Source organism: Sylvia atricapilla, chromosome 6 (genome assembly GCF_009819655.1).
Source record: "Sylvia atricapilla isolate bSylAtr1 chromosome 6, bSylAtr1.pri, whole genome shotgun sequence".
NCBI lineage: Eukaryota > Metazoa > Chordata > Aves > Passeriformes > Sylviidae > Sylvia > Sylvia atricapilla.
The window spans coordinates 38,285,389-38,427,289 of record NC_089145.1 but is presented as its reverse complement, the minus strand read 5'-3'; the positions used below and the strand labels follow the sequence as shown (position 1 = coordinate 38,427,289).

General features: G+C 44.7%; 1 protein-coding gene across 1 annotated transcript; it reads left to right on the top strand.

Annotated features, from left to right (window-relative positions):
* The first annotated feature begins 25,363 nt into the window (after window positions 1-25,363).
* SLC35F4 (solute carrier family 35 member F4) lies at window positions 25,364-136,490 on the top strand. Its single transcript, XM_066321582.1, has 8 exons — window positions 25,364-25,509; window positions 115,027-115,215; window positions 119,182-119,479; window positions 126,296-126,515; window positions 132,190-132,315; window positions 133,389-133,581; window positions 134,909-134,998; window positions 136,037-136,490. Exons 1-8 carry the CDS (start codon window positions 25,407-25,409, stop codon window positions 136,276-136,278), a joined length of 1,461 nt encoding a protein of 486 aa, XP_066177679.1. The 5' UTR covers window positions 25,364-25,406; the 3' UTR covers window positions 136,279-136,490.
* The last annotated feature ends 5,411 nt before the right edge of the window (window positions 136,491-141,901 follow it).

The window sequence follows — 141,901 nt, the reverse complement described above, 5'->3', positions numbered from 1 at the left end:
ACTGTCATCAGAGCCCAGGTGCCCTCCTGTGAGCCCGTGACACCCTCTGGGTCACCTGAACAAGGACAGGTGGGACGACCTGGTTCCAAAATGCTGCTCTAATGCTCAGTCTTCCAGTCCAACAGCTGTGTGTGAAACCTCAGTCATTCATCCTGCTGGCTGCATGGGGAGCAGGTTGGGGATACAACATTTGGGGGGGGGTGTGTCTTTATATCCCAATCCCTCCAGGAGAGGCTTCCCCAGACAGGGTCCACAGTGCATCTCCCCCTTTTTGTTCCTGAAACTTCATCCAGGAGGATTTTGCCTTGCAAAAACCAGCAGCTCCACATCTTTACAGGCACTGACTGGCAATACACCATGAAATCCAAAATTAAGGCCTCTTCCTCACATAGTATAGTGGGCACTCCAAGATAAGATGAAGTTTTCCCTCCAGACTGATCTCTCCTAATTTCCTTCTCATTCCTAAGTCTGTTGGAGCTTGGGAGGTGTTAAGAGTCCAGGTGATCATTCCTGGCTGTCTTGCACTATTGGCAATTGGGAAAGAGTCCCTTGGGCTCTTTGGGGATTTATTCCTGTTAAGGCATGGTGGGGACTGCAAAGTGGATTTCTGATAAAATACCTGATAAATCTGACCCTGGTTGGGTCAGTCAGGAGGAGAAGGAGGGATGGCTGAGGAAAGTTGCTGCCTGCTGGTTTAAGTACCCCAGCTCTGGCAGCTCCAGGAGGATCCCTATGGATGGTTTGTCAGTTTGATGGATTGGGAAGGTGGATGGGGAGGCACTGCAGCCTTTTGTTGTGCTAATAAATCCCCAGTTTGGGAAACACGGCCTTTCTGCAGGGGCAATCAGTTTCCCTGTCTCTCTCTCCTCCCTCTCCAGCATAATGAACTTGAGGAATTAAAGGCAACACTGCCAGTCAGAATGATGAAGGTGGGGTTTTATACTACATCTGTAGGGGTCCTCAGAAGCAGAGTTCCCTCAGAGAGGATGTGGCAGGGATGGCTTGGATGCTGGAAGTGGACAAGGAAGGGAGGCCCAGTTTCACATCCAGTTCAGTGTGGGCTCTGCTGGAGACAGGCTTAGGAGTTAGGTGGATTTCCCAAAGGTTTTTCTTGTGATCTGTCTGCACTGCCAGGCCTGACTCTGGCTCTGAAATCCTTCACACGAGAATGGGACCTAGGCAGCTTCACAAGCTGCCCAGCAGTGCAGAGATGCCAACTGATGGCCATTGGGAGTGAAGGTTTCTGTTTCTATTGTGGAAGAGCTGGGTTTGGTCAGCCCTGGAGGGTCCCTCTGTGTTCAGCTTAACCTGGAAGCAAGGTGGACAGTCAGAACCAGCCTTGGCTCAAGGGAAGCTTGGAGCTCAGTGTTTCCTGCAGTGCCCTTGGCATCAGTGCAGTGTCTGCAGGTCCTTACAGCACAGGCACCACTCAGCCCCTTCCCTCCTCATTCAAGACCAACACACTTCGGATTTGGCTCATAAAAGCACTCTCTGCACAGCTCCTGGAGTTTGATTCATTCCCTGTAAGTGCTCAGATGGCAGCAGGGAGGGGGCAGGGCATTCATGTGGGAGCTAAAGCTCCAGTGGCCTAACACTGCTGGTTTAACCTTTACCTCTGCCTTGCCAAACCAGCAGATTGTTTCGGAAGAGGCAAGGCAAGGAGAGCAGCCAAGAAGGGCCCTCCTCATCCTCCTTGCAGTGATCTGCAAGCCCCTGAGTGCTGAGGGTGGTGACATTGGTACGGCAATGTCACTGCAGCAATAACAACTCCTGGACCTGACACAGGATGAGCCACTCACCTCCCTTTTGCATTTTCCTGATAGCACAAACCAGAATTTCACTGTAGGCACTACACAGCAGCTTTGGCATCTCCAGCCCCGTTTCTGGCAGGAAGAACCAGCCTGCCTGGCAGCTCTTGCCCCAATGGAATGCACCTCCACCACACAGCTGCTGATCCCTGGAGGTTTCTCTGAGGCCAGATGTTCACCCTGATGAGGCTTCTCTGGACTGCACTGCTTCCACAGAGCTGTGTGAGCAGTCCTCGTGCTTCCTTGTGGTTTTCTATTTTGGACAGGAACAACTCCTCATCCTGTAACTATGGAATGTAGCACTTTGTTAAATGAAAGCATTTGGGAAATAAAAAGCTGTCCATCATAGCTGACTTTAAGTGCCTCCTTGTCTCCCTGATCTGTGCTTCATTCAGCATCTCAGGCAAAGCTGTGAAGTGATGCTTGGAAGACTTGAGTGTTGTGTTTCTTTCTCCAGGCTGCATGGTCAGTGCAAGGACCTGGTCAAGGCTGGGCTTGCAGGGACTATAGGGGCTATGGGAGCTGTGGGGAACCTCAGCCTGGCATTTTTGGGGGTAGGATTTACCTGGAATTAGGTGTTTGCCATAGGCTGTGATGAGTAACACCCCAAAGTCCCTTGGTTTGCAGTGGCAGCAATGAGCCCCAACAGTGGCATCTCTGTGCACACCAGGACATTTTTTTTCTCTGTTTTGTCCTGTTTCTGATTTGTCTGTGCCCAGATCTTTCAATACCCCAGTAACAGGCTGTCTGCCTGCACTTCTCCCATCTCCCTCCACTAACAAGAACTATTTGTCACTGTGTGTATTTTCTGTAATGGAAAATGGCTTGTTCAAAACAAGAAATTCCTAGGGAAATAGCTGCTTGGGGATTGCATGAACACATTCTTTGCTAATTGGTAGTTGCCAAAAACAATCTGTATATTCATGAAGCTGTTTGCTGCACTGCTGGCTTTTTCCAGTGAAAAAACAAGACCTGCTGAAAGAAGATAAACAATGACAATGGTTTTTTTTCCCCCTAGGTCTGTTTCCTTAGGAAATTACTCTCTGTGATCTCACTGCCTCACTCTGAGCCTCTGTCCATCAGCTGCTCTCCTTCTAATGCCCCTGACTCTGCCAACCAAGCCAGGGGGTTGTGAAAATAGGGGAGAGGCCATAATAATAATAATAATAGTAATAATAGTAATAATAATAATAATAATAATCCCAAACAAGAAAAGTGTGTATGGAGCTGTTCTGAGGCTGCAGAAGTCCTGCATTTTCAGCATTTATATATGGCTTGATGGAGAGGATGAGCTGGATGTCCTGGAAATCGTTGGGGTTCCTGTCCTGTGTAGGTTCCTTGGGCTGTGAACAAAGCACAAGGATGAGTCTGGCACAGGGATCAGCCTATTTCTGCCATGAGCAGGACACTGTGCAGAGCAGCACAAACAGCCCAGCTTGGGGTTGTTTTCGTCAGTGTATTTGGGAAGGACAAAGCAAAGGCATTCCCTGCATGTTCTGGTGGTAAAGGCACACGCCAGGATCTGTGCTCAGGGCCAGGAACAAAAAACCTCCTTTACTTTGAGGCAAATCTCGTCCTCCCCCTGTGAAACCCCCTGCAGATGTGGGGGTCACAAAGGCTGGACCTCATGGGCAGAATTTCAGTGCACAGGGATGTTCACTCTCAGCTTCCCTAAGGCTTACAGAGGTTTCTCCTTTTTTTCCCCAGTGGTGGTGCCATCCCAAGGGAAGGGTTTGGGTCTCAGCCAGCAGCAGGGAGTCAAGAGATGTTCCCTGCAGAAGTGTTTCCTTTCTTAATGACAAGTGCTGGGCACCCAGTGCTCCACATGGTATTTACAACCCAAGTTTTTTCCACCTCCCAGGCACTACAGTTTTTCCTGATTTAATTTAAGGCTTTTTGGCTTAGGTTTTAGTCTGATTTCCTGGTAAAAATCTCTTCCCAGAGCAGTTGCAATGTGTCACAGTCTCCTTCTGTCAAGAAAAAGCTTCTGAGCATTGGCTGAAAGACCACACTCAGCGGAGCCTTGATGTCCAGGCAGGAATATTCATGGGTGAGGGCGAGTTGTTCTCTCAAGTCACAAGGCATAGGACAAGGGGAAATTACTTTATGTTGTACCAGGGGAGGTTCAGGTTGGATATTAGGAAAAATTCCTTCACAAAAAGAGTTGTTAAGCACTGGCACAGCTGCCTCAGGGCAGTGGTGGAGTCCCCATCCCTGGAGGGATTTTAAAGCCATGTGGATATGGCACTTGGGGATATGGGTTAGGGGTGGCAGTGCTGGGGAAATGGTTGGGCTTGATCTCAGAGGTCTTTTCCAACCTTAATCACTCTGTGGTTCTCTGACACTAAAAAGTTGCTGAAGACCTGAGCAGCTCCTGGCAGTGATGGGCTGCAGCTGGGCTGTGGAGGGACATAAATGGAGATTAATGGCAACTTTTGACTGTCCCTTTCCAAAAATATCCCCAGAAAACTCCTGGGTCTTGCACATGGTGCATGAAGAGGAATGTTAACCTCTGTGTTGGGCCAGCTTTTGGGAACAGAGCCGTGCTTTTAATAATTTTCCAAATCTTTAATCCAAAGTGACTGCAAGGGTAAACTACAGTCAATGAGGCTCTTCACTAACGATTTCATTTCATCTGAGGCAGAGAAAATGGAACTGGGCAATAAAAGAGGATGATATCAACAGATTTTTTTTTTTCTTTAATGGAGGGAAAATTTGTAGTCTGTTAAAAAAAATTAAATCCCTGCAAAAAAGTGACTGTACTCATCTAAAAGGAAATTCGGAATTAAATCAAGAGTGTCTCATGTAAATTTAAAGCATCTTCTCTTACACAAGCAAAGTCTCAATAATGAAAACATTTGCCAGGATCACGCTGTAACCTGACCTAGGATTTGCAGTCAAAATGTTTAGATCACTGGATTTAACTGTGCTTTAGATCAAGAAGCCGAAAAATCCTTATTTTAAATAATTTGTCAAGTAGATACTTTTTTCAATTTTAGCTCTTTTCCCAAGGTTCATTCTTGTTGGTCAATATGCCCTTTAAAAGTTATTGATTTGTCTCTGGAAATCATCTGCCCATGGAGTTGTGCTTTATTCTTTCCATAACTTAATCTGCAATTATGGAAGCAATTTCAGGGTTTCTGATTTAATTTTTTTCCCCCGATTATTTATACCTTGCATTTTTAATATTAAAAATAAAATTGCAAGTAACAGTCTTCCATTTCACTGAGTTATTGTATGACATTCCTGTCTGGTTAAATCTCACTTGGATACGGGCTGAAATTTGACTGAAATAGCCAGAAATTGGATTTTTGTTACAAGAGCAGCAGCAGGGCTGCAGAATGGGAGCTGCACTGTTGCGTGAACATCCAGGATGGGTTTGTGGTGACGAAAAAGGTAATTTGGGCACAAGGAGCTGAGGGGGTTGCTGGGGGGAGGTTGTAGTTTGTGAGATTAAATAACACAGCAGCGATGTCAATCCTGCATGCCAGAGGAGTTTGGAGCTGCTCCTCACTTCAGCAGGAGCAGGAGTGAACTGGAAAAAAAAAATTGATATTATATTCAAGACACAACCATGGCCAAGGAGACCTGCATAAAAAATACTGGTCTTGGGTTTAAAATTGAAAGGAGGGAGGTAGTAAAATGCATCATTGAATCCAGGCTGGGATGAGGGAAAGCTGAGCTGTGCTTCAGTGCTGGGCATGTGGAATTTATTTATGGGCAGGAGCGTGCCAGGTCTGCAGCTCCTCTGGACCATTGATTGCATGAGAAATGGTGGCAGAGGTTTGTTGGGTGTTTTGTCCTTGCTAGAAGTGGCAGAAAAAGCTTCCAAGCCACCATGCTTCCCAGGATCTGCCTGTTGGGCAGGAGGTCACTGCCATGGGGCCGTAGGAGAGGGATGCACAGTCCAGGGAAGACTTTCCTCTAGAACTGAAAGTGAAGAATGTGGCTTAATAGCATGAAAAACAAAAGGCTAATCAAGGGATTTGGCTGCATGCAAGCTGTACAGCATTTATTTAAAATAAGTATTTAATTGGATATTTGTTTTGTTGTCAGTATGCTGGGCTTAAAAATATACAACTATTACCCTGAAACATCTAAGTGTGGAAAGGAGAGGAGGATGTGAAAATACTGAGACAGAAGATATATGGGGAGATTTTTTTTTTTAATAGCAGAGTACAGACTTTGAGGAGACAGGAAACAGGATAAACATAATTTCACATTTACCTTATAACAAAGCAAAGTGCTGTGAGCCACCCCAGGGCTTGTGGTGCTGAATAGCACCCACATTATTAGAATCTGCTCAAGACTCTTGTAGATCACCCAGCCTGACAGAAACCTGGAGCTAAAATCTCAGTGTGGATTGCTTGTGAGCTTCCCTGCCATGGCAAATCCCAAGCCCTGACACTGGTGCTCATGAGAAAACCAGTTTGGGAATTTTCTGTGGAAGAGCGATGTCAGCTGACACTACGGAAATAAAATGTTAGTGTGGTTTTATGCATTGAGCATTGAATCTGAACAATGGTGAAGTGAAGGAAAGGCTCTTGCTTACCTGGTTGTTCTTGAGGTTACAAACCCATGGCCACTGCTTGTAAGACAAAATTGAAGCAATATATGTAATTTTGGGTCCAGTCAGCACAAATGAGTGTATAAGACATCAAAAACTGATGCAGTGGAGAAGGGAAGTGGTGCAGTGATCAGCCTGGATTTAGCAGGTAAACCTGAGCACTGGGAATGCTGCAGATTAATTAAAATCTGCATCCAGCAAACCCAGGGACATTGCCATGGAGCTGGCTGGAGCTGCCACATTTCAGGCAGTGATGGAAACATTTACATGGCCAGGTAAGTACAAGAGGCACTGTAAGTGTGAAGTATCTGGGCAGGGACACCTTCCAAAAATTCATTTTAAGTTGATTTGAGAGATGGGGATGGCATGCCCTGGACAGATAAAAGTACCTGACAGAGATTTGGCCATGGCTGAGCATCCTGAAAGGTCTTGTGCTATTTGGGAGGAGGGAAACTTGTTTCAGGAGACAAAAGGGATGTCTCTGCTCCCAGGAGAGCAGCAGGGCATGAGATGCCAAGCCCTGACTGGGATGTAGAGACTGAAGGTCCCATGCCACAAGATTTCTAGGTGATCCACTACCAAATTAATTCAATCAGCCTTGGTTTTTCCTTTTTTAAGGGGGCAAATGGCTCCCCTGACATGCTCACATCCCATGTCACATGCCCACGTGCCCACGACAGAGACACCTCTGCAGGGTGTTTTTCCTAAATGGAAGTGCAGTGCTGGAAGACAAAAACGTTTTTCTCTGCAGTTTGTTTATTGAAGTGACTAAAGACCAAACTGAGCACAGATTAATTTTATTTTTTCCTGAAGCAAACAGCCAGCTCATCACAGAGTGGGCGAGGTGCAAAAGGCAGCACCTTCAGCCCCACACCTTCCTACTGCGCTTCCTCCTCTGGAGGGAGCTGAAGAAACAGCTGAGACCTAGGCACAGCAGAGCCCACGATCATTTCTCCAAGTCCTTTTGCCCATTTGCCCCCACCCTGCAGATCATTTAGCTTGAAGAAAGCAATTTTTTTGCCTTTGATACTGAGAGCGGGGAGAGGGGTAATTGGAGCCTGGGAGGCTCAGGAGCTATTGAGCCATCTCAGCCCTCACAGGTCTCTGATGTGCTGTAAATGCAGAGAGGAGTTACAATTACTACCCATTACTTGCCCTGGATGATGATTTATCTTGTAGCCACATGAAACCAAAATCTCTCTGATCTGGTTCTTTTTTTCCCCTCTCTGCACCTGATCAGGATGTGTCATATTTCAGATTAAAGGGGTTTTCTCTGCCAGTGCTGAAGGAAAGCCTGTGTGTGACGTTCAATTATTCTGTCCTTTAAAATAACATCCCCAGTATGAAGGGAGTTGTTGCCGTGCTGGTGTCCTGAGAAACTGGATGCTGCAGTGGATACCCGGAGCATCTTGTGAAGGACCACAGAACAAATGGTTTGGTGGATCTTCTTTAAGCTCCTTTGGATGGGGAATGATGATTCATTTGTTGAGGAGTGACCTGGAATGCAGGAAATGAGGCTCAAGTTTCTTCTGTTGCTGCAGATGCAACAGGAAAATGAGTTACAGGCAGGACAACAAATCTGGTGGCTGCCATGGGACACATGGCCTTTGGGATGCCAGAGTGTGGGAAATATCACAAGAGGTCAGAACCCTTCACTATGCCTTCGCTGTGTGCTCTGGTCAATAACTGGCACTTCAGGATGAGATCTGGGGAGTCCTGATGGATAAAGGGAACTAAATGGGGAGCTTCTGCCTTATTCTAGGATTGGTTTTATTTTTACTCAGGTGACTCCTTAAGAGCTGGGTCCTGAATTGCTTCTTGGGAACAGGCAGCAGTCTCTACTGCATGTCATCTCAGCCCTGTAATAGCATTATACCTCTGGAAATAGCCACGATGTTCTAAACATGACATTTTCCCTTCTTTTCATGGAGTATAATAGCACATCACAGGCGTGGGCTGCATGAGAAACCCTCCTGGCAAGCGGCAGTGCCACTGATGGGGAGGATCGTGCCTGTGATGTCTCTTTGTCTGCTGCTCCCCTCCAACTCCTCTCTATTAACAGATGCTTTTCAAGGCAAAGAGAGAGGCTGTGCACAACCCGAACTCCCACCGCTTCAAGGCAAATCAGGCCCTTTTCTTTCAGCAGCTTGTTGGAAGTGCAAGTCACAGACTTGCCAAGTCTCACACACAGAGCAGGGAGAGCTGATCTGCCTCTTGCTTCTCCTCCTGGCTCATCCAGCATCCCTCACTCCAGCGCAGATTCAGCTGATTTGGGATCCACGGCGGTGTCGAGGCAGAGGGGAGGTGGTGGCCTGGGGGGTTCCCTTCATGGAACAGTTTTAGGTGGTGACATGGTGTCATAAAATCACAAATCATAGAATGGTTTGGGTTGAAAGGCACCTTAAAGCTCATCCAGTTCCACCTCCCTGCCATGGGCAGGAACACCTTGTACTATCCCAGGTTGCTTCAAGGCCCATCCAAGCTGGCCTGGAACACTTCCAGGCGTGGGTCAGCCACAACTTTTCTGGGCAAGAAAATAATGGTTTCTGCTCTAAAGATGCTTGAGATGATCCGTAGGACCAGATGTAAGAGAGGGGAAAGAAAGGTCCCAGGAAAAAATAGGGATGTTGGTCCAGCATGGGTTTTACATGTTACCACAGGAGAGCTTCAGCCATGGGCCTGGAGAGCTTTGGTGTCACTGAAGCTGTGAGTGCTGTTTGTGTTTCAGGGCACAGAAAATGCCCTGGACCCGAACATGGATCAGAAGATGCTGCTGAGGAGCAACTTGTCTCAATCAGAAATGCTCTGCTGCTCTCCTGAAGAACAGAAAGCAAAATCTCTCTGATCTCTCATTTGGGATGGGGATGTTGCAGCAGGATGTCACCAAATGCTGTCATGGCCACAGGGCCTGTTCACAGTGTCTTTGCAGCCCATCTGTCAATTTGTGGTGGCTCCTGGTGAGGCTGGGGACTGAACCATTGTCTCAATGCTCTATTTAAAAGCACAGAGTCCTTTCAAAAATAGTAATGGCTGCAAATGCAATAATTTGCTGGTTACAGACAAGAAGAGGTACCTAACTGCCCATTAAGGACATGATGTCCACCAGTAGCTCTGGAGTCCATAGATCAAATGCTGCTGTGACCTGCTCTGCTGTGACAGCTGAGCATTTCCCTGAGAGCATGCACATTATGTTTTTTAAAATAGATATGGCTGTGCCTGCTCAGAAGGCAACAGGATTTTTTTTTTTTTCTGCTCTTAAAAACTTGCCAAGTGCCAAGGGAGTCATCACTAGCTCTGAGCAGCAGCACAGCCTTTCTCTGAAGAGATTAAGCAGCAATGTTTCATGACTTTATTTAGCTGTATTTATGAAAGACCTTTGCAGAGAACAGGATCCACCCTGGGAGCATCTTTATCACTCTCATATCACCTGCACATCTTCCAGGATTTGGTTTCTCCCCAGAATGGAGGAGCCTCTCCAGCGCTGGCAGCTAATGAGTGTCTGCTGGAGCACCCTCATAGACCCTCCACTCCTGGGCATTTGGATTAGGGAATTACTTGGGTAAGATATAAACCTTCAGCCAACCTGAGAGCTTGTAGATTCTTCCCTTGATCTACTGCCAGCTCTTGGATTGAGTGGTGGAGGCAGGGGGAAAAGTGGTAAAAAAAAAAGAAAGACAGGGTTTGATTCTACTTAAAGGAAGCAAGCTCATGCCACCCTGAGCAGTGTAAATGAGGAGACAAAAGGGTCTACTCAAGTCCTTGGAGTGATTCAACAGGACAATTCAGACTAATAAGGGCTACTCTGGGCTGTCCTGGAGGATGCTCTGCATTATCTTCACTGGTGCCATTTGTCCTGTGGATTGTAAAATATATTTCTTACTCAAGGTCTGTGCTTCTCTCTACTGCTCTCACCACTGGTCTGTGCCACACTTCTGGTACTGGGAGGGCTTTTTGGGGGGCCCCTGTGGACTCTGGTTTGGAGCACCAACAACCCCTGCTCTCTGAGAGCTCAGTCAATATGTGTGTTTTCCAAATGCCACGGGAATAGAAATTCTTTCCCCCCCACCCTAGAGAGCAACTGGTGCAGGTTTTCCCCCTAAATAACGCCTTGGAAAACCAATGGTTAGAGAGCTGTGGCAAATTTCTTTCTTTTTTTTTTTTTTTTTCTTTCTGGGTGAATGCTGAGCAGACCTAGAGAGGAAACTGCGGGATGTGAGCCTTTGATCGGTATTTCCAAAGGAAACACAGTGCTGGGATCAAAACATCCCCAGCAAAAACTTTCACTCCTGCTCCTCAGATCCTCATCCCACAGCTCTCCCAGGTTACCCAGCCTGCTGGGTGACCAATTCCAGCTCCCCTCTGGAATTGCCTTGGCTGGAGAATGGAGTTTAAAATGCTCCCAGCTGTGGGAATTTCACTGTAGCACTTTCCCTGATTTATGAATGGAGATGGATGTGAAAATAAGCCCAAACCTCCTCTCCAAGACCATTTTCATCACATCCTGGGCAGCATCAGACCCTTTTCCAGTCCCTGGCCAGAGTGAGGATCAGCTGGGAAGATGAGGAACTGGGAAGCTGCCAGGGAGAAAGAAGGCAGAGTTGGCCTTGGCCAATACTTGATCTCTCAAGTGCTTCTGGAGTTTTCCAGACCCTGGGTTGTAACAAATCTCCTCACTCTTGTGTGAATTCCTAGTAACAGCAGTTTCTCCATGTTTCTTTGGGGCAAAGGAACCAGTGCAGGCTGGGGCTGCACATTCCTGGAGAGCTCTGGAAGAGCAAGGTCAACTTAGGAATGGTCACAGAGCCTCAGGATCTTTTGGAAGTTGAGATTTCCACTTACAGACACTTCTGACTCCCTGGGATAAAGTAGTCTTGAACAGAAGGAACAGAGCATTATCTTTTCTATGGGAACATATGAAAAAAAAATCAGTTCAGCTGGGATTGTGAGGGGTTGAGCTGGCAGGAGCAGCAGAGGACTCAGGTCAGAGCTCTGTCAGTGCTGAGCACCATCCATGGTGAGAGAAACAAATTGATCTGTGGTTGTGAGGGCAGATAAAGCAGGGAGCTGCACTTTGAGGTCACCTCCCACGGCTGAAGGTGTTAGGCCTTCTTATAGGGCCGAGACAAGGTGAGTTTCTCTGTCCTGTGAAGGGAATCTGTGGAGAACAAAAAGCTGCTGAGTGAACGTGTTGCAATTTCAAATCACCACTGTGGAGCCCAAACTGGATTATCAGGGTGAAACAGAGCAGGTAGCAATTTTTTTTCACAGGATTGATTTCTGTAAGCTGCAATCTTATTTTTGCAATCTCATATTTTTTTTCTTTAGAATGACTGGAGATGTATCTTCTCTCCTGCTGGGATTTCACCATAAAAACTTCACCAAGTTTGTGGCATTACTCATGATTACTTCAGGTGAGGCAAAAGGAGAGGTGGCTGCAGCATTACCAACACATTTCCATTAAGCAACCTTAGGCCTCCAGTTGTTCATAATCAGAAGCAAAGCATTATCCACATTTTTGAGGTGGAGAAAGTGTGTTACATTTTGGTGAAAACCTTCTCAAAGTCTATTTGCAGAGGTGGAAACAGTCCAATGGGTTTGCAAAAACACTGCAACCGTTCAAGGACCAAGAATATCCAAATGTGAAATTAAATCACTAGTGTGAAGAACTGAAATTTAAGGAGTCATAGCAGTAAAAATCAATCAAGGATCAGCTTTATTCATATAGTAACCGGAACAGGCATAAAATTGCAAACAGGTTCTTAGAAATGTTGTCCAGGGGTGGTTACATGCTGTGATGATTGATGGGTTGAATTCTTAATACTCCCTTTGGGTTTACTATAAGCTGCTCACACTTATTATAGATCTACTATATTTAATTTTGTTACCAAGTTAATTGTATTTTCCCTAAGAGCTCCAGCAGCCTGCTGTGTATTTCTGTGTCTTTGCCAATGAACTGCTCCACTTATTGGCTAATAACTGACTGTAAGAATTTTTCTTTATAAATGCAGTCTCCTTAAATGTTTCTGGTAACGTGGTCTGCATAAGTATTCTTCTGGCTTCTCTTTCAGTTTGCTTTGCTCTGAGCACAGCAATACTTTGAGCTACTTAAAGGTTTAGTGCCCCTTTGTCATATTTACTATCAGGATCTGAACTGCAAATAGAAAAATGACTGGTTTGTAAAAGCCACTCTAATTGCTCCCAAATCTCCCTTAGTGCAAGTGAATCTTGAAACAAAGGCTTAGAAAGACTGCTTTTGTCAAACTGTGCAGTGTAGCTTGGAAATATTAGGGAAATAGCCAGGGAAGCAAGGAAAAACAGCCTTTCAGTACCTAAAGGGGCTATGAGAGAGCTGAAGAGGGACTTTTGACAAGGATCCTTCTGGATCTGGCCTAGAGATCCAGGGGTTCATCCTTTCTTCACATCCCCTGTCCATGTAACCTCACCCTTTTCTGCCCAGGCTGCTGGAGTGGGTAATTAGATCTGAAATGAAAACCTATACTGGATATAAATCATCCTCTGCAAACCCACAAGGTACTTACAAAGGAGAATAAATTTTTAAGGGAGTCTATAAACTTAGGTTTATGTCCTGTTTTGGGCTGGGATAATTTCTTCTTAGTCCCTGGCTCTGCTTTGGATTCAGTAGGAGAATGCAAGGTTGAATTCTTTACTTTATCATGGTGATAGTAACTGTCCCTCTGGGAGAATCACTTTGATATCCTCCATCAGGAGCAATCTCAGGGAGACAGGAGATCACACTGAGGACATGCACGAGCTCTGGCAGCCTGGGAGGCTGAACTTGCAAACAGTTGGACAAAGTTCTCTGGCCCCTGCCATGCACTATTAATGCATCTTTTGTTTCACAGCTGAGGAAGCCTCAGGCAAGAAGAATTGAAATTTGGCCTAAAGTCACACTGGCAGACAGACACTTCCCATGAGTCAAAAATCATGGAAATTATTGTGATGTTTTCCAAGACTTTGGAATTTTTTTTTGTTTGTTTGTTTAATCTTCCTTAAAGTACCAGTTAGGACATGATGCTGAATGACATCTATTCAGGGTGTCACCAAGGATCCTTCCCTCAGGGTGGTTAAAAATGCAAAGGAAATGGTAAGTAAAGGCTCTTTAGATACTAATGAAATGGTAAAATGCAAGATGACATTCAAAGGTAGTATATACAGAGGAATATATTCTTACAAAGCATTCATAAAGAGAAGCTATAGGTTGGCTGCTACAATTCAGAAAAGAAATCTTAAAAGCTGTGGCAATACTTCTAGAGGTGCTCAGAAAATGAAAACAACATGGGAGGGATATTAGTAAGGGCAGATAACAAATCAAAAACCATCGCTTGGCTTTTTCTGCACATCCACAGTGTGTCTGCATTAGGTTGTGTGCAGTGCTGCTCCCTCAGCTCCGAAAGGACATCTCAGATAAAACAAACTGGAGAAAGGCACAGTAAAGGACATCAGAGATGGCCAAAGATATGGAATGACTTCTGTATGAGGAAAAGGGAAGTAAATATGACCCTTCAGCCTGGAACAGAGATTAAAAAGGAGAGAATTTGATGGAGTCATGTAAAAGCAGCAGGAGCATGGAAAAGGTTTAAGGGAGCAGTTCAACACTGTTTCTCAGAATGAAGAGACAAAGGGGCACCATCAAGTGATTAAGTGGGAGGTTTTAAAGAAGCAAAATGAATTTCCTTACACAATATGCATTTTAATGTGATGAACTTCTTGTTGTAAGACTGTGTTTGTAGAAATACCTACAGACATTCAGAAAAATTAAGGAAGAAAAGTCTTTTTATATGCAGCTTTGTAATCACAGAAAAACATCTTCTTGCCACCCGTCTGAAGCATTTGAATTAGGATGGGATGAAGCACCCTATGGAACTGGTTATCTTCCTCCATTAATTGCAGCAGGAATGCAAAGGTTCAGTTTAGACTTAACAAGGATGCTTGGAACAGCTAAAGGAAGGTGTCATAATTCTTCCCACCCCTTCTGACAAGTTCTCCTTGGAACTGATTTGCACAAGGCTTGTAGGAAGATAAATCCTTTCAGGTACAAGGTGAGGAGCCCAGCTTGTGATCAAGTCAGCAAAAAGCTGGATTCTCTGGCTCAGTGTTGGAAAAGCACAGAAACAGCAGCTGGTGGCCTGGAAAGATAAGAAGCAGATCCAGAAGGGAGCAGAGGAAGGTGGAGGGGTTCAGAGTGGAGATGGCACAGGAGGAGGGACAGCCCAGCCCTCTGGTACACAACTGGCATCGATTGTTGCTGAGAATGAAAAGGAATTGCAAGTGCTGGAAAGCCATGAGTGTTCCCTCAGCTTCCATAGCAATTCTGCAAATTACAGATTCCTCTGGGTTTGGTTTGATGTTCTTGTAATCTCTTAAGTAGCATTTTGAGGCTGCTTTTCAAAGTGGTTGCTTGTATTTCTATTTGGTTTTGTTGCTGTTGTTTTTTAACACAGACACGATGTGTCTTTGCACCACATAATTTTGGTGTGGTGTCCCTCCTGTATCTCATTGAGTGATGCTGTCCCAGAGGTTTTGGTCTCTCAGGCTCTGTTAAGGAGATTAAATTTGCTCCAAGAAAGCAAAACATTTGTTAGTGTTTCACTGCCAGTCAAGGCAACCAAAGCAGGAGGACGGATGATAAGCAAGTTTCTTACTCCTGTGGTCAGTGATTATCAGTGATTTATTTTTGTGAGGTTCGCCCAGACACCAGTAGGCTTGATTTGGGGATGTCTTGAGCTCTCCAAGGTACCCCTGAAGGCACTGAGAACTATGCCTTGAACATAGAAAGTGCTAAACCACAGTTAAGTATCTGGAAAATTGGTACTTTTGTCTCTGCACTGACTTCCCTGTGTGTCAAATGAGGGCTTTCCATGCTAGTGGTACGCTGTGAAGTCTAAAAAGTGATTTTGTTTGCAAAACTCCCAGTTTCTCCTGTGATGAGCATCCCAGAAAAGTCCCAGAGGGAATAATTCATGTTCACTTCAGTGCAGAGGTTTGGTGCTGTGTGGGAAACAGGAGCATGGGAAAATAATGACTTGGTGTCCTGTCTCCACTGTGTCAGCAGCTCCAGGAGGTAAGAGACTTGCAGGAAAAATAGTGTGCAGTAATTTCATGGAATGTGAGCTTGGATTTGGGAGGATAAGTAAAAGCCAGCTTTGAGGTTGTGCTACCTTTTAAACCTTGGAGAGGTGAGAGGGGACGTGTGTGGAAGGAAGGATGGGGATGGCTCTGTGTCCAAAGCCTGGGGGGAGAAGGGGATAAGGAGGAAGAGCCATCCTTCAAACCGAGCATAAATAACTTTATCACAACATGACTTCAACATGAATAACACAGCTTTTGCAAGTGGGCCAGCTGGGGGGGGCTTGTTAGGGCTGCTTCATAACAGGAGTGATTTCACAGGTGGTAAAACCCCACCCATCACAATCCTGGTGGCACAGACAACCTAAAGTCTGGTGTTTCTGAACCTTTTAGTGCTTGGCCATACAACCTTAACCTAAGTAGTCCCTGTTCTTGAAGTAATAAGTTGAGAGTATCAACAGAAGTTTCAGATATTCATGATGTCTCCTTGAAAAAGAAACATTTGATTTATACTACAATTGAATAGCTTACAGGGAGGTCATTTATTAAAAACAAAGGAAAATGACTGAAACTAGTTATTCTTCACACCAAATGATAGGAAGTGGTTACTACTTTTTTGAATTTCAAGAGTGTAATAGTCACAGTCTTGAGTTTAGTGTATTCATTTCTGTTGGAGATTATACAAGCAAATGTGTCACCTCCATGTTACACTTGAAATAGAAAGCCAGCACTGCCCTGGCTGTCACAGGAAGTTTCCTGCCCTAGAGCATAACTTCTGCCAAGTATCATATTAAAAAAAAAAATAAAATAAAATTTAAAAAACCTTCTACAAGAACCAGTGCTTTGTGGTACCCTTTCACATAGATCTCAGTGCCACCCCAAATACCATTTTTGTCATTGAAAAATGATGCTGCCAGCAGTGTTGGGTATGAATTGAACATTTTTTCTTCCCAAGTAAAGAAAGTCTGGAGATTTTTGTAAAGATAAAGATTCACATATGGCAAGAGGGAGCAGAAAATGAATCACTTCCAGACACTGAAAACACTGTTCATGGTAAGTTGCATTACTCTGGAAAACAGCAAGAAGTGTTACAATTTAAAAGTAATATATTTAGCTAAAAACAGTAACAGCTGGCTCTGTTCTTGATGAAAGGTTTCATAATTTATGTGATGAATAGCAATCAGTTTGGATGTTTTCTGGATATTTCAACATGACAGCTCACTCTGGCTGCAGAATAGGTTGGTCTGTGCTGGTATTTGACAAGCCCTGTTAGAAACACAAGCCAAACTCTGATCACTGTGAAGACCAAAGATCCCATTTAAATGCTTCAGTGTAATGTGTGTGATCACTAAAGGAAGAACCATATTGCCATTTTCCTCCTGGCAATTTCAATTTAAAAAAACACATGTGGCATTTGGCAAACATGGGATAAGGGGCTTTGTTATAAATAAGAATATCAGATGGAAAGGTTGCCCAGGACTTGTTGGCAGCCGGGAAAGCTCCCTAAATAAAATATCAGTAAGAAGGAGAAAATGAGAAATGACTTATACTGGGATCCTACCTCTGAGGGCTGAAGCACAGAAAAGCACCAAGCAGCAGACTAGGAGATCTTGAAGGAAGAAGTTTTTAAACGCTTATGAAAGCAGGAACAAATCCCACCAGAAAAGTTTGGGTAGCAGTAGGTACTCTGTGGACACAGAAATAAATCTCCAAATAGAAGAGCTCATGCAGAAATTTCAGAGAGAGCCATAAAATATTCCGGGAAAAAAAACTGGATTTCATCAGAAAACTATTCACAAAGGAGATCTGTTGCCCCTCTCAAGCTTTCTCCTTGGACACAGAGATAGATCTCCAAAGAGCAGAGCCAGGTCAGGTGTTGGAAAACAGCGCTGGAACAGCTTTGTCTTTGGTACAAGGTAACGGCTGAAAAGTTGTACCAGCAGAGGGAGCGGGACACCAGATTTCTTTTTCTACACAAGAGTCTAATCCAAAGAGTTTCCAGAGAGAAAACAGATTCAAAAATGCACGTTTTACCCACTGATTCTTTAAAGAAAAGGTCAGTTGATGTAGGTTTTCTCCCATGGCTGTGAAGTAGCTGCAGAGGCAGAAGAATAAAGTCTCCAAATCTGCTTTGCATAATTGTAAAGGAAATTAAGAAAAAGCTCATGATTTATTTTTTTAGGGTTTCTGTCAGACTCTTCCAGCTTTGTTTCTAATGTCCATCATGGAACATCTCAGATTGGAAGCAGATGAAATTCAGGAATGAATTCTCTGGGCAATGGGGACGCAGCATGTGATGAGACTTGGATAAGGACACTGGGTCAAGTTCCTGGGGTTCTTTGGGGGAAGGGAACTGGGCTCCTTTGGCAGGGACTTTGGGAGTGATGCACTGCTGCTGCTGGGGCTACATATGGAGCACCAGCAGCAGGTCACAAGTCCTACATGTCCACTTGTGAGGCAAGAAGAGAGTTGTCAACGCTGGGCTGCAAACCTGGCATGAGGGGTGCAGCCGGATCTGTCACATGGCAATTTTGCAAAAACGTGACAAACCCGACTGGAACACATCCAGGCAATCTAAACTCATGAGGTTCTTCTGCAGAGGGGTCAGGGATGTCAGAGCTGCTTGGCAATATGACAGAGCCAGCAGGCTGAGGCTGGGCAGTGAGGGCTGATTGTGATCTGCTTGACTTAGCCCAGCACGGCAAACAGATGGAAAGCAAAGGATAAAAATCAACCTCACCTCCACAGACAGTTCACGGCATAAAAACCTCATTCCCAAGAGCAAAAAGGCTCAGCTTGCAGCTATGCTGCTCCAAAGGGTGATGTACCATCCTCCTGAGGCTGACAGGGAAAGCAGAGCACAGCTAAAGGCACCATCGACAGCCTGGGAGCCTCTCTTTCTCCACATTCACCTTCCTGACTGACCTGCATGTTTTGAAAGGAGAGCTGCACACACACACAGACTAATCCGAATGCTTGCCCCCAGCCTCTGTTGAGTTTTTCTGCCCCTCCCATTCCAGGTACAATTTGGGTAATTCAGAACATGCAATCACCAAACCCAGCCTTGGGATACAGCAACAGCCTGCTCTTGTGCCTCCTGGAAGTGATTCAGGATGAGACATCCCAGCCTTCAGAAGCACAAGGATGATGTTTTTTCCCCAAGCCAAGTCACTCAGGTATTTAGTGGTGACACTGAGGGCTTCATTCACACAAAACTTCAGAGCAGTTTTGGATGTGCTCTGATTCAGTCTCAGACATCAGAAGGAGCTGAACCTCCATCCTTCTACAGGATGATCTAAATAAAAAGGACTGTGAAGGGCAGGGGACAGAACTCACTTTATTGCTGCGGCCAAGTCACATCACTTGTTTTAATCTCCATGTTTTGAGAGTGGGTGTGGAGAGACCACTTTCTCCAACCGCTCTTTCTCCAATACTACAAAAGGAAGGAGGCAGAAGAGGAGATCTTTCATCTTGGCTTCACTGTTCAGAGTGTGGAGAAGCCTGAAGGAATTGATCTGATGTAGACAAGGAGAAGGGTGGGAAGGAAAAGCTGAGGATAATACCTTACATGTCACTGGGAATTTTGAGGACCTTTAGAACAGATGTGAAGACACCAACACCTTTGCAGTGATGTGAGATGATCAGGCCATAGCCCATCAGCATTCTCCTGTGTAAACAGATAGAAAATCTCTGCCACCAGGAGGTGGTAGAGATTTTTGAGCTTTTCATGCTACTTTTCATGAACTCCTTATCTCCTCAAAACACCATCTGGGAAACTTCATAGGTGCAGACTTATCAAAAGAGTCCGTTTATCATATGCAAAAAAGCTGCCTTGCAAAAGTGCCCAATAGTGCAGATTTCTTGTGTGTGATACATTGTGGGTCCTGCTGATGTCAAAAGCCGTCGAAAAACACCACAGACAATCTCAGAAGAGATTTCTGACACCAGATCATGAGCTCAGTATTGTCCTGACCACCAGCCACCCAGACACTTCCATGTCAGTGCCTCTGCCTCATCACTTCCAGCCTCTAGATCCAGGGGCAGGGATAAATACACAAAATCTTACCAGGTGCTCAAGAAACTGGTGTGGGTCTCATCCTAGCTGAGTGCTGAGCCACAGCATAGAACTCCACTTCCAAAGACTTCAGAAATCAAGTCCTGGTTTGAATGGGAAAGGCAGGAAAGCACTTCATTGGAAATACCAGCACAGATTTATCACAAAAAATACTCCATGTCCTGTACAAATAATGATTTCATTTTCCTATCCCTACCACTGCAGTCACACTGGGATCTGGAAGTCCAGCAGACTTTGTCAGCCTGAATTCTCACTACTTCCAAGAAAGATCTGCTGGTACATGTGGTCACAGCTGTACTGAAAAGAGCAGAAGAATTTTGTTGTGCTGGTTTATCATTCTCAGACCCTGCTGAAGAACTGGGAGTTGAAAAAGTAGAGCAAGGGATATTGCTGTGCATCTCTAGCTGCTAAAGGGAAAGGCAAAAACATGATCAGTACTTTGTAAAAACAGGTCTCAGCCCATTTGAAGTGCAGAGCAGATGCAGAACACAGTGGCCATGTGCTATTTGCATTTATATGGAGTTCTGTAACTGTTAGTCTTATTTTGTCATTGAGACTGAGCAGTCTTGGATGATCCTGAGGGAGCAAATACCTGCAGCAACCAGCTGCTATTTCAACTGAGTCTCTTCTCTGATTCTCTCCCTTTGAAACAGGCATCAATATATTGACAGTGCTACTGCTAAATAAATGTTTCCAGGAAATGTTTGAGTGTGGGCTCAGAGGAATAACTATGTCCCCTTGCTATTTGCAAACAAAAATGATGAATGCCCTGAAAGCTCATTTCTTGCTGCCTTTAGTTAGAATGAATGCACTGGGCTGGGGGCTTTCATTTTTATACAGCATGGGGGCAATTATTTGCCCCCCTGATTCCTGGTGTCCCAGAGCATGGATACATCCATACAAACTGCTTTGGAACGTGCAGACTGCTCTGGCAGCTTTCTCCTCCATCCTTAATGCCTTCTTTGTGTCATGGTTTCAGAAAGAATTGATTGTTTCTTGTTCTGCCTCCCATCAATGAAATCAACTGGCATTAAAAAAGCTGCCTTGCTCATTGCCAAATCGAATCCTTTTAATATCTGGTGATGCTCTGAAATATGCTGGAACTGGGTCTCAAATTTTGGTCCAAGCTGGAATCTCCCCAGTGTTCAAACAGAGGGAGGAAAAGCTCTTAAAACTGAGCTGCCAACTTGAGGCATCTTTACACTAAATAATTCCATATTGTCAATGAGTCCTTTCGACCCTGAGCCCATCCTTCATTCCTGGTGTGCATGAGGCAGATTAAGCAAGAACTGGCTTTGCTCCAGTGACTTTCATGGTGCCACTTCAAAGGACAATTAACGGAACTTCAAACACTACAGATTTTCTTTTCCCTATCTATGGGTCCAGCTTCTTCATGTTTATGCTGGTTTTACACCAGTGTGACTTGTCTGAAAGGGGAACTGGATATATAACACACAGAATAATTTTCTCCAAATGACAGGAGAGAAGTCCTCTTGGCTGTGACTTTTTAAAGGTTCTTGCTAAGGTATAATCCAAGCCAAAATGACACATTCTTGTTTAAAAAAAACAGTGTGTTGGAAGAATGAAAACGGCTAATTTGGAATGATCAACTTGTAATTAATTTTTCCCTTAAAACTCTCACTAGGCATTAAACAGTCCTCTCTGTGTGGGTCCTTTTTTCCCCTTTTCACACATTCACAGGCTCACAGGTAAGCTGTATGACAGACCAAAGCTGCCTGTTGTTTTTTCTTTTCTCTCTCAATCCTTGTAACAACACAGGGCAGAACCTCCTCAAAGAGATGAGATGACAGGATTGGCAGCAACCTCAGCTCATGGTGAAAAAATCTCCCCTTTCTCTCACCTCAGGTGGACTGGGGAGGCACGTGGAGGATGGTGGAGTAGAGAATGAGAAGGACATGGAATTGGCATGGGAAAGAGGAGAACTGGGCTGTGTTCCTCAAACCTGTGGTTGATCTGTTAAGGGATCTCAGGCAATCACTTCAACTCTAAACATTTTTTTGCCACCATTCTTGCCCTGCATCTTTCTCTAAATCCTGAAGTCCTCAGGCTCCGGGGTGACCTTACTGAGGCTTTCAGTACCAGTTTGGATGAGGCTTGGAGCAACCTGGGCTAGTGGAAGATGTCCCTGCCCATGGCAGGGGGTGGAACAAGATGATTTTTAAGTCTTTTCCAACCTAAAGCATTCTCTGATTCTCTGCTGTCCATGACCCTTTGAGCTGTTTGTCCAACATGGAGAGCTCTGAGCTATAAGCACTGGGTCTTTAGGCAATCTTGCAACACAAATAAGGAACTGCAAAGGAGGAAATGATGCCTCTCGACTCACAGAGAACAAACCAGAGGTGATGTGGTCAGAAAATGGGCAGAGGAGGAAAGGTCTGCCTCTTCAGGCTCTGCTCACATGAGGATACTCACGGTTTCATGACAGCCCCATCCAGTGGGATTTGGAAAGCAGCTGTGAAGTACACCCAGACTCTTGTTCCTTTCTATTTGAGGCTGTCTGGGAAAGCTGTGAGCAGCAAAAAAAGACACTGGGACTGTCTGCAGAATCAGCAAGATGATCAGGAGGAGACATTTACATTGTTCTCTCACTTGAGAAGTTATTTTTGCAAACATATGGCCTGGAGTTAAGTGTGGGTTCTTTTTTTTTTTTTTTTTTTTAAACACTGTGGCCAAATTCTGTGGCCAGTAATGGTGTAAGACTCTTTATTTTTCTTTTAGAGAAAGATGCTTATTTGTGAAAACTGGGGAAAATTCACCCTGTACAATAAGCTACAGGTTAAATTGATGCTTTTAAAGCTCCTTTCTGAATCAACCCTCAAATTTTAGTCACGGAATGGTAAATACACAAATCTCTCTGCAAAATCACTTTAGCATATTTATGCAAATAGCAACTTTGATGGCCCTGTTAACTTGAAGAGAGGAAACAAATCCCCATGTGCCCCTCACCATGTGTCTTTTTCTTGGTAATAAATGTAGTTAATACATCTTGCTCAGTGACATTTCCTCTGCACATCTCTAACTCTAACTTGCAAAATGCCCAATTGCAGAGAAAGCAATTTGCTTGATCTTTCTGAAAAGAAAAATAGTCAGCATAGTAAGAATTCAGAAACAATACAGAGCTGCAATTCATTATAAGCTTTCAACAAGACAGAAGGTATCACTGTGCCTCCATTGCACAGAGTGATGTTGGAAGGGAACCGCAGGCAGGAGCAATTTCAAGAATGGCTTTGCTAGTATTATCATCTAGTGATGTTTAAACATGCACAGCATGTCCTTGAAAGCCTAGGGATAAGAGGAGAAGAGGAGATGAAAAATTAAGCCAGAACTAAGGTGTTTGGAAAGCTTGAAGCTCAGCGTTGTTTCTGCGTACATCAGTTTAACCTTCAAATGAACCAGCCATTTCTTTCCTTCTTTTCAAAGTAACACTTTTAAGTCCCAAAATTTGACTTTGAAGCTGAGATCAATGCTGGTAATGTTCTCATAACACCAACTCCCACTGGAGGTGAAATTGGGAAGGGGGGAACTTGTGGTTTGTTCAGAGATTCCACACAACACACCAGGCAAGTGATTTTTGCACCAACTGTGCTTCCCTAAGTAGGACAGAGAATTTCAATCCTGCACAAGAGCTTAGAGCCTCACCTACTGCTACTGACCCAGCACCTCTCAAAGCCAACTAATATCTGGCCTGGGTCTCAGCTGCTCTGTCCCATGGTCTGGGAAATCCTGGAGGGGGTGAGGGCTGCCTCTGGCACTCCACAGATTAGAAGTAAAAGCAAATGTCTTATGTCAATTGGTGTAAATCTGATATGCAGGGGTCTGTGCTTCTGGACAAATACAAAAAGAAATCTCTATATTGAAAAGCATGAAAAGTCACTGATCTTATTTTACACCTAGCTTAAAAGGGGATGGGGAAACTGTGGAATGAGCTGAGTTATTTTGGTTGGTGGTGGTTGATTTATTGCTGATTTGTAACTGCCTTTAGTATTACCCAGCACCAGGGGAAGAAACAAGAAATCAAGATCAAAAGGGTATTTCATATTGCAAGGGCATTTTCATATCTGCATCCACACGCCAGAAAACCTTGATCTTCAAAGCGCTGTACAAACACTAACCAGCTAATGACTCCCTGAGCAAAGCCACAGCAATGGCTATTTTTAATACATCTATTATTTGTTTGTGCTCATAAAAGGCAGTTTTGTGCCATCAGCTTATTTAGCCAAGCACAGAAAGGAGAAAAACGAATGTGAGCAGAGGAAGAAGCAAAGGATATGGAATGTCTTGACTGGGTTCCCCATGTGCCAATTAATTAAAATGACTGGATGGAAAAGGAGTAAGTGAAGGGAAATACGACACAGGCACAAAAACCAAAAACCAAAAACCAAACCAAACCAAAACCCACCAAAACCAAAGCAAATAAACAAACAAAAAAAAGGTGAATTGATTACTGGATACAAATACATCAAATACATTTTAAAGGAAAAAAGGCTGGTTGCTAAATGATCCTTTCAGTCTAGCACAGAGAAGTGTGGCAAGGACCAGTGGCACGAAAAGTCAAGTAATCCAAAGCCTATTTGTTGCCAGAGACAGAATTAGCTTCTGGAATGAGTAACAAAGCCAAATGGTAAATTTGTCACCTCTTTTTTTTTTTTTTTTTCAAATGCAGGCAAGGGTTTTGTGGACATTGTACGGAGAGATGTTAAAGCAGGTGTACAACCTGTCTGGGTAGCTGAGGGTAAATATTCCTTTTCTTCCCTAACTCTTGCATAGTGTGGGATGGCAGAGCTGCCACCACTGAAGCAGCGTTTCCAAGTGACACAGAGAGACACAGGGGCTCCTCTGGATGTGACGAAGGTGTCAGATCAGAGGGCTGGAGCTCCTCTGACATGGGGACAGGCTGGGAGAGCCGGGGCCGTCCAGCCTGGGGACGAGAAGCCTCTGGAAAGACCTCAGAGCCCCTTCCAGGCCTAAAGGGACTCCAGGAGAGCTTGGGAGGGACATTGGAGAAGGGCATGGAGTGGCAGGACAATGGGGAATGGCTTAAAACTGCCAGAGGGCTGGGCTAGATGAGATTATTGGGAAGAAACTCCTGCCTGTGAGGGTGGTGAGGCCCTGGCACAGGGAAGCTGTGGCCGCTCCATCCCTGGAATTGTTCCAGGCCAGGTGGGACGGCGTTTGGAGCAATCTGGGATAGTGGAAGGTGTCCCTGCCCACGGCAGGGGGTGGAACTGGCTGAGCTCTGAGGTATTTCCCAACCCAAACCATTCTATGACATGCACAGCACGGAGTGGTGAAACCTCGTCCCCTCAGAGTCCGAGTTAAGGGACTCTCTCCTTCCTCTGGCACCTGCGTGCAGCCCCTGGGGGTGTCAGATGTGAGGGCCGGAACCTGCAGCACCAGTTCAGGACACCCTCCCGTCCCCTCCCAGCGCCGGGCTGACCCCGCCGAGCCGCGCAGCCCACGGAGGGCTTGAGGCTGACAGCGGCGCTCCTTCACACAGACAGCGACCGAAGCGAGGCGCAAGAGACCCCTGAGCGTGCCGGGGGCCAGGATCCGACCCTGCGCCCCCCATCCCGGCGCACCTGAGGCCCGGCGGAGCCGCTCGCTGCCTTCCCGGCCGTCCCCGGAGGGCGGGGGCCGCGCTGCGGAGCCCGTCCTGCGCCAGGCGGCGGAGGCAGAGCGAGCGCCCCGCCGGCACCGCGAGCTGCGGCGGCCGCGCTCCTCCTCCCCCTGCTCCTCCTGCTGCTCTCCTCCTCTCCTTCCTTCCCCCTCCTCCTGCTCCTGCCGCTGCTCCTGCCCTCCCGGCTGCGCTCGCCGTCCCGCCGGCCGCCCCGCGCGGCTCCTTCCCTCTATGGATGGGAAGGCAGCACCCAACGGCGTGGCCACCATCGAGGACAGGATCCTGCGCATCACCGGCTACTATGGATATTACCCGGGATACTCCAGCCAGAAAAGTAAGGCTCCCTCCCGCCTCTCCCGGCCCTTGAGGGGTGTGTGTGTGTGGGCAGAGCCCTGAGGGTGCCCCTGCCGCCCCCCGAGTGCTGCCCCATCCCTCGGGGTGAGTGTGGGGAGCGCGGGGCGCGGGGTGCCCGCTGTCCCCCGAGGGGACGCGGCGGCTCTGCGGCTGGAGACGGGGGTGGCGGCGCTTGGCCGCGGAACTTCGCGGCTCCGAGCCTCTCAGGGCTGGCGTTTCGGGGTTTATTTTTCATGTTCCACCCTTCCCACCCCCATCCCCGCCGGGGCGCGGGGGGTTTCGCTCTCCGCCTGCCCCGCGCCCGCCGCACCGGGAAAGTTTCGGTCCCGGTGGGTCCCCCCGGGCGGGCGCTCCAGCTCCTGAATTATTCATCTTCATCTCGAAACTAATGAGATTTTTCCAGAAAAGTGAGGGGTTACCGACGATGGGGGGGCTTCCTTCTTGCCGCTTTAATACCAGACACTTGTGGTTTAGGGGATTGGCGTTGGTTTGGGGTCTGTCCTTTTTTTGGTGTGCGTTCTCTTTATTTATTTCCCTTCAACGAAGACGCAGAAAATACAGCAGGTGATCCTTGGAGAAAGTCCCTTTTTTCTTCTTTCTTTTTTTTTTCCCCTTTTGAAGTTTTTAATTAGAAGCAGCGGGTTTCTAGCAGCTGGGAGAGCCTTAGTGGGTTTCTCTGGAATTCTGGCGGTCCCAGCACTCTGTTTGATGGGGAAAGTTTGGCTAATGAAAGAAATGATTCATTTTTACCACTAAGAAAATCGAGTTTATATTGTATTAGTAGTTGCTTTGCAGTTGGCAAAACTATAACATGCCATAGCTTAATGAACAGAAGAGGAATTGAGGTGAAGTGAGGGGCAAAATAAAGGAAAGATAAGGAGCCCACTTGGGTGAAGTGAGCACTAAGGAGCAGACTTTCTTCTGCATATTCCCCTTGGAATATTCTGCTTTCCAGAACAGCCTGTGCGGTACTCTCCAGCTCCAGTGCAATAATAAACCAAAACACAATTAATAAACTGCTAATATATATCAGAAAAATATACCTGTGGGCTTTTTATGATGGAGGAAAACCATGCATTGAAGCCGCCTAATAAATAGGAATTCCTCTGTGTAACACTCAGCTGAAAAATCAAAGTCAAGCCCAAGTCAAGCTGGTTTTATCTAGCTGTTATTTGTGGCACACTAACAGCATGACAGGTGTTATGGGCATTTGTTTGGTGAGGTCAGTTGGTTTTTCTGCAGTCTGAGGAGTTGGGAAGGAGCTCTGAACAATCTGGAGGTGTGGCTGTATGTCAGTCCAGGGACTAGTTAAGTCTGAGCCAGGTGGGACCTGTGTCCCAAATTCTGTAGTGGCTCCAGAGCATCTCTGCAGCGTGATTTACCAGAGAAGGGTGAGGATTCCCGCTTAATAGTTTGTTGCAAGTTTGCTTTGGTGGCAGCATGCAATTTTTCAGTCTGCAGCAATGCTCCCACTCTGTATCAAGTTATAGATCTGAATCCAGTGTCGTAAATCCAAGGGCTCTGTGTGGTGCAGTGGGAATGCCAGGAGAGCACTGCCTGGACAGAGGAAAGCTCTCTAAACCAGGTTCTGCAGATGCTACAAACTGCATCTGCTTAAAAATTAGAAAAAGCATGCCAGGAGTGACCAAGGCTTTCAGAAGTGCTGACTCTTGGGATTTTACTGCAAGTCTCCTGGCCTTTTGTGCCTTTCTGGCTGGGTTCTAAGGCAAAACAAAATGATCAGTAGCTCAGGTTTTGCTGTTTGAAGAAAATAAGCAAAATTTGTGGTTGTCACATTTAAAGAGGAAAATTGCAAGTGTGTAAATCAGAAGTATTCCAGTACTTAAATGCCTTTGGGTAAATGAAAGACATGAACCCCTTCTAAGCTGTGAGTGCTTTTTAAAGCAGTCTCCTAAGTTTTGGAACCATCATCATAATTTCTGGAGTGCTTGCAGTTGGCAGATGACTGCTTTATCCTCATGGCTGTGTGGTTTGCATTTATAAAGTACTTGAATGCTTCTGCAAAGGTGTTTTGGCCTTGCCCAGGATAAAACCAGGCATCCTTCAGGCATCATGAACATACATCCCCTTGGCACTCAGCAAGAGTCACTCCTGGAGATGCTGACTTGGAGTTCTTACCCTGTTCCTGTGTCTTGGCCAAAGTATTGCCTTTGAGTGGTGCTGCTTTGAAGTTCTGTTGACTGACAGTTCTTGTAGTGGCTAATTATTCACACAGATGCAGCACTGTAAACGTGCAAGGTGGGGAGTAGCCCTAAATATTAATGGATTTGATATCTCAGTTTATTTCAGTGAGAGCACGATTTTTGTCACCACTATCCAAACTCAGTTTTAGTTCACGTGGACAGTGCTGGTGGCATGTAGCGTGCTCAGAATTCCAGGTAGGTTGTGTCCATACCCTCCCCAGTGGCAGAGGAGCGCTTTTCCTGTCACATGCCCAAGCCTGTGGCACGTGCAGTCATCTGCTTGTGCTGTCACCTTGCTTCTGCCTGGCTCTGGAGCATGCCTGAGGATGAGCTGTTGTCCCCACGATGGCTTTGTGCTCTCTGCTTCAGAGGGCTGGCCAGGCACCAGCTGGGGGGACATGATTTGGGTGGTGACAGCCTGCTGATGGTCACCACCTTCCCTCAGGCTCCTCTTTGTCCCCAGCCTGCAGTGCCCAGCTGGGAACAGAAAGGTTCATTGAGGGAAGTTGAAGGCAGCAGTGGGTGGCTGCTGTTCTGCTCAATCTTGGGGGGTACCTGGAAGATGATAGGGAAAGCCCAAGGCTTTTGTGAAATGTGCTGGTGATTTCTATTCCTCTTCAGTGGATTGGCTTGTATTGCATGGTCTAACAGGAGATCATGCCATGGTTTCTGTGTGGGAAGGATGAAGACTGCTCACAAATAACCATGAAATCTGATGTTAAAACACTGTGGTGTTCAAGAGCTGTTATCACAAAGAACTGCAGTATTTTCTATTGACTTGCGCCTCATCGTCCATATTTTTGTGCATTAATCTACTTCAGACTTGGGATGTGCATGTGATGATTTTTAAATTAATTTTAAGTCAGGCACTTTTATGATTTTATTTATTCTTTAAAAAGTTGCTAGAGAAGGAAAATGCCTGTTTTATTTCTCTGTAAATCATCTGAATGAGCAGAAAAATGTATTTTGGTCTGGTATTTACATCCATGCCTATTGCAAAAATCCTATATCCTGCCTAATAAGAAAAAGGTACAATTTTTTCTCCCCCTCCACTTTGTGCTGAGATGGGAAGGGCTCTTCCTGATCCCAGTTAACTTGTCCTTGGGATGCATGGCTTGATTCTTCACTTCTTGCATTTCAAATGTGCAGACTGTGTATGAAGTATCTGGCTTTTGTGGGAAGGGAGGGGGGCTGTGTCTCTCTTCTAGCCAATTTCCTTGGAATTCATGGTTTCCAGGGCATGGTGCTGTTGTAGATCAGATGATCCATCCTCTGACCTGGGGCTGCACATGGTGCTCCTGTGTAAGCTCCCCTTGTCTCCACTTTTCCATGTGTGCAGTTTCATTTGGTCTGATGCAGATTTTTCATCTACACAAACAGTGGGAGACTGTTCCCTCTCCTGACCTTTGGTGTAACTTCTCATTCTTCTCTGACTTTTCTGCTGGCAAAACAATCATGTTTAGTGTCTCCAGGGTCAAGAGTACATATGAGGTTTGATTTTTTGTGGGTTTTGATTTTTGGTGGGGTTTTTTGTTTTTCTTTCCTTTTTCCCCCACTCTTTCCAACTGCCAACCCATCTGCCTTTCATCTCAGTGCTGAAACCTTTCTTACTTTCACACTACAAAGATCCTCTCCTTCAAGTCTGTCCTAACACCTTTTCTGTGCCTTCTGCTGAATTAAAACTGCTCCAGTCAAAGTTTCACATCTCTGATCTTCATCACCTTCACCAGGTCAAGTTTCTGCCTCTTTTGTCTTTCTGATGGAGCCCTTCCCACTATCCACAGAGCCTTACGTCTTGCAGGATGCCCTCAGCATCTCACATCTGCATTTCTGTAATGCTGTTTTCTCAGGCCTGGACAAGCACAGCACAACTTTACTGAAAATGCAGCGGTTCCTCACATGGGCCATCACCTTCTCCTTTTCATTGTGCTTGCTGAGCTTCTCTTAACTTGCGCTTGTGGCTGGAGGGTTGGGTTTCCACACCTGCAGGTTATGAACACCCATCTTGGTGAGGCCCTTGCTAGACTTTAAAACGAGTTCTTTTGGACATTATCCCATGCAGATTCAATTTCCCCTTTTTCTCTCCTTCAGGCCTGACCTGAAACCATGGAGTTGTGTAAGCTCCTGGAAGCAGAAGGTGCTGTCACGTGTCTGTGCAGCAGCAGGGCTGTGACATTGGGCTCACAGTGGGACACTGGGTGACCATGCCTCTGGTGGTGTGTGCCAGGGAGCTGAGGAGCCCTTACAGCAGTGCGTGACCTTAGCAGTGCTTGGGGAAATGCTGAACCTGTCCTTGCCATGAGCAGAGTGGCTGTCAGAAGCAAGCTGTGTGTTTTCCTACTCCCCTGCAGAGCAGCTCTAGCAAAGGTCTGTGGTTTAATTTGGCAAGTTCAGCCTCAAGTCAGCAAACTGAACCTAAGCACGTAGTTAAATCTGAACTTGCTTTAAGCCACCAGGCTTTCAGACTGCATTCGAAGTTAAGTCTGTGCTTAATTGCTTTGCCTTAATAAGACTGGGATTAAGGCATGCTGAGCCAGCATCAGTGGCTTGGCAATTCAGCTCTTGCTCCCTGTGTGGAGGAAAAGGCTGTGGAGGGAAAAGCTACCCCTGAAACACTGGAGAGAATTTTCTCCTGGTTATCACAGCAGCTGTGCCAGCAGCTCTGCTGCAGTACAAATCACATGGCAAACCCAGATCATCTCTGTGCTTACTGAGCACCCTGCCCTCCTGGTGGCTTGTCACTTCCAGCGAGAGGAGCAAAGTCTCCAGCTGCTCCCCCAGCAGTTCCCAGAGCCCTCGGTTTCTCCGTGCAGAGCAGGAACAATGGGAGGCTGGGAGGGGGGCACTCGAGGAAAGGTGCTTTGAAATTTGTGGTGGATGAGGCTGGTTTTGTCGAGCTGTGTTTGAGGAGTCTGGGAGGAAGGAAGCAGTCTGAATCTCTGTGTGATTTGAAGTCTCGGGGTTGTGTTGGCTTGTACCACTTGTGGCAGCTGTCCCTGTGCCACCTGGTAGCAACTGGGGTTGCAGGGACTCCAGATACAAGGCTAGCCTGGAATGAGATTTATTTCAAAGCCTTCTCTTTCCCCGTTGCACAGGGGTTTTCCATAGGAGGGCTGTGCCCTGGGAAGGGTGTGCTGCAGTGAGGACTGGATTGCAGATTGCCAATTTAACAATTTCCCCCACCCCAGCTCTGAGGCACAAGTGGATGTCATGGCACAGCATGCAGTCCTGTTGTAGTTGATTTTTCTCAGAGACTTGCTTCTCTGGGTGAAAAAAAAAGTATGGCTATACGTCAGCACTGGTAGCAGTAACTTACGAAGTAATTTCTTTCAGCAAAACAGATTTTATAAATGCTCCTTTGCTGACTAATATTGGCAAGACCAGGTTTGTTTTCTTTAGTGGAATAGGGCCAGGCTTTGTGTGGATTTCTGTTTGTGCTGGAAGTGGATGAGCTGGCAGACTTGCAGTGGTAGCTGGAGTATGGGACCTTCCTCTCACCTGGGGACATCAATTCTTGTCGAAGTTGAGGGGTCTCATTAGCTGGGAGGAGAGGAAACTGCTTCAGTCCTTGTCTTTTCCTCAGGGGCTGATTCATCCCCTTGGGGTGAAATCCCTGAGGAGCTCAGCTGTGGAACTGTGATAGTGGGCATGGATACAGTTCTGGACATCTGTGGGTAAGAAGGCTGAATCCAAATTGGGAAGGACATCATGGTGAGCAGGGCAGCGAAGAGCATATCCTTGCAAGAGGGGACTGATAGAGCTGGGCCTGCCTAGGCCAGGATGGGAACAGGGCTGCTGCTCCAAAAACATCGTGGGAGGATGAACAAGGAAATGTAGGGAAGAAGAGTTATTTAAACTGAAATTGCATGTTGGCACACAGGCGAATGGGTAGGAACAGGCCATGAATAAATTAAGGCTGGAAATTAGCAGAAGGCTGAGAGTAATGGCCAAAAATCTTGCACAGTCTTATGTATTTAAATAAGAATTATTTCCCAAGCTTTAAAGATGCCTCATAAAGACGTCTGCCAAGACTTTGAGAAAAATTACCCCTATTTGGCAGGGAAAATTGAGACAGTAAGATGGGGGGAGCGATGCTAATTTGCTAGAGGTTGTTCAGAACAAGCAATAAGTTTGATGGAGTGATCTCTGCCTCCACTGGTGATTGCACATCAAGTCTGGTGCTGCAGCTGGCCCAGTGCTAAGGGTGGAGGAAGAGCTCTCTGTAACTTGGTAGCTTTCTGCGTGTGTTCTCTGCCTGCTTTTGAGTTCCCTTGCCCTTCTGTGCGTATTCTCAGGTCACCCACGGTGATCCCAGGGCTCAGTGTTGAGCCCATTAACTTTATTGATGATCTGGTTGAGGAGTCGAGTGTCCCTTCAGTAAGTTCGTGGATGACACCGAGTTGTGTGGGAGTGTGGATCTACTGGAGGGCTCTGCAGAGGGCTGGATTGATGGGCTGAGGACAATTGTATGAGTTTCAGGAAGACCACTTGCCAGGTCATGCACTTTCGCCACAATAACCCCATGTAGAACTACGGGCTGGGGCAGAATGTTTGGAAAGCTGGAAAAGGAGCTGGGGGTGCCGTTCAACAGTGGCTGGACATGAACCCAGGTGTGCCCAGGTGGACAAGAGGCCAATGGCACCTGGACTGGGTCAGCAGCAGTGTGTCCAGCAGGACCAGGGCAGCGATTGTCCCTCTGTGCTGGGCACTGGCGAGCCCACACCTCAAGTGCTGTGTCCAGTTCTGGGCCTCTCATGACAAGAAGGACTTTGAAGGGCTGGAGCGTATCCAGAGAAGGAAACAGAGCTGGGAAGGGATGTAAAGAGTAAGTTATATAAAGAGTGACTGAGAAAGCTTGGGGGACTTGGCCTAGAGAAAAGGAAGCTCAGGGGGAAACTTCTCATTCTCATAGCTCCCTGACAGGAGGATGCAGCTAAGGAGGGATCAGACTCTGCTTCCAGAGAACCAGGGACAGGGTGGGAGGAAATGGCCGGAAGATGTGCCAGGGGAAGTTCAGGTTGGATATCAGGAAGGATTTCTTCATGCAGAGGGTTTTTAAGCAGTGGGGTAGGCTGCCCATGGAGGTGGTGAAGTCGTGTGCTCAAGAAACAACTGGACGTGGCACTCAGTGCTCTGGTGTGGTTGACAGGGTGGTGATTGGTCACAGGTTGGACTTGATCTCAGATGCCTTTTCTAACCTCAGTGATTCTGTGGTTCTGTGATTGCCACAGAAAGTCTTCCTGGCTGCCTGGCCCTCTGGGTGTTGGCTGGGATGGTGGCGCAGCTCCTGGTCCCCTCCTGCCTCACCTCACTTGCCCCTGGTTCACCTGAGGTGGCTTTAACCTTCCTCAACATGACATCATCATGGCTGCATGGAACTGCTCTTCCTTCTTTTCTTGTTTTGCCTAAAACTGCTGCACACAGCCCATGGGGACATGACCTGGACTTGCCGTGAGCTCCTCTGTGCTCTTCTGCAGTGCATGGAAGGGATACCCCTCATTTTCCAGCACTGTCTCCTTGAATTGCCTTCTCCATCTACTCAGGCAGGCCAGCAGCATACTTGGTCCTGGTTGAATGTGGTAAAATGATATTGCAAAGTGACAGATGGTTCTGGCAGACTTTTTTTCCCTCCAGTGCTTGCATTCCTGTTTTTAATAGTGGTTTTAAAGGTTTGCAATTATTTCTTCTGCACATTTGGAAATTGATGGGCTTTTGCTCAACTGCTTGCATGGGAATTCACCCATGAAAGTGAACTTACTGTTTGTGGAAGGATTGGTGGCAGGAATTTTTCACATAAACCTGCTGCTGAATGATCACAGCAATGAATAATGAAAATGCCTGCAAAAAAAAAAAAAAAAAGTCAGTGTCTCTATGGCAAATGTGAGAATAGGGTGGGGGGAACAAGATGCAAAGTGCTTAACTGAGTGGTTAAATTATTTACCAAGTGGACCAGCTCTACTTAGTGAGACTGAAAATTGTTTTTTCTTGTGGTGAGGTGAAGTGAGACTCCCTGGTGGCCAAAGGTTTGGGCTGGCCCTGTGCAGAGTGGCAGATTTCACTGCAAGGAGGTAGAAGCTGCAAAGTTATGCTGAGCTAATGCCCAGGGTATGGCTTTCACAGAGCTGTAAGTGAGAGCAGCCCCTCCAGTGCCAGCAGTGAATTTATTCCAAGGCATGCAGGATGTGCTCAAGTGACAGGCTTTTGGTGTGTCTGCCACACAAAGACCTTCCTGTTAGTTATTTAAAGACATACTAGTTCTTCCTAGACCTCCCTTGCAAATACTTTTGGTAAAATGGACTTACCCTCTCCTGCATTCAGCTGGGCTGGATCAGGGGTAGCAGAGTTAGAAAGTGAGAAAGGTGCTTCTGCTCTTCCTTTTTGTGGAGGCAAGGAAGAAGATGATGATTTGCTGCTGTTCTCAGGCAAAGGAGGAGGTTTTGGGTCCAGAGTGAAAAATGATGTTTCCTACTGATTCTGGAAATCTGAATTCTTTTCCTTGTCTCAAAGCTGTCCATTCTGTCTGATACAAGAAGAGCTCCCACACCTGTTTTGATTCTTATTTAAGTTCCAAGTATATTTTGGCGGGAGAAGAAGGGAGAAGCAAACACCAGCATGGCAGCTCATGGGTTAGTAAAACTCCACTAAAACAGGTCTCCCAGATCCACTTTTAGACCAGTTTTAGTCTTGGCAGTGAACTCTCCATCCAGAGCGAGAAAGACATTGTAGCTTGAGGCTAACCTGGTGACTCCACCAGTTTTATTCCTTCTTGCTGCTTGTAGCACAGAACTGAGCAATTTCCTGCTGAAACAATATGTAGTACAGCTCCCCCTCATTCCATGTAGTCTGAGTCTTCTGGAGGGACTTCTGGAACTCACACACCTCTGTTATTGATGGGGTAGTTGGTGACTTCATGAACAAAAAACTTTCCTGCTGGGGACTGATTTTTCCTGGGATTCCTGGGACCACAACTCTTCAGGCCCTTTCCAGCTGATGGGCATCATACACCTGAATGTTCTAAGGACAGCACTGGAGTCATCTGTGCCTGTGTAATGTAAGCATGAAACAAGGCTGGAACACATGTTCTCTGTTGAGGAAAGAAAATTAGTCCTCATGGTGTGATTTATATTCTGCATCTTGAAGTCAGATGACACAGTTGTTATAAAGCAGTCGACAAGTGCAGTTATTGCAACCCTTTTCATTTACATATCTGAGTCCTGGAACTTTAAAATCCTTTCTTAGACAAAGCATGGCACGTGGAGTGTGCAGCCCTGGAGTTGTGTGGGTGCAGATTGGGGTCTTTCTCTGCAGTGCCAGAAATAACCTGTTGTGTGATACGTTACAGGGGCTAAGATTTGTAGCAGCTTGTGTGCAAGTGAGATGCTTCAAAGTGCTTCACCAGAGGAAATTCTTCAGTGCTGACAGCATGGATAGCAGGAAGGTGAACTTTCTGTGGTGTTTCTGTGCCATGGTTTGGACTTCTCCCTGAGGACGGTTGGTTATATGTGTGAGAAAGCTTTTGTTCAATGCTAGGTACTGAGTGAGGCTGCTGACACAAAGACCAGGTGGAAAATGATTTAACTTAGCATTTACCAGGGACATATTTGATGAAATTTTGCATTTTCCTATCAATTTTTCCTTCTTTCCAGAGTGGGATGGAATGAGGAAAAAAAAAAAAAAAGAAAAAAAAAAAGAAAGAAGGGAGGAATCAGATAAAAAGAAAACAAAATATTTCAAGAACATTTCTGCTGTGGGAAAAGAATCGAGGTCTGAAATGTAACTAAAGAAGTACCACGTTTCACGTGCATTGGAAAACAAGCCTTGGAGGAAGGAACAAAAGGCATTTTTCAGCTGAAAGACTGAGCTGAGCTGCTGTTGCTGTGCCAAGCCATATGTGTCCTGTTGAGGTGATTCATCCATACAAGCCCTGCCTTCTGTCCCTCTTCTTGGGGGGCCCTGTGGCAGCAGGCACGGGTTTGTGTGTTGTTGTGCCCCACAAAGCAGGGAGCACTGGGCTGATCTCAGTGTACAGGAGAGTCCACAGCTGTCCTCTGACCTCCTCATGGAGCTCTGTGTCCAGGAATATTCATTCCTATGTTCATCTGCTCTGGGATGAAGCCCTGACTTTTGTTCAAAGAGTCAGGAGTTGTCCTTCTACCCGTAAGTGCTCTGTAGCAGGGGAAAGTGGTGAGGAGGCTGCTTAACTGGGTTTTCCAAGGCATTCTGTTTGTTTCAGTACTTGAAGGGAAGTTAATTAGATCAAATTAGGGCAACTCTATTTCTAGCTGGGGTCTGTGCAGTGTTTTTGTGCACTTCTGCTTTGAAGTTAATTCAGAGCAGCTGTTTTGAGCATCCTGGTGGAGACAGGCGACCCCAGCTGTGCATTTAGAGAAGGCAACCAGAAGAAAAGGTGTCTGCATTTGAGCAGAATCAAGAGAACTTCCTTAAACTTAGGTATTCACACCGTGCATGTGTGCAGCAGTGATTCCTCTGAGAGCCAAAGACTCTTGGGCAGACCTGGAAATACCACTGGACAGTGAGTGTGAAGTTGCATTGCTCTCAGATTTTGTGTGCCTGACTTTTAGAGGCACTGCCTCCGGAATGCGCACCTTAATTATTACTGGTATAAAATATTGATGCAGTTTAGTGAAATTTTGTAGCACTTTGTGGAGATAAGAGATTCATTATAGTTTTGCTTTGGGAAGCCAAAGAAAAGTGGGTGGAGCAGCTTCTAGATTTTCCCTGTGTAGGGGAATGGAGGGTAGAAGAAACCTGTCACTGTTGTTTTACACATTATTAACAGGTGTTGGCTTTGGCCTCTATTTTAGCTGGAATCTCAAATTTGCTGTATGAACAGTAACTCAGTTGGCTGGGTTCAGATTTGCTTTTAGATACAAGGCTGCTCCCAGACATGGGATGTTCACAGCTGAGAGTGTTTTTGGTTTAGTTGCAGACAAAACGAATGCCCTTTTAAACATGATTTTCTGACAAACACGGCATTGGAGAACAACATCAAGGTTCTGAAAATTTTCAATGCCTTTTTTTTTCCTCTCCACGGTGAAGCAGAGTGATACCTGGAAAATGATCACCTTAAGGCAGGAGAATCCTCTGGTGCTTTAATAACTGTTGCCCTTCACGTCCTCTCTGTGGATGATGGATGGTGTGGGGCTGCCTAAAGCAAGTAATCTCACTCTGTTCATGATCCCCAAGTTTTTCTGTTTCCCTACTTGGTACTCTTGAGCAGAAGCTGCAGTTTAGAGCAGCCTGAGTTGCCAAATATCCTCCTTGCACATAAAGACAAGATTCACAGGACTTCATTTGAAGGTTACAGCCACCTTCTGTCACGTTCAGGTGTCTCTGAAAGCCAGCTGGAATTGTACAGTGTAGTTTGAACTGACTGTGTAGACGCTGGATCTTCTGCTGTATTTATGATTTCCCTGTGTATTTTGGTGACTTAAGCCACTCTCCATGGTCCTGACTTTCCTTTTCATCCTATCAGCCTCCCTTCTCTCCCTGCCTGTGGTGTTAGACTGCGCTGGTTGAAGGGATGATCTGAAAGGAAATTTATTTGGTGCCTTTGATGTGCAGAGCATTTTTTTTTTTCTTTATAGGTTATGAACAAAAATTGTATTCCCCAACTGAAGAATACATGATTGCTGTTCCCAGCATTCCTCTGAGAACAGGCTTTGACATCATTCATACTCTATAATTCATGATATTTTTGTAGCAGTCTGTTCAGGTCTGCAAGAGAGTGAAAGGGATGATTTGGAAAGGCAGGAATCATCCTGTGCCTTCTGGTAGGTCTGTGACCGAGCAGGTTCTTGCTCTTCGGAGTTGTTACTGGGTCTCTTTTATCATAGTATCATTTCTCTTTCTCTTTGGAGTTGCTACTGGGTCTCTCTTTTATCACAGAGTCGTTTTTTAAAGGATGATGTTGTTTTCCTTAATGTAAGCACTTGCTCCTTGTCAAACACATCCTCGTATGCCCCGTTAGGACTTTGCGCCTCGTTCCGGGGTGTTTTAAAAGCAGATTACAGAATGTCTTGTAACTCATCAGCTGCTGGTTTTTTTTAACCTGGTTTCTTAAGGAAACAAGGCTTATGTGAACACCATCTCTCTCCCCCTACTCCCTACCCGTGTAGCTTTTGAATCTGTTGGCCAAATCCAAGTAAAATTACCAGGAATGAGAGAGCACTATAGGTGCAAAGCCCTGATGGACCTTATAAAAACACAGCTAGAAATAAGGGGCTCTTGGTTCTCCAACAGTGGAAAAGCTGTAGGATTACCTTGTTCCTAGAGATGAGATGTGCTGCATGCAATTTTTGGGGATCTAAAGAGGCATCTAGTTAACATCCAACTTCAGACAGTGACCAACAGGAGATGTGCAAGGAAGAGAATAATGGAGGTTCCTGGTACATTTCTGTCCACCACTGATCTGTGCTTTGAGAAGTTCTTGGTGTTTGTCTATTGTAGTAGCTTTTAATGGCTATTTATTCCATGAATTTGTAGGAATGTGACTTTGTCCATTTCGCTGTTGTAGGATTTCTGTGTTGCTGCTTGCTCTCTGGGTGTGGCTCTTCTGCTGAGGAATGAGGGCAACTCTCATAAAATCTTGGAGGCAGGTCCTTCCCAGCCCCTGATTTTGTGGAGAGAGAGGAGGAGAGGGAGAACAAAACGTTGGCCTGTTAACTGTAAATAAACATCCTGTGGAGCTAACACATGTTTTATTTCATAATTCCCTCCAGCACAAAGATACTATCCTGGGAGGAAAGAAATTGGCTTTGGACTGTTTGGCTGCTTCCTCAGGCTGTAGTGGGATGCCAGGAGCCTCACGGGGTACACCTGCCTTTGTTTGGGACTTTGAGATGATGCAATGAAAAAACATGAAATGATGCCAAAGGACAGTTTCAGGTTTTGGTTTGAAATTCAATGAATAAAAGATGAATTTTCAGAACCACAGCTATTGGTAAAGATCTGTAGAACAGTGCAGGCAATGATTGTGAACACTTTGCAATTTTAAAAAATGGAGAGAATGGAGTTGTTTTATTATGGCTACAGAAAATGTTATCAAATATTCATGATGATCATCTCCTTTTATTTGAAATAATAAATCCAAGGTTAATTTTGTACTTGTAGAACACTGATGCCTGACTGTTGGCCCCTTATTTCTTCACTGGTGTAAGGTAATGATAATATTTAATATTTTATCTACTTTGGAAGGATGTTATTAGGCTCACAAGTATGTCATGGTGCCCAGAGAAGGAAAAGTAAGCTTCTCCCTCTTTCTCCTGCTGGTTAGGGAGAGGCTTCTGCAGACATTTCAGAGTCCAGGGAAAGAAAACATTGTGCTCAAGAGGGCTCATATAAAGCATAAAATTTTGTCTGTAGATGAATTTAATGTTCAGTGTAACTATGAGGTTTAAAACAGGCAATAAAGAAATGCTAACAGTTCTGATTATTTTAAAGGCTAAGTCCTTAAAAATTGTTTTTATCACCCATGCCATCCGTCGTGTTGCCAGTTGGGACATTTGTGACCTGTGTTGCACATTAGAATTTGACATTGTGGTGACTGCACTGAGCAAGAAAATATGCACCAGGGGTTTATAAATAGGATTTAAAGCAGCCATCCCATGATTGCATTTTATTATTCTACTGTATGTGTTTTTGTTATTTATTTCCCCCCCAAATGAATGCAAGTTTTCAATATCACCATGTGGCGACAACACGAAGACTTTTTAGTCACTGCTGCTGCACAAAGTATTGTAAAGTCTGACATCCCTTTGAAGAACTGTTCTTAGCCACGGCTGCTATTTTTATTTTGGAGTTGTTCTCTGTGGAATATTTTTTATTTTGTCCTCTCATGACCTGAATTTTCAAAACATTTTCAAATAAATCGAGGTCTTTCCCTTTCCTGTGTTTTCCCCACTCTTATTAACTTTTACTGGACTGTGTCTTCAAAAATCTAGTTGCAAGTCTTTTTCCCTTGAACTCCAAGGAGTCTTTAGAGAAACATCTGCCAGAAGCACTGACCTACAAAATCTATTAGGCTCTTCCCACTGGTGTGAAGCTCGTTTATATAATGCTGCTGGATGGAGTGGCTCTGCTCTGGAGATGAAATACAAAATTCAGTTTTGCTTTCATAAGCATAGGTGCAAAGAAGTGGCTGATATTGAGATGATGTTAAAGTGTTAAAGGTTGGATGTTAATTGTGATCATATATAACTTACCAGTTGTAATGTGACAAAGAAGGGTGTCAAAACCAGGGGAATTAGTTCTCCAAAGATAAATGCTTCTTCCTTCTGTTGCCGAGCAAAGCAATAATTTAACGTATAATTAATCAGGTTGATTAATCTTATTATAAACACAGAAATGTAAACAGGTGATGGGGAGCATATAATTAGATGACTATAGATTTTCATAAATTATTTGATGATCTTTTGAGTTTAATGGTTACAGATAAAACTGGCAACTTATTCACACTGTATATTTTTTTATAAATATTCTGATAATGGGAAGTACCAGAAGTTTATCCCTTTGCCCTCTGAAAGATGTTCCAGGGGTGGAGATGCAAAGGCATCTGCTCCATCAGAACATAAAAGTGGAAGCAACAGGGGAAATAAAATGTCATGTGCATGAAGTGGATCGCAGGAAAAGGGGAACCAGCCCATGAATTTGAACTTGCACTTGCCTGGCATGGACCTGTGAGATGAGCGGAGAAAGTTCTGAAATTTTCCTCTTCGATTTTGGGGATTTTGGCCATGGTGACATTTCACTCAAACTTTATCCCCACTGGATGAGTGAAGTTAAAGCACAGCAGAGCCCATAATCTTCACTACACAAGGAGTAGTATATAGAGTGGCTAGTATTATATCCAGCAGCTGGGGGCTGTGTGAGCAAGGAGATGCTCAGAGCTGGAATAATTTGAAATGCAGTCTTTGGTACAAATCCAGACCCAATTTGGCCTTTGCCTCAAGGTTGGTGAAAGGATGCCTTTATCCTACTGCCCCAGCGCCTATTTTTAAAGCTATGTGTGTCTCCATTTTATTTTGGAGGAAAGTTTTCTTATTCTCTTTGACTTCTTGGACAGTCATCATCTTTATCTTTTTGAAGAGACATTGTAAAGCTGTGAATCCCTTCAGTGCCATCCCCCCGGGAGCCTTGGCATTTCTGAAGTGGGCTGGGGGATGTGTCCCAGACACATTAATAAAGCTCCCCATCATGAAGTATCAGGAGGAGCTAACAGAATATTTATGTCTGCTTGTTCCCTGACCTTCCATAATTGCCTCTGATTATTCTATTACAGCAGAACATTTTAAAGTAATTGTAGAGATCAGATACAAGTGTGAAGCCACAAAGGCTGTCCTGAAACTTGGCAAAATCGTGGACAGGCATCCAAATTGTGAGTCAGTCTGCACGGATCATTCTTCTCAAGCAGGATGTTACCCAGGCTGAATAATGATTTGTCCCTCCAATGAAGTTACATGGTGAAAAGTGGCAGACCCTGACTTGATTCTTTGATATTTTTGCCACCAATGCAGATTCCAGAGTCAGGAGTTTTGACTGTCCACAGTGTTTGGGATTTTTTACAAAAAAAAAAAAAAACCTTTACAGAAATTGTCCTTGGTAAGTTCTGCGGTTTGAGCAGTGATCATCTGGTAAGCACATTGCAGAGCTGGCAGAGGTATGGAGAAATAACTTGTTTCTTAGTGGGCAGGGTCAGCTGAATCATTCTCAGTGGATACATGTCTAATCCATTTTGAAAACATCTCTGGTGGGGATTGCCCACCTTCCAGGCATTCTGTTCCAGTGCTTCATTTACTGTGGTTTTCTCATGACAAAATCTTTCTTGCTCTAGTTCAGACCCAATTCTTGTCCTAGTATCTTGTGACTGGTCTCCTCCTCTGCAGCAATATCTTACAGACCTCAGAAACGTTTTTCTTGTTTTCCTTCATTTTTACTTAACAAACCAAATTATTCCTCTCATTCCAAGTAGTCATTCTTTCTGGAAAGTTGCTTCTTGTCTTTATCTTCTGAAGTCTATGCAATAGCCATCGCCTTACTTAAAATTTCATTCCTCAAATTGGACTTAGGTCTTCAGTTGATGTTTCACCCATGTAGCCTTGCAGAAAATAATTACTTCATACCCTTGATGTACAATGGATTGTTCACCTCACTTCTGTGTCTGAATTTTTGGCAACTGTATAAAAAGTGATGCAACTTCAGCCCAGGGTTTCCTCTAAACTTCCAGTCCTCTTCCAGAAAACTGCAGTTGTTCCCTGAACTGTCTGTACAGCTGATCCTCCACTTATTTGGGAATAAACTTTCAGTTTTGCAAATAATTCTTTATTCAGGTGATTTCTCCATGTTGTTAAAATCATTCCAGTTCTTTCTTCAGTGTACTTGGAGCCTTCTTGTTTAATATAACTTCAAGCAAAATGATTAAGCTCCTTATTATGGAAATAACAAATGCTAAAATGGCCCTCACTTAAAATCCTTTCTCCTGACAGGACCCACTGGTGACAAGCCCAGGGCTGGCTCTTGAGCACTTTTCCTCCTGGTTAAATTGTTTCCCTGTCATGTCCTGCTGGGCAGTGTCAGGAGCTGTCCTGGCATCAAGATCTATAATGTCTCATGTCCTTCACTATTCACCAAATTGTAATTCTGTCATGGAAAGAAATGACATTACTCTGATGGGATTTAGTCTCAAGGAAGCTCTGACTGGCATTTTCCTGGTTTCCTTTACGTGTATCCTGCTGGATTATTTGGTCTGGTATTTTGGTGGGAACAGAGGACATGGACTGCTGGCTACATCCGACTGCTCCTATTTGTTTTCTATTCAAGTTGGTATCTTTCCACCCTTTTCCAATTTCTTTCTCCAACTTAGCATTATCAAAGATGTTTTGGCAACCTGCTCTAGTGGAAGGTGTCCCTGCCCATGACAGGGGGCTGGAACATTACGGTCTTTAAGGTCCCTTCCAAACCCCTTTGTTTCTGTGCAGCTCCCTGTAACGTTTTTAAGCTAAATTTAAAAACTCCATTGATTTCCCAAAACTGAGACGAGTGCTTTTTATACCAGACGAAGTTGTTGATATGAAATGCATCCTGGAGCTCCAGACAGGCCTTGGTTTGGTGCCACCTTGTTACTCCTCAGGATTTACTGCTTCACAGAACAGTGACTGCAGAGCCACATTAAAGATACAATTTTTCATTGCTCCATTAAGAATTTAAAATATATATGTTAAGATAAGGTGGCACTTTTCCTTTATGTTTATGAGGAGATCAAGGCAAAAGCTGGGCAGATAACGAGGCAAAATTTTTGGCCAAGTTGTCAGTGACTTTGAAACGATCTTTGCAATTTTTGTTATATTTTTCTCCAGAATTTTGCCAGTGCTTGGGAAGTGAAGTCATGTCAGCATATTGCTCACAGATGGTGACATTGTTAGATGTGGTATATGGCAAGCAAAGGCTCAGGTACCACTCAGAGTTAGATTTAAATGCGTTGTAAACACTACCCTGACCTTGGCACAGGTTGAGAAATTCACCTACACAACAAATTACAGTAGACAAAAGGAATCAGGAAGGAGAAACTGTTTAAATACCAGAGGAAATATGTTTAATGGTCCTAAGGAAGAAGTACTGTGTAGTAGTGTGAGTGTTCAGGAGATTGTTTGAGTTTGTCTAATCCAGGCCATCTTGCCTGCTCCCTTTTGGCCTGTAGCCTTGGGAATTCAAGAATATCCATTAAACAGCAGATTGGTCCACCAGCCGAACATCTCCCACTTCATCACTGCCTGAAAATGCTGCTGAGTTGCACCAAGATCTGCAGCTGTATCCATGGGAGGTCTGAGTAGTGAAGGGGCTGGAATTTGAAGCCAACACCAGGCCCAGGGCTGAAAATTCTGAATGATCTGTGATTAGGCTGTAAAGGACAAGAACAGGGAGCAGTGATTCCTGGGGTTAGGTTAGATCAGGCTGATGGCAGATCTACCTAGAAATGATATCTAGGAGGAAGTCTCCCTGTGGCCACACAGGGAAAGGACCCAACAAGCTGAACTCTTCATCCTTTGCCACATTCCGAGCCCCAGCTGGATAGGTCATCATCACATTCCTTTCTGAAATTCATGAGGATTAGTTTTTAAGCTCATAATCATCAGAGTGTGTCTTCTTAGTGTGACTCACTAATATTTTAAGGTTCCCTTCCACCCCCTAGTTCTTTGTAAGTGAAGTGCTGCATTCTTGGTGGCCTAACTTTGGTTTAAGCTTCAAAATCCTTGCACAACTCAAAGGGGGGATCAAAATTTCTATGTGCCCTAGTCTTACTCTACATGGTGTGGAAAAGCTGCCTCAAATAAGCTGCCTGCTGACTTTTGTCTTCTCTAGAACCATCTTTTTTTTTTTTTTTTTCATTGAGTCTCAAAGCTTGAGTTTTGCATGTTAGTGACAAATCCTTTGTGACTTTGGCGTCTTGGGAGATGGAGAACCAGCTGATGAAAAGTAGAGTCTTGCTGTCTGCCACATGGTTTAGAGAGAGGCTCTGATTCTGGCAGAGTTGTCTGTGGGTTGGATATTCAGCTATTAGTCAGGTTCTAGAGCTGGGTTCCTGACTCAGGCAAAACCACTGAAAGAAATGGGAATGTTGTCTGGTGACAGGGCTGCAGAAGTAGCCCTTGGTCTATATTTTCCCCTCCCTGCATTTTGTCTTGTTTGAATCTGCTTGCAAATCGACTGCACTTACCAGTGCATAAAGTGAGTTAATTTTGATCTTGGCCTGTACTTGTTTGCCGGTACTCATCCATCAGTCTGTGTTTGTTTCTTTTGCCCTGCTCAATGGCCATTTCTGTAGATCTAACTTGGAGACTAGGAAGACTAAAGCTGTGAGAGCAGATCACTTGGGTGTGCTCAGGTTTTGTCTGCTGCTTTGTGGAGTGTGTTGTTTGAGTTCTTTGTAGAAAAGCAAACAGCTGACTAATAACTTTAAATGTTATATACTGTTTCAAAGTGATTGCAGCACTGTTAATTTAGTGATCACAGGAAGACAGGACTGTTGTGTGAAATTAGAGAGGGTTGTATCTTTCTTATTTTCTTTTATCTGAGAAAGCAGGAAAGCCTATTCTATTAGTTTTTTCTAGAGCAGCAATATGTTCTTATCTTAAACATGCCATGTAACATAAATAATTAACCACAAGGATTAAAAATAGAAATAAATATAGGTTAGTAATCTTGTGTCTAGATGAATCCTCTCTCCATTAAAAAAAAAATACAGTGTTACACCAGTGTATACCTTCTGTGAGTGAGATCAAAATTAGATCACTGACTATTTAGGTGCACTGTCTGTATTTGACAATTCTCATGTCTCGGTGCTTTTCAAAAGACTGCTGGAGCCTATTTATAGCACAGATTTTGAGCATCTGACACATAAGCTCCTGTGGACAGTCAGGTTAGTTTTTAGATGCAGAAAACACAGAGTTTGCTCAAGTTGAAAGCTCTTTTTTTAATATTGCCTTGTTAAGCTGTCACCTTCTCTTCCAGGCTGGGAAATGTGGCCATTTGTGAGCTTGGGATCAGTCTGAAGTAGCTGCTTATGAATAACTCCTTTACAGCATGGGAATTTATTTCAGGTTCACACTGATGAAACTGGGGATCAGAGCCTTGGGATACACAAACACTTCAGAAACAGAGATCACTTTTAGACTGCTTTGTGGTAACTTGGAATTTAAATCGGCTTTGAACAAAAATATCATCTGCTATCTGTGCAGGACAAGGGAGAATGGTTTTAAACTAAGACAGGAAAGATTGAGATTAGATTTTAGGAAGAAGATCTTTACTTAGAGAGTGCTGAGGCCCTGGTACAGGTTACCCAGAGAAGCTGTGGCTCCCCCTGGATCCCCTGCAGTGTCCAAGGCTAGGTTGGATGGCGCTTGGAGTAACCTGGGACAGCAGAAGGTGTCCCTGCCCATGGCACGGGGACTGGAGCAAGATAATCTTTAAAGTCTCTTCCAACCCAAACCATTTAGTGATTCTGTGAATTCTTGAATTCTTGAGGACTTGCAGGTGAATTTCCTGGTGGCTAATAAGGGAAATGAAATGTATTCTGCATTGTTCCAGCTGTGTGGAATCATCTGTTAATGATTTTACTCCTCATTAATCTGACACACATTAAAGAAAACATGATAAATAAATAAAAGAAAGGTCTGCATTTTCTCCTCTATGGGATTTCTCTACTTGTCTATTCAGATCTAATTCATGCAGGTCTAATACATCCAAATTTCCTAGTGTGTCTGCTTGGAAAGCATGTGGGAAAAGAAGTTTTGATAACTCCTAGAATGAGCCTCCTAGCTATCACTGAACCTCTGATGTCTCTCTGAATTTTCATGAGGATAGGTCTACCTTGGGACCACTTCTCAAGTAATTACCTTCTCTGGTAGTTTCACTCCAGAGGTCTCCTTCACATCTGAGCTTTGTGATCTGCCAAGATGAAACAGGAAAGTAAAAGTTTAAAATGCCTTTGGTGTAAGCTCTGCTCAACCTTTACTACTTTTGGTGCTCACCTGCACCAGTGAAAAAGAATCCTACCTGGACTGGAATTTTCCTAGGAAGCTGTGAAGAACCTCCAGAGCTGCTGGATTCTGCTGTCATCAGTGCCATTCTTAGATTCCAATGGTGTTTGATCCAGGGAGCTCTTATCTGGTCAGGATTCCCTCACTGGGTTCATCTAGCAGCTGGATCAGCTGGGTCTGTGTAAGTGTTCCTAAAGCCTTGGGACTGATAGATTTTTAAGGCCAGAAGGGATAATTAAGGTTAATCTGACCTCCTTTATTTTTGTATTACCTTACATAAAAATAGCCATTATTATGTGGTCTAACATTTGCTATATAAACCAAGACATACATAGTAATATAATTTTAATGTAAATGTATTAAAACCACAGTACAGCTGTCAATTTTTCTGTGAGAAGAATCTAAGCTATGAGAAATCCCTGGAGAATCTCTGGGTGTAGTTGGACTCAGTTTCTGGATCTTGGCAAGGGAACATGAAATTTTATGCCTGAAGCTTGCTGTGAACATGGACACCATGCTTAGCTCCCAGCCTCCCATGCTTGGACAGAAATTGGTCGATTTCTGCTCTGGGGAAAGTCATTGCAAGCTCAAAGTGAATATTTACAGATAGCAATCAGTGGGAAAGAGAGGACAATTATTTTTAGTCATGTGATTAAATGCAAACTGTTCCATAGTTTCCAGGCTTGTTCTAGCACCTCATCCTTGGTGTGTTTCTGAAGTGAAGCAGAGCTTGCCCATAACTCACCTTCTTTTAGCACTTATTTTTGACCATAGTTATGTGATTTAGTTGACAGACTATCTCTGAATGAAATTTTGATTTCATATTCTAAATATAAAAAGGTACCAGCCTTGGTGAGAAATTCTGGTTATCTTTGCACTTTAATTCATGAATAACAGTGGCAATCGTTGGAGATCTTTTCCCTTGGTTTTACCCGGTGAAAACCCACAGATTTTAATGGAATTATTGGGGATTTGTCCTGCTGCAATTGAGATAACCCAGCCCATCTGTTGCTTGCTCTTTCCTAAACATATCTTTTGTTTCAGTCAATGCATCTCGTCTCAGAGCACAAAATCATTAAACCAGAAACTTAAAATCCTAGAAGATAATGCAGGTTGGCTAATTTTCATTTTTAATTCCACTGACCTTGACGAATACCAGTTTTTATGTTATCCTTGTTTACTAAAGCTTTTCTTGCCCTTAATCCTCTTCAGTGTTTGTAGGAGAGATGCTTGTGGATAGGCAGGAGGTGTGGGCCTTCAGCTAAAGCTGGAATGGTGATAGATGTTGTCCATGGGAATGGAAAATCTCTATTGATTGGGGTTTATACTAAAATCTGATCATAATGAATAAAAACCCAATAAAACCACACCAAAGATGAGAAGTTTTGAAGTGTTTCTTTGCTATTTTGCCTTTGATCAGTCTAAATCCATCTGTGTCGAAGTATTTCATCATCCGTTCCTGTCTGTTTTACATACTGCATTGCACATCCATCCAGGATAAGAATAATGCAAGGAGAACTGCAAGGATCCAGCTGTTTGTTTATAGTAGAAATTATTCTTTGATACTGAATTAATTAGTTCTTAATGCGGATCAGACTGATTTTTATAAACACTTGGAAAGAAAGGACAGAGCGATGACAAAAAAATTAACTGGTTATGAAAGAGTTGAAAAAACAAGACAAAAATGCCTTATAATTTTGCAACACAGCAAGCTTTTTTTTCTCCAGCAAATATGAATTGTTTAGAAGTGTTATAAAGAGAACTGCATTTACTTCATGCTGTCTGATTAGAAGTTTTGGCCTTTTATATATTTCAGCTTGGTATGTTTGCCAAGCACTCTTATTACTTCAATCAATTTAAATTTGCAAGACTGATGATCCTGACAGAATCCATTGGCACATCATGTGATCCTGGAAGCTAAAAATACCATTCTCTATGGGGCTTGCTTATTTCATGCTTCAAAGCCTAAGAAATATTCGGTTTAGGAGAGGGGAAAAAAGAGAGAAAAAAAGAAGTTTGCACTTTGTGCAATACCAGTAACTTCTTGAAGGAAAAAATATCTGGTGCTTTTCATGGAATCTTTGGGATGTTTTGTTGTTGCAGTAGTGAGCTGTGAGTTGTTTTTTAGAAGTGCCTGGATACAGAAAACATCCCCTCTACTGGGGCATGAGAGGGTGAGAAGAGCAAGGAGGGTGAGACACACTCCCAAACCTGCCTTTCAGCAGGGGTAGGAATAGGAGCAGCTCTCATGTCTGTTTTCCTTAGTCCATGCTGCCAAGCCTCATGTCTTCATTAACTAAACCATGTTACCCTGTCCCAGATGTGATGGTTAAGAGAGAGCTACAAGGATTGCACTGACTCTACCCTGAACTGTGGCTTTTTATTTTAGAGAGGGTGTTTAGAGTCTCTATGGGTCCAACCAGGTGTCTGCTTTGGCCTGTTTTTGGGTTATCTGACTCACCATTCACTGTGCATGTGTGCAAGCCAGTACTAGTGGCATGCTTGAATTCTGTCTCTTGAAATCCCTGTAAATTGCCTGTAAATCTCTGAATTGTCTTCCTGTGCAGGATACAAAATGCTGCTGAGAGCTTGCTAACCTCTCCACTGTCCCTCGGCACACACTCAGAACTGAGGAACCTGAGGGAACTCAGTGCTCTGTGGGCTTGCTCTGTGTGTTACATTGGCCTTAACCTTTGCCGTAGCTACAAGCTGCAATTACATCTCCTAAGAACCTTTGAAGTTGTCCCTCAGCTGGAGGTGAAAATACCAGTGCACCCCTACAGCTGATGTAAAAAGGTGAAAAAGGTCAACGCCCTTGTCCTTCAAGTTGCTTCAAAGTTGAGGTTTGTTTGGGGAATTTTTGGTATTTTCTGTTGAAGCAGGCTGTCCGTGGGAATGGCAGAAACTCCATCCTTGTCTTTCAGGATTTAGCTGGATAAAGCCGTGGCTGACCTGATCTGATCTGATGCTGGCCTTGGTACCACTTTGGGTAAGAGGCTGGTGGGAAGGGAGGAAATGTCTCCAACATTTCTATGCCTGCATTGCAGAACAGCTGCTTTTTATCCATGCCTGATTAACGAGCTGTGTTTAATTAATGCCCTGTGCTCTGTGGGGTTCCAACAATATCTCTGCTGTTGAGAGACAGTGTTACTGCGTTGTGATGATTTTTCTTTTCTAATTTTCACCTGCTTCTCTCCACACAGGAGGCTGGGGAGCAGGGCAGGAGAGATGTTACTTTATCCAGAATATATTCTGCAGGTTTAGCTTTGGACTTGACTTTGTGTGAGCACATGCTTGCCTGCAGAATAGCAGGATCTGAAGCTCCTTTTCCTCTGTTCGTCCTTCAGATTTGGAGAGCTGAGCTTGAGTTGATTCTCCATGCTTGGAGTATTTTCTTTACTTGTGTTATTCCTTATTCCACAAGTATTTGTGCCCTGTCCTGAGATGAGAAGTTTGAGCTATGATGAACTGTCATCTTTCAGCTTCACAGATCAGACCTCTCAGAGCTGTGTAATGTGGGAAAATTTGAGCTCTCAAAACAAACCGCAACAAACTTCCTGTAGCTTTTGATGATCATTTCCATTTTTTCATTCCAAGCTGTTTTGTGACACTCGAATGTTAAGTTACTTCTGATAGAGCTGGCAGAACTTAAAGCTGGTGTGATAAAGCTGAGAAAGCTGGAGGTAAAGTCTTGATGCAAGTATCTGGAAGGGTACTTAGATAATTGCCTTGTATAGTGAAGCATTTGACTCAGCATTGTCCTGGCAGGGACTTAAATTATTTGCAAGTGGTAAGAGTTCTCTAATGGGATGAACAAACACTCGAAGGAAGAGCTAAACAAAAATTTGGAGTTAGGGCATCAGCAGGTTCTCAGTCCTGGTCTCTTTGCTTTCAGATTTTCTGTTCAAACAGCATCTCAGGGTTGCTGCAAAATCTGTGGATCGTTTGCTTTTTGTATGTAAATGTGTTCTCATCCTCCAAACAGCATGAGAATGAAAAAATAATTTTTTGTAGATGGCCCGGGGAAAATCCTCCTTGAAAAGTCTGATAAGGATCAAATTAGTGCAAATAAGATTTGATTAGCTCCAGAAAGGGCAGTTTCATAGGACTAATCCTTGATTTGGTTTTGGTTTTTTTTTCCTCTCCCTTGAACTACTTAGTCATCAGGCAAGGGTAGGATTCCTTTCATCTGCTGGAAGTAGGAGACAAACAAACTGATACACTGAGCATTACCCTGTCATCCTTCCTTCTATACCCATCTCTTTGGTGCGGAATAAAAGTGAAAACCTCGTAACATTTGTTTAGGTCTGGCCCTTACTGATGAAGAATCTCACTAACAATAGGTACAAACGATGCCAATTAAATCAAATGTCCAGCCTCCAGGGGAGCTTATTGACTCTATCTAAATATAAACACTCAAATCTGTACTTTAGAGCTAAATATAAACCTTGCTCAAGAGACCGTGTCCGCTGCTCCCATTGGAAATGTGCACGCTGGGGTGAGGAGAAGGATCCTGTTTGATCTCCAGAGGTGGAACAGGAATGTGCTGTGCGTGGGTGGATAATTCAAGGCTGACATTCCTAAGCTGTCCAGTTGCAAGGAGTCTAGGATAACCCAGAAAGGGTTTTAGGTCAGCTGAATAAGGAACAAGGAGTGCTGGAGTTAGAGGCGTGTGTGACGGTGTGTTATTTTTTGTTTGTTGTTCTGAAGTGCGTTTGGTGTTTTTGATAATGATCTGTCCCTTGAAATTCTGTATAGGATGAAATGAGACAAGTGGATGGATTTTTAACTCTTTTTGCTCAGCTTTTTATGCAGCGCTTTGGCTTAGTTTATCAGTAAAGGGAGCTTTTCCTGTCTCTCTGGAGTCTGTTATTACGTTTGCAAGGAGTCTTTGATGGTGAAAGGAAGTATTGAGTGAAAGTAAACCATTCCTAATCCCAGCAGCAGAGCCTGCTCCTTCCTCGATAACCCAGACACAGCAACTGGCTGAGAGAACCTGATAGAAATTCATGGGCTCAAATAACATTCTGGCAATTTGAAGCAGACCAAGTTCATCTTAAATTTACTTTGTCCCCTAGAAGATTGGCTTGGTGAGACATGCCCTTCAGGGATAAGTTCCTCTAATCGTAAATAAAACATGCACTTTCCAAGGAAGACAAGGGAAGGAAACAAAACTGAAAGATTCAGCAGTAAATTAAGACTATTATTTTGCTTTACTGTGGTGCTTTTCTTAATAGTGTGGCTGTCAAAATTTTGGTTGATGCAGGCAAAGGTTCTGTTTTGATCTCTTCTCAGTCCCTTGAATTTTGCTCTATACCAGCATGAAATGATTCAGGGTGTATTAAGTAGATTTATTTCATCTCCTAGTATTTAATTATGCTTTTGAAAGAAAGAACAATTCAAATTTGGGATCAGATTGTCTGCTAGTTATAGTTCTCTTCCATCTATTACTGCAGCTGCTGAATTTCTGGCTCTTGAACATCTTTATTATAGAGCAAAAAAAAGTGTGAGGAATCAATGCCTTACATAATCAATCCAGCTTCTGCAGTGAACTTCTTATGCTTTGGCTGGAATGCTAACAGAGTGTTTGTTTATCAAAGACGAGGTTTTTCTGTCTTTAGGAAGATTCTTTAACTGCTGGAGCAGATAATCTTCTGTCGGCTGTAGAAGAGATACTGAGGTCAGCACAAAGCGCTGTGATTTACCCAGCTAGGCTGGTAAAAAAGCAGGCACATTTTCAAGAAAAAACACTTTTGGAGAAGCTATTCTTGTCTTGTGAGTAAATGAAATAAAATGTGGTATAAAAGCATTGCTTTGCTTGACCTTTTAGTGGTAACTTTGGGGTTCTCTTCAGAAGGAGATGACTTGGACGTGCAGTAACATATGTTGATCAAGATGATTTCTTCCATTGAGTGTGGTTTGGTGTTGAATATTTGAGAAATGGGAAGAAGATCCAGGCAGCAGTGAACAGTGGTGACAAACATACCCTCATGTCCTGGCATTTATTTCAGAGACCACTTTCTGACTGCTTTCTTTGTACCTGCTGTGCTATACTGTTGGATGGTAATAGAACAGGTTGGAAACAATTACCCTTTACTCCATTCCATGGACTTTAGCAGATTTTTCCTATCAATGGCAGCAGAGAATTGCTCCCAGGATCTCAGTCCTCAGGCTGTGTAAGCATTCCAGTTGATAGGAGCTTCCCAGTCTCTGCAGCCCATTCTTTGGGCCTCACATTTCCTAAGAAACATGGAGCAGTACCAAGCCTTTTGTGGGACTGCATGTCTAAATCAGCAGTGCCTGGTGAATTGGATTGCTTAATGGAATGAGCACTGCTATAATCCTAAGTAATCACCAGTATGCTGGCATCTCAGGGGAGGAAGAAAAAAAGAACCCATGAAATCATTTTTATTGAAACAGTAACGAAGTAGATTGCCTGGTGTGTACATCACTGGATTTGTCACATTGGGTTGGAGCAGAAGCCATTATTCAGTGCTGAACTGTTTCATTTTAAGGAACAGCAGAATTATACCCATGTTTGATTACTTGTAGCTGTAGTAATGGGGCAGGTGAGAGCACAGTCCTGCTTTTACTCTAAGATGGGTGTTTTTTCTCATACTTTATTTCTCTGTCTTGTTGACACAACACCACAACACAATAATCCAGGATCTTCATGGAACATATAGTAATTTCAATCCTCAGATAATTCCACTGAATGTATTGCAGAAGCATGGCTAATATTGCAGAGAGTACCAGTGTTTTCCAGGGATGCATGCAGCAGGCTTTGCTCTGCTCCTGCTCCTCTAAGTGTGATTTGTAGCTTCCCGCCTTTAATTGATAATAAACCAGATGCAGGTCCCATTTTGCTTGGGATCCTTTTTGTTGTATGATGAAGGGCCCAGTGCTGCTGCCTGTGGAGAGTGAGATGTGCTGGTTTTAATGGACTTGAAGGGCTCTGGTGGACTCCAGAATGTCCGAGGTGACTTGGGGACCTTCCCATCCTCAGGAGTCACTCTTGTGTCCTGCAGGCCTGATGCTCTTCTTGATATGCTCAAGCTGTGATAAAATTTTCTGCAGTGGCTACTCAAGTCCAGGTCTGCACTTCAGGTTTTTCTAGAGCAAATCAGAGCATCCTAACTTGGGGCAAACTTTTTAGCCCTTCCCAACCTCTGCGTTGAGGAGGACGAGCACAGGGGCCAGCACCTTTCATAATCCAAGGAGAAAGAAGTGTCAGACAGAGATTCCAGATGTGTCTGCCCTCCAGGCAGGAGGAGTAGCTAAAGGTGCAGGCTGATGAATGCTCTTGCACCCCAGCTTGGCACCTGTTGAGTCACATTTACCCTCTTTGAGCAGGGCAGTGCAGTGTCCAACTCTGCAAGTGTCCAACTCGAAGAGTGAAATCAGAGAATCATCACTTAATGGTTTGGTCTGGAAGGGACCTTAAATCCCATCTCGTTCCACCCTTCTGTCATCGGCAGGAACACCTTCCACTATCCCAGATTGCTCCAAGCCCCATCCATCCTGGCCTTGCACACTTCCAGGGATGGGGCATCCACTTCCAAGGATGAAGGAAACAGAGCTTAATGATTCTCTTTGAAAGTTCCCTGCCAGCAAACCAGTGCATCCTTCACCTCTGACTGTTCTGGATGTTGTGGGATGGTTTTGCCCAAATAGCAGAGTTCTGGCTGTGGGAGGGGTTTGGCATCTGTCCATGCTTCTTGTCTAAATACTTGGAGTCAGCCCAAGGGGATTTAGGAATGGTTGTGCTTTTGGTAGGCTTCTTCTTCCTACACCACCTAAATGCTTCAGAGTTCTTCAGCTGATCTTGAGAATGAAGTACTTCAGTTTCAAGTTTCGAGTATATGGTTGTGTTTGGAAAACTCAGCTCATCAGACACAAGATTACAGCTCCTGTTGTTGTTTGGATTGGCAGTGTTAACTCAAAGTCCCTCTGTTTGCTTTGTGCCTGATCCCATAGCGAATGTGAGGATACAGTGAATTTTGCTGTGAAACTCAGGATCGTGTTTTAGATGAGCTACTTATAGTGGTCACACCCTGCTTTTAGGTGACAAAAATGTTATAACTTGATCTCTTCATTTAGCCTTAATTTACAGGTGTGCAATCTCAGTTTACCTCGATGTGTTTTCCTTTTTTTTTTTTTTTTTGTTGCCTGAATGTCTGTATAAGACACATGGCCTAGGCCAAGTTCAAATTATTACCTTTATTTTTCTTTGTATTTTTATTGGTACTGTTTCCTTAGTCAGTGCAAAAACAATCAGAAGCTGGCTCTACTTGTTTGTGATCCATTACTTTTTGAAGGCATTGTTTTGCTGCTGGAAGGTGTCCATGTCGTTGGCTGAGGGCTACAACTTTCCCTTCTTTTCTAGCCTGTATCAGACATGCATTTTTATCAAAATGTCCTGGGCAGCGAGCAGTGCAGTGTGAAGGGCAGCCAGCTGAGGCAGGGCAGATCTCTGATGGGAGCAGTGGATTTATCACATAAAATACAGCTGGGAATTTTCCAACTGACAGATGCCAGGAGATGGCAGTTTATAGGAGGGCTGGCATTCCTGTGGGAGTGATCCATCTGAACTGACAAATGAAGAACATCTTTCAGGTCAAAGAAGACATTCTGACCAAAGGGAATAACCTGTACCGTGATGCTGGGGCTGTGCTGCTGGAGCTCAAGACCTGTCATTTGTAGGAATTTAGGATATCAGGGTGGATGGAATCCACTAAGAGAGCACGTAATGCTGAAATGGGGATCACTGGAGTTGAGGAGACTCCACCTTTGAAGACATTAAAAACTCAGCTGAGTAAGGTCCTGGGCAACCTGACCTACCTGTGATGTGGGGCTCTGGCCTGAGCAGGTTGGACAAGAACGTGGAGGTCCTCTCCAGCATCAGTTACTCTGCCATTGCCACACAGTCATCACCTGGACAGCTTGGAGGGCCCAGAGGGGAAGGCAGAAACCTCATCATAAAGTTATAATGCTCTGACACATTCTGCAAGTTAAAAGGAGTAAACCTGATGCTCACAGTGGGCCTGAAATTGCGAGAAATCTTTCCAAGACCTGTTTTGTTGTGGGAAAGCAACAGTGACCTGGAGGGAGATGAAGTGTCCCTGCAAGCTTTGGCAAGGCTTGTCTTCGGCAAATGCTGCAGTCTGTTTCTGGTTCAGCAGGGTTCATCCCAGCTGCTGCAGAGTAAGATTTAAACAGTTTGGGCCAGTCACTAAGTACCAATTTCCGTGTTCTGTCAAGGTCACTCCAATGCCTTTTGCTGAGAGGTTGGAGATGCCCTTTGTGGCTGAGCTAAGTATAGGATTACGCCAAGAGAGGGTATGTGGGACCAGAATACACTGAGAGCAGTCATTACCATACTGCTACCACACATCAGTAGTGTTGCCTAAAATCCATGGAGCCGATTCACTTGCTTAGAGGAGTCTTTATTTTAGAGTCATAAAGGCTCAGAAGGGATACCTGAGTGCTCCTGTCTGAGTGCTCCTGCCTTTGTGGCACAAGGTGGAATTGGGCAGTAGGCACAGCCACTCCTTCTTGCATCACTCCCTCTCCAGGTTTGCAGCTGTTCTGGTGAAAGCAGCGTGGCACCTGCTGTCCTCCAGAAGGGCTGTGTTGGACACCAGGCCATCCATCACAGCACAGCCTGGCAGCTCCTGAGGCTGCACGGTTGTGAAAATCCATGGACAGGAGAACAAACTGTTCCACTTCAGGTCTCTGAAGTGGATTTGTAATGTCGGCACAAAAGCCAGCTCTGTCCTGGAAACAATCTGCTGCTTCTCAGCAAGGGGAGGTGCCAGAGCTGCCTTCTGCCACAGGGATGTTCAGGACAGCTGTTCTTTGTCTGCCCTGAGCAGTGGTTGATCCAGGTGGCCTTTCTGACCAGGAGGCCCTGTCCCTTTTCCTGCCAGTGAGCCCTGCTCATAGCATGGCTTTAATAGTTTTGGTTTTCTGTCTCAGGACTTGCCTCTATAGTATTTTTTGCCTACAGTGTTGTTTGCCTTTACATCATTTCCCCTCTCTGCCACGTTTGGGGTAAAATCAGGAGAAGCTTTTTCCCTGCTTCCCTTACAGCTGATGCTGGTACTGTGAGGAGCCCAGGGAATGCTGAGAAAAACGAGACAGGATATAAAAAACCTGTGCTTTTATGTAACATAGCACTCTTTCCCATTCTGAGAGGAGATCACTGGTGTGCCTGATCTGAAAGGGAGAGGTTGTACAAGTTCTGCCCAGTGATGCTCTCTCCCTTCTTCCTTTAATCTGCATTTTCAGCACATTCCCCATGGGGGTGATGCCAACTTGTCTTGTGTCGTTCAGCACCATTTTACTGCCTCACATAACATGCAAACCCCACAGATGAATTAATGTCAGCAGGAAGAAAAACCAGCTGATACTTTTGTTTGGAAGCTGGTATTTCTTTCCTTTAACTACCGAGACTTTGAATTCTGAAATACTGTTCCTCTCCTAAGAGCTGTAATTAAGGCAGGTCTGGGTTTTCTAAGCTCTGCCTCTTTGAGGTAAAGCACTCAGATAGTGATGTGTTCATGTAAAAGGGTACCTCACCTCTGGTTTGCTGTGACTGATTTATGGTTGACTTTGCAAGCCAGGTTCTACATGGGTTATAAAGGCATGCAGTGGAAATTCATGGGGAAAACAGCCTTTTGGAGCAGGTTAGAAATAAATGTCTTACAAATGGTAATGTCAGTTCCTACCTTAGCCGTAAAATCAGTGCCATAATTTAAAGGTATTAAAATTAAATGGGCTTATAAAGATGCATCTCTGTAGCAAAGACCTTGATTGCAGCTGCAGCAAGCAGTGAAGGGTCTTTGTGTAGCCTTTGGCTCTGCTCTGGAGCAGAATCCACTGGGCACACACGTTGAATGTGAAGGAATATACACATCTCTTAGGTTGATCTCAGTTGAAATCTGTGCTGTGTCAGAGAGGTTCCTTTAGAATAAAAATGTGCTCTTTGATTTTGTGAGTAGTTTGGTGAAAAGGGCACAGACTAACAGGCCAAAGAAGAAATTGTAATAGTAGCATACCTGACAAATCAGTTTGTGGAGATGTGGAGTGGCTCTATGGCTCGGAGCTGGGCAAGGCAGCTCTCTGAATTGTTGTCAAGTTGCTGGAATAAAGTATCTACTTACGTGGGCAAAATAGCTCATTGTAATGCTTGAATAGGCTGTTATTTAAAGCCCGTGAGTCTCATTCTATATAGAGCAACATTTCAAGGGGTAAAAAGACTAAATTTATATTGGTATTTTATTAAAATTTATGCTGGCACAGCAGCACTGGAGCTCCAGTGGAAGCTGAGTTGGCTCTTTCATTCAAAGTCACAGTTCTGCCTGCTTTATAACTTAGTGAAAAATTACCTGTGGAGATGAGGTTTCTCATCCTGATCTCAGCTCACCAGGGTGTTTGGTCTTCTAAGTGCTTCATAACCACTCTCTGCTGCTGTGGGTGTTAAAATGATGGAGCTGGAGAAGGTGCTTTCCTGGTGAGGCTTTCTCTATATTTAGGGCTTGATGCTTTATTGTCTTACTTAATTATTTCTTTGCTATTACAAAGGTTGGGAACATGGCTTCAGGAAAAGCAAAGGAGCTCCTCAGCCTCCATCCCATGTGGGAAGGGGCAGGGAGGCACAAACACAAGAAAAGCATTTGCCTCCCCTGCACAGGCCAGCCACAAGAAAGACCAAGGGCAGCTTGGCCAGTTTTGTGCCCTAGCCCACATGCCATCCTAAGTTAATTAGCTCCAGCTTGTAGACCTGGGAAAGGCTGAGGTCATCCCTGTCATCTCTTGGCTCCAAAGCTGTCACTTGGCCTCTTGCCTTTGTGCTGGTGTCCCCTGCAACGTGCATGGATCACACCAGAACAGGGGCCCTTTTTACACTCATCCCACATCACTAAGGAAAAGGAAAAATAATTCTGTAACCCTTTAAAGCCTCTGTTTACTTCCATACAGCGTGGTCTAGATGGCATTGCATCTGTTGTGCATCCTCCTTCCATGGCCTCTCTGCTCAGGGAATTGTGTCTGCTGGATTTATGGCTGTAAGGGCCTCGCTGAGGAACTGTTGTTGAAGTATTTTGGACAGACTGGGAGGAAATTTCAGAGGGTTTGAGGAGTTTTTTTAAGGGTATGGTGTGTTCTCCTTTGAAATTTATTTCCATTTTTCCTTATTCTCATGTGTTTGGACAAACTGAGCCCTGTGCCCATTCCCTGAGGTGTTTTTGTTATAAATGCTGGGATAATTTGTTTATGGCAGCCTTGGCCCAGGTGATGTCAGAGTTGACTCAGTGAGGTGTCCTTGGAGACAGGAGCCACCTGTCTTCACTGTTCTTTGATGTTGGAGCCTGGCAAATTCCTGCTAGGGATGGCTGGCTGTGAATCCCTATTGAAATTCTGGCTCAGTGCTATCTTAAAAATGCTGCAGCAAGTGCTCATGTTTGGAAGAGCTGTAGCCTGAAACCACCACCTGACTTCTGGCTCCAGAGCACAGGGTCTGGTAGAGATGTCCCTCACAGATGTTAATGCTTCAGGTGGATTTGCTTTCCCATCCCATGATTTCCCTGGGTGGTTTTGTTCTAATGGGTGCCAAAATCACCTCTGAAGTCCTTGTCCTGTATAATATTCCTTGTTAGATAGTTACAACTTGCCTGCTCAAAGGACCTCTTGTAGTTTGACCTGTGTAAATCCTCCTCCTCTGCTTTGCATCTTGGAGTCGCCTTTCTGGGGGCCAGTCACACGCGGCTGAGTCCTTCACCTCAGGAATGTGATATGAGGATGAACAATCCTCAAATCTGAAGTGCTTGGGGACTCTCAAGGATGATGTGCTTTCCATCAAAGGAGTGAAGCAGCTGCTGGTCAGTGGTGGATAGGAAGCAGGATTTGTGTGGGGTGAAAATACCTTGGAAGTTCTTGAAAGATGAAGGCAGGAAAAGCAATGCTTCAGTTCTGCCTTTCTTTGAGAGCTAGAATGTAGGTGTCCTCATTTTTTTTAACTTGTGACTTTGTCATCCAGGATATGGCCAAAAAGAGAGACTAAAATGAGCAACTTGTTCTCTTTTTTCCCTCCACCGTTGATGAACATATCAGCAAGGACTGTGACCTGAGACTAGAAAACATCTGGCTTCTTTCACTTGTTCTGCCCTTGCTTCTCAACAGGCAGAGGGAGAGTCTCTTGCAGGATGCTTTTATGATGCTGATGCTGAGGTGAATTCCCCTGGTAGAACTGGTGTGCTGTGCTCCCAGCACTCCTGATCCCATGTTTTTTGCCTGTTTTGCTCCAGCACTGTCCTGCTCTGCAATGGTTTTTATGATTTGATTAAGAATGTGTCAAGGTGGTTGCATTTGGATTCTCTGTCTTTTCTCTGTTCATGTAAAGTCTCCCTTAGCTTCTCCCAGTGCTGTAGGAGCTGTGGACTCTGTTCCCTTCCCACCTCCATTGTTTAGGGCTTGGTACAGCAAAGCTCTTAAGCCCATAGTTTTTTCTGAGCCTGCAGGTGATTTCATTGAGAGCAGAGTTTGGGTCTCTGTTCCAGTTTTTGTTGTGGTTATTTCAATGACAGTCGGAGAGCCGAGATAAGACAGGGAGAATGGCAGACATGAGCTGGAGTTTTTTTAATTGCTCTCATCTCTGCAACAAAGAAACCAGTGGAAAGATCCTGTGAAGTGATGCAAATACAGAGCAGATGCTCCAGCTGGGCTGGACTGGTTGCAGATCTATGTCTTGATGAGAAATGAGAAATGCTCCTTGGATCTCACTGGCATCGAGGGGAGAGGATGGGGGGAAGGTTGGGGGGATGCTGGTGGTTCCACAGAGGGACAGTGTCTCTGCTGGTGACAGACCCCAAAGTGGCACTGCCAGTGAGCAGCTCCTTCTGTCAGTGCCCAGCTGCAGCTGAGATGCTCATGAAGCACCTGGCTTTACCCAAGGCCTGTCTGATTTGGTGACTAAGCCATTACGAAGTATGTGGCAGAGAAATGCTGAGGAATTTTTTGCTTTGGAAGAGAATATTGTTGCTTGGTTGATTTGAAAGGTTGATTTATGGCATCAGGTCAAAGGCAGTTGCTTCTGCTGCTTCTCAATTAGAAGACTTACTCATTGATGGATGACTGAGGTGAGGGAGTGAAAAATCTTGATATACTTTTCCTTCTGGAAGAGTTGGCTTGCTATCACAGTGGTCATTTCTCTTCCCCTCTGATTAGATCCTTGTTTATCTTAGAAATGCAATGGCACTGCTAATTTTTGTGGCTGTTTCAATGCTGTGGACATACCAAACTGGCCTGCGCTCCTTCAGTGACTCATTTTCCTTCTGGAGTGTTCTGAGGATGTGCTGTGGAGCATGTTCGGTCTTTCTGACCGAACAGAGATGAAGAACTGCACTAAACTTCTCTTCTTCCTTTTCCACCCTTCCCCCTTACAGACACTTCCCATTAGGTTAATTGGGCAAATCTGTACAGCACAAAATTTTCTGAGTACCCCACGTCAGCCCTGTGGTGGGAATGCTGTGGAGGGAAGCATGAGGCCCATTTTTTTGGCATCATTGTCCAGGAGTATCAAGGGGTTCAAGAGTTCAGGGCTTTTAAGTCCTGATGAGTCAGCACTGAGGAACGTGAGCTTTCAAATGTGTGAAAGACAAGACATATTGTTCTCTAGGACTGTTGTGGATAGGGCAAGATGTGTTGTGCCTCAAGCTGATAAAAGGGAGTTTGACTTTTTATCAGGAGATACTTTCCCACGACTTGGTAGGGAAAAACATGTGAAGAAGTGGGACTGACTGAGGAGGAGACTGTGGAGTACCCAGTGCTGGTGGCTGTGTGAACAGGATGGATCCTGCTTTATGGGAAGGCAGTGTTGTGGTGCATTTGGTACCAGCCAGGCCAGGCTCTGCACTGACCATGTCTGATGCTGAAGCACTGAGGGGCTCTTGAATGGCAGAGGATGGAATGGGCAGTGCTATCTCCAGGTAAATTTTAGTGGATTTTGTGCTCAGAGAGACCCTGAACTCAACATCTGGGCTTAAAGGAGTAGTTCTCATCTTAAGAAGGTTCTTGAGGGGAAAAAACCTTCCAAAATTAAAAATCCTAAGGTGACTTTTGCTGTTTTATCAGCCTGTGGCACTGAAACACTGCGAGTCAGGTTGCAGGAGCTGAGCTTCGTGCTCCCACTCCACCCAGCACAGGCTCTGGGTGTGTTGTGCTGATCTAACTCCCCCAAACGGCAGAAAACAAACACAGACAGAGGGGGTGGCAGGAAGGCACCACAAATATTCTCTTCATTTCTTTCATCTTTCCTAACTTGTGATTTTAAACACCGTGAGCTGTGCAGGGAGTTGAGATTGGGTGACTGGAGGTAAAATCAGGATTGCTGTGGAAGTAGGAGCAGGTAGTGGGGCATTGAGAGACCTTTCCCAGTAATAGGCACAGTGCAAAATTCACCTCTAACTGTGCAAGTCAAGGAGGGCTCCAGCAAGCACCTTGGAGCAGAATCTCAGCCTTCCAGAAACATGAAAGTTCCAAAGTTTTAATGAGAGTGCTGGCAGCAGTGTGAGGAGCAGGATTTACCTTCCTTGCCCTAAGGAGAGCCATTATGTGCGGGTGGGAGGTGTGATTCATCCTGGAGCTGGTCACCATAAATTCTTTGGAAACAGCAGAGCTGCTGGTCAGGCAGGAGGGAGGGGTGTGCCTCTTTGCTGCACTCAGCATGGGATAGTGCCATCATCATCTCAACCTCCCTACACCCAAGGTTTCATGGCGCAAAAAAAAAAAATAAAAAATTATCCTTGAGTTAAAATCCTAAAGGAGCCCCTTAAGCATCTTGGGGGAAGGGGCTGGGGTGGGTTGAGCTCTTTGTTTATGGAAATGTGCTAGTAGCTGTTCTGTGCTCACTTTCCCCTTCCTCTTGTTCAGATAAGATCACACTGCCCCATCTTTGCTGTACATTTTTGGCACTCACGTGCTTGCACCCTGCCAGGCAAAGGATTTCTGTGGCTGACTAACAAGACAAAGCTGCCAGCCTCAGTGTTCAGCAAATGACCTCAGTTCTTAATCTTCTTTCCTGAAAATACCAGGTTGCTGTAGGAAATGTTACAGAGAAAATGCATCTGAGAAACTGCACCGTGTTCTCAAAAGATCCTGGTTTCAGATGCATGAAAAATGTAAGAATTTTCCCCCTTGCTATGTTTTATCATGGTATCTTGGGAGACAGTTGATATTGTGTTGGTGAGGGTCTGTTTTTTCTCAGTAACTTTTGAACTCCGTTGTTCTATTTGAAGCAAATTATACAGATCTTGGGGTTATCTGAATTCACAAAATATTCAACTTGGAGTAACAGTTAATTATTAGTATTAAGATCCTATAAATTCCATTACAATACCGACTAATTTCCGTGTCAATACTAATCAATTCTATTATTTAGTACTGAAATTCAGAGAACTGATGCAAGAGGCCAGTGTGGAGTGGGAATCCTGAAGGACCAGGCTTTGCTGGCTCTGTTGTTCTGGATTTGCTTATTTCCATGTGAGACAGAGCCAAGGGGGACTCCAGCATGTCCAGCAGTGACTGGATGTCAAAAGACAAAAAAACCCACCAAAACTCAAAAATCAAACAAACAAAAAACCCAAACAAACAGACAAACAAATCCACACAAACCCCCCCAAACCAAAACAAGTAAGGTTTTCAAGAGGATTTTGGTTTTGTGTCACCTTTTTATTTTCAGGTTCACCAGACTTTTTCTTCCTCTTACATTCAAATGAGGCCATATTTACCTATTTCTTAGATTCTGCCAAAACTGAAAGAAAAGTAGTTTTTCATGTAATTCCACATTGCATCTGTGACTTGCTGCATGAGATTTCTGAGCAGTTGTTGATGCTGATTAAACCAAGTCCCTAGTTTGGTTGACAACTAAACAAAGAATACTTGTCCAAACTTTCCTTTGCGAGGGGCTGCAGACAAAATTTCAGACATGAATTTTTATCTCACATTCCCTGACACCCATCGGGTGCTGGGGTGGAGGCATCTTTCAGACAGACATACACAGACACCCAAACAGATATCCAGGTGTAGCTGGAAGGTTGGGCAGTAGGGAACAGGGATTTTCACCTTTGAAAAGGCTGTGATTAGTTGTATTGGAGCTGCCGACCAGCTCTGGGCCCTGTGGGATACTCACTTGGCTGTGGGGCACTGTTCCAAGAGAATGAGTGGGGATTTTGAGTAGTTACAGCTCACCCTCAGGTAGGAAGATCTTGCAAATCTTGGGAAATCTTGCAAATGCACTGCTGCAGCCCAGCTTGTATCATATCCAGGTAGAGAGCACTGATGTTACATCAGCTTACAGCCTTAGCTCTGTGTCCACAATGCTTCACTTATCTGCTTCTCCTTCCTGTGATCCTTGCCTAAGAGGGACTTGTGACCGTGGTGATAATTATATCTCTCTATATATGTCTTCATATTCTGCTCCTTGAAGTGTCTGAAAGCTTCCTCTTTGATGTGATTCTGCTCCCCAGAATACATTATACTTTCCCAAAACAAGTACTGTGCTTGTTATAATTTTTGCAGAAGTGCTGAGCATTTTCAAGTGCTTTTCATCATCCCCAAATGTGGAAATAGATGACTTGGCACTTTCTTTTTACTGCCAGCTGCTAAAGAGGCCAGTTCTGGATTAGGAGAACACAGTGAATCCATTGCAGAGGGATGTCTGTGGTGGTTGCACAAGACTGGATTTGTGTAAGGACTGCTACTGTATAGGGCTGGATGTTGGGGGTTATCTTCTACTTTGTATGAGGCTGGGATTTTAATCTTTAACTTGGTTTCCAGTTGTGCTCAGTTTTCAAAGGCAGGGGCTGGCACAGAGCCTCAACTGTCTGGTGGAAGAAATGGTCCTTTGTGCTGTCAGTCGTAGAACCACAGCATCACAGACTGGTGTTGGCTGGAAGGGACCTTCAAGGCCATCCAGTCCAATCCCCTCCTGTGGGCAGGGACACCTTTCCACTGTCCCAGGTTGCTCCAAGTCCTGTCCAACCCATCCTTGAACATTCCAGGAATGTGGCAGCCACAGCTTTTCTGGGCAACCTATGCCATTGCCTCACTGGCCTCACTGTACAGAACAATTCTTCCCAATATTTAGGGTGAGTCAACCTGGTTTTGGTGTAAAACTTCAGTAACTGTTTGGTGGACCAAGCAAACCTCACGGGAGGTGGGACCTGTGTGCTTGTGCTGTACTAATAAAGGGCAGACTTTGTTCAATTGATGCTCTCTTAGTAGTCCAAGTCTGTGTTAATATTCCAAGAATAACACTTGTTGTCATCTTCATTGTGGAGGATTTCCCACATTCTTATAACAGATATTTGCTTATTAATAATTTTTATACTAGTAGGAACTAACACTAGTTATGATCATAGAATCACTCAGCTTGGAAAATCCCTCCAAGAACATCAAATCCAACCATTCTGCCAGCACTGCCAGGCCACCGCTGACCCATGTCCCCAAGTGCCACACCCACATGGCTTTTAAATCCCTCCAGGGATGGTGATGCCACCACTGCTCTAGGCAGCCTGTTTCAGTGCCCTTTCAGTGAAGAAATTTTCCCTAACCCTCTCCTGGTGAAATTTGAGGTTCTGTCCCTGTTCCCTGGGAGCAGAGCCTGACCCCCACCTGGCTGCCTCCTCCTGTCAGGGAGTTGTGCAGAACCAGAAGGTTCCCCCTTGATGGCTTGAGAAGCTGACCTGGAACAGAGGCTAGGCAGAGTTAAAGGAATTAAGCAGGTATTTATTAAAAGGCCTTCAAAGGATACACCTTGGGCACAGTTGGCTCTGCCCAACATGAACCCAAGATGGAAGCAAGGTGGACAGCATGTCACAAGTTTTTACACTTTTGTAAGTTTGGATCTATTTACATTTTGGGGTTAATTGTCCAGTTACACATTCAGGTTATGAAGTCCCATCCTCCTGGTTTGCTCTCTTCACTGTTTATGCTTTTTGGGCTGGAGGCTGTAATGGTTGTCCTTGGTTCTCACGTTGGAAAAGGATTGTTTTGTCTTACTGTCCTATGAGGAGAACTTTCTGACACTTTATATGAAGTTCAGAGCCCCATGTTAAGGCAGTAGAGAATCTAAAAAACATGAAAGCTAAAACTTAAGGCATCACCCTGAGCCTCCTTTTCTCCAGGCTGAGCCCCCCCCAGCTCCCTCAGCTGCTCCTCATGATCTGTCCTGAAGATTTTAAACTCGAGTAGACATTACCTACTGATGTAGTGACTGATGTCACCCAGACCACCCAGCTCAGCCTAGGGGGGCTCCACTACCAAATATTGTCACCAGACCTTTTTTCTAAAATATTCTTTAACAGTTTGCTTTTCAGAATTGTACTCAAATTAGCCAGTGACTGTACAGAATTTCCATCTCCAGAATGTTCTTCTCTCCTCAATTGTTAACAAAAGCATTGAAAGCTACTTGCAAAAAAATCGATGTTTCCAATCAAATCCCCAGTGAAAATTCTCAGGAGAATTCAGCTCCCCAGACAGTTTAATTCAATTTGTTGTCCTTAGAAAGAAAGCATACAACCTGTTATTTTAGGGTATAGAACATAGGCTTTGTTGAGCTGTAGGACATATGTTGAACACAATAAAGCTAGATAATTCTTTGCATGCAATGTAAAATAAAAAAAAAAACAACTTTTCACTAAGCCTTCAGTAAACTAATTAATCACTAAGGAAGACTCCTACTCTGAAACACAGAAACTTCTCCAGCCAAATTTGGTCTTTGCAGTTGAGCCACTTTACCTGAAGACATTTGTGGTTTGGTGGAGAAGCTTCTCCTTCTGGATTAATACTACTTTTTAAAAATAACCCTGGCCCTCCATAGGTGGAATTGCTCAAGTGTCAGATTTAATGATGATATATCCGTTTGGCTAATGAAAGCCAACCCTCTCTAAAAGCAAGCTTTGCCTACAGAAGGTTTGCAGCTTCTTACAAAATTGAATTTATTTCCAGTGAGGAAGGTTGAGCAATGAGTGTGATGGTGTTAGCTACTTTGGGATTTTCCAGGGGACAGAAAATTCCCTTTCACTTGCCAGCTTCAGCTTCTCTTCTGAGAATAATGGATGTTTTTACTACAGGATCAGTGATGTGGCATCAGTTGTGGCAGTCCCTTTCCCTTCTCTTATTTCACTGCTGCTGGATAAGAAGGTGGAGATCAATTCTGACACGTTGCTGCCAGGATTACAGGTGGTAGAATCTTCTTGGTGTTGATTCATTTTGTTGTTAATTTCTGACAAGTTCAAAACAAGTCCATTTTGTTGCTAATAAGTACTGGTTTGGCCTTTAACCCTTCCATCTTGTTCTTTACATTGCTGGCTCTTCATTCACAGATTTCAGACACAAGTTCCTATAATCCTCCTTTTGAACTCATTTTCTCAGGGTACCAGGCAGTCAGTAAGGTCTTTTTGTGTGTGTGATGTTCGTCTTACCCTCTTCTGAGTTCTGAACCTCGTGGACCATCCGGAAGGTTAAAGTGATCCAAACTCTTGCAATCTCATTTGAATTAAAATTGAAAGGTAGTCTTTTTACTAGTTCTGGACATGCAGCAGGAAGGTTAAGGACATAATTCCTTAGAAGCTCTGGGAAAGTCTGTGCTATGAGCTCAACCCTTACTATACATTAGAAGAAGAAGCAGATGGTGCTTATCCACTGCTGAAATTCTAAAGTCTGAGTTTGCATTGTCTTGCATTGTTGCAGGAGACAACAATGAGGAAACCAGGATTTCTAATGGAATCATCTCTGGTTTTCCCAAATTGTTTGTTTTATTCTGTCAGAGTTGTTTCCCTGTCAGTCCTGTGCTGAAGCTTGTTGTGGGTTGTATGCATGTGTACTGAGGAAATATGGAAAAGCAGATGGGTCATATCCTGCTTTCCTCCCCCTCTGTAACCCATAAAATGCATTTGTAAACCAAACATTCTTTTAATTTTTCTTTACCTCTTTGTATTTTGAAGGTTGCATGTGGTCATCTGGATCAAGTAGCTTTGCAAGAGCAGTTTGTGAGCTGGAGGACAGCTCAGCCTGGGGCTGCTGAGGGCTGGACCTCAGGAGTTTTGTATTGCAGAGCCACTGGGATGGCTGAGGGTCCAGGCACTCAAAACAGGTCTCCTCCCAGCTGGGAACCAAGAGGGGGAAGTTCTGTCATGACTGGATGGTAGTAGACAGTATGTGTATCTTGTGAACATCACTCAGCGCCTCAGAAATGGGTTTTGGTGACTCAGAGGAAATGGCAGCACCACAGAACAGCAGTTCTCAGATGTTCCCAGCAGGTACTTTGGTTTCTATAAAATTTGTTTTGTTCTCAGGCAAGGAGCTTGCTGCCCTGTCAGCTGCAGCAGGGAACAGCTCTGTGGTGGTAGTTGCACTCTGGACTCCCCACACAGGGTCCAGAGGCTCCAACTGCTCCTCTTCTGCACAGAATCCAAACAATCTCTCCTCTAGAATCCAAACTAATTTCCTGAGCCTTTAGGTGTGATTACTGCATGTGGTTCACAAAACTTGCCCTGCCTGACCAAAGCAAGGTTGAAGTGTGGAGAATCTGATTTGGAAGAAAAGTGCCATGTGAGTTCGTGAGAGTGTGGGTGACCATGGCAAATCCAAAGCCCTGGAGGGTTGAGCTGTCTGTCAGTGTTTCTGAGAAGGTGAGCACACAGGTGTGATACAAAGAGTGGGTTCAGCACATGTGCTTAGATTTATCTGCATTTAAACAGTGCCTGCTACCCTGTGCTCTGCTGCCCTGCTGTGGCTGGGGCTGCTGTGGTCTGAAAGTGCTATGCATGTCACCTCAGCAGTGCAGGACCTGCTGCCTTTTTGCTGCGGGAATGTGCTCCAATTTCGTGCCCAGTGTATGAGCTGTGGCAGCTCTAAAAGAGTAATGCAGCTCCCCTGATGCTAAACATTCGTGGTTTGTGCAGAGAGACTGGATAAAGTGAAAATAATGTGTATTTAGAGTGGTTTGACCTTATACTGCCTTCTTTCTAGGAAGTCCAGCTGCAAATGCTCAAATGCTCCCTACTAGTGCTTCCTAGCCAAATATTTTTTGAGTGTAGCAATGAACAGAGACTTACTCCTGACTCCCCAAATAAAACTGGTAGGGACCAGTAAAAAACACCACTGAAAATTCATATAGGCTTTACTGCAACCCTAGAAATACCCTGGTCATGTGAGCTAAAAGAGCAAGACTACAAAGGCATGGGGTGTAACTGCAGCCCTCCAGCATCCTCCTGCTCCTGGGACATCGCTGTGCTGCTCCAAGCCAGCTCCTACAAGGTGTCTCTACTGATCATAGGCTGTTCAGCAGGGCAGAGCCTCAGCTTAATCAAATAATCTTTGTTATATCTAGTATGATTGTCTATATCTGACTATTTATAGCCTGGCGCCGTGTGTGCCAGACACGTGTCCCAGATTGTGTCCGAGAGTGTATTTGATAATAGATTTACAATTGCTGGAAAGAAGTGTGGTGATGGGCTCGGAATTTTGATGGCTCTCCCTCTGCTGTGCTGTGGTTCAGATCCCTGTTCCTTAAGGATGCTGTGGAAATTGCAGAGGTGCTGCAGCAGCAGCAGCGACAGCATTTACTTCCAGGGTGACCCTGGCTGTGTTAGTACCCTTGACTGGAAGTGAGGAATGGGCTAGCAGTCATTTGAAGAGATTTTTGGGGGGAGGGTTTTTGTAGAGAGACAATGAATGTGGTTGGTAGATAAGGCTGCATAGGATATGGGGATACCCAGTGGATCTGGATGTTGCAGTCACAGACATTCCTGCCTGGTTTGCAGTTCTCTGTCACTTGCAGTCATGATATCAGGGCTGTGTGTCCTCAGTTTGGCAGCACAAAACCAAAGCTGGACTAAAGCAGAAGGTTCTGAGACTCTGCTTTGTGTGAAAATCCACTGTGCAGAGTGGATTCCATTGGAATGGCTTTAAATGCAGAGGATTGTAAACATTGTAAAAAAAAATCTCAGAAGTTTATTTCTGCCCTTCAGCTGTGAGGCTTGGAGTGATGTCTCATGACCCTCCTGCCTGCAGGCCCTGGGGCTTTTTGCTTAATGCAAACCTGGCAGAAATTTTGGCAGTTCATAAATTGACATCTTCTCTTGTCATCTCAGTTGGGACAGCTCATCTTCACAACAGATGTGAACAACTGGTGAGACTGTAGGCAAGTGCTCCATGCTCATTGCATCTGAATTGAGAGAGGGGAGATCTCTGGAGATCCTTATTCCTATGGAGAACGAATAAATGATACATGGATTAATTGTTACCCCACTGCTTTCTGTTATTCTCAGCCACAGCTGGAAAACTTCAGCTGCAGCTCGTATATGACAACTGAGCTCCTTCAACTTGAAATGACAGGGCAAGAGCTTTACGAGAGGAACCACAGAACTATAGAATTCCAGAATATCCTTAGTTGGAAGGGATCCACTGGGATTACTGAGTCCAACTCCTGGCCCTGCACAGACACCCCAACAATTCCACCTGAGAGCATTGTTCAAACACTCCTGGAGCTCGGGCAGCCTTGGAGCTGTGACCATTCCCTGGGGAGGCAGTGCCCAGCCCTCCAGATCTCTCTTTCCTGGGGAGATGGAACTGTGGCAGAAGTGGAAGCAGTGTTTCTGCACTTGTGTAGAAAAGGGATAAATCTGTAGAAGAACAAGGCATCATCTGTTCTCTTGCTCTGAGAACAGCTTGTTTTTACAGAGATCTGTCCCTTCACACAGGAGAGCTCTGTCAACAACAAACCAAAAAAAGGTAAGAAAAGTTAAAACTTCCTGCATAACCTACAGTTCCCACTGGTCCCAGATAAAATGGGATGTAAGCACCTCTCTGACTTTAAATAGCACATGGGTAATCATTCCTGGTGTAAATCAGTAAAACTGACTGGATTCAGGGAATTAAACGAAAGAACCAAATCTGTGCGGCTTTCATCTGCATTGGAGTGGCTGAGGAAGAAATCAATACTTGTTAGCTAAATAGGGACAATATTGTCAGTGCTGGAAGTTATTTTCCATTCTCTGTACTCTATTTAGAGCTTGAGAATGATCTCTAGTCCATCCAGCCAAACATTTGCAGAGGAGACAAGGGGTGATTTGGGGGTCCAAGGTTTGGTTTCAGTTCTCTGCTGTTGCACAAGTTCCTCGTCTGAGTTTGGGAATCTTAAGCTTTCTTCTTAAGCTTTCTGCAAATGTTAAGCAACCAATTTGTCCTCCCTCCTTTAGATGGGGAGTGATTGTGGGCTCTCAGCTCTGTTGATGACCACGTTCAGCTAAGTCTGGCTCCTTTGGTTCCTGGTGGGCTTGGATCTGTCTCAGTTCTGTTAGGAGGATGCTGTCTCATCCTTCAGTGACTGAAGCTGCTCTTTGAGCTTGCCACTGTTTATTCCCACAGGTTAAACTGGGAAAGCCCTTTTGTGACTCTGCTTATGGCCAAGGTGTCCCTGCTTGTCCCTTTCTGTAACTTTTCCAAATAAACTCAACTCTGCTGGCACCCAGGAAAGGTCTTTGCTGTTTCTCTGTGCCAGCTGTAGTCTGTGCCACCTTAACTGGCTGAACACTTTTCAGTGATTTATGATTAATAGAGACACTTTCAAGGGTTTGTGGCTTTTCTTCCCAGGTCCTGCCTGTGCTGACAGTGACCTTATCTACATTTAACTTTGCCGTCTGGATTCTTGAAGACAAGCATAGATTTAAGCAGTCCAAAATGAAAGATTAAGCCATGGTTTTAGCTAATCTTCATGCAGGGGAGGCTGCCTGCTCTTCCTATCTGGAGTTTGAGAAATTCTATTATGCTGCAGCATATCTTCAAGGAAGGATTTGAGTGATGATGTTAGCAGCCTATCTTACACTAATTTTTACACTTAATAGCATATGATAAGCCTGTTGTCTGCAGAGTAGCATTTTCTTCTTGAAAAATGACTCCTGTCATTTGTTGTGCTGCAGCGTGAAAATATTTTGCATTTTTCTCTCTGAGGAGTTTTAACTATCCCGTGTCTGCTGCTTGGTGATAGTTTCCATTTTGAACCTAACATACACATGAGCCAAAGCTGTTGCTAAGGGGTTTACAGGAACTTTATGGTCATAGAATTCTCCATGGACTTCTTCCAGTGCACCTGATAGAGCTGTGAGGCGTCTGATCACCTGTCAGTTTTTTAGGACATTCTTTTGGGTCTTCAATTTGTCCCTTCTTACAAAGCATCCTGCCAAGATAGTGCCCTTCAAAGACACTGAGCCCCTTACTTGAAAGCCTCTTGAGGGCTTAGAGCTTCTAAAAGCCTTCAAAGAGTGGCATTTCTGTACCTGCAGAATAATCTCATGCATTTCCCAAAAGGCAGCCACAAATAATCTCCTCTGAGGCCTCATTAGAGAATGCAAAGATTTTCCTCTGTGGATTTGTGTCTTGGCCCTCCATCCTGGCAGCAAGGGGGTCCCTGTTCACTGTCATTTATCCTTCTGTCCTGCTCTTCTCTTGGAGTAATAGAATCATGGAATTGTTTAGGTTGGGAAAGACTTCTAAAATCGAGTCCAGCTAGTCCTCAGTGCTGCCAAGGCCACCACAGACCTTTGTCCAGAAGTGCCGCATCCATATGGCTTTTGAGCACTTCCAGCCATGGTGGCTCCACCACTTCTCTGGACAGCCTATTCCAGTGCCTGACCACCCTTCTGGCATTTTTGCTCCATTCTAATTTCCTTGTTTTATTGTGTGTTCTTCTTCCATGCCGATTTCCACTGTTTCTCACCTGCCTTTGAGTGACTTCTTGTGGTATCTCTGCTTTTTCCTCCTTTTAAACTCTGGTATCTTTGCCTTTCCTCACCAAGTACTACAAGTCCTTTCTGCTGGCTTTTGCAATCATTCCCTGACTACATCCACAGTCATTAAGACAAGCTTTGTAAAGCTGTATTTTCCTTAAAGCCATTCCTGGGCCTGAAGTCTGCCGTGTGGTACACTTAAAACTTTTAAAAATCATTGCAAGAAAGCTTAGGGCCATCTGCTCTGGTTTTACAGACAGACTGTAGGCAGGCTGCTGTGTTGGCCAAAATGATATGGTCATTAAATCACTGTGATGTTTCTCATTGTCAGGTTGAAGTTCTGCCACTCCAGCCTAAAACCAAATTCCTTTCAATTTTGCATGTGCAGGCAAACCATCACTTGGAATTAAATGGATTGATTAAATGTTCTGCTAAACTGGGCTCAGTGAAGCAAAGGCTTTTTCTTTTTCGTGTCTGGGACTTCTGTTAAGGAATCAGAGAACCTATGGAGGAGAGAAGGCTTTGGGGTGACCTGATTGTGGCCTTGCAGTACCTGAAGGGAGCTGACAGGAAAGATGAAGACAGACTTTTTTACAAGTGCCTGGAGTGACAGCACAAAGGGAATGGCTTCAAGCCGAGGGTAGTTTTAGATTAGATATTTGAATGAAATTCTTCCCTGTGAGGGTGGTGAAGCCCTGGCACAGGTTGCCCAGAGAAGCTGTGGCTGCCCCTGGGTTCCTGGAATTGTCCAAGGCCAGGCTGGATGGGGCTTGGAGCCACCTGGGCTAGTGCAAGGTGTCTCTGCCCTAGCAGGGGTTTGGAACTGGGTGATCGTTAAAGTCTTTTTCAACCCAAGCCATTCTGTGATTCTGTGATTTTGTGATATGATACTTTAGCTCAGTCTTGAGCATTCAAAAACATCTGGATTTTTCCAAATTTGAGCCTTTTCATGAATCTTCCATTTGCCTGCCAGTGTTGCATAAATTTAGTAGTAGCTGAACTGAAGTGGCATCAGGTGGAGCCTGTGCAGCAGATTTACACTCTGCTCTTGAAAGTTTTTGCTTCCTGCTGACACCAAGGAGCCCTATTTGTAGTGAGGCAAGAGCTGGGCTGTTGTTTCCACATTGGCAGCCTGGCAGCCAGAGAGGTCTCTTGTGCTTGGGGGTCATGAGGGCTGACAGCCCCCTCAGCAGCTCGAGCTGCTGCAGAGCTCCTGTTTAATTGTTTCTCCAGAAATTGCACTCTTGAATTGAAACCTCTCTTCAGGAGAAGGTGGCTGCAGGCACTGCTGCTCCTGGGAATAGGTTCTGCTCTACTGAGCCGAGGTGGGCACTTACACCAGTGCTATGAGAACTCCATTAACCTGGTGATTGAAAACCTGGCCAGAAAAACTATGTTTTATAGTTACAGCCCAAGCTTTCACTTCTTTTAGCCTTGTCTTGAAGCTTTGACTGGTATCTTAACACTCCAGCAGAACTGGTTTCTAGGAAGTGTGTTACTGCCTTCCTCATTTTTTGCTGCTTTCAGTAAAACAGATGGATTTCAATGTCTCTGTGGTAAAGCATTTGCTCTAGATTCCCCCTTCCCACAGACACTTTCATGGGTTCATTTTCTCAGAGGAGGTAGATGAGTGATCAGAAGACCTCAGACAGTTGTCAGAGGCCCTGCAAAAGCCCCTTGGCCCTTGCCTCCTCCTCATGGCAGTGTTCAGAGGTCTCAGAGGTGCACGGCTGATGAGACCACCCAGCCAGGGCACATTTCCAGCAGTTTTCCGGCTGAGATAGGCTTTATGAGCTGCTCTTTTATTGAAGATGACCACGTTCATCTATTGTTTAAGGGCAAATTTTCAAACAGACTTGATTGGTGTGTTGGCATCTGAGTGGAAGGTGCGTTTTTGAAACTGAAGGGCTTTGAAGAAGTTCTGCTCTAATATTTATGGCTGTATCCAGACAACTCAGGGTGCATTGGTGTGATAGTTTTTCTTATGGACTGAAAAGGTCTTGTTGTCTTTTAGCAATTTAGGTGGAACTTGGGCTCCATTTTGCTTTACTTGTGCTGTTCAGGGAAGAGATAGAAACACCCAGGTGTATCTTTGCTGTGGCAGTTGAGGAGCTTCTGGTCCCAGTGGATTTTTCTGCAATCCTTGTCATAACTGGAATGGAGAAGGTGGTCAGGGAAGTCCTTTCCTTTGCCAGGTGAGTTCATGCCCTGGGCATCGTCAGCTGCCCACAGCTTCCAAGAGTATTCCCCAGAAAGTGTTGGAGCACTGGGAGTCACTGGAATCTCTTGTTATTTACTAATGCTCAGAGAGGTCAGCAGCTTGCTTGCCTTCTGCTTCCACAGTCTGCTTGTGCCATGTGTAGGGAATTAGATTCCAGGCCACATTTTCAGGTGGATTTGTCCAGATGTGTTGTATTTCTCTCTTTCCAGATGGAACTATTCTTTCTTTCTAAAAATTGAGTTTTCCACACTATTACAGGCTGTTTGGTTAAAAGCTGAAAGAGGTAAAACACCCTGGGCTGCGTAGGTGGGACCTGCAGGGACTGGATGTCTCTGTTGGGCTGGTGGGTGCTCCCTGAGGAACCACACCAGGTCACATAAATTACAGCAGCCATTTAACTGTTGTTAATTGCTCTGGCTTAGGTCAGGCTGAGATCAACTATGACTAGAGAATTGTGGAGGTGAGAACAGCTCTCTGATTTATGTTAAGAAGATTCTTGTGGAAGCAAAATTTGAATTTTTATTTTTAATGGATTTCTGAGACAGAACCATCTATGTGAGGGCTCATTTCCTAACAGTTTGTATTAAATCTGTTGTTGATGTTCTGGAGCTTAAATATGTTTCTATAAGTGGAAAAAAAAAAAAAAAGTCTCTAGGTACCTTAGAGATATCTGAGTATCAGCTATGATATGACAGCAATAAGCACATCAAACTGTGGGCTACTGGCATCATTGATATGCTGTCTGTGCAGAGGCTTTGTACATCACTAGGCTTTGTGCCTGACAACTGCAAAGATGTTAATTATTATGCTATAATTCATCAGCTGAAGGACCTTGCAGCACTGTTATTAAGCCAAATTCTGAGGCCTTTGCTAGGTCATTAAGCAAAAACTAAGTAAAGACTAATTTATTCCATTATTAATCAATGAATTAAATATATTCTGAAGTCTTGTTTTAAGAGGGAAGGTACTGCTCAGGCAGAAAGGGAAGAAATTACGTAAAAATATTTAAACAGAAAAATAAATTACTCTTCACAGTTTAAATAATTTTGGAAAATAGTTCTTTCTGCAGTCTTGTGAGCCCAGGTCAGTTCCTGATTTGAGGAGCTACTGGGCTTACAAGAAACAGTGAGAATGGGCTGGAATTTTACCCAGTAAGGGAGGTTCTTTTCACAACCTGTGATTCCTCCCCTTCCTCCTGTCTTGTGACTCTTCTGTGGTTTGTGACTGAGTACCCTCTTTACTGCCCCAGTGTAGTCAAGACATCAATTTTTCAGATTTTCCCATCCTTAGCTTGGGCTCAGATAGCTTCTTGACCTTCTTGGCTTTGATTTCAAGGCCCTCAACCTATCTTGGGTGAGACCCCGACCCCCAAATGAGCTGTGCAAGGAGTGGCCTTGGCCACGTGGACATTGTTTGGTCCCAGGTATATGAGTGACCTTGTTGTCAGCAGTCCCTGAGTCACTTCTCAAATCCCTGCAATTGTGTTGCCGTAGAGTCCCTCTCCTCTCCCTGGTTCTCAGGATAGTTTTTTCTTCCTTGGCACATGAATAAACAGGGACAGGCTGCTTTTCAGGAGTGATTTTCCTGACCAGTCCTGTTGGCAGCAGCATGGTGTGATCCTTCAGCAGGTGCCAGATCTCCTCACTGGAAGCACTGGTCAGCTCCCAGTTTAGCTCCCCAGAGCTCACACTCAACTCCTGAACCAAACCCAGCCCTGGCTTCTCCTGCTTGGCCCATCCCTGCTGCCAGAGCTGTTTCCAGCTGCCTGGGCCATCTCTAGGTTGGAGTGCCTTTTGGACGTGCCAGCTCAGTGGCTTCCCACAGGGACAGGAGATCAAAGCTGGGAGCCTATCAGCTAAACAGCCTGTGGGGCTTCCAGGTTTGTTTTTTTTTTACTTGCTTTTGCATCGATATCTGACAGGCTCAAATCCCAGGGTGCTGAAGAATTACAGTAAATATTTACTCTCCTTTCTGTTGTGGTAGCACCTGGGAGGCATCTCTGAAATGTGAGGTGTGTTGTGCTGGAGCACCGTTCCTTGTGCTTGAATTTCAGACACAGCTCTTGTCCCAAGAGCATTCGATTCCAGCAGACAAGGAAGTTGCAAGGAGGTGAATATATTTAGGACCTAATCCTGAGGCAGACACTAAACAAAACCCTCACGAGCTCCCTTTGGCTGCAGCCCGTAGTTTGTGCTGTGAGCAGGCTGCCAGCTTCTCGGACTGGGCTGACAGGGATGTGTTTTGTAGGCAAACCACGTCTGCTACCACCCCACCAAACGAAGGGAAAGTTGGAGAAGGCTTTTGTTGCTTCCTTATTTTTTTTTCACATTACATAAGTACGTAAGCTGCTAGGATCATTAGAACGAACTTCTCCCCATATTTCAAAACCAATCTCTTGTTTTGACATTCGCAATCTGGCTCTTCCCTGGTGTTTTCATGGTGCTTGTGTGGAAACGAGCAGCCTGCATTCCCTCCTTCTCCTTACGTGACTGGAAAAGAGAAGTTCAGGCATCTATTAAATTCCCATTGAGAGACAGGCACTGAAGTGTCAGCTGGCTAAGGATTCGTGCATCTTTCCTAATATTTATAGTTCAGCAATTTAAAGCATATAATCAAGTTTGTTGGGTGAGAAACACATTCCAGCCCATCCCTATTGCCATGGGACAGCCAAGGAAGGAAGCATTGCTGGGTAAGCAGAGAAATGCAGAGGAGATGGAGCAGGGGACTGACAAGTGGCTGGCTGGTACTGGAGGCAGTTTCTTTTCTCCTGAAGTGTCTATTTCTGGCTCATGCATATTATGGCACAGATATTTCCCAGAAGATGATGTGGCTTTTATTTGAAGGCAGCTCTTTCTGCTGACTCCAGGTGGAAGGCAGGGTATTTGGGTTATGGCCTATATGTGCACATCACTTTCAGTGTCATAGGGAAAAGGGGCTCAGTCCACGGAGTCACAGAATATCCTGAACTGAAAGCGACCCACAGTCATTGTCAAATCCAATTCCTGGCTCTGCACAGACACCCCAGCAATCTCACCCTGTGCCTGGGAGCATTGTCCAAACACTCCTGGGGCTCTGGCAGCCTTGGGGCTGTGACCATTCCCTGGGGAGACTGGGCAGTGCCCAGCACCCTCTGGGGAAAGAACCTTTTCCCTGGGCTTTGTGCAAGGCTGAATCCTGTGATCAGGGAATGGTTTTAAACTGTAAGAGGAGAGGTTTAGATGGCATGTAAGGAAGAAATTTCCTGACTCTGAGGGTGGAGAGGCCCTGGCACAGGTTGTCCAGAGAAGCTGTGGCTCCCCCATCCCTGGAAGTGCTCCAAGTTAGATGGAGCTTGGAGCAACCTGGTTTTGGTGAAGGTGTCCCTGCCCTTGGCAGGGCGTTTGGAACTGGATGGTCTTTAAAATCCCTTCCAACCAAGCCATTCCATGATTTTATGATTGTATGATATGGAGGTCACCTTGTCTTTTGCTCTCTGAAGAACACAGTCGCCGGATCTCAGCTGAATGGAGGTTTGGGGTTTGCTGCCAACAGCTCTGGCCTCCCTGTGTTAATTCACTGCTGTTTAATTACACTGGAGCTGTTCTGCCTTGGCTTTACAAAGTTGTTCTCAGGCTGGTCGAATGCCATCACCTCTAGGGCTGGATTGTACAAAGCTGGCCCATCAAATAGGTGCTTTTTGCAAAACCCAGAGCTGTCCCAGGCCTGCTAATGATCCTTTTCATCCCTGGGTAGCACAGCAAGGCTGGGACACTCTACCTGCCCATGCTGAGGGCAGGGAGGCTCGTGCTGCAGGTGGCTCTCAGCTGTGGGAGGGTGTTGTGATGTGTTCTCCAGGTACCTCGTCTGCCACTCTGTGGCTGTTGTGTGACAGCAGCGATGCACCAAGCAGCCAGAGCCAGGGGCTCTGCTCAGCACTGCCAGAGTTGTCACTGTTTTCTCCTCTGTGTCGCAGTCAGAGAGCAGAACAAGCTTTAACCTCTGTGTCAGCCCTGAGATTTGTCTTCAGCTGGCTTCAGCTTCAGATTTGTCAGGGAAAAACATCTGGAAGCTCATCACCGCGTGCCAAATAGGTTAGTATTTTGTCCATCACGAACAAATAGGCTGCAAGAAGCTGGGGGATACGGAGAGAGGAATGTGGGACTGTGGTGCAGAAAGGTCATGTTCTGCCAATGTGAGCAGCACAGGGGAGGAAAAAAATTGTAGTAGAGAACATGGTTAACCTTGGTCAGCAATGATGTGCCTAAAGCTGAAATCCATCACTGTTACAGCTCTGCAAGAGGACAGAGAGAGATAGAGGGACTGTAACAACTGTGAAAATCCAGTTGCAGCAGCAAGGCTCAATGCTCTGGCATGGTGCAGGTGCTGTATTTTTGTTCTTTTTAGCTCCTTTTTTTTTCCCCCTCTGCCTCAGTGTGCCTGCCTTTGTGAGGGCTCTGCTGACCTCTCCAGGTGACCCCTTGGCTGTTTCTGCTCTTCACTGCCTGCTTAAGACAACTTGTCACAAAGGACCCTCACACTGTCACCTCCACTGCTCCTCGCACGGGGGAGGCATCCTCTAAGCAGCCACATCCTTTCTGCTCATTTCTCAGATCTCTGCTTAAAGACCTCATCTCCTGCTGAGCCTCCAAACCTCTGCAGCAAGTCTTAATACCCAAATTCTGAGATTACTTCTCAGGGCTGAGCTGATGCTCTGCTTTGTGTCTCTGTTCTTACTGTCTGTGGGAACAGAAGTGCTAGGCTGGGTGACTTCGACAGCAAGCAGCAATGTTTAAAAAACCCCCGAGTTTTCCTGAATGTTTTCATTCTCTATTTTCACTCTATTTCATCAGAAGTGACCTGAAACTCCTGCTTTTCGTCAGGCACCCTGGAGAAGCCTTGCTATGACATATTCCTTTCTTCTTTGATGCAAAACACTTTGAATCAGAAAGAGAAAGTGTTTCCAGTTGGAGTTTTTTCGACCATGGCAATCACAGTGGGGTGCTGGCTTTAAGACGTGTGATATGTGATCATACAGTGTGTTTGCTTTGGAGTCTGGAGTTCATCTGGAGCAGCACAAAAGTCCTGTCCTGGGATGCTCTTGACTGTGCTGTACATGAAAAGTGTTGAAGCAGAGACCTGGTGGGTTTGGTCAGTTGTAGTGTTAGACTCGGATCTGAATGGCCATAATGGAAAAAAAAAAAGCCCACACTAGAGGATCTTTTCCTTTTTTCTTTTTCAGATTGAAGCTGCATTTTTTTTTGCCAGGAGGCACAAGAACAAGGCCTGTACAGCACAGGGACACCCACGTGGAGCTAAGACAGGTCTAAGCCTTGCTAAATGCAAACTCACACATCTCTCAGCTGGATCACTGCTGTGTGCAACATCCCAAGCAGTCTGGCCCTTGTTTCCAGGATAAATCACCTAAAATCTTCCTTCTTTACCCACCAGAGTGAATGTTGTGGTAGATCCCACAGCAGGCAGAGGTGCTGTGTTTGTCAGCCTGCTTAGCATATGCTCAGCTGTGCTTCCACAGATAGAAAAGCAGGGAGAAAAGTACCAAAACAACTGGAAATATTTCACGTTTGTTCAGCTCAGATACCTCGTTTGAGTCTCCAGGACTGGTAAATGGGTGCTGAAGTCAAAGCACTCAGAGGCTGTTGATATTCTCCTGCTGTGAGGGGCTCTGGCCAGTGCCCTCAGATTGCTGGAAGAACAGGGCTCAAAGCTGTGCAGGTTTTGAAAACACTGGCATCAAATCCTGCCAAGGAGGAAACTTTGTCAAATGAAGGGGAGGGGGAAAAGAGAGGAGGAGGACAGAGAGATGAGCTGTGACTCTGCAGCGTGGCTATCCTGGGACTGCTCCTGCCAGTCACCCCTTTCTGACCTGCCTGCTCCATCCCTTCCTTCTCAAAATGCTTCCAGCTGGGTGATCCTCCTCTCCCTACCCCTCCTCCCTCCAAGTACTTGAAACCTTAAATCCTCCAGCACTTCCCTGTCAGTTGTTGTTCATGTCAACTCGAAATATCTGCAAACAGCCAAACATGGAACTTCTCTCTTCTGGTTCCCATCCACCCTGGCACGAGGAGCCAAAACCTGTGGGAATGGTGTGTGGGGAGGTGATCTCATCCTTCAGTTGGCACTGAAGGTAGTTAAGCACTGAAATTAATAAACAGGAGGGTTTGAATAGACACACCCCCCAACTGCAGTGATTTTTCTCGTGGAAGCACTGATCCATAAAGTTTTGAGTCGAGCACTGTGTAAGTTGATTTAAAAATGCATCCAGTTGTGGCTGCAGGCATCTGGCCTGGGGTGGAACAGGGAATAGCTCAGAGGTCTGTGCTGCCTTCCCCTGCCCTGGCTGTGGTGCCCACAGCTGTGAGTCTCTGGAAGGGATGGATGAGGGGTGGCCTGAGTGCTCTGCAGTTGGAATGTGGGGCTGGGACACAGATGGGTCTTATTTTCCCATGGCCAGAGGAGAGGAACATCCTCATTATGGCTTTACAGGGAGCAGAGGACTGGACATGGACAAGTTTTCAAACTGCCTGGTGGTTTTGGGGTTTTGCACTTTAAAGGCTGTTCCTTTTTCAGAGTTAAAGTTCCATTATCTTCTATCACCCCCATTTCAGCTTTCACAATGCACAGCTCCCAAATCAGCTGTTTTTTAACAAAGCCTGGCTTAGGAAATGTCCCTTGAGACATCTGTGAAAGATTCTTGCTTGCAAAGCTACCTACTGATGTGCTCCTAATTATTGCAATCACATTATTTCAATGATGCCTCCAGTACAGAGGATTTTATCTTTTCACTTACAGGGTGTTTGTATTTGGATTTTCTTTGGAATTGGAAGTTGTGAGTAGAGTTTCTGGAGTCTTCTAGCGGGGCGTACTCCCTCTTGCTTAAATAAAGGGTGTATGGCCAAGAGAGAGGCAGTTGATCTCTCTTGTTGTCATGAGACATACTGGAGAGCAGTGCTGAGGGTCAGGATGGGATTTTTTTCAAGCCTTTACAGGGTTTGCTTGGATATTGCTGTCACTGTCTTGTTCTTCTGGCAGTTTCACACTGACCTTTAAACTGTAAGTGTCTTTTTGGGACTAACTGGAATAGTTCCAGTGGTTTTGGTGTGGTTGGTTGGTTGGTTTGTTTCCATTTGAGGCATTGGGGCAGGAGGAGGAAGAGGACAGGCTTGTGATGAAGTCACTGGGCAGCAGTTGAGGCCTCAGTTCAGTTCTGGTTGCCTGCCTGTGGTACATTGCATCAAACCCAGATATTTGGGGCCAAGTTCTAAATACAGCAAGGTGAATATTAGAATGGCCATTGTTTTCTGTGGGGAAATGTTTCATTGATTTTTTTTTTTCCCATAGGAAGAAAACCTAAATAATTAAAAGTATCCCAGATCGGGGTCTCATTTTCCATTCTCTGTTAACTGCTATTTCTGATGCCTGTTTAAAAAACATGTGAAGCATCACAATTTCCTAACCTGGCACTGTTTCATGCACTCATGATGCTTGCCTTGCATAGAGATCAGTGAAGCAAATGAATCTAGAAGCTGAAAGGTTTTGAGCCAGGCTCCTGGAGCAGAGCTGGTCGGGACTGCCAGAGATGGTGGCTTTTAGAGGGCTTGTAAGCACCAGAGCTGCTTACTCTGAAGAACTGAAAGGAAACAATAAACTTTGGCTTCCCAAATGCCAGAAAAGTCAGCAAGAAACTGTTCATTCTGACTTTAGTTTAGATTGCTTAGAGCAGTGAAAAATAGAGGGTCCGTGTGCGCATTAGTGGATTGGTGTAGGTGGTTAACATAACTCAGGAGCTGTATTTTCAAAGAACGTCTCTGTGATGCTTTATAACTTTACTGGTACCTTGTTCTCCACAAGTCTGCTGATGTTCAGTTCCTTCCCAAGTGATTGAGCTGTGATGGTGTTGGACTGATTTTGTCTTTGTCCACTGGTGGATCTCAGAGCAGTTCTCAGGAGTCAATTGTCTGATTTTTTCCTAGGCCCCTGTGAAGCAGATAAATGCCACTTGTCCCTCTGCCAGCTGAACTGTCCCAGTAATGTGGCTGTCAGAGGGTCTGTGCATAGGACAATGAGTGATTTGAACTGCGCCCTACCCAGGGATCTTGTTTCCTGTGAGGACAGAGGAGAGTCTTTCCATAATGAGATATCCCTGTCAGTGCTGCAGCACCACAAACCTGCAGTTCTTTCAAGCCTTAATGATGAAAGGCAGAGTGAAGCACCAGCCTCTGGTAACAAGCAGAGTGCTACACTTTGATGTTTTCTTTCAAGAAATCAAATGGGAAGTTGTGTTGACTCCTGGGATATATTTGCTAAGCACACATATATCATGGGAGTGGGGAGAGGAGGAGGTTTAGGTTGGATATCAGCAAAAGGTTCTTCCCCCAGAGGGTGCTGGGCACTGCCCAGGCTCCCCAGGGAATGGGCACAGCCCTGAGGCTGCCGGAGCTCCAGGAGAGTTTGGACAGCACTGCCGGGGACAAGGTAGGATTGTTGGGGTGTCTCTGCTCGGCCTGGATTTGGATTCAGTCATCCTTGCGGGTCTCTCCCAGCTCAGGATATTCTATGATTCACTGCTGGAGACTATTAAAATAATCTCATGGCTTTGTGGAAACCACAGTGGCCAGGAAATACGGTGTCTCTGGGAGCTGGCTGTGCATGGAAGGGGAGTTTTGTGCTGTTAATCAGACACATAAAAATGAGTGAGGGCACGATTCCCTTCCAGACCTGATCCCAAGGGGCTGTCTAGAGGAGCCCAGCTCCCTCCACGGCCCACAGGCTGAGGGTGCCTTAGCTGATGCCTTAAGTTTTAGCTTTCATATTTTTTATATTCTGTACCACCTTAATGTGTGACTTTAAACTTCACAGAAAGTGTTAGCAAGTTCTCTTCACAGGGTAGTTAGACAGAACAATCCTTTTCCATCCTGAGAACCAAAGACAACCATTACAGCTTCAGGCTCAAAAAGCATAAACAATGAAGAGAGCAAACCGGGAGGATGGGACTTCATAACGTGAAGCTGTCATTGGACAATTAACCCCGATATGTAAATGGAAAAAACCTTACAAAAATGTGAAAAACTTATGACTCACTGTCCATCTTGCTTCCATCTTGGGCAGAGCCCAGGCCAGGCTGTTGTACTGCCCAAGGTGTATCCTTTGAAAGCCTTTTAATAAATACCTGCTTAATTCCTTTAACTCTGCCTAGCCTCTGTTCCAGGTCAGCCCCTCAAGGCATCACAGTAAGACAGTGTGAGCTGTCCTGTGTGACCCTTTCCAGGCATTCTCTGTCCAGAGAAGTTTGGATGGGCATAGCTAGGTGGCAAGGAGAATCACTGAGAAGAGAATCTTGCTGCCTGAGCAGACTGAGCACTGCTTGCAGGGATGTCTTACATGCAGGAGAATCTGTCTTCAGGGTGTGTAAGTATTGCTCAGTGCGTGTCCCTCCCTCACCAATTAATTTACACAGAAACACCTTTTTGGGATCAGCTGAGCTACATTTGGCAAACTTTACCCGCCTGTTTGCTCATGTCAGGGCACCAATTTCCCACCTGGGTTTTGCTCCCGAAATCCACAGTGTTACCATTGCACACATCCATTTCAGTGCTCCTGGCAGCACAGCTGGAAGTCCCTGCCTTGCTGCTGTTGGGAGCAGCTCCATCCTGCCTGTGGCCATGGCTCTAACCTCATTCATGCACACCTGGAGTGTAGCTTGGAGCACCGAGTGGTGCTGGACCAGTTGGTAAAGCTTGGAAATCCTGCTTGGTGGCAGACTTTGGGGGCCAATTTGCGCTGGTTGGGGTGGCCACTGGGAGCAGGACAGGAAGCAAAAGGCTTAAACTGCAGTGAAGGCAGAGTTAGGGTATCTCTGCAGGGCAGTGAATCTCTCAAGCAGATTGTAAAGTCTCTTCAGGGGAGTTTCAATAGCAGGTCAAGCTCACATCATCCTCCTGCAAGGCTGAGTAGGTCCTCTGCTGCACCAGAGGAATGGATCGAGTGACCTCTGGAGGTGTCTTGTTAGCCCTGTTTCATCATTCAAAGCTGTAGCTTTGAAGAGGAACTTTTTTTTTGGCGGGGGGGGGGAGGGGGAGAGGGGGGTCCAATTACGTGAAATTATATTGCAGGCATTGCCCTCTAGGCCCCTTAAAGGCTCAGTCTGATTGTGGACTGCAGCAGGGGTGGATCAGAGGAGAGAATGATGAAGGTGGTTCAGTGGCTGAGCATTATTGGCCACCAGCAGGGATGTCTTGGAGAGCTGGCAGGCAGCAGAGGTGAGGTGAAATGTGTCTCACCTCGCTTTTATGGTGGTTTGTAGGATTTGAGACCACCTCTTGAAGTGAAGTCTGTTGCACTGGTATCATCACCATCGAAAAATTTCATACCCATAAAATGCTCATTTGCTTTGGGGTTTTGGCCACACATCCACACTCAGTGGTCTAAATTTAACTGTCACAGAGTTTTGCTAAAGTCACCCCACTAAATGTTTCCTCAGGGCTGGCTATGAGCCTTCAGCAAGGCTGGTCTAGGCGAGTTGTAGTTTTGTTGTTCCACTCTTTAGGTGAAAATCAGATGTTTCTTACAGGTTCTAGCTCACACAGTCTGTGTCTGTGATCAGCCTCAGAGCCAGACAATTTCCATGCTGTATTTTTTGTGTGTAAGTGACCAGTGAAAAACCCTAAATCTGGAAATAGTTAAACTTCTACTTTAATTTTCAATGTCAGCTGAATACTCAAGGGAATTTCAACATGATGTATGAATAATTAACACCAGCAGTTTAAAGCAGCTTTCTTGGTAAGACTAAGCATTCTGCAAAGGAAGTAAAATAAAAACCCCCTTTACAATTTCTTAAAGGGAGAAGGAAAGGTAAATAATTACTTAATCTCCTGAGACTCTGGTGAAGTCAGAAATTTCTATTGAAATTACTCTGTCAATAATTTAAATATTTTAATTGCCACAAAACAATGGAATTCAGTTACAATTCTCAGAGCAAATTGTGGCTGTGTTCCTGTGGTTGTGCTCCTCATGTCCATTCATGATTAAACATTTTAAAGGCAGTGGCCCAACATGTTGCATGTGGGCCTAAAAAATTCTAGTTTAAAAGTAAAATCACAGTTCCAAGGTAAAATTTGATTTAAAAGCTGAAAGTCATTTCCAGCTTTCCTGGAGTAGGAGTGTTGTCCCATTCTAGTATTTTTCTAATCATGCATCCCTTGCTTTTGTTGTGCCATAGAGATGAAATAGAAACACTGGAAGGGAGAGAGTTGTAGCTGGTGCTGCAGCTTTCCATCTTTGCCTCTTGATTTTACACGATTCAGGGTCTTGCTTTTGCTCTCACCAGAACTCCTACTTGTCTTCTCTGCTCGAATTCCTTTTAAAGCAAAACAAAAAGCACAGTTTTGCATTAAATACGTCACCAGGAGATTGTACTGCCATGCATGCTGATGATCATAAAGAAAATACAGAACAGATTTACTTGAACTCTCTAAAGAAATTCACTCCCAGGCTAAATGCCAGCATGAGAAATATTGGCTTTAAAAGGAGCAGTTTTGGAAGGTGATACAGCCCTGGAAATAGGATGAAATTTCCAAATGCTCCAGAGCTATAACAAACAGCTTGTGGTAATAAAGAGTTGGCAAGGACAATCCATGTTTGAGGTGAGATTCTGGAGGATGGAGGAAAATAAAGTCAATTAATATCAGTTTAAAGTCTGGCCTTGTTAGTGAAGTCAGTTTTTTTTTCACAAAATCCTAGAATAGTTTGTGTTCAAAGGGATCTTACAGACCATCCCAACCTCCTGCCATGGGTAGGGACATCTCCCACAGGATGCTCCAAAGGAGTTCCTGCTGCAGGGTTCCTTACCTGTGTGGCCAGGTGATTCAAACAGTTTCATTTGATGGTGACTCATGGCTGGTTAATATCCATCAGAGTCAGTCTGCTCAGTGAAAAACAGCTCAGCCTATAAATCTCTTTTCTTTCTGTTGCTGCCTTTCAACGACAATGTAATTCCACTTAATACACTGTGGTAACACTTGGTTGGTGCTCTAAACTGAGAAGAGATGGGCAAAAATGGGTACAAATGCATCTTGGCAATGATTCAGCTGGATCCAAAGAGGAATATTAGAAAGGGATAATATGTGTGTATGTGTGTGTGAAAAGTCTCACTGAATGAGCCAGTAAAAATACACTGTTGATGTGTAGCTGTGATCAGGCAATCTGACAGCTCTGTGCTGCAAAAAGCAGGATAATTAGCACTTTTTCCTTCAAATATGGGTGTTTTGGGCATCTTTGATTTCTCTCTCTCTCAATCTGTTCCTAGCTCTTGAAATATTGTTTTTAATTGCTCTTTTCTTTGGAGTAATGAATAATTTAGGCTCATAACATGTAAGAAATGCTATTCTCCCAGACTGGTTTCAAATGTACTTTGCAAACCCAAACCCAACCGCTTCATCAAGTACTGAATTTCAGCAATATGTCACTGCAGACTCTTCCTGCAGATATATCCAGATACAGATATATCCAGTGTCTGCCCCAGAGCAGGCCGTGGGAAGCTGACATCATCCCGGCTCCATTTGGCATTTCCTGGAGATGCTGATCCATGACCTTGCAGCCTGGAAAGCGCCTTGTGTGAGCAGGAGGGAAGAAAAAACAGGAGAGTGCAGCTTGAGTTTGAGGTCCTGCAGGTTTCCAGGGAGTTGGTGGTGCAGGAGGCTCGGACTTGAGGTGTACAGGTGTCCAGGTGCTCTGGGTGGCACAGGTACAAGTGCCAGCCTCAGTGACACAAGAGGGAGCTGTGGACTCTCCTGAGGTGCTGCAGGGCTTCTCCAGGCATGGAAACACGTGTGAATGGGCAGGAGAAGGAATCTGGGGAGCACAGGAGCCTCTGGAAAGGCAGACCAGGCATCTGCTGTGCTTGCACTTCCAGGGTGGCTTTGCTACTGGTTAACCCTAAGGGATCTGGAGAGGGAGTTGGAGGGGAAAACTTCTTCCCCAGGGAATACAGATTAAAAATAATAGATCGTTAACACTTGGACTTGATGATTTAGAGGTTTTTTTCAACCTAAGTGGTTCTGTGGTTGTTCCTGAATCTGATGCCGTTGTGGAGATGTGAGTTAGATGTGTGGAATTACACCTGCTCTTCTAGTGTTGAGCTTCACTCCTTATTCCTTCCTGTTTATTTTAAATTACACCTGGCTGTAATTCCATGTCATAAATAGGCAATCCTTTAAATTTTGTATTATGTGAAGCTCTGTAAGCATCAGCTCCATCAGCGGAGCTTCCTGGAGGCTTCAGATCAGCTGCTGGGTGAGCCCAGGACTATCACTGTGCTTGGAACTCTGCAGATATCCAGTTTGCATATTCCCTGTCTCAACCTCATTTTCTGGATAATAGCATTGCTCATGTTATCAGGTGGTCTGGAGCTCTGCATCCCTTAGCCATTGGTCCATTCCCTGCTCTGTGTGTTTGACTGTGCTTCTTCTCAAATATCCAGTGTATTTTCGCTTGAACAAAACTGCTGCTTTCCCACCCTCCCTCTTCTTTAAAGCTCTTTTAAACACCTCTTGCATTTTTGTCCTCATTCTTGCCTTTCACCCCAGTTCCTGGGTGGATACTACGTGCTATACTTGATACAGTCTGAGCTATAAATAAGAAGCAGTTTGTTGGAAAGTAAAATTAGCAGGCCAGATTTTCAACTGCGCTTCTATATCTGTGCCCAGGCACCTCAGAGTGTGCCTGTCCTCGTTTCCCGAGGTGCTGAATCCTGTTGTTATCCTTGATTTCAGTGAGGATTGGTGTTGCTCAGGACTCCTGGAAATCAGGTCACTTTTATATTTGGGTCCTGGGCATGGATGGAAGAGCCTGATCTCCATAAGTGTGTTGTCAGTGGAGGGATTAAGGCATGGGCAGTTGGAAGCTTGTTCCAGGTCAGCGCCTTACCAAGCAGCAGAGAGAAATGAGGGATTTGGGGAGGGAGGTTTCTGTATATAAAAGGGTAACATGAGATTCTCAATGGGTGAATGTGGACTCACGTCCCTGTGATGACTAATTGCAAGTTCTTGAATTCAAAAATCACAGAATTCATAATTTCACTTTGAAATGTGGTCACAGGCTGGAGTTGTTACCGTGATCTGAACATTGCTGAAAGGGAATCATGTCCAGATCCACTGCAGGAATGTTCCTGGTGAGTTATGGCTGGAGGAAACCACAGAACTTTGTCTTCCTGTGATGGTCCTGAAGTGGTGTCAGCTCCATTCTCTTGCAGTCATTGAAAGTGTTGCTGTCAATAGGAGTACAACAAAGATTCAGTCAGCAACCTAAGTGAGAATTTTTTTAATGAGAATCTGGAATTTAGGGAAATGGAAAAATACATCTGTGGGTATATTGTGGTAGCTTCTGGGTTAGTCTTCAGCTCAAATCAAATTGTCCAGCTGAATATGTAGCACTGCGTTACCACACTAACGAGCACAACTAGAAATACCCACACAGAGAGAATTCCTGGTCTTTGATTTTTGACAAGCAATGAACTGATGCAAATCATAACAGGGACAGCTTGGTAGTGCTCCTGAAAATGCACCCAGCTGGAGGGTGCTGCTGTTTGTGTTTTAGAAGTGTGCAACACATGGGCATTACCCTGGTGATTAAGCTAATTGAAATCACAGTTTCCAGCCAGCGCTGCACCAGTGCGAAGGGAAGTGCTTTAGAGGTGCAGATTTTCATATGGATTGCTTTCTGTACTGGGGAGCTGCTCCTGTGCTGCAAAACAACCAAAATACAGCTGGTAATGCTGGGGGAAACAGCAGGTCTGTTGTTTTTCTTTCTGGCGTGGAGGAATTCACAAATGCCACCTAAACCACTGATGAGCACCAAAGGATGGATTGCTCTGCAGCTCTGCAGACTGCCCTCACCTTCATGCTTCCAAGGCTGCCGAGCCAGCCAGGCACTGGGAAATGGGCAAGGAAACAATTAATCTTCTCTAGTTCAGGAATTTCTAGAAACACAGTAGGAGGATCATCAAAGAGTGGCCCCTGTGGCAACTTTACCCATGCTGTGGCAGCTCATGCTGAGCATCATCAAGGGAGGCAATAGATTTGTTATGCTGGAGTCTCCTTATGGGTTCATCTTGCTCTGGGATAAGTTGGGAAAAAGGTCTCTGCAAGTGGAAGAAGTGGCCAAATCTCACCAGAGTGCTGACATCACTTTTGTCTTTCAATTTGCTTTGTGCTTTAGGAAGAAACCCCAGTGTGGATTGCCTGGGAGCAGAATAAGAGGGAGCTGCAGCTGGAGCTGGAAGGGGAGGAATGACAGAAGAGGGGCCAGTTTGATAGATGCTTGTTGACACTGCAAAAAGAAATACTTGCTTTACCTGCCACCACGAAAAATAGTTCTGGGCTTTTGCCTGTGTTTTTTGGCAGCTGTGCTTTTGTAATTAAATTGTGCCCCTGGTTAGGAAGGCACAGGTAGAGGATGATTAAAAGCCTCAGAGGATGTGGTTGCTGCATTTCTCTGTTTATAGCTGTGTAACCCAGGGCTCTGCTTTACAAAACCTGAACATACACAGACAGAGTATCAAGCAGAAAGAGTATCCAAAACAGGTTTTCTTTGTTAGCTCAAGAGCATCCAACTTCTCTTTCCCAGCCTCCTGTGTGCTCCTCTGCCAAGACAAGTACTTGGCATCCTGTTCACTGCTCCAAGCTCTGCTGGAGGAAGAGCAGCTGCTTCAGTCTACATTTCCCAACACAGCTTTTCCCTCTTTGGGAAGAGTGTTTACATAGCTACTTTAAGCAAGCAGGGATTACAGAAAGAGGAGGTTAAAGCTGAGTTTGGCTTATGGGATTTCTGAAAGCTTCCTCTGTTTCCAGCCCCCTTCTGCTGCTCCTTCTGGGATGCTTCAGGGTGGATCTGGTCTGCTGAGGACCAGGAGTTCCTGAGCCTGGAACTCAGGAGCTTGTGCTCCTCTGGAAGGAATGAGGACTGTGTTTCATGATCAGTTTCCAAAGTTAGTCCATGATGCCAAGGGGCTGTGCTGTGCATGCTCAGCCATTTATTCTTGTCCTGTTTTTCAGCTCCCCTCTTACCCCAACAAAACCATCACGAGGTCGTTTGGGGGTCACTTTCAAAACAACTTTCCTTTTGCCCATGTCAGAGCTCAGCTGAGCACCACTCCTCAGTTCTGGGGTTACCTGATCCAGGCAGGGAAATCTCACACAGTTTAACAAGACCAAGTGCAAGATGCTGCACCTGGGTCAGAACAATCCCCAGATTCTTCTATACTTTTATATAATGCTTTTGACATCCAGGAGAGTCATGTTAAACACCCCAGATCCCACAGTGGAAAGGGCAGGGGACAGGGGAATACATGCAAAATAGAAAAGATTGGTGAAAGAACAAGTAGAAGGAAACCCTCTGCAACGTCCTTTTGCAGTAATTAGATAAGTTAATACCTGAGTTGCTTCACACCCCAGGAGAGGAGAGCTGGAGAAGCTCTCCTGGAATTGGATTCCTGGGAGCAGGGAAAAGCATGGTGGGTGCCATATAATGGAGTAAAACCAGTTCAAAATAGCACTGGTGGGACAATCCCAGAGGGAAAAGCTGCTGTTCAGATGAGAGCATGGTGTGAGGGAGGTCAGCCAGCTCCACTTGTAACAGAGCTTGAGCAGAACAGGGTGACTTGGAGGTTCTCAGGGTAAGTTCCCTGGGTACTCTGAACCATTAGAGCAGTTTTTGTGCCCACTAAATACAGACCTGATCTGCTGGCTGAGCTGGAGCTGTGCAAGCCTGCAAGCCGGGGAGGCTCAGGTGAGCGTGACACATGGAGATCTGGTTTTCCCTTTTTCCATTATCTTTTTTTTTTTTTCCTTCTTCATGCTGTCAAAGTTTTGGTAGAGAGAGTAAAAAGTGTGTTCATTCCAACCAAGCCTGCCAGGAATCTGCATTTTTACCAAATCCCTGCAGAGAGAGGCCTACAGGCATTTTATGTGCATGAAAAACTAATGCAAGGTTTTCTCACTGTGAAGACACATCTGTAGGGAGCAAAGGAGGCTGTGTGCTCTTCCAGAGCCTCTGTACCATATTGCTGCATTCCCATTATCCCTGAAGTGCTGCTTCCTGACAGGAAGGTGTAGCCAGGTGAGGGCTGGTTCCTTCTCTCACGTAACAAGTGGCAGGACCAGAGGAAATGGCCTCAAGTTGTCCCAAGGGATGTTTAGATTGGGTATTAGGAAAAAATTCTTCACTGAAGAGGTGGTCAGGATTTGGAACAGGCTGTCCAGGGCAGCAGTGGAATCACCATCCCTGAAAATGTTCAAAATACATGTGGATGTGGCACCTGTGGACAGGGTTTAGTGGTGAACACAGTGGTTCTGGGTTAATGGTTGGACTCCATGAGAGTTCTTTTCCAACCTTAATGACTTTATGGTTCTGTTATTCCATGATTAATCATGGTCCCTCTGTCCCCCAGTCAGCACTGACTGGGAGGAACCCTTTTGTGCACTGGTGCAGAGAGCAGGATGTAGTGCTTATTCAGAAATGCTGGAAATCAGCTGCTGTGCCCTGATTTATTGCAAGGCTGGGGCAAAACATTTCCAGGAGGAAGAAAAAAGATCTTTAAAAACCCTGTCTTTTCATTTACATGGATTGCAGGTGCTGAAAGGTTTTGGAAAAAAGGGGCAAACCCTCCTTAGGTATTTGAAAATAAGAGCTGAGTGAGCAACTCTGTCCCACAGGCTGTGGGAAGCTGTGTTTCCCCTGCTGAATCTCTCTGGGAATGTGTATTTGGCCTGCTCTGGCCAAATAATCTCTGATAATTCATGACAATCAGGTACTGTGAACAGAAGAGGGTCATTTTGGGCTTAAAGGTGCCAGTAGTTAGCAGGGGATGTAAGGAAATGCTTGGATGCCACATTAATTGCTGGGGTCTAAATCCTGATAGCACAGCTCATTCCCTAACAAGAGATGGGCTTTTCAATAACTTCACAGAATCCTGCCACAGACTCTGATTTACCTCTGACAAGTTAAACCAGGGCCAGATCAATACTGTGCTCTGTGGCAGTAAATAGGCTTGATTTTAAGTATTGAGTAAGAATTTATTTCAGATTAAGAGTGGACTTTTAAAAGGGTAGAGCACACTGGCCTTTCAAGGCTGTAGATGGCCGCTGGATCTTGCTGGTGCAGAGCTCAACTCCTGCAAAGCCTTGCTTGGGGAGCCAGTGAAAGCAGGGGTACATCACTCCCCTGGGAACTGGGAGGCAGCAGAGACCTCCTTAATGGACTTTCACTTAGAACCACCTTGTTTGGAAGCACCACTCAGTTCTGTGAGTGGCCTGAGGACTGGAGGAGACTTTTCATAAAAATACTACCTGTATCCATCAGGTAAAGCTGGTCTGACTGAGCCCCCACTGTCTTTGTGGAGGTGTGCCTGCTTCCCCAGCCCAGGGTGGGGATGTCTCCGGGGAGGATGAGCTGTCCAAGTACCCCTGCAAGAGTTTTGTTGTGCACGAGGCTGCCAGTTCCTCCCTGGGAAAGAGACATTTCAGGTACCCGTAAAACCACATTACTAAGAGGTATAATCATCCTTAAGAAATGCAGGATCTCTCCAGGAAAAGCCTGTTTCATTTCACTTTTACTACCCATTTTCTGATATATGTCACAGAATGGTTTGAGTTGGAATTAATTTTTTAAGACCATCCAATTCCAACCCCCTTCCCTGGGCAGAGACACCCTCCACTATCCCAGGTTGCTCCAAGCCCCGTCCAGCCTGGCCTTGGACACTCCTAGGGATTCAGGGGCAGCCACAGCTTCTCTGTACAACCTGTGCCAGGGCCTCACCACCCTTACAGGGAAAATTTTCTAAAAATCCAGTCTGTGTCTCACCTCCTCACTCAGCTTGTGTGTGTTTAGAACAGAGTCCATGTCCCTCTCTCACACTGGAAAACCATCACCAGTCATGAGACAATGCCTGAGTCCTGTCTGCTCTCATCCTCTCATCACACTGAGCACAGTCCAACAAAACAATCCAGAGACTTGAGTAATTGACCCAGGGACAGTATGAGGAACCAGACTAATTATGGTGAATACTCAGCTTCGACATTTTCTTTGTGTCACGACTGTTTTATCCTCCCTTAATCCCCTAATGCTGCTCAGTGACTTTTCTTGTGTTATCTTTATTGTCTTGCTAATAAGATGTTGCACGTAGCAGAGATTTACACTGAAAGGTATTAAGGAGGATTATGTGAAGATTAGACAAGAAACGTTCACAATAAGTTGAAGATTTCTGAGTACCCCAATTTTTAATTTCTGTGGTGCAAGGATTTTACTGTTTTTTTCAAATAATTCATAGATAATTTCTCCTGAAAAATTAAAAAATTGCTACTGTTCAAAATAATTCTCTTGAATTGCAGCACTGGTTGTGTTCAGGCTGTTACTAGCTGTATTTGTCTGGTTTTATTTGGTTGTTTTTTTGTTTTGTTTTGTTTTTTTTTTCCAAAAAGTGGACCCAAATTATAAGGGGGGGAAAAAGGAGGTGGAATGAAACTCACATGGGAACTCACTCTGGTGGACGAAAGGAGCATCCTCCCTGCTGATGAGTGCAAATGAACTATGACACTCAGATCACAGATTTCAGAGGGCTCTGTGGATGCTGGTAAATGTTTTGTGCTGAGCCTTTATAAGCACAATTATTTAACTTCTAACTCTAAGGCCTGGCTGTGGAGGAGGAGGGCTGATGTCTTGCAGCTGAGATTTTGGGCTATTATTTTACCATCAGTAAATTGATGTAGCTGGAATTTTTCAGGAGCAAAGACACCTTTCAATTAGATCAGCACTTAAAGTGGAAAATTAAAATAGTTCAAAATAAAATAGCAGAAACCAAGCAGGGAGAGGTTTTACATTTAACTCTCAAGAGCTACTGGAAATTAATCTTACTGTAGGGCCTTACACAGAACCAGCCACTGAATCAGGATTTGGTCACCATTTTCCTTCAAAAGCTACGACTCTGTGTGTTCAGTGTCAGGCTGGGTGCTTGTGAATCCCTGATGAATTCCTGATGTTTTGCCATAAGAGTCTTACCCAAGACTTCCCATTTGCCTCAGGAATCTTCTGTAATTGAGTGTCTGGTGCTGGTGGGTGTGAGGCTGGTTTGACTTTCCGGTATCTGTTCCTTCCAAAGAAAACAGAAATAATGAATAAGAAATGGTACTTGCTGACAGCTTTTCTAACATTTCTTGCCTGTCCTTAAGAGTGGTCTTGCATTCCCTGTTGTACAGAGACTGAAAAACACCACCTGCAGTGATTTGAATGCAGTGGTGGAATGCTTCTCTGGGAATTCTACAAAACATCCTCCTTCTGACACCCATTCTGAGCACTCAGCAGGCTCCCTTCACACTAGTTTTTCTTGTCAGCCCAGCTAATATTAGCTGGTGTTTATTATTAGCACCTCTTTGTTATTAGCTCCATGAATAGAGGTTGAGTGAGTCACAGAGTCACTGAGTGATTTAGGTTGGAAAATACCTCCAAAATCCTCCAGTCCAGCTGTTCCCCCACCACCGCCAACCCACCACTAACCCATGTCCCCAGGTGCCTCATCTGCACTGCTTTTAAATCCCTCCAGGGATGGTGATTCCACCAGTTCCCTGAGCAGCCTGTTGCCATGGCTGACCTCCCTTTGGGAAATGGATCTGCTGTGTCCCTGTGCTATGAGCTGTTCAACTCTGTCCATCCTGGGCATCCTAGTCTGAAAGTCTTCCAGCAGTGGGAATTTTCTGCCTGACATCATCTCATTTAGTGGTTCACTGTGCTCCTTGTGGAACAGTTGACCCGCTGTCCCACTGAACTTCCTATTAATGCAATTAAAGTCTCTTGGTCCTGGCCTTGTCTACATGGACATGCCTAATGAATCCTTTCTTTCAGGCAGGAAAATGCACATGAAGATGACTGGAACCAGATGATCATTAAGGTCCCTTTCAACCCAAACCATTCTCTGATTTTCTGTCTCCCCTCTGTCTTGTTGAAGTTGTTTGACCCTACACACAGGTGTGGGTTTGTTTTTTGTTTTAAGACTTCTGATTACTCTCATGCATTTTCACATCTTTGCTGAAGCTTCCAAGTCCTGCTTCAAAAGCTCTGGGAATTCTGCACCCAGCCTTTAAAATCATAAGGGCTGGGAAATGTAATGCAGCGCCACTAAGAGCGCAACAAACTTCATCTTACATTGTACTTTTCCCTAAAAAATATTTCTATTTCTTCATCTAAGGAAGTTTCTGGTGCCATCTGGAGTGGTAGGGGTTGCTGTGTTGGATGATGCAAGTGCCCATCTCTATCACAGAACCTGCCTAGGCAGGAACATGCTGGTGGATAAATTTTGAGACTGGCCAGTCCTGGATTTCTAGCCTGATACGCAATTCTGATTTATGATACTGAAAGAAGCCCTAAAGCCATCTAATTAACTGCTGGCTACCCAAAACACAGCAAATATGAGGAGTGATTTACTGTCACACTGACATGCTCAACAGTCACGATGACAAGCACAAAATGGAAGTTTTCTCAACTCAAATGCTCTCTTGTGGTAAAGAAGAGGCACTTCATAATTGCAGAACCAGTAAATGGAGACAGCTTATTTCACTCCTGGCAGCTTTGTTAATAAAACATTGGGAAGGCAAATAATTACCTGACATGCAATTACATCTAAGCTGTTTTCCTTGGGAAAAAAAAAAAAAAAAGGCACAACAGAAGTGTTGGGCGTCTGATTTTATTATCCTGTCTGGAAAGGCTGTATTGGATATTTGGAATTGATACTGAATTTATGCTTTGTTATTGAGCAGACTGAGTACTGCTTGTCTACTTGGGCTGTGTTTTACTGCCAGGGAGTTTCAGACTGGCCAAGGTGAAGTATGAGCCTTTCTCCCAAACTCTTAAACATGGAAAGAGTTTGAAATGCAGGTTGGGGAATGTCCAGATTTTGAGGTTTTCAGAAGCTTGTGGCCTTGCCATTTTGCCAGCACTGTTTCTCAAATGATCAGGTCACAGAACCGGAGAATGAGTTAAATTGGAAGGGACCAAATCCTTCCACCTCCAGCAGGAGGGGTGGGTTGTAGGGAGTCTGATGAACCATGCTTTCTCAAATGAGGTCCGTGCATGCTGCAGGTGAAATTTCTATGTGCTCCCCATGAGTTTCTTGCTCTTCACCACACCTAGCTGTGGGCGAAGCCCCTAAGCTGAAATTTATGATGGGGTACTAAACAAATTTTGTCTCAACGTTTCAGGATTAGAGCAGCAGGATCCATCCAGCTTGGCAGAGGCTCTGGGGCCAGTAACAGTGTGTGCATGAAATGAAGTTCTTCTTGAAGGAAAAAATTTCCTTTTTCATTTTTGATTGAACAGTTTTCCTTTCCTTCTGATTCTTCTGTAAATATGAATGAGTTTCTAATGCTGGAGGCAACTTTTTTATATTTTTGTTGACCTGAAATTATTGAATCACAGAATGGTTTGGGTTAGAAGGGACATTAAAGCTACCTCATTCCAGCCCTCTGCCATGGTCAGGGACACCTTCCACTGTCACAGGTTGCTTGGGGTACATCCATATTTTTTTCCTATAACAGCAGAATATTGAAGATGCAGCAAAGTTGATACATTTGCTATTTCCGTGAAACACTGGATGAATCTTATTAAAATTGAAGAATCGCTCTCCATGCCCACAATTAATATTTTTTCCTGCCATCTCTAATTGCATTAAAAGTTTAATAATTCTTGCTGTATGATATTTCCATATTCCAGCAGAATAAAAAGCCTAAGAAGCTGCTTTTTCCAGCTCTGGAGGCATCAGTGTGTACCTCCTGGTCCTTGTGGGTGGGTGGTTTATGTTCCGAAATCTGCGTGATTAAGGAAAATTTGAGGTTTATTTTAATTGAAAATTTAATTCTTTGCATCCCAGGGACACTCTGGTTGTCAGGTCTATAAAATCACATAGTAAATAAAAACCTTCCCGAAAAGCACTGTAGCAGAAGATGTTGCTTCTTCCAAGTCAGTTGAGTGCTTGTGGAGGGAGGGGATGGGGGAACCAGCAGATATTTTTGGGTTTCAGGTGCACGTTCATGCTTTCAGGTGCAAGCTGTTAGGCCCAGAGGCAGAGGGGAAGGAGCTGGACAAAGCAGGGTCAAGGCAGGACTTACATTAGGCTGAGATACCAACATGTGATGTGGTTGATGCAGTGAAAGATGTCTCTGCTCATTGCAGGGGATTAGACTAAATGAAAATTAAAGGTCTCTCCCAACCCAAATCATTCTGTGTCAGAGGACCTAGCCACTTGTAGTGATGCCTTAAGATTTTAGCTCTTATATTTTTCAAATCCTGTACTGCATTAGTGCGTCATTCTAAGCTCCATATAGAGTGTTAGCTACTATCTTCACATTTTGGTCAGACAAAACAATCCTTCTCGGCCTGAAATCCAAGGACACCCTACTGCCTCAGGCCTCAAAAAGTATAAATAAAAGTTGAATTGAGGGAGGGGGAGTAAACTGGGAGGGGGAGTAAACTGGGGGCTTCATTACCTGAAGCTGCGGTTGGAGGATTAACCCCTGCTGTGTAAATGGATCAAACTTACAATTGTCTGAAAAACTCATGACCATCATCCAGTTTGGGTGTAGCCTCTCTCAGAGGCTTTGACTGCCCAAGGTGTACCTAGTGAAGGCCTTTAATAAATACCTACTCTTACTCTCTTAATCTTGTCTGGCCTCTGCTCTAGGTAGCCACTCCAAGGCATCAGTAGCCAAGAGACAATGGCTGTGGGTGGTCTGAGTGTTTTGGACTGGTTTCAGTGGTGTGGGGGCTGCTGTCCCGCACCACCACTGCATATCTTCCCATTGTCATCTTGGAGTGGATGTTTAGCTGGTGCTGTTTATCTTATTTCCAGGACTTGCCTGCTGGGGAAGGCTAAAAATAGATCACATTCTGTTTTTCTGTTACAAAATCAGGGTGAGTATTAAAGAGTGAGTTCTTGGGCTGATTTACTGAAAATAGCAACTCATGTTAACATGAACCAGAGATCAGTGTACAAACATGCAACCCCTAAGGGTATTAAAATTGCTTCAGGTTTAGTAGGTATTTCTTGCAGTCATTAGGTGAGATTTTAGAGAGTTACTCTACTTATTGGCATTTGCAAAATATAGGAAATTCTGGTTAAAGTTCAGTTTTGCCTCAGTGAACAAAACATACGAGACTGTAGAGTGCCTTCAATGTGAACATTCTCAATTAAATCATGCCTGCTTATGAGGAGTCAGTTTTGGACCTGGTTTAGCATCTTTGGTGACATGGAAAGTGGGATTGAGGTCTGCCCCAAGGGACAAGGTGTGAGCAGTCCTGCCCACCCCATGTGATTGTGGCACACACTGGAGGGGCTGGAGGACCCTCCCCTGCCTGCCAATCAAATGCTTTGCTGATATTCTTAATTTCTGAGCAGGAATATCCGACAGTTTTTAAGTCAGTGAGAGTTCAGACAGAGTAAGGACTTCAGAATTTGATTTTTTAAAATCCATATAACATGACTGGGCTCAGCAGTGAGGTGGAAGGGCTCTTTTCTCTGCGAGCCTTGGAAGTTGTTTTGGATTGAGTTGTTCAAATCAAGTAGCATTTGCTGCATGCTTCTGATTTTGCTAGAAGCAAGTAAAAGTTCAGACTGAAGTCTTGACTTTGCTGTACAGAAAAATTCCTTTGTAGGATACATCTGTTTTGATCTCAGTTTGACTGTTTGTCTCTTCTGCGTCTTGCATCTAATTTGTATTCCAGCAGGATAAAACGAACTTGATAATGGCCTTTTAGCTTGTCATCTTAAAACACGTGCTCAGCCTGGAAAAGCCAATAAAAGTCATGTTTATGAGAGTTTTACAGTCCAGTGATTGGGAATGGACTGACCTGCTGGCTGCAGGGACATATGCAGAGTGGATTTTAGATGGATCTTGTGTCTAGTGGTGTTCAAAAGTAGCAAATAGCATAGTTTTGGATCTGAGCATTGTTCTAAAATCAGTTAAAGTCGAAGAAACACTTCCATGTCTTTATCAGGCATTCACACACTGTGCTTCCCATTGGGAGCGTCTGCCCTACCCAGGGTATCTAAAAGCCATATGACCAGGTGGGAGCAAGTCACATTACTGCCATCACAGCCAGGGGGAAGAAGTGAGTGCCTTCAGGGTTACTACTATCAGGTTATATAATACACCTGTAAGAGAGGAGGTTGTGAGTTGTCTTCTACCATTATCAGTTTCTCACCACTCACTTTATAAAGATGTTGGTATGGCCAGTTCAAACTTTGGCATCCAAAGTCTAATGAGATGGATCCCATCATCAATATGGAAATTCATTGTTCCATGTACCTGTGCAGCTGTTTTCCTTTAGCAGTGATGACTTACCCTCCTTGGAGTATGCGATACCACACCTGTCATCCTCTCTGGATCAGAAAAACCTGTGACTGCCTGGAATTCAGCTCCAAATGCGATTGCAGCTTCAGTGAGAAGAGTAAATAACCTTTACTTGTGCAGTAGGTCCCTGAAATATGTATGACTAACCAGTGCCAGCAGAGCTGGGGTAAGCCAGGAAGCAGAGCGTGTTTTGACGCATCAGTCCCTCTGTGCTGGGAGCATGCAAGGCTTGTTAGTGGATGTGATTCAGCACTCCCCAGTCCTGACTCCACTGCCAGGGCTGGTTTGCTGTCTAGTTAGTGAGTCAGCAGGCTTGCAGCTTCACCCTGCCCTCATCTGGCTGAACATTTACTGAGCCCAGGGTCAGAGAGTGCTGCAGGGAGGGTGGTGCGAAGTGAATGAGATGTGGCACAGAGGCCTCCAGCCATGGGGACTCTTGGCTGGTGTGAGGAATCTGTCCTGAGACACGCCTTGCTCAGTGATTTCCTTTTATAATAATGCTGGTGCTGGTGTGTCTCCAGGGCTTTGGTGAGTGCCCCATCAGTTTTTGCCTTAACTGGGAGCGGGTGTGGAGGGTGTAAGGCTGCAGCCTGGGGTATCCTTTACACAGTGTAGTTACACTGCTGCTGTGATTCACACTGCAGGCTTCCTAGACAAATAGAGACTTCTGAGGGAAAATAATTGGATATGTAGATTGATGATAAAACCATTTAGATTGGAATACACTTCTAGGATCATTATGTCCAAGCATTCCCCCAGTACTGCCAAGCTCATCACTAAGCCATATCCCCAGGTATCAGATCCACGCATCTTTTAAATCCCTTCAGGGATGGAGACTCAATCATTGTCCTGAGCAGCCTGGTCTAGGGCTTGACAAGTCTTTCCATGAAGAAATCTTCCCTAATATCCAATCTAAACTTCACCTGGCTTCACTTGAGGTTCTCTCCTCCTGTCCCTGTTCCCTGGGAGCAGTGCCCAACCTCTCCCAGCTGCACCCTCCTGTCAGGGAATTGTGCAGAGCCAGAAGGTCTTCTCTGAGCCTCCTTTTCTCCAGACTGATCCCCCCCAGATTCCTCAGCTGCTTCTCGTCAGACTTGTGCTCCAGAGCCTGTTATTATTTATTGTTTATTATGAGCATCATCACTCTGAGAATAAGAAAACTGAAGAACATGTTCCAGGCTGAAAGCACAGAACCTGAAGCAAGCAGCAACATACGAAGAACTGTTTTCAAGGTACCTGGAAACTTAGTTTAGTCTTGAATTTTGGAGGGAACCCCCCATATTTTCCCACTCTTGTGCCTTGCATAAACACAAGATGAGTAAGGTGGCCTGTGGATTTTACGTTGACTTGTTGTCTTGCTGTAGTTACTTGGAGTAACTGTTTTGCCATCCTGGTAAGTCAGTCATCACATTGCACTTGTGGATGGATTGGAGAGAGGGACAGAGCTTCCTTCTCTTTCCTCCACTCCATATTATTTTACTCTTCAGCACACGTAGAGCAGAGATAGAAAGCACAGAGGAAGGAGCAGAAACAGATGGCCAAAGCTCTTTCTTGTGTAGCTAGAGAAGTTGATGCTTTTCAAACTGCAGTCTTTGATGGAAGTTCTAAGTACCAATTCCACATAGTTATAAGCAGTTTTGTATCTTCTTTGTTTCTTCCATAACTGTTTTAGGAAGCAGAGATGACTGGGGGAAGATCTGAAAGATGACTTTTAGGAGCTGAATTTGGCTTCTGACCTAGTGTTGAAACAATGGCTGGTTCTCCTTTCAATAAAAAAGGCAGCAGCTCTTAGATTCAGTCACGTTCTGTTGTTAGTGCTGAAATTGTCTGAAAGAAATGTCTGGAATAGTCTGACATTGTCTCATGTGTTTCATCCTCACCATTGTTAAGGTTCATTAATGATTCCATTATAAACCCCTATTTGCAGAAATGGTTTTCTAAAAGCAATCTCTGTGTTATATTATTATGTTGTTTATATTATATGATGCTCAAGGACTAGGCATGTATTAATAGGCAGCCTAGTGATTGTGGAGCCAGCAATTACTTGACTAGTGATTACTCTATCACAAACTCTGCTGACTCTCAGCACTTTGGACAGGAGAATAAAATTCCTTCTGCAAATTGGGAAGATAATTTTCTTTGGAATAGTGGTTGTTACACAGTGCTGGAAATCCTCTGAATGCAGATAAGCAGTAAAAGCCAGTTAGCTCTAGGCAATGCAGTTGATACTTTGGAATAGACTGTCATGGTGGAGAGCCTTGTGAGTCACCAGGGATATAATGGAGATGCTAAAGGAGATCTCCAAGCCTTTCAGGAGAGGTGGGTGGAAAACCAGGCAGCTGTAACCATTTCTCTTCCCTGCACTCCTTCCATAATGTGTCCCACTGGGTGGGATGGCTGTGGGAGTGGGATGAGGTACTTTGTCCCTCTTTTCCATAGGGTTAATCACTGTCTCTTCCCTACTGCATCACTGTGTCCCAGTGGAAAAATGAGTCCCCAAAGAGGGACAAAAGAACAGCTTTAAAGGAATGTGCAGGGCAAGATCAAATGATCATGTCCTGCTTGGTTGCTCCAAGGACCCAAGAATCCCTCCCTTCCCCTCTGGTTACAGTGGAGTCACAGGTTGCCTCTTCCGTGAGGATACCACAGGACAGTTCTCCTCATGTGCCATCCTCTTCTATGGCTGCATCCAGGGGACAATCTAGCTGGGACTCTGCTTCCTCTGCTCTCCTCCTTGAGGGCTAGGTAAGGGACCTGTCCCGGCACAGGTACTGCAACCACAACATGTTCTTATGTAAAACCTGTGTGATTCTAGCATCGTGCCTGAGGAAGCCCAAGATGGAAAATTCTAGCCCAGCGATTCTTCATCCTTTTCAAGCCACTTTGGCCTTCCCTACAGCTGGTGGCTTCTCCCTCTTCGGTAGGAGAGTGGCAAAAGAAGGACCAAGCTCCAGGCCAAGAATCTCCACTCTCAGCTGCTATCAAAAGCACAAAGACTATAGATAAAATAGTCTGTACTAGTGCCCTAAAAAATTCAGCAACTTTGCCAGTGGATTCTAGTAAAACTAAGCTGCCTTTTTGGTCATTCCCTTTTTATTTCTCATTGTTCCTGTATCAAACACCTTGAATATAAATGGTAAAGGTTTCTCCCTATAAGTTCTTGGATAAGACTTGATAGTTGATCTCTTGGTGAACAGCTCTGCAGCCAGGGCTCTTTGGAGGTGTCAGTAACCACTTCTGGCAAAAGAAGCTCCCAGCACAATGCTGTTTACACAAGGGGATGAGATCTTCTAAGAGTTCCAGAAGTTGTGTGGGCTGACTGTGGTTTGGTCAGTGAAACTTTTCCATTGCTCTAAGTGAACAACTTCCAAAAATATTAATAGTATTAATAAGAAAGTAGAAGAGAGAGAAGGTGTCAGGGAAAGAGGGACAAAACATGTCCTGGCTTTCTCAAGGGAAATGAGGAAGAAATGTAGACCAGCCATAGCCTCTATATATATCTGTATCTATCTGGGTTGTGACAATTTTTGTGGGGTGTTAGAAGAGCCTCCTGCAATACCACTGCCTTATTATCAGACACAGACCTGGATGTCACCTGTTCTTTTGCCCAAGGCATTCCTGATTTAGCATCTCTATAGGAGTCCCATTATTCGAAGTTTACTTAAAATAATTACTATAATCATCGGTATATTGTCACAGTGTAAGGAACCAGAAAATTGCATTGCATAATGTCCTCGCAGTTGTCTGGGAAATCTGCCGTCTGCGTTGCCAGCACAGCGCAGAGATTTGATGTGAAATCCCAATTTCCTGCGAAGGGGCTGCTGCGGTTTCGAGTCCGCGAGGCGCTGCCGCCGCCACTGATATATTTATATTTTATCTGCCACGCTCAACAATTGAATGAAAGAGAAGTGTTGGCAGGGGTCAAGAATTGCTTGAACGTGTTGCAAATGGTTTCCCGGGGAAACAGCAAATCAGTACTCGTAGGCTCCTGCAGCACCTCCAGAACAACATCCAGCCACCAGCCATAGCCCCGTGTTTGCTGTAGTACTCGGGACCAAGGGCGATGCAGACTAAAGCCTGAGTGAGCGCCTGAGTAGAAGAGCAATTCCAGAGGATGAAGAAACATTCGGCAAGAGTGGCACCGCTACCATCTTACAGTGTTTCAGAATTAAATTCGCCTGTGCCAGACGGTAAATGCCTTTTTTTTTTCCCCTTCCCCTGTATATCTTGTCCTAGGCAGGAGTTCACTCTGCGTGCTCCTCCTGTTCCGTTCCGTGCAAAGTAACAGGAATGGTGTGTGTGTTTGTGTGTGTATTTTTAAAGTAATGCTCAGATAGCATTTTTAGCACTTTAATATCATCTGGGATGAGTGGCAGTTAAATTTCTGTTCCCTGTGTTTAACTGCTGTGTGAATGATTCCTGGTGAAGAAACTGATGTTGAAACGTGAACTACGGATAAAGTTGTTGTACTTCAATCCTGACTTTTAAAATTGTGTGAAATTAGGTCCATGTGATGTTATTGGCTTTTCTGGAGTATTTTACTGTGGTGCTTGAGATTTATTGTTTTTGCTGTGAAGACAGAGGCGCCAACTTTTTTTTGTGCTTACTGTCCCTCAGCTCAGTATAGCAGTTGTCCCCTTAAACTGCTTTTTTCCTCCCTCATTTTCAGAAGTGTCAGCTCTTAAACAATTCTTTAATGCAGAAAATCCACACAAGATAGAAATTGGGAATTATTTTCTATGCTCTTTATCAGACACGAGAGCCTTGTTTCTTTAAGAGTGCCCATCAACTTGACATCATGCTTCAGAGTCACTGGGAATGTGGCGATGTTGTCCAGCAGATTTGACTGTCCTGATAGTGAAACAAATAAAAGTCAGTCTGCTGGAAATTTACAACAGGTGTACACGCTGTATAAATCAGAGGTCAAAAGGGAAAGCTTTAAAAAATAGTCCTGATGTTCAGGTTTGAGTTTTTGACTTAAACATCCGTAGAAATCTCAGGCTTTAACTGCACCGTTTGAGTTTCCAATCCTCAGCGTCAGATGTTTTTAAGAGCTGTGTGGTACTTCCCAAAGTTGCTTGTTGTGCCAGAAATGAGCTGTTTTCCCATCAGGTGTGTGTGGTGAGGACACCGGAGCTGTAAAACTGCAAAGTGTGTGTGCTGTCTCTGATTTGAGCCAACCAGCAATGAAAATGTAATTCCTTTTTGTGAGGTTGAATTCATCCAGGAGCAAAACAAAGCAAGAGCCACGGTCCAGCGCTGGTCAGCAGAGCGTGACTTCCAGTTCTTCGATCTACCTGGCTCAGGCTGCCTTCAATTACAAACTGGGCTGGGATTTGATAGACCAGGCAGTAGTTTGTGTTGTTTTTCTCAGAATTGTGTGTATGTGATATTTAGAATTCTGCAGGCTTGGTAGCTACCTGGTGTTTCTTCCTTGAGGGGAAAATGCCTTAAGGAAAGTTGGAGGAGCTGACTGCTTGTTGCTGGTGCACAGCACCAGGCTTTAGGATGTGTGATTGTAATTCATACCCTCACCTGCTTTTTTAGGAGCAGCGTTATGGCCAGGTGAAGCTGGCTGTGCTGGTAAAATGGGGTGATTTGCTGCTCTTTATTTCCTGAGGGCTCAGACCAGGCTCGTGTCATGCCTGGTGGGGAATACAGAGGATTAAAGATTGTCCCTGCCTCACAGAGGTCTTAAGGCAAGCTGTGATTGCCTTCAGCTTCACCAGTCCATGTGCTGCCAGGTGTCTCTTTTAGACCTGTCTTAACCTTCTGCCCATGCTGGGCTGCAGCAGCAGTGTCAAAATGGCATTGCCTGGGTTCCTGAGGGAGGGAATATCCAGTTCTCACAGGAAGAAAGGGCAGTAGACTGGAAGTGAGTACATGACAGCACTTGTCATATCCAACAGGCTGCAAATGGAAAAGTTCTTGCTCGGAATGGACCTGGCCAAGCTGAATTAATGCTGGACCCATACATTAAATGTGTGTGCAGCCAGTTTACAGATCAGCAAAGATTTTAGCATGAATTCCCAAAGAACCCTAATGGGATAGGGCAGCCAGCTTCCCAAAAGCACTGTATCTGTCCCCCCTTTCTTTCCCAAGCATGGGAGGGTACTCTTTGCAGAGGGTACTTTTTGCAGAGATTCCAGAGCAACTTGGGCTGTGGGCCTGTGTGCTGGGAGCAGAGCAGGGGAGCACTGTGCTCTGTGTGGGCAGTTTTCACACAGTTGAGGTTTGTGGCTTCCTAAATACCTCTGGATAAAACCACAGGAACTGCTGACTCCTAGAGAGTGGAGTGAAATCCAGGCAAGAAGACTCCTTTGGTAGGGAAGGTACACCTAGTGCATGGGGATAAGTGGGCAGAAGTGCTGCTCGTGTGGAGGGGCATGGAGCAGAGACAGCTGCCCAGAAGGCTTGACGCGTGGGTGAGTGGGAGGATGTGAGGTGTGTGCCAAGCTGGCACTGGAGCTGCCACATCCTTTTGAGAACATGTCTTCACCTCAGCCTGGCCAGCCCCCACTCCCCAACATCAGCCAGGTGTATGGCATGGACACTGCGTGGAGGAGACCTATCCCAAAAATGCCGTCATGGAAAGGCAGGGATGAGACCTATTGGAGCTATTTCCTCAAGGGCAGTAGAGATGGGAGATGGGTGTCTCCTGGGATTGCAAAATGCAGCAATACAGTGATTAACCCCTACTGTTGCCCTAGCTGCTTACCTGGAAGATGTTCCTTTAACCCACCCTGCCTTAAAAGTGCCTAATTAAGCTCTAAGTCAGGCAAGGAGATTGAAGCATGTACTCAATGCACTGCAGTGTTGCCATGGCCTGAGTCTGAGGCAGCCAGGCTTGGACTTATCCTCATCCATCTAAATATAAGCCTTGGCACATACTGAGAAGTTTGGGAGAGCTGGGCACCTCCAGCAGGTGATTCACCTTCCAAGATCGGTATCTGAGGGAGCTGGAGTGAATCACTCCCTGGAGGCACCCATCAGCCAGGAGAAGCAATAGTTTCTGTAGGAAATAAATACAAATACAAAGTGTTGCTGAGCTGTCCATCAGTGTGCCTGCTGCTTTTTTGGATCTTGGGAGATCCATGAGCCAGCCTGGATTTACTGCAGTGTTTCTTGAAAGTAGAAGCTATATTGTAATTATTTATTAATGAGATACGTATGAGTGATATCTGGACTGTCCTGGGTGTAAATTTATTTCACAACAACTTCATGTCAAAGCAGCCTCATGGCTTTCCATGAAGCTACTCTTGAGTTATGGCAATGAAAGTAAAAGTGAGAGTTTAACTGGGAATGTCTGTTTCTTTTTGGAAATGTCACCAAATTCTAGCAATGACAAGATTAATTTTCAGAGGATTTTTTAAAATAGATTGTTAACCTTTTGGTTTGGAGTAGAGTGTATAAATTGCAAAATTATTGGAAGCACATCTGATATAATTCATTACAAAATTTATGGCGGAGGCTTTTTTTAATGGGATGGTAGGCAGCTTTGAATCAAATGGTTTGTGTTTATCTTGCTCAGTCAGTGCTGGAGTGGTGGGAAGATGGTCTGATCCTGAGATTGGCTTGGAATGGTGTTGGATCTGGTGTATCTGGAGAAAAAAAGTCCTGTAGTCTGATACAATAAAGGATATCCCTTTAAATGCATGAGTCCCAAAGGTCTCACTCAGAAGTTGTTACTGAGGTGGTCTCAAAGGAGTGTTTATGTAAGCAAGAGCTTAAAATGAAGTCGTGGAAGGAGACAAAGGGTCTTAAGCTCCAGTGTTTTAAGCTCCAGTGTTGTTCCCATCTTTGCCTGGGAAAAGTTCTGTGCAGAAGGAGGAGATGTCCATCCCCTCCACGTGGGAAGTCAGTGTGTTCTGACTCTGGAGCTGTCATGGTTAATTCTGAGATTTTAACAGCATTTGTTCTTCAGTGGAGAGGCCATCAATGTTTTCTGACAGCAGAATTCAGTCCAAAACATTCCGCTCCAAATGGATGTTCTAAATTTTTTTTTGGTAGGTCATTTTGTGTTGTAGAAATTTTGATTTCAACATATAAAAATCATCCTTCATTTGCAGCACTCCCTTCTACATTCCTTCAAACTCTAACTGTGCTGTCAGGCCCAGTAATTTTCAAATATGAGTATCCATTGTGTTTCAAAATGCATATTCCAGCTGCCAGTTCCACCACAGATGTTCTCAAATAAGCCTCTTTACCAGGATATGTTCTGACACTCCCACACTGGTGCTGGTGTGTTATTTTTGGTGTCAAATCAATGAAATCCCTTGTCCATGCTTAAAAAAGGGCAGTGATATATTTGTTTGAGTTAGGTTGAAATGAGAAAAAATATTTCCACATTTTTAACTATACTTTCAATAAAATGTATATGGAACAAAAATTTGAACAGGAATTTGGGGTTTTTCTAGTAATTGTTTTTATACGTTTTGAGGAAAGGCCTTGATGCACAGCAATACATACAGGAGCCATTTTTACTTCGGAAAAATAAAATTTGAGAAGTCCTCTAGAGTGACCTTTTTAAATTTTCTAACTTGGATTCTGTCCCCGTACAAATTGGCTGCAACTGATCCTCTGGAAGGGTTATTAGGTGCAAGGGTGTGGAGTAGAACATCCCTTGATCAGGCACTAAATGAATTAGAGGATGTGAAATTTAACTTCTCTTTATTAATTTTATTGCAAGGATGGGAGGACACATGGAAGTTGTTGAGATTCCTAGTTGTAAGCAAAGTTGCTGTCTGCTGATCTGGAATGAGGGCTGTGTACAGACACTGAAGAGATAACTGGCAGAAATTGCTGATGGATGTCGCTAGTGAACCACAACAGAAATATCTAGGTTTTCTGCTCTTGACAATAGTTAATCATTGTACAAGAGAAATGCTGTACGCCATCACTGAGTCATTTGTTTTTCATTGTAATCTGAAAATCTTTTCCCGTAGGACAAAAAAAATAATTATCATAACCTTCTCATCCCCTTCAAGCATATAAACTTCCAGAATGAGCAAATAATAAATGAACAAGGCATCACTCTGAACAGACATCTGTGCATTACTAATACACGTAGAGACCAATGCAGTGTGTAAATGGAGAACATTATCTCCCAATGCTTGAGACATGCTGGAAGGAATTTCTTTTCACTGAACAAGAGATGCTTATTCCTCAAACCTGCGTTGCACGCTGCCAGCAAAGCGTGTGTGCTTGTTTTCTTGATTTTGCTTGGCTTTAGTAAAATGTAAGCATGACTTCACATCCCTGGTCAAATTGCTGCTTCAGAACACATTAGAAGTTGGAGAGGGTGTGTGCCCAGGCCACTGGGCTGGTTGTACTGCGTGCTATGGGTTTACACCAGTGCAGTAAAGAGCAGAATTTGATTTTACAGGCAGTGGCTGGGATAAAATAAGCTGTGGACCTAAGTCACTGAGGATTGATAGTGTTGCATACCCTGCTCCCAGCTGTGGGCTAACAGTAGCAAACAATCCAATTAAAGCTATGGCTAATCCAGCCTAATGAGGTTTTGTTGTAAAATGGACTGGAGCAACTCTCTTCACCTCTCCCAACAGCAGCACCACTCAGCCCCCAATTCATGTGCATCCAATATTTCCCTGGTTGCAAAACCCACATGATCATCTCCTTGCTGTGCATCAGTGGTGCCTTGAGAAGGCTGACCTGGAACAGAGACTGGACAAAGCTAGAGAATAAAGTAGATATTTATTGAAAAGCCTCCAGGATACACCTTGGGCAGGGCAGGGCCTGACCAGGGCTACACCCAAGGTGGACCCAAAATGGTCACAAAATGGCTGACTGGTCATGAGATCTCACATTTTTATAAGTTTTGGTCCATTTGCATATTGGGGTTTAATTGTCTAGTTACAGTTGCAGATTGTGAGGTCTCATCCTTCTTGTTCCTCCCTTCAGTCCACCCTTGTCTGTGCTTTTGGGCCTGAAAGTTGTCCTTGGTCTCCAGCAGGAAAAGGATTTGTTTTGTCTCCCTGCTCTGTGAAGAGAGCTCACCAGCACTTAATATGAGGCTCAGAACTGCACCCCTGGGCAGCACAGAGTCTGAAAACATGAAAGCTAAAACTTAAGGCATCATCAATAAAGGCAAAATTTCACTATGAGATCTTCCAGCCCTCCTGATGGGGATGTGGCTGCTCCAGGGGAGCTTGTACACAGGCTGTGGGAGCCCAAGGCTCATGGGGTATGAGAGAGTCCATCACTGGGTGTATGCTGGCTCCTGCAGGTACCACTGCACGGTAGAAGGAACACTGGCAATTCTTTCTTCAGGGCCGAATTTAGCAGGAACATTCAACTGACGTATTTTCCACACCACACCAGACCCACTCCCACCTTCATCCATCTGTCAAAGCCCAGCGATTGTTTCTGTGGCAGTGCAATGGAAGCATCCTTTTGTCAGTGCAGAAACAATGATAGATCAGGAGCTGAAATTTTGAGGACACAGTAAAATAAGTCTGTTTTAGTACTGAATGAGTAAAAGGCAGATTGTAGGTGCTTTGAGTGGCCTTTTGGCAAAGCTGCTCTCTCCTGACTGTGGTGGTAGGCAGAGGTGACCAGTGTTCTGCAGGGCTTTGGGACTGTAACATGCAGAAATCATTCAGCTCATTTCCATCACCTATTTAACCATCTATTTTATTGTGTAATCAAATAAAGAGAATGTATTTTGGCGCATCCCATCAAGCCAGATGTTGCTGTCTCTAAATGAGCCAGCACTTTGTGTCAGTAATGCAGTGTCGTGAATGCACAGATGGCTTTTGGATGGGAATTCAGTTACCTGTTTGAGAGGTTCTAAATTTCCATCAGGGCAGCTGGATAAAAAAGAAAAGAAAAGGACACAACCAATCTTAAGATGGTGTGGCCATAGAATTTAGTTCTAGCACTGCATTTTTCTGTTCCTTTGTTTATTTAACTGGCAATCCATTTGATCCAGGACCAGAGGGAACAGTGTCAAGCTGTGTCAGGGGAGGTTCAGGTTGGATATTAGGAAAAGGTTCTTCTCGCAGAGCATGATTGAGAAGAAGTCACAGCACCAAGCCTGACAAAGCTCAAGGAGCATTGGATCAATGCTTTCAGGCATGTGATGGGATTCCTGGGTTTGTCCCGTGCAAGGCCAGGACTTGGACTCCATGATCCTGGCAGGTCCCTTCCAACTCAAGATATTCCACGATCTGCTTTTTAATAGCAACTGTGAGACTAGAAACATTGTCCAAATGAAATTGCATGTGCTGGTTCTTTTATTCCAAGCACTGCTGTCGAAGGTTAAAGATGCCATATACTTGAAGATGATGTGAAGAGAGTTGGTTTTGAACCTCAGAGTGTAATTCTTCTCTCCAAGCCCCCCGGAAAATAGTTGAAGGGATTTTTCTAGCCAAAGAAAGTAAACATTTTCTCAATTTCACATTTCTGTGTGAGCTGCATCTGGAAACCTGTACATGTGCAGAAAGCCACGAGTCATATATTGCATCTTTCAGAGGGGCAAGGGAGCTGTGCATTGTTTACAGGTGGTTGGTGAAAATGCTTCTGAGGACCAGCATGTTCTTACTCCTCCTGGCTTGAGTGGACACGATGGCAGCAGCAGATGGGGGTCACCTCCTACCCCAGCTGGGACTCAGAATGGTGTTAAAGAACATGGAAAGGCTGGACTTGAGTGATATTAATCATGTGGTTTAGGTTCGTCACAAGCATGACTACCTTGCTAAATCAAAGTACACTGGGATATGTGTATAATAATGCAAGATGGGAACAGACTTTGTTAGAGTCATGTGGAAAGCCATGTGTTGCCCTTGCTGGTTTCTCTTTGGTCTCCATGTGCAGAGAAATGGCCTTACTTCTTAAGCCATAAAGCATTTACATTTGCAGGGCAATGAAATAGATTTGCTGAAACAAATTAATAGACTAAAAGTAATTGTAAAAAAACAGGAAAGAGCATGGAGATTTTTTTATCCAATAATGAAAAATGATCCTTGTGGATTTGGTGCATTAAAATGTGCTGGATACAGTAATATGAGATACTTCCCATTTCTCCCTTTCCTCTTTGGTCAGTCCCATTGGCAGAGTCTTGCTTTGACACTCAGTTACAACCTCCAAGGAGCACTTAGAGCAGCAAGATCGGACAGTCTGGCAAGGTTTTTCTTATTTGTTTTTTCCCAGTGTCTTCTGGTAGCATTCTCTTAAGATAGGAAACGATGCCCAAAATGCGGTTTTGTTCTCAGCCTGTGATTCATCCCTGCTAAAGCCACAAATGTGTAAGAAGTCCCCCCCCATGCTGACATCTCTGCTCAGGGTAGTTGTTTGGGCTGGGTTGGATCAGGCTCTGAGCACCCTGGTAAGGTGGAAGATGTCCCTGGCCATGGCAGGACGTTGGAACTGGCTGATCTTAAGTTCCTTTCCAACTCAGACCATTCTATGATTCTGTTATTCCCTGTTTGAAAGTTCAGTGGAAAATTTTGCTCCTGATCCCTCCAAGTTTGAGGGTCTTAGCAGATCCCTGCTCAGTAGCTGAGAGTTGTGGAGTGAGACAAGAGTTCCAGGGTTCTGCCTTCCCTTCCTCTCTCATGGGACAACACTGCCCACCTGCGAGGCTTCACTGCTCATCTGTGCAAATGGTGATTTGTGTCCCTGCTGCTGGCTGCAGGTTTGGAAAGTGAGCCCAGCATTTCTCTCTTCACCTCTCCTATCAACAGATATCCTTAAAATATGTTCAGATTGAGCAGCATTAGGTGTCCAGGATTTCTAGCTGTAACAATGAAATATTGATAAATGGCTGCACTGTCTGATTGCTTCAGGTATAAGGGAAGAAGAGTTCAGTAAATCAAGCAGCGACTTTCGATTTAATGCAATCTCTTGAATTACAGTTTTGGTCTCACCTGCTGGGTTTGTCAATGCACAGGAGAAGATTCATGCTTCTCTGTTGTACCAGATACAAATAACCCAGAGCTCTTTTTGTACGTGAGGAAAAATAGGCTTCCATTAAATTTTGGTTGCATGTCACCTGCCAGACTTCTGCTGAGTATAATGTGAATCTTGTTCTGAAATTAATCTGAATTGAGACATAACGTGTGTCTTTCAACCTAATGAAATCTCTTTAAATGATGAATATCAAAATGAGGAGTGATTTGGAGCCAGCTACCTGGGTGGCTTCCTCTCCAAGGGCAGGCAGCTGGCAAACACTTCCTGAAAATAAAACCTCTTTAAATTGTGGACCGGAAAAATCAGAAATGCCTTTCTGAACATTTTGCCTCAAAATTAGTGATTGGTTTAACTTCATGGAGGCTGGGACTGATTTTCAGATGACAAATGAAGGTGTAACTTGCAGGAGTAACTTGCAAGATGTTTTGTAAGTCTTTTAAAGTAGGTGATGTTATTCTTGACCAGTGGGAGAGGTAGCTCTTGGAGTTTTGAAATAAGTGGAACAAAGTCAAGCAGGAAGTTGTGTGGCTGCTAGATCATTATTTTCTCCATTTAAAAGTAGATTTGTCAAGGTGAACGGCTTTTTAAAGGTCTGAAAACACCCGGTAGGCTCTAGAAAGCTCTTTAGAAAGTAATGCTCATCAAAAATTGAGGAGAGGCAACACAGTACTTAGCTTGCTTCTCATCATATAGGTCTTGATTTTTCAAAGTGGATTTGTGGATCTGCTGTCGTAGAGTGTGGGGTTGTTTACTGCATTGATTTGATTTGTAGGACTTTATCATCAATTGGAATCTAAACTTGGGTTCCCCTTTTGAGTTAGAGTTCCTCATAATGGACATAGAAGAAAGGGAAGAGCATCTTGAGAAAGATCATCTGGAGGGGGTCAGATACTGATTCAGTCACTCGTCTACTTGGTAGGTAAAAATGAACCTTCCAGGCTCTAAATAGGTGAGAGATGTTGGGGGTTTCTTTTCTGTATAATTCCATATTTTATACATTGGTCTTTGTTAGACTTGGTGAACCCAACACACCTTTTAAGTCCATGGAAGATTGCATGAACCCACTGGCAAGAGTCTTATCTCAATTCTTGAGTCTTGGATACAGCCCTTGCTTTGGAATACGCTTTCAGGTAGTAGTTGAGTTTGATGTGTTTTGCTCAAAGTGCACTGGAATGGTTCATGTTGCAACCAAGAATGTCCCCCTCTGGGATTTCTGCCACAGTTGTTGCGCATGTCACACCTCACACATGGGGTTTGTGTCTGTTTTTGTATTCTTTTCAGTATGAAGTAGTTGGGATTATCATATTAAATCCTTCAAAGTCACAGCAAGGTCAGTGGCTGCTCTGGGTATGGGTATCTTCCACAAGTTTAGGTGAGATAGTCACCAGCTGAAGTAGCAGCTGCAAAACAAGCAGTGGGTGATCTCAGCTGGCCATGAACACACATTTGTATCTGCCAGAATGGCCTGTCATCCTGACTTTCTGCTGGAAAAGAAGACCCTCTTGTGCTGTTCATGTGTTGACCTCCTACAGAGACACCTTCAGGAAATTTGGAAGTCCGTGCACAATTGATCAGCAGTCACACTGATGGATTCCAGCACTGCACTCCTTGCTGTTGATTCCTGATTCTTAATCCAGCCCTTCATGCTCTTACTCTTTAAATATGGTGTCCTACTCAATGGAAAATTTTTCATCTGGTACCACTGGTATTTCTGGGACCTGAGTCTTCTCTGCCACCTCATGCCTCTGTCCAGCCTCTGTGTGAAATGTCTCATCTTGGAGTTGCCTGCGTGTGGCAGAGGAAGAGAAAGCAACTTTTTTGAAGATGCGGAGATTCTGATTTGGTGTTTGTAAATGCATAAAGTCAGCGTCTTTTGGGAAATCCTGCAGCAGAAATCTTCATCCAAAAGACCTGTGATTGACCGTGGCTTCATTCTGTACAAGAGTCTCCAGGATCATTCTGGAGGATGGAAGGAGGAAGCTCTCCTCTAGAGAGGCAGCCAGCACTGAGGGAGGCAGTGGTTCTGAGCCCTCCTTCCCACCTGAGGGGGAATGGTGACCTCTCCTCTGGCCAGAATCAGTGTCAGTGCTCAGGAAGGGGCCCACGTGAGTACAAATTCCTTTGACTGTGCAGGCCCTGTGGACGGAGCCGTGGGGCCAAGAGTACACTGCAGCATGGGGCTCTCATTTCTTCAGGGGGAAGACTGGTTTTCATGCAGCACCTTTTTATCTGTAAGGGGGGAGAGAGTTAAGTATTTATTTACTCACTTATTTGCTTTATCCAGAGCAGAGCTGAAACCTGCAATTTTGCTGTGCGCTTCCTTTTGTATGCATTTCACTGCCAGCCTGTCTGAAAGCCCTGCATTCCTCCAGGGACTTTCCAGACAAAACTGATGCAAACTCTTTCTTCTCAGGTGCCTCACGATCAACTGTCATCCAATGCAAGCCAGGAGGCAACTGCCCCAGCAGACACAGAGGCATGACTAGGCAGCTCTCCCCTCTATCTGTTGCTGAAGATTCTGCTGCTCCCATTCTTGAGCTGCAGAATCGAAGTCCCTCGGGAATCTGTCGGCACAGCAGAGTCGAGAGGCAGAGCAGATCAGGTAGGAACCACAGCCGCACTCCCGGCGCCACCGCGTGCCTGCCGGAGGCCTCTCCCCTCTGTGTCCGCAGAGATGGGGCAGGGCCCGAGCATGCTGAGGTTTGGTTTGCCACGTGCAGGTCCTTCCCGAGCCCGGGGGTGAGGCGGGAAGGTGGCACGGACGGGAGGAGAGGCCTGGGATCCGCAGGGACGTGATGTGCGTTAGGGCCCTGGTACGGCATGAGGCACGGAAGATCCTCAGAGCTGGTTAACCCTAGCACACGGTTAGATTTCACAGAGTGGTCGTGTCTTCCTCAGCCTGGCCACACGCCAGGGCCCTTAGGAGCTCCTTCTCAAAGACAGCAATGATCTCAGCTCGTGCCGCGGATGATCTGATGAAGAGGAAGAGAAGGAGCAGCAAGTGGAAGGATTTCTAGGGAAGACCATCACAGCTCAGATCATCGGTCAGCTGCACATCAAGGCTTCCATCACCCACCTCACTGCAGAAGTTTAGCTCAAATGAGCCTGTAGGTGTGGTGAACCTGACCTCTTCACCATGGTGTCCATCCTGGAGCTGCAGGGATGGGATGGGAGGAGTTGCAATGTGCAGCCACAGGCTTGTGAGTCTGCTAAACCACTCTGTTGAGGAGCAGAGACTTTAAATGAGTGAAATAATTTAACTGTCCAAGCTTTTTGGAAGGAAATTATTTAATTGCCCAAGTTCATTGGAAGACTGCCTGCGTAGATACTGTCAGCAAAAAGAGGAAGAAGAAAAAGTTGGATCTCCCTTGCACACTGGACCTGGGAGAGCTGAACCTTCCTCTTGTCACTTGACCACTGATGGCAGCAAGAGTCACCCATTTCCTCCTTGCATTGGAAAACAGGGATCTCGTACTCAACAAGTACTCTCTTGATGGAAAGCCTCAGAAGAGACTTGGAAGTGATCATTGCTGCAAGGAGTTGATGCAGCATCTTGCAGTTAAGATCACAGCAAAGATATCAGAAAACCAAATCTCACTTTTCCAGATATCAGGCTGAAATAACTGTGCATGGTGGCAATAAGGTACATCCAAAATCAGAATCCATCATCTCCAAAAATGAGCTCTAGATCACTTGAATAGTGTCTGGAGATCATACTCTTCTAAACACTTACTCTGCAGTTATTAATTTCCCTTTTGATCCTGATCTTCCCATCCTCATCAGAGAAGTCTAACTGGGACTGACCCAATAGGTAAACAAATACAAAGAATCTGATTTTCTAGGGTCTAGTTGCAAAATAGCCAAAAGAGTTTCAATGAAAAGCTGTAGAATTTGGTTTTCCTCATCTCACTCTTCTGAACACTGCAAGCAAAAGGCTCTTCTGTCTGTGACCATCTTGTCAGTCAGAATTGCACTCTGGACCAAAGGACCATGCAGGGGTGTTCCTGCTCACTGCCTTCCGTACAGTTTGCCACTGGCCACTGCCATCTCCCTGTGTCACCTGCAGTGTGCTCTGCATTCTTACCTGTCCTTTCAGCCTTGTTTCTGTGCTCTTCCCTGGGTAAGTCTCCTGATTTGTACCAGCCCCATCTAAATGCAGACTCCAAGGATTTCTGCTACCTTGCCAATTGTAAAACGCTGTCTCCTGCCACTTTGGCTGATCAGTTTGTTTTCTCCTCATTCTCATTTGGTGTCTAAGCACAAGTGCTTGCTCCAGCCCCAGCTTTATTGGGGGACTTGGAAATCCCTAAACCTCTTTAATAGGAACAGTGTGCCTGTTTACCCTGGGCCTTTGAATTTGAGCCCTGTCATTATTTTGAAAGATATTTCTTACCTTGTTCTTTTGATTCTTTGGCCAGGAATTAGGTGTGCACATCCCACAGATTTTGAGAGCAGCTGTCAAGCTCCTCTGTCACTGGGATCAATCACAATTTCACTTAAGTTAATTGCAAATATCTGGTCTAGAGTTAGGTGCCTCCAGTGAACTGAGATGTAGATAGATGTAGATATAAGAGGATGGAATCAACTCCCCTCTCACCATGCCTTTCCGTTATCATTAAACATAAAGGGGCCCCAGACAACATGTTTATCCTGAATACACAATTATTTGCTAACTGCATCACATGGGATCCCTGGTTAAACACATACAACAGTTCCCCACTGTGCATTTATTTGGGCTAAAACTTACACAGATCTTTAAATCCAAGGTAGGTCTTGCAACAAGTGTGTGTTTCTGTGCCTTTCCCTGACATTCTGACCTGGGACTCTAACATCCAAATCAAATGCTGATGGTGGTGTTATGCATAGTGACACCAATTGCATCATTATTTTGTAATTGAAAAATAGAAAGCATGGTTAAAAGTACTTTATTATTCTATCATTGTGTGATTATTTTAAGTGGTAGTTGAAAAAGGACTAATTGCATGGTAGTTTTACTCAGCAGGAGGACCTGCAAATTGATGCTACTATAATATATTCTTTTTAAGCCATTCTTACTTGAAAATAAACTGTAATTTACCTTTCAATAGATGTCAGTCATTATTAATACCATAAAAATATCTACTTTCTCTCAGCAGCCAAGGAGAATGCTAAAAGGATGCCTGTCTTTTCAGACCCATGGCTGATTATCCTCTGCATGTTTTTAAAAAACCTGTAATTGTATTTAAATTCTTGATTTACCACTAAACAATAGAGCCACTGAATACAGATTATTTTTAGGAACACATAACACAATTACAACTACAAAAAGCTTCATGTCCTAGTTAGGAAAATTCTTGATTCCAAATGCACTCCTTGGTCTGATAAATCTTTTTTTATGTGTAACGTTGGTTCACAGTAACAGCTTGGAACCCCAGCTTGACATTTCTTTATGGCTAATGTAGCAAAAACAATAATATGAAAGAAAACTAAACCTGAGTGCAAAAGGATACCTCTGTCACATAAAAGTTGAATATAGGACAGGGTATGCTGTCATTCAGTGCATCTATAACTTCCCTCAAAATCATATTGTTTCTTCTAGACGTCACATCATGCATTAATTAACATGGCTGTAATTGATAAGAGTAGTTAAGAAGAGCTTCAGGCCATGACTTTTAGAAGATTTTCCCATTTCTTCTGTCAGACTGCTGTGATGTGATCAAACTGGGTGAATTGTTGCAGCTCAGTGCTGCCCCGTGAGCTCCTGGGACAGCAGTGTTAGTGCTCCTTGTTTTCAGCTGGGATCTAGGGAAACAAAATAGGGATCGTGGGCTGCATCTCTGGGAGATCTCTCTGGAGAGCAAATCACCAGTCAGTGAGATTAAATTCTCCTCACCTGTGTTAGGAAATGTGCACTTAGGTTTGAAAACCGCTGTGCTAAAATGGGAGACGCCAACTCTCTGATCGCTCCTTGTTTATGTGTAGAGGTTTATTTCTAGGCATGACAAGCTTCAGTTTTGTCCAGTTTCCTACAAAAATGTAAGTACACCAACCTGACTGCAAAAAGCCTTTCTCTGCTTGGGTACATAAAACCAGACTGTTTCTTTCTTCCCCATCCCAGCTTGCAAATAAAAGAAGTGATTCCGGAATTAAAAGTGTTGAGGAATAGGAACTTGTTCCTGTCTCCAGACCTACAGGCTCAGAGAGCTCTTCTGTTGCACACATGAACAGTAATTGCCTCTATAATGCTGTTGGTTCCAAGGGATGTATTTTTATTCTGGAGGTTTGCTGGCAGAAGGAATGAAGAGCTGATAAAGCAAATAGCAACAACAGTTTATTTGTAATCCCATTACCTCAGCCCTCAGTGTTATGTTTGTGTTTGGTTCTCCCTCCTTGAAGTGACAGAGATGGTATTATTAAAATACTTTTGTGCAGGATTTCAGTATTTATGGGACATAGAGGAGTTATAGGGAGAATGCAAGGGATAATTTGTGACTTTGACCAGAAGGGGAGGTTTTGCCAGGAATTATTTTGCATGCATTCATTGCATGTACAACTCTTTTTCTATTCTTCCTTTTTTTTTCTTTTTCAGGAGAAGAAGGAACACAAACGCACACAGAGAGCAGCAGCCAAGAAGCCGAAGGACAGACACGATGCCAGTCTTGCACATCCACAGTTCTCAAGCTAATCTGGAGATTCCTGATCATTTTGTCCGTCTCTTCCTCCTGGGTTGGGACCACGCAGTTTGTCAAAATTACTTTTGAGACCTTTGACTGTCCCTTTTTCATGACTTGGTTCTCAACAAACTGGAACATTATGATTTTTCCCATTTATTATTCTGGGCACCTTGCAACTGCGCAGGAAAAGCAGTCTCCAATCAAAAAATTCAGGTAGGCTTTATTGTGGCAGTATCCCTTTAAAAAACCTAATTCCTGAGGGCTGAGATCACTGCTGTGCTCAGTTCCACCCGTGGTGTCAGGAGGCAGAGCAAAGGTCATGCTGCAGAAAACCTCATTCATAAATAGCTCACAGCAGGCTGACAGATGAGTGATGGCTGCTGAATAAATGGATACTTGATTTTTAAAGGGTTTTCTTAACGGATAGAAAAGGTCAATAATCTGCTCATAATCTTGCTGTTATGTTGTGTAATATCTCTATATTTTGTGTTCTTACCTGGATCAGGCCATTGATTAATCTGTCCTGGTCCATTTATGATAGAATAGCAGTGTTGGGTACAACCAAACCAACTTGTTGCTGAGAAGAAAGATACTCAGAGCTGAGGAGGTGGTTTCCATGTGGAAGACCGTGGCTTGCTCTCTGTGCTGAGCAAGTAGAGCAGGATGCAAACTGCCCTTTTTTCCTGCTGGAAATTTATAAATCCCTTTTCAGTAGCCTCTGAGAAATCAGAGAAATACAAGATGAAGGGGGAACCAAAAGAAATCATCCAGTCCAGCCACCACTGCTGCAGCTTAGCTTTACCTTAGCCAGTTCTGAAGAAAACTACATCTAGTCTGTCTCCAGGACTTCGAAGTACCTCACATTCTGTGACAATTGATTTCACAGTTCCTCCTCCACTTCCATTATTTCTCTGATCTGACGGTGACATGGGAGCTGCTTTAAAGGACAGAACAAAACTCAGCTTGCCAAGAGATACCACACCTTGCCCAGGGAGGGAGGAGATTCACAGGGTCATTTTGAGCTGGGACACACCTCTGTTGTTCCAGTGCAAACTTGCTTGCAAAACAGTGTGCCTGACTCCAGCAGAATTGTTCCACCAGGAATTACCCAGCATGGGGCCCATCCCTGGCTCCTGCTGTCACTGAGCACCCAGGGAATCCCATTTGTGACCGTCAGGCTGGAGTGCAGCAGGGCCAAGCTCTTCCCTCAGCTGCTTTTTGCCAGGATCTGGGATGTAATTTGGCCCTAAATTATCATTGCTGTCAAATCAGTGTGACTGAAATTGAACAGTTGCACTTAATTAAGTGCTTCTCTGCAAACCCTGGTGCTTTGTTAATGATGCTTCATTCAGATTTCTGCTGGAGTATTTGTGAGAACATTAACAGTGTCAGCTTGGCTTCTGCCTGTGGGGTGAAGTAATAACAATTGCACAGCAGATAAGAAAGTGAGAAGAAATAACCCTGCAGATAAACCCCCTGCAGTTTGTTCATTGATTATAACTGTATCAGAGCAAAAATTTGGAGCAATGCATAAAAAAATTGCCAGTGGTTAAATAATTGATATATTTCCCCAGCTGGTAAGAATTCAGCTTTTAAAGTTGAAGACACTGTCTTAAATGCCACAGGAATTTCTGCAGTGGGTCAGCAAATCTGTGGACTCAGGACACCAGTGTTAGAGCTGATGGGAATCTTCCCAGAGTATTTCTTATTCCAGGTATGTCAGGAACTCATGTCCCAAGGAGGAAGAAACTACTGGTAAATAATGATTTCATCAGGGAGAGCAACTACGTGGTCTGTGCTGTGTTACAACTTGACTCTCCAGACTCTTACAGTTTGTTTACGGGATGGGCATCTCCACAGGATGAGCTCTTGACTTTTTGGTGACTTAAGGGATTGAAAATTTGTAGTTTTAACTTGTAGACAGGTTTAATTTGGAAAGGATCTTTGGAAGTTATTTCACCCCAGCCTCCTCTCCAGAACTGGGGCGTTTTCAAACCTACATTGATCTTTTGTGTAATTTCTCGATTTGCATTCTTAATATTGTTCCTGTTTGAAGTTTTTTTATTACATTTTGTAAGATTTCTTGCTGCTTCATTTACCTGTTTTATTCCTGTACAGTAGCTAATTCTTGTCAATAAACCCATTTGCAGCAGTTCCAGGCTCTCCTCAGAGACCAGAGGTGATTTGTCTTTGTGTTTCTGGAGGATGTAGTTACTCTCCAGGAGCTTAAAGGCATCAGATATTTTGTCCAGCAGATATTCCCAGTGGATCTGAACAAACAATGTCTGTGACATCTTAGCAAAGATCAGTGATCTTGGGAGTGACTTGCAGAGTGCTGCCCCAGGCTGGCAAAGCTGCAGAGAGCCACTGCTCCTTTAATAAATCCCACTTGGAACGACAGGAGTCTCAATCTTCAACTTTAGATTGGCTTTCTGGAAGGTTTAGGCTGCTCAGTACCTAAGGAGTTGCAAAAGAGATGGATTTTTGACAAAGACATGGAAGGGGAATGGCTTCAGACTGAGAGAGGACAGGTTTAGATGAAATACTGAAGAGAAATTGCTGACTGTGAGGGGTTCGAGGCCCTGGCACAGGGTGCCCCTGGATCCCTGGCAGTGTTCCAGGCCAGGTTGGACAGGGCTTGGAGTAACCTGAGATAGTGGAAGGTGTCCCTGGCCTTGGCAGTGGCTTGGAACTGGATGGGCTTTAAGGTCTCTTCCAATCCAAACCATTCCAGCATTCTTTATTATATTTGAGATTATAAATTGTGTGTTTCTTACCTTTCACACTTTACCTTAGAGATTCAATCTTGCAGTCTGAGAAAATAACTCATGGTTATGAACTGACTGCTGCATTTAGGGGAAGTGTCTTGGTTGTCTAGAGGCAGAAGACAGCTCTTGCTATTCCCTCAGTGTTGTAAATAAAAGCTGTGTCCCTCATAAAGAGCTTGAAACTCCTTCCATTAGTACTAGCTAAGATGATCTGGAGTTGAGGAAGCTCAGACACAGGAAATCTAACCCTGCCAGCATTTACCACAGCAGAAGACACTGCACAGACTTGACTTAGGAGTCTGATGCAGCTGTGCTATGGAATAGGTGGGTGAAATTTTCAATGTCAGTACATTTTGCCTTCCCCATCTGGTGTCTTGGCTTCTCAAGGACAAACACTGTGACACTGAGAAGCTTCCTGCCAGGTGTAAGAGCTGAGATTGGTGCTGCAGGCTCTTCCCAGCCTCAGGGCACTGGCCAGGGAAAGCGTTGGTAGGTGCAGGTTTAATGTGAACAAAACACACTGGGAAGAGTTGGATTTCTTGGATAACAAGAAGTGAGCATCACTTGAAGTGCAGGCTGAGCCATAAGTAGCTGGTATTTGTATATGAAGCCTGTCACTGCAGGTTTCTACCCATAAACCCCTCCCTGCATGTTGCAGCAGCAGCTCAGTGCAGCTCCCTCAGCCACCTGTGGAATGGCACTGCAAATCCAGCCCTGCTCTGCAAAGGGGAAACATGAGGAACACCATCAGTGCAAAGCTGGGCTCCCCATGGACCATTCCTGCTGGACACAGCATTCCTTGGTGCTACCCCCCGTGCCAGACAGTGCTCATGTGAGAGCTTCATGCAGAATTCCCTTTCCTTTTGCTGCAGCTCTCCACCAGACAAGGAGAGCTGGTCGGGCCCTTTCTGCCAGTTCAGATTCAGTCAGTGCTGGGAACACAACTCACCAGGGTGCTTAACCACACTTAGTTTGGTGCCTGTCCCCTGTAGTGGAGCTGGGACGTCTTTTATTGCTGCAGATGACATCATTTAGGCAGAAGCCCTGAATTTGTGCTAACAGAAGGTGCTCCTGTGTTATTTGCTGCCCTAATGTCACTGTGGCCTTGCCAAGTTTTAATCCAGGTGATGTCACTGCATTCTCTGTGGTCCTATACCCCTGGTCTCCTCCTGTTTGCTATTTTTTTTTTCTGTGAGCTGCTTAAAACCAGCTGCTGAATTTCACTCTAGAGGCAGCTGTGTGTCAGGAAGGAACAATCCCATTCCTGTGCAGGGCCTGGCATCGGAATAACTGAGAGGGCACATGAGCTATTTAGTGGGTGTCAGAGGCAAAGCTACACGACTGCCTGAGGTGCTGTAATTCCTGAGAGCATGGCATGCTGCCCAGAGCTGATGGCTGAGGGCTACCTGCAAGTAAAAAGAGTTATTTGTGTTATAGGGCAGGTTTTAAATAGACCTCTTGTGCATTTGGAAACAGTTTGTGTCATAGTTTCAGGGTCAGCTGCCCTTAGATTTGTCTATGCCTCTAAGTCAGCAGCCTGCAGCATTATTTGTGTGGGGAGGGTTCCAGGGAGCCCTCTCTCCTGAGCCCAGGGTTTTAATCACTGTCATGTCTGACGACTCCTGCAAGTTTAATTTTAGTTGCATGTCAAAGAGGCTGAGTTAACCACTGAGCCACCAGCCCTCACAAAGCCTCAGGCAATCTGACTGGGAAAATGTTCTCCTTATTTCCTCATTGACTGAGCATTATTCATGGAGCTCTCCTAAGCACAGGGGTGAATTCAAGTCTGTGCCTCACTCAGCACCACCCTGTCAGAGACTTTGCTGCATCTTCTTTACTTCGAGTTGAGGAACCACCTGCCCTTGTTTTGTCTGGCCACCGGTGTTTGTGATGCATGCCGCCCCAGCTGCTTAAGCAGCCCTTTGCCTGGGGCCTGTGAAGCATTTCCAGATTCTTTTCCTGGCTGTGCATCTCTGCTTTCCCCTCCCACTGCTTCTGGGGACTCAGACATAAGTGACGTTGCTGGGGCAGCCACAACTGCCTTTCCCAAATCACCCAGATTAATGTAATAACCTGACCCAGAATAGTAATTAATCTGACCCAGTATAATGTAATAACCACTGAGCTTTCCTCCTTTGAGGATTCACACTGTCAGGGCACTTTGATCCATCCTCCTGACTCTGCTCCAGGTTTGTCTGTGTGCAAACATCCCAGGGATCTGCAGGACAACAAAACCTGGCCCGTTCCGGCATTAGGGTCCAGCTGTGCCCTGCATTTCTGAAGGCAGCCCAAGCACCTTTCTGCCTTGTTTTAACACAGCACAGGCTCCTTTCCTCTGAGATCCTGACAGCTCCTGAGGCATCCAGAAGTGATGGCAGAATTCCCACCACACAGGTGTGGAGTTCACAGTGCATGTCTGTTCCTGCCAGGACATGGGACACCCTGGCTGTGGTGTCATGGAATGGTGACACAGCCACACTGCACCCCCCTGTCTTGAACTGAGGTGGAGTTTGAGCCCTGAATCACCCTCTGCACCCACCTGAGCCTCAAGGGGAAGCATTTTGTAAAGGTAAACTACTATATCTGCATGTTAAGGAACTCTGAAGTGCTGCCAGTGAGTCCCGTCTCACACAGGGAAACTTGTCACCTCTAACTCCTGTTGAAATCAGATTTACAAAAGCCTGCAATCAAAGTTAGGCATTAATTTATTTGCTTCACCAACCGTTTGCTTTGCATCTCAGATAAATTATGCATACCAGTAGCTGTTCTTTTTTGTATTTTAAGCCTTTTTATCCTGATCTTTGGTGAACAGGACTCCTGAGAGCATTGAGGTCAACTAGAGTGAAGGAGATAATTAGCAGATCCACCAGCCTGAAGTGTTAACTTGTTACACAGAGTTTGAGAATGGAATTTGTTATTACCAGAAATTACTGCTTTGTACATCAGATTGTCTTAGTGGCATCAGGAAACAAGTGGTTATTGAGTAGAACCATAAAACCATTCATGTTAGGATGTAGCTGATCTAAGTTACTACATAAATATTATTATTCTACTTTCCTCAAAATGAGAGTAATGGTTTCCAATCTTAAGAGTAAAAACTTGCAGTGTCTGTAACAGCAAAACTGCCAAGAATTAGTAAAAAATGGTTAAGGGGCCCTGAAAACAATTTTGTCTTTAAAATCAGGATAATTATCACACCGCCCCCAAATAACAAACTTTCTTGACATCACATTGCAGCACAATCTTTGAAGTTGCTAATTAATTCTACATAATGAGTATTTTACCAGTCTTCCAAACGCAGCCATGTTTGGCTGTGAGCACTCTGGAGCCCCAGGGCCTTAGGGCATTTGGATTATTCCCTCCATGTCCCTTTCCTTGGAAGGATGTGCTGCAGGTTGAGGGTGCCCTGGTTCATTGCACTGCTTTTTGGGGTCACTTGTGGGAGCTCTCATGTTTTAAGCAGTGTCAGGGAGCCTGCCATGCCAAGGGGGGAAGCCCACTGGGAAGTGTCTTCAGGAATACCTTCAACCAAGAGTGCAGACAGTGGTGTTGCTAAAAACATTCTTCCTAGTCTGGGAAAGGCAGAGATTCCTGAAATCCTAAGAAACAAACAGCTCACTTGAGCTGTGTGTGACGCAGTGTTTGGGAAGCTGGGGGTTTTGTCTGTGATTTAATCCTCAAGGAAACATCTCCTAGAAAACACAGCTTTTCACTGTAGAATAAAATGAAGCTGTTAAATGACTTTTCCTCCCTTACCCTTCCTTCTCTCACACTCCTGTTTGCTTGGCCCACTCCCACTGCCTGGTGGCTCCATTCCCCACCACGTTGATGTCTGGCAGTCTTTTTGAATGAAAACAGGGCTTGGAGCAAAGCAAAAAAAAAAAAAAAAAAAAAAAAAAAAAGAAACTTGGCAAGCTGTAGAGAAAAAATGGTGATTCTAATCCCTGTGCTCATGGCCTTGAAGGCAGAGTCTGGGAGCTGTCGGAACATTACAGATAGCCTTCATTTCTGTGTGTGAGTCCCTGGGATTATTGTTGCACAGAGTGTGATTATTCCAGGTAAGTTTCGTCTTTTCTTCTTGCGAAATTGCTGTTTTAAGAAGATTGTGGGTTGTTTTCCCCATGTGAATTAAATAACGGATTCTCTCGGGCGTGTGGAGTAGTTAGGAAAAGCACCATAAAAGCCTAATGAATTGTTTGTTGTACTGGAGTGAATGCTAAGGAAAACCCTGGCTGAGACTGAAACTCTTTTCTTTCCGTAGGGAATGCAGTCGGATTTTTGGTGAAGATGGTCTGACGCTGAAACTCTTTCTTAAAAGGACTGCTCCCTTTTCTATTCTATGGACTTTGACTAACTACCTGTATTTACTGGCTTTAAAGAAGCTCACAGCCACAGACGTCTCTGCCCTGTTCTGTTGTAACAAAGCTTTTGTCTTCTTGCTTTCTTGGATTGTGCTCAAAGACAGGTTCATGGGAGCAAGGGTAATGAATGTGCCTCCTTTTCCACTCTCTCATGTTTTCATAATTGCACTTAAAGCCATCAGCCGTGGTGCTGCCATAGCACTGCTGCACTGGGGCATAGACACACCATGAAAACCTTTCTCATTTAGTTTTATGATGCAGCCTCAGGATCAGTTAGAGACCTCAGAAGTTCAGTGTGGGAATTTCAAGGAGCCATAACAGCCAAGTGTAACTTGATGAATTGCAATAGAACAACTTCCAGTTTCATGTAAACCTATTCTGTCTTGGCTCATTGTGCTGAAGTTAAGTTAATTTTATTTTAAACTTAGTGATGAATGCTTAGGTTCTAACCAAAGCAGTTTTATTCCTTGTTTGGGTAGACAGATGTTTTTGATGTGTGATGTAATTTTCTTGTGCTACCATATCACTTTGTACATGTGCATGTGCCAAAATTGCTTTAAAATTAACACAGCTCTCTTGTGTGGAGGTGCATTTTGCTCTGAAGTATTACAGGATTACCTGGCAGTAAAATGGATCCTGCAAAAATTTCAAACAGAACTTGAACAAAACGATGTGCTCCTGGGTCTGGGGAAGGCAAACTTGTTGTGCAATTTTCCATATACACATCTCCGAATATGCAGCAACTTAAATTTAAACATGCCATTTAAACTGTTGGCTTCACACCTTGGATGAGGAGTAGTGAGGATTTCTGCTAGTTCATTGATGCAGATTCCTATCTGAAATGGCTCAAGGTTGTATTGGGCACAGTCCTGACTGAATTATTGAAAACCTTGACCTTCATTAGGCACTGGGTGGGGCCAGGTGTGGTGGTTGTGACCAGAAGTGACCAACAGCAGCTAGATTTAGGTTCCATGGAAAGTGTGATGGATCAAGACACTCATCCAAGTCAGTCTGTTTTTTGAAACTGGGCACAGCAGCTTGTTTTTGGTGGTGGTTTTTTTTTTTTTTTTTTTTTTTTTGTTTTTTTTTTTTGTTTGTTTGTTTTTTGTTTGTTTGTTTTTAATTAATAGTGTGATAGAAGGGTTCAGAAATGAAGGGAAAAGACATCCTGTTGTACAGGTGTCTCATCTGGGTTTTGGAGCAGCTACCAGGACACTGAGCAGAGCACTGTGCTTGCCAGTCTGAGGAGGTGAGCCAGTGCTTGAAGGTAAAGCCAGACACCTGGATATCTATTTCATACACAGCTGAAAATACAGAAAGATCGGGTGAATGTGACCCACCCTCAGCCCACCGACTGACTCAAAGAATAAACAGGGTGTAAAACCCTCAGTTCTCTACAGAACTAACAGGAGGAGTAACTACCCCCCTCTGCCCATTGATCATCTGAAGAAATTGAACATTTTCTATCCTTTAAGCTAATTTTCATCTCAAAGCAACATCTTTCTGGAAGAGCAAGCATAGCTCTTGTGTTCTGCTAGCCTACTCTGTTAAAGAAACCTAGAAATAAAAACTATTTTCAGTTATTATTTATTTTTCACTGACTAAAAAAAGGTTGTCATAAATATGCATTAGTAGGAATGCTGTAAACACCGTTCACACAGGAAAAACCTGGAGGGAAAAGTGAGCAGCAAAACCCTGCACATAAACTGGATTTCGCTGCTTGCTGGCAGAGCCTGGATGCCGATTGCTGGGGAGGTAATTCACAGCGTTTTCCAGCTGCTCTCCTGACAGGAATAACACTGAATGATGTTAATAACCACGCAGGAGAGTGTTTGAGTGCTAAAATATGACAGAGCAGCACAGACCCAGCGTTTTGTGCTCTGAATGCCTCAGCTGCCCTCGTTCACAGCCCCTCGGAGAGCAGCAGGAATTGGGTTATTTGGACAGCAAGGACATGAAAAGAAATAAAAGGTTTGATCCTATACCCTGACCCATGTTTTTGTGGAAAAACTCAGCACCCAGGAGCTCAGCCAGCTTTTCCAAGGAGCTCAGCTCCCAGTAGCTCTACCAGAGCTCCGGGGTTGTTGGGCGCATTCGATTTGCATCGAGGTGGGGATGCTGCAGTGCCTGGACAGCAGTGACTCTGCAGCACATTCCCAGCTCTCTGTATGCCCAGTGTGGCTGCAGCAGTGCCCAAACTGCCCTTGGATGTCCACGGGCACGTGGGAGCTGCCTGACATGCCCTCTGATCCCCGGGCACTCTTCCTGCACGCCTGAAAGCAGCTGCCAGCCAGGCTGCAGGGCTGCATTTTTAGATGCCACGTCTAAAGGCAAACCTGTCTTGCTGGCCACCCTGTGGAATGGCACAGTCCCACCTGTGGGAGCACGGAATAACTGCGGAAGGGCTGCACACTAAGTTTCAGCTGCTGTGATGTGTTTGAGGCATCCAGAGTGTGTGCTCTGCAGGGAGAGCCACGTGCCATCAGTGGTGAAGCTGTAGCACCCACTTGAGAAAGAAAAACACCAGAGGAGGTTTAGGTTGTGTGTTAGAAAAGATTTCTTTACAGAAGGGGTGGTCAGGCACTGGCACAGGCTGCCCAGGGAAATGGTGGAGTCACTATTCCTGGAAGTGTTCAGAAAACGTGTAGATGTGGTGTCTGGGGACACAGTGGTGGATCTGGCAGTGTTAGGTGAAGGGTTGGACTCGATGAGGTTTTCTCCAACCTTAACAATTCTCTGGTTCTATTTACCTATAAAAGTAGTGCAGGTAGAGCTCAGGTACCTTGAAATACCTCCTGCCCTGAGTAAGGACACACAGAACCATCCCTGCCTGCACCTAACCTTTGTTTGGACACTTTTGAATATCTCTCTCAAATTAATAATGTCTCCATATTACACTTCGGGAAGTCCAGACAGCTTTGGCTCAAATCAAGCACAAATATTTAAAAGACTTCACATATTTGAGTAGTTCTCCTGGCTTGTGCTCCTTAGGTTTAGACACATGCTTATATGTTTGCATATTTAAGCCCTTGGTTTGGCTTCATGTGTGTAGTTGAATCAGTGTTTTTTAGGTAGGTACAGAGTAGTTTGGGAACATTTTTCTCCCTTGAAAACGTTGGAGAGAGGTTTCTTCTCCATCCTTGAAGGTGTTCAATGCCAGGTTGGATGAGGCTTGGAGCAGCCTGGGATAGTGGAAGGTGTCGCTGCCCATGGCAGGGATTGGAACTGGATGAGCTTCCCTTCCAACCCAAACCATTTTGTGATTCTTTACACCTCATTTTCTGCTGTGCTCTGCATAGAAAAAAAATGTTTCTGATGAACTGTTGCTTAGTCTTGCTCTCTTTCAGGAAGAAAAGAAAAAAAAGAGGCAAGCTAATTTCATTCCGTACCTGTGAGCCTCCAAAAGACAGTTACTACACTCTTCAGTAATTAAAAGCTTTGTTTAATGAGCTGACAGCTGTCTTTGCTTTCCTGTGACCTTGCAGAGCAGCCTGCAGATGTGAGCTCAGGTTTCTAAAGCCAAAATTTGAGGCAGGCACAGGTCAGCTGTGCTGATGCCCTGGTATGTAACATTCAGGAGGAGCCTCGAGCATGAAATTTAAATAATATTTTTGCTGTTTTGCTGAAAATAATTTCAGTCCCAGGTCTTACTTATGTCTCAGGAGATGCTGAAGCTCCACGTGTCCATCATTTTAGTTGTTTCAGGGGAAAAAAAGGGTTCTTGGCTTTATAAATATTTGATTTCATTAGGAACCTAGCTCTCTAAATTTGGTTTAGACACACTGGGAGTGAGTTTTTCATGACAGGAAGAAAGGGAATGATGGATCTATTAATTTTCACTGACACAAGGAAAGGACTGAGCAGTGAGGGCACCAAGAGTTAAATCTCCATCCTTGCCCTTGGAAGGAGGCATTCCTACATTGGACTCTTCTGTTTTGTCTTCTGAGACAGACACATTGCTGGAAATATTCCAGCTGACAGCTGAAATCTTGAATTTCTGTGCAGGGCAGGATGTCTAGTGCAGCTTGAGGTGAGTCCCAGTGTGGCAGGGCAGGGGGGTTCTGGACACTCAGAGGAGAGGCTGTGGATGTCTGAGGGGTCCTGGCTGTCATTTATCATTGCTTCAAGGCTGGGACTTCTGTGGTGTCTCCCAAGATGGCCCAGCTGCTGGAATGTGTTATCCTGGGAAGAAAAAGGGGGAGGCCTCCTCATCCCCTCTTGCTAAAAACCTCCCAGATCTCATCACAGCACTGAGAAACTGCAATTCCACAGGGCACTCCAGCCTACAACATTGGATCCTGGGTTTCAGCTGCCATTTCATGGTGAATTTGGAGGTGTCAGTGATACCTTCATGTTTTGTATCTTGGAGTTGGCATTATACATGTGAGTAAAGTGGGACACAGACTTGCAGTGGGGTTTGTGACTTTGGCACAGCCACTGCCATGTGAGGAGTCACCTGTGTGCCTCAAGGACTGGTGAAATCGGGCTGATGTGAGAGGGAAGGACTGAAAGCTGCACCCAGGAGATGAGTTTTCCTGGGAAGATGTTGGCCTGGATGCCCATGGGATTTAGGAGCAATGACATTTTTACCTGTAGTCTCAAAGATTGGCCCTGCCCTGGGTGGTGATTCTGAGTTCCCCGTTGTTCCCTGTGTGGAAACACCTTCACCTGAGTCAGTCGTGTGTCCCTGTCCTGTGTGTTCCTTGAAACATGGTTTTGCTCTCCTGGATAGCTCTGCTGAAGTTATTTTGTGGGATTTTTTGTGCGTATTGCCTCAATCTGGCTCACACCTGCTTGGGGTGAGTGTCAATGGTTTTCTGGGACTCTTGGTAAAACTGTAAGCTCTGAAAGGCTGTTTTACAGGAGGACACATGTTTGGGTCAAAATGAAGTCTTTGAAGTCTGTGGGCTGAAGCTTAGGTTTATCCAGGACTAAATATTTCTTAAATGAAATTCAGTGATGTTTTTAAGAGGGAAAGTGCCCATGTCACATTGGTGTTGGCTCAGGATTTGTGCACTGGCTTGGGAAACACTGCATGGAAATTGGGTATTCAGTGTCCTTGGATTTCACACTCCACATTTACCTGCTGAGGGCAATTAGGTGGAGAGGGGGACTTCTTTAAAGAATAAAACACTTTGGGCTTTACCACTTCCTTAAGGTTCTTGGAGTCAAGACCCAGGATTTGAGATATGGTGTAGTTAATGATTCCTGTTCTTTTTCTTTGAAGCTCCTTAGATACTCTCTCTGGGATTTTCAAATGAGGCAAAACCACCTAAGTACAAAGGTAAAGGCTTCATGAAGAAATTTGGTCATGCCTATCCAAAAAAAGCTGTCAAGGCACACCCAAGACACCTGGAAGATCTCCCTGTGGTACCCTGCTATTCCAAAATACAGGGCTAATTTCCCTGGACTAAATTTTCAGGATGTTTGGCCATCTAATCTTTGCATTTCAAGTCAAATTGGTGGCAATGCTAAGTATTTCTCTTGTTGTACAGTAGAGCGTGATGTCTTAGAATTTCTTGATCTTGCAGTCGCCTCTTCAAGGTGGATGCTTAGCTGACAAATGCATAATGGTGGATGTTCTGTAAGTAGGCCCCAGCAGAATTTGCAGTGCTGTAGATCCACATCCCTGTCAGTGCACACACTTTCATTATGCTTTACATCTCTCCCACGGTCTTTCCTATTTAAGGGAAAACAAGAAAGCTCCAGGTCAGAGCAAGTGGGTAATGACGCTCATGAGAAGCCCCTCCCAGTGATGATCTCAGCTTTACACTGCTTTGCTTTGTCTGTGCAGATAGTGGCAGCAATAATGGCAATCACAGGAATTGTAATGATGGCATATGCAGATGGTTTCCAGGGTGATTCAATTATCGGGGTGGCCTACGCCGTGGGATCAGCCTCCACGTCTGCACTGTATAAGGTAGGTCACAACTGTTTGCTGGCACTCTTAAATTCATTCACATTGGCTGTTGAAAAGACACAAATACAAAGAGAATGCTGTAAAATAAATGTTTTCTTCTGCTCCTCGCTCCTGCATCACTCATGTTGTGACAATGTCAGGAAATGTACCGTGAGGGTAAATTAGCTGTCATCTGCCAATTAGCCAGAATGGCTTTTCTTGATGAGCCTTTAATGAAATCACTGCCACACCACAAGGAGTTGGGGAGATCATTTTTAAATCATCACAACAGGGTTTATCAGCATTTTTCAAAGGGGCTTTCCATGTACAGCAGGGAGGAGAGCCAGGGTGGCCAACTCATCCCAGGTCTGCACTGCAGCTCCCTGGCACATGCTGGGCTCAGAGCCCTGGTGTGAGCCTGGCACAGGCAATTCACACTTCTGCTTGGAGGAAATGGCTGCTCTGGAAGGTGAGGGCTGGGAAAGGCAGGGATTCTGTGTCTCAGGAACAGTTTGGGCTGAACATGGCTGGGGTTATTTTCAGCTGCATGCGTCAAGTTTGGAGTGAGTTGTGGCAGGATCGGAAACCCTTGCAGCTTTAGACTTTGCTTGTCTCACGCATAAAAGTGTTGTGGCCTTTCACAAGTCACTCAGAGTTTATGAATTTAGGCTCACAGAGGACAAATTCTTGAAGAGGAAGCCCTTCCAGGCTGGTTTTCCTCTCACAGCATGGTCATGCTGTGGAAGTCACTGGAGTCTCCTCCCAAATCCCAGCATTGCCGCACTCAGCCCAAATCCTCTACATTCATTGCAGGAATGGTGTGTCCTTGGGTTCTTGGTTTATTCTGGGTTTTTCCTGGGTTCTTCTACACTTGCTCCTCGTGGCATTTTGTGGAAAGCTTTGTTGTAGAGACTCAGCCATCCCCGTGATAAAGTGATGCTAAAACACAGGAAAGGACAGAAATCTCACCAAAGGTCCCCTTGCAAGAGTCTTGTCTAGGAAAAGGGCTGGGCTGTGGCATGTTATCCTTTGCTCCACTGTGCTTCCATGACAGGCATGGAGTCTAAACCCCTTCTTTCTCCTTTTCTTTCCAGGTTTTGTTCAAAATGTTTCTTGGGAGTGCAAACTTCGGGGAAGCAGCTCATTTTGTGTCCACGCTGGGCTTCTTCAACTTCATCTTCATCTCCATCACCCCCATCATCCTCTACTTCACAAAAGTGGAGTACTGGTATCCTTTCTCTGCTGTGCCATGGGGTTACCTGTGTGGAGTAGCTGGCCTCTGGTTAGGTAAGTGATTAAAAAAAAATAATATTTTTTTAGGTCTTCACCCCTCCAACCCTCTATAAAGTTTGCCTCGGGCACAAACTATTTCCCCCATTCCCTTAAGCAGCAGAGCTCTCTCACAGATTAATTCTGGTCCCGGTGCTAACTGGTGCTCCTTAGAAATGATTAATATTTTTCATTACACTTCATGAAACATTAGTATTAATTGATATACAATTAATAATTGATATGTAAGCATAGTTATAATTAACATTAATTAATAATTAACAGTAATAGCAGGGAGTAAACATGAAGCAGCACTACTAATTGCCCATTTTTTTCATCCTTGCTATAGTTCCACAACAATGCCCCTGTATCTGGCACAGCTTGACTGCTGTAAATCCCATTTCAAAGGGCTGCACGTTCCCAGTCAGCTCCTGGGGGATGTTTGTGCACTGACAGGGGCACCCCCAGGGCTGAGGCACCTTTCTGGGGATGCTGCAGGGCCTGGGCAGGGCTCACATAAGGCTCCCTCTTTCTGAGCCAGAATTGTCAGCAAAATATCTGTTGGATTCAGCCCAGGGGCATTTTAATTCCCACATTAAACAACATCCTTTCCTTTGGTAGTCTCTTTTATTCCGTAATTGAAGATATTTTTGTCTCACTACACGTTTATTAAATGGAAGCAGAGAGAATGTCATTGCCCATCCCATCCTGAGATGTGGCCAGGCTGGCAGCTGAGCTGCTGTGAGCGCCTTGAGCTGCTCTAACCACAACTGCAGCTGCCCTGTGAGCTCCTAGGGGACCAGAATTAGGAATAATTTGTCACCCAAGTGTATAAACCCAACCTTGTGCAGGGGACTCAGCAGCAGGATGGGTGGGTGATCAAAAACTTAAGTTTGCTTTTCATCTTTCAAGGAAAGGTTAAAGAAACTTAAGCAAACTTTAAGGTTTTTTAATCTTTCAAGGAAAATGGAGCTCTCTGGAAATGTTGTCATGTAACAAAAAAACCCCCAAAACAACCCAGAACCCAAAACAACAAAACACCAGGGGTTTTGTATCTGATTAAAGCCTGTGCAAAGCCATGGAATATGAGTGTGATAGCCTCAGTATTATAGTTTGTGAAAGGCCATCCAGCCCTCCCCTTTCCCCTGTGAAGAATTTCCCTTAATTTCACACTCATATAGAGAAAACAGAAAAATCAATCACTTTGTGACAAGTCTCTCATTGTGGATACTTAAGGTCACATATTAATATCACATACTGTACCTGTAGGGGCAAGGTGGAGGAGAAATGTCTCACTCTGGTGTTTCCTCCATTTTCATGTATTATTTTCTCTGTTTTTCCCTAGCTTTCAATATCCTGGTTAATGTTGGGGTGGTGCTGACCTACCCCATCCTGATCTCCATCGGCACCGTGCTCAGTGTCCCTGGAAATGCAGGTACCAGTGCCATGGCTGCTGCTGGCAAAACGAGCCCATGGGAGCTCAGAAAGCAGTTTAATTACTTAATAATTTGTTGGGCGGAAATTACTCCAGAGTTCTGTCTTGAACAGCCTCTGTCTCTGCTCTTTAGTCTCTTCATCCTCATCACTCCTGGGGTTTTGAGCACCAGAAAATACCAGGTTTTAGGGGAATGCAGCTGTGAAACAAAGCCAGTGGGAGGCTGCCTGGGGCTCAGGTGTGCTGTGGGTGGAGCTGGGAGGCTGGGCCTGGAGGCACCGTGAGCTCTCTGGCCCAGGTGCTACTTTTTCCCCATCCCTAGTTCCTGCAGTCTGAGGGAACGCTCTGGTGATGCAGCCTGTTGTGGGTAAAGAGTTACCAAAAAGTGCCTTCCATGTCAGGAATCACAAAATCACTGGTTCAGTAAGGTTGGAAAAGACATCCAAGGTGATCAAGTCCAACCTTCAACCAAAAATCCTCCTGCTCACTAAACCATGAAGTGAAGTGCTACATCCACTCATTTTTTGGACATTTTGAAGAATGGTGACTCCACCACTGCCCCCACAGCTTGTGCCTTACTGGACTTTCAGCAAAGAATTTTTTCCTAATATCCCATCTGTCCCAGCCTGAGCTCTTTTCCCTTTATCCTGTCCCTTGTTCCCTGGGAGTAGTGCCTGAGCCCTGCCTGGCTGTACCCTCTTCTGGCAGAGAGCAAGAAGATTGCCCCTGAGCCTCCTCTTCTCCAGGCGGAGCCCCTTTCCCAGCTCCCTCACAGACCCTTCACCATGAAATCTTGGGGGTTAATCCAACCCCTCCAGGCTCCCTCAGATCCTGCACAAAGCAGTGAGGGACAGAGGAGCTGTGGCCCCTCCAGTACTGCATTGTCAGGTCAGAGCTCAGCGAGATTTGAGAGCCACACGGCCAGTGGCACACCCAGAGTGCAGCACAGAGGGTCACAGGGGTGTGCCAGGCTGCTCTTGGTGCCTCCATCCATCCTTGCTGCCGTTCTGATGCTGCTGTTGTTCCCTCTCCTCCCAGCTGTGGACCTGTTGAAGCACAAAATGATCTTCAGCGTGGTGCGGCTGGGGGCCACCATCATCATCTGCGTCGGGTTCCTGCTCATGCTGCTGCCTGAGGAGTGGGATGAGATCACCCTGAGGTTCATCAACAGCCTGAAGGAGAAGAAGAGCGAGGATCACTCCGAGGACATGACGGAATCCAGCGTCCACACAAGGAGCAGGAGCAGAGCCAACGGGACAGTGTCCATCCCGCTGGCGTAGGGCTGGAGGACTCTCCCTGCACGCAGATGTATATTCTGTGAATATAGCTTAACTTTCCTCACCACCTGTATGCTTCAAAAAATGTCATCTTACCTGAGCAGGGGATGGACTGTAAGATAAGAGAAATACATCTATAATAAATGTTTACATTTATACACTTAACAAGGAACGGGTGTAAATAACTACAATAAAATCTTTTGTAATAAACAAAAGTTCAAGTTTGTATCTTTCTGTGCTGCTGAGTTTAAAATGTGGATCAAGTTTGCATCGTTTATCTCACTTTAGTGGCTAAAGTAGAGCCAGTTTGGAGAATACAAATCTTGGATATTTCCAGCTAAATCTCAAAATTTAACATCTTGGTTTACTTCGAATGAAATACTCATTCAGCGAGGCAGCATTTCCAACTGCTTGGAAAAGCATTTCAAGCTTCTGCTGGCATTTTGGAGAATTCATTTCTGAAAGGGACTGATGTTGGCAATAATACTCCACAAAATTATAAGAATAAATAAACCATGATGTGCAGAAGGAGAGCCTTCTCCTCCTCCACCACTATAAGCTGTGACTCCTTCCAAATGCAGCTTTCTAGAAGTGGGGCTAGAATTTGAGTGAATTTCGTTTCAGGAAAGGGAATGAAATCTTGTGATTCCAATGAGGATTAATTAGTCAAGCTTTGGTCCATTTCCATGCAATTCCTGGCATCCCATTCACTTTTTGTGCTTTCACTTGATTTTGAAGTTTTCCTTTTTTTTTTCCCTTAAGATTAAATTTCTCCAAATGCTTCTCCTGTCTCTTTATTTACATTTCTTCCCTGATTTCTAGATTTGAATTGGAGTAATTTTGGCAAGTCTTGGTTTTTTTCACTGCCCCTCATTTCATCTCAGATCTCTTGGGTTTCACCGCACCTTTCCCAAATTTTCTAGGTTTTTTCAATTGCGCTGTTTTTCCTCCTCTCTCTTCTCCAGAGCATCCATTAGACTTTGTTCTCTGATTTCAAGATTTCCTTCCCTTTCCCGAAAGGAAAGCTTTCCCTTTTGGGAAAGGGAAGGAAATCTTGTGATTTCAATGAAGATTAATTGGGCAAGCTTGGGGCCCTCTCCCCATACTTCTTGACATCCCATTTACTTTATTGTTTTCACTTGCTTTCAAAATTTGCCCCTTTTTTAAGGTTTCCTTTCTTCCAATACTTCTTCTGTCTCTTTATTTACATTTCTTCCCTGATTTCAGGATATGCATTGGAATAGTTTTTGCAAGTTTTAGACTTCTTTTCTGCATTTTATTTCATCTCAGTACTCTTGTCTTTAATAATTCTATCCAAATTTTCTCAGTTTTTTCAATTGCAGTATTTTTCCTCATAGCTCCTTTCCAGAGTGTTTGCTAGACTGTTCTGTGATTTCAAGTTTTCATTCCCTTGATTGTATGGGAATGAGTAAATTAAAAAAAAAAAGAGCATTGTTTACATAATTTTCTTTCAGAAAATGGGCGTTTCCTTCTGAGCTGCAAATATTTCTGGAGTGATGCGTCTTCCTTCATTTCTGCTGGGAAATGCCATGTCCTTTTTTCTAGAGCATCAGGATAGAGGAATATTTTTCTTAACTTCTACTGTGGTAAATTCTTTTGGAAGCTAAATGAAACCAACCCACCCCTTAGTCTCTTCCCTAAGCCTATTGCTGTGTAATTTAGCCTGGATTTCAGCTATCCTGGAATTGACCACTCCTGACTGGTTTGGTTTTTTTGTTTTGAGAGCACTTGATAAGCAGATAGACTTTTTTTCCTCTTTTTTCTTTTTTCTTTTTTAAATGAAGAATGAAACCAACTGGAATGTATCATAGATAGCTGAGCTTTGCTGACTTTTCTGCCCGAAGTTTATGAGTTTGATTTGCAGCCAGTTAGATGTCATTTTTTATGGTATTTCTTCCAAGGAAAAAAAAAATAATGCAAATAATAATTTACTTGACCTTTTTTTTTTTCACTCTTCTACTGAATGTTTTTTACATCTTTTAATGTTAATGTCTAAACTGTTCCTTGCAGCCAGCAGAGCAGAAAAAATACTTGTATGTATTTAAAAACCCCCACAAACTTAGGCTCTTTCATCAAATGGCTGCAAAATAAGGGTTGCAAAAACCAACCCCACAAACTGTCCCCAGTGCCCTAAACCCAGAGGTGTAAGGTTTGCATACTCAGACAATCTTCATACAGCTCCTGGTCTGCTGCTTTTGCAATAAGATGGACAAAAAATACTCAAAAAAAGTTAAAGACACCAACAGGCTGAAAGAACCTAGCACATGGCAGCTTGGCCTCTTTTGGCTCCTCTTTGGAGCTGATACATTCATTTACATTGCTAGATAGTTTTGGGGATGTGTTTTACTGAAATTTTAGCTCCTGCCAAACTGAACACATGGGGAAAACAAAACATTCGTTTCTATGTGCACTGATGAGTACTTTTTGGCAAGCAGCCTCATGGCAGCATCTTCAGGCCCGGGACTGGATCCTTCAAGGAACCTCACTGAGAATTCTGCTGGGAAAATTGGGTGAAATCCCATTGTTTGAGTCAGCATTCTCCTGCTTTACACATTCCACGGCCAGTGACCCAGGGTGTAAAAAAAGACTAATCCCAGCAAGGAAGGCTTGAGCAAAGCACCCCTGCTTTGGTTTGATGTTCATAGAATGATTATGGTTGGAATGGGTTCCAAGATCATCCAGTCCCACCCCCTGCCATGAGCAGTGACACCTTCTGCTATCCCAGGTAGCTCCAAGCCCCATCCAACCTGGCCTTGGACCCTTCAGGGATGGGGCAGCCACAGCTTCTCTGGGCAGTCTGCTCCCAGATGCTTTCTAGGGGTGCTCATCCCCCTCAGTGATGCCTTAAACCCCCTCCTTCACCATCTGCCTGATCTCCTGTCCAAATTCCTCATTAAGCATGGAAATAATGATTTTTCACTGGAGTGCAGTTCAGCCTTTCAGCTACAGAAAAACCCACCAAAACCAAGAAATCACACGACCAACAGAGGTTCTTTGGCCTGATGCTGTTGGTGGTCCATCAGAGGAACGGCAAACCAATAATCACCCCTCACATCAAGTTGATGCCTTAAGTTTTAGCTTTCATATTTTCAGACTCTGTGCTGCCCAGGGGTGCAGTTCTGAGCCTCATATTAAGTGCTGGTGAGCTCTCTTCACAGAGCAGGGAGACAAAACAAATCCTTTTCCTGCTGGAGACCAAGGACAACTTTCAGGCCCAAAAGCACAGACAAGGGTGGACTGAAGGGAGGAACAAGAAGGATGAGACCTCACAATCTGCAACTGTAATTGGACAATTAAACCCCAATATGCAAATGGACCAAAACTTATAAAAATGTGAGACCTCATGACTAGTTGTCCATTTTGTGATCATTTTGGGTCCACCTTGGGTGTAGTGCTGGTCAGGCCCTGTCCTGCCCAAGGTGTATCCTAGAGATCTTTCAATAAATACCTACTTTAGCTCTGTCCAGTCTCTGTTCCAGGTCAGCCTTCCCAAGGCATCAAAGTGACCAATTGGACATTTCCACTTGCACTGCTGTGGGTGTCTCTGGCAGCCCCTTCTGCCCTCCCCAGCAATGTGAGGCTCCATTTCTGTGCCCCATCTCCCAAGGAAAACACCACTTTTGATCTGGCAGCTGCATTATCACATTCTCCCTGTGGCTGAAAGGAAAACCAGATGTGGTGTGAATAACCCTCCTGGAGCATCCCCAGCAGTGCCTGCCCTCCATGGAGGGCTCAGCCAGCCAGCAACACGGGCAGTGTTGTCAGCACCACCCGTGTCCCCAGCCTGGGCTGAGATAAGATCAATGTCACCTGTCAATAGCAGCGACAAGGAGCAGAGAGAGGAACGAGCCGTGTTTCTTGACCTTATAGATGTATAATAACAAGCTCTATCAGCCACAGCAGTTTGTATCCCAGCCAGGGGAGCCGTGCTGGATTGTTTTCCTCTCTTTGCTGATCCGTTTGTTCACGCTGTCGCTGCCTGAACATGCTGCAAGCAGGATAAACAGCAACCTGCTTGCATGGCTAGGGTTGTTTCTGCTTTACTCACTGGGGATTTGCATAAAAGCCCAGGCATTATTTTGGCAAAAATCCATTCCACCCAGTTTCCATCTCCTCCTCCTACTTTTTTTTTTTTTTTTTTTTTTTTTTTTTTTTTTTTTTTTTTTTTTTTTTTTTGTGTGTGTGTGTGTGTGTGTGTGATTTAAAATTAATTTTTGAGGAGAAGCTTTAAGGCAGAGGTGATCCACTGTTGCAGTCATGCGTTTGAGTGCTGCCCTGTCGTAGTCAAGAGAGCCACTGCACTCAGAGTACTTCTTTTAAAACCTCAGAGGGCTTCAAGTATCAGCGCTGTGTTATGCACAAGTCTTTCATACCTTCTCTATGTCGCATTCCTATGGGCAGCTCCACGCAGCTCTGGCTCTTGCTCCCCCTCTTCTCTCTTCCTCACAGCAGTTCAGGTGCACTGTTTCTTGTCTCTAGCACAGCTGCCTGCCTGTCTGTCCCTTGCCCAACCTCCTGTATCCCCTTGTCCTCACAGCACAGGCAGCAGACTCCAACTGGCTCCCCACCAACCAACTCACTTTTATTACACCCAGCTGTGAGGGCAAGGCTCTTCCCATTCTTTGCTAATTAACACAGCTGCAATATTTTGGAGGCAGGATTGCCTTTAGTACTATCTCTCTCGGTCTTACCACAGTGGTCCTTGGTTCCTCTTTGCCCTGTGTGAAGGTGAGCAACAAACTCTGCCCCCTCCGTGTGAAAATGCCCTGCCCCAAGTCATGGCACTGCCCTGCCCTTGAGCTTTTCTCAGTATCTCCCTTAAGGCAAGGGCATCAGAGCACTTAGGAGGCAATGCTTTCATTTTGACTGCAATAAATTTACTGAAAAATCTGATTCTGGTGGGATCATCACTTGCAGGTTCCAGCTGAATTTGGTAGAGAGTTTAAAGCAGTAAATGAAATGGGAGAAAGGGATAAAACTCTTCCAGCTCTCCTGGGAGGGACTATGGGCTGTCCCTGATGGCACTGTATAGGACCAAAGTTCCTCCAGCCCCATGTTTCTACAGCACAAATCTCAGGAATTTAACTGAACTTCATGTATAGACAAAGTAAAATAACATTGTTGCATTAAATAACCCCCAGTTGAAGAGAAGGTTGAGCATCCCTGACCAGGATCTCAGCTTGTCCCAGTGACCTGCTGGAAGGGCAGCCTCCTGCAGCCTTCCCCCACCCCAACCCTTCAGCTGCTGCTCTTGGCCCCCTATTTTACACACTAAAACTCTGTGAGAAGGGAACATGGACAGGAGAGGGGATTGGGGAGTGTGGGGAGCAGAGAGGCCTTGTCAGGATTTTGGCAGCACCTGAGTAAAACACCAGATAAAGCCCCATGGGCTTGAACATCCATCATTGCATTTAATTCATGATTTCCCCAAGCTGCTTAACAGGAATGACCTGTTCTCAGCAGGGGAAGGGTAATTAAAAAGGAAAAATAGACAGTAAGCATTGAGAAGCTTGGGAGGGAAGCAGGGTGTTGATTTTACCTTTTCATTTGAAAAGAAGGAAAAAACTTACAGGCTGGGTTGCTCTGCTCTCTCGTGCTCTGGGTG

Coding starts and splice junctions, on each gene's coding strand:
- SLC35F4 (XM_066321582.1), top strand. CDS start 25,407: ATGGATGGGAAGGCAGCACCCAACGGCGTGGCCACCATCGAGGACAGG. Junction 119,480..126,295: donor TCTCCAATCAAAAAATTCAG/GTAGGCTTTATT, acceptor TTCTTTCCGTAG/GGAATGCAGTCGGATTTTTG. Junction 132,316..133,388: donor CCACGTCTGCACTGTATAAG/GTAGGTCACAAC, acceptor TTTTCTTTCCAG/GTTTTGTTCAAAATGTTTCT.